Here is a 110,870-nt window from a genome sequence, read left to right as displayed (position 1 = left end):
ACCTTAAAGGTCAATTGCTTAAGCTCAATCTACTACAAAATAGGGTACATATAATTGAGGCACCTGTTAAATAACTATCTCAAAGATGTCTAATTGCTTATAAAATAGAGATAGAAAAGTCAAGGATTTAGATGACCTGCATACAGTCAATAAAGAAAACTTATGTATTGTAACCCTCTCAGCAAGTGGTTAGTACTTTACATGTCTAGACTCAGAGTGATTCATAGCTTTTTGTGCCCCGCTTGTTGCCATGTCTGTCCATCAGTTTAACATCAATTGGATTATATGCCATTATGTGTATTTGACCATATTGTACTGCCATTCTGATTCGACCATTTTTACAAAATTATGGGGACTATTCTTTTGAGTATTGTTACAGTCACACATTATGAATGCAGCTCCTCCTAGACCACTCGACAGACAGCTCTCATACTTCGTAAGATTGTTTGCCATCATGTGTAGTTGAACATATTGTACTGATATTTTGATTTGACATTTTGTAAGGGAGTAAGGGACTTTGGACTATTTTTTGGAGTATTTTGACAATAACACCTTGTGAAAGCTATTTCCTCCGAGATCAGTTGACAGAAAGCTCTCATACTTGGAACTATTGTTTGCCCTCATGTGTAGTTGAACATATTTAACCGTCATTTTGAAATGCCAATTTTCGGGAGTTGTTGGACATTTGAATATTTTTTTGAGTAATGTGACAATACTACCTTGTGAATGCAACTTTTCTGACACTGTTTTACAATAAACTGTTGACACAGAGATATAACTCGTCTGTCGGCATAAAATTCAGAAAAAGACCATCTGATTTAATTAATTCAAAGTCACTGGACCAACTAGTGGGTAGGGCCTCGAAATGGTTGACAAACTGAGATGTAGACAGCATTGTAACTTTATAGAAAATATTGTTGTCTATTGTAAGTAGTTTCTATCAAACTAACTTAATCAGAAAGCTTGTAAATTTATTGAAAGTCACTGGACCATGATCTAGGGGACAGGGCCTTGAAATAGTCGTCAAACTGATATGTACTGATAGTAATACAACTTTGTACAAAATATCATTAATCTATCACAAGTAGTTCCTATCAATCTAACCTAAGCAGAAAACTTAACATTGAAAATTGCTAATTAATTCAAAGTCACTGGACCATGGCCTAGGGGACAGGGCCTCAAAATAGTCGTCAAACTGATATGTACTGATAGTTATGCAACTTCATACAAAACATCAATGATCTATCACAAGTAGTTCCTATCAAACTAACTTACCCGGTAAGCAGAAAACTTAACAAATGTTGACGGCGTCACCATCACCGTCGCCAGAAAAGCAATCCCCATGTCTCGCAGGCGAGACAAAAACCTCTCATACTTGGTAGTATTGTTTTCCATCGTGTTTAGTTGACCACATTATACTGACATTTTTATTGAAGTAACTGGTCTTTTACCATATATTGACTATGGTTTCCAAATGATGCATTGTGCCCGATAATTCAATTCCTCATTTAAACAGTGAGGGAAACAATTTGCTGCAGCAGAGCAATTTGTTCATATGGTACATGTGCTTGTCTTCATCATACCATCTAATGTCTATTTCAAGTAATAGTAGGTTGCTGTCTCAAAGAGATTTGCCCACCATCTCTTTTTTTTTATTCATATTATTATGATTGAAAATAACGAGAAAGTTACACCACAATTATTTTACCTTTATGAATTAATACCTGCATTCAAGAATAGTTTGAAGAAATCATTCATTTATGCCTGCTATTCAGAATAATTTCATTTCATGACCATCATTATTTTTCTTAAACTCCTTGATTCAATCTGTTAAAGGAATGGCATCTAAAAATTCTGCTAAAAAATTTTGTTTTTCACTGTTTATTGAAAAATTATCACATATACACAATAATTCAATATTGCATGATTTTTAAATTATAAATTATACATAACTGTAAAATCAAAATAAACACCAATAAGCAACATGTAAATTGTAGTGCACAACCACACAAAAAACATATCGGTCTGATATTTACTGGTAACTATAGTGATAAGTTTAGGTCATGATGATTTGTTCAAGTTTTCTGAAATAAGTAAGACAAAAACAAAGAAATGAGTATCAAGTAAATAAATAGAAGTTTGGAATAATGTATCGACAAATAGCAAGTGTTATTTAGTTTCCGATATTTTCTATCCCAGCATGCACAAAATGATTCAATGCTGGTGTCAATGAAGATTCAACATTACATCAATGTTTTGTGCTTGCTGGGATATATATGTATGTAAATCCGTAAATCTAAAATATCTCAGTGCAAAACACAGTTGTAATCACTGCTATCACATGTTAGATGAGAGATAAAAACTCACACTGGACATGATAAAACAATAGATTGAGCAACATCTTTTTATATAAATACTAATAAAACCAATTTTCGATGTTATCACAGATTGTACACATCTTGTTTTATTTACAATTATTTGATTTTTCGTGTCATCATTTATGTATTTCATTCAATAGGACCAGAAAAAATCAATTCTTAAATGTAATATCCAACCTTATACTTTTTTCAGCAGGGAGGGAAGCAATTTTTTTTTATCTTTTAACATTTTCTTATTGAAATTTAACAATTTTGATAAAAATAAATAGATAAACAGTGTTTCTTTTAAATGGCAAAAGCAACAATGAAAAAATTTAGGCAGGGCTTACTATTTCTATAAAACAATTGCCTAAAAGGGTGAAAATCTCAATTTTCTGTAATTTGACATCATAATTCCTGAAATATATGTCTATTTAGTGATAAAATAAAAGGTTGGCTGGTAATGAAAATCTATAAATTCAATTTGTATGGTCTAAGAGTATATGTACTTTTGCATTATTTTCATTGAAATATGCTTGAAATACAAACTCATAATTTGGAATTATTTTTATCTCTTTTTTTGCTTAAAGATTTTCTTAATTCTTCAACTTTTCCTGAGTATTTGAATAAATAAAGACTGTTTCATTGAATAAGGTCAATATCATATACTTTTGTTCGTTTGAACATTGTTCAGAAATTTAACATGAATTCTTCATCCAGATATAAATAATCTAAATTAACCTGAGTTTTAAAGAAATTTACCAACTTTAAAAATAATAAAACTTAATATCATGTGAATTTCCATGGACCTATTTAAATTATTAGAATATTAAAAACTCATAATAATATAACATTCAATAAAAAATGTTGTTTCTCAAACAAATTAAGCAAAGCAGAAAACAAATTTGACACATTTCAGAAAATTTCTTCAAAAATGTTGTTTCAAAGAAAATACATTTAAAACATGATTACATCTTTTTTAAAAAAGCATATTTAAATTCTAGACTCCTTTAATTCAAATTTCTTGATTATATGAATCTGTATACTACAATATTTAATAACACTACAACAAAATAACAATTACATAATTAATTATCTCCCTTTGAAAGGAAAATCATATGCAACTATCTTGTAAAATGAGTTCATATTGTAATACAATATTAATCATATTAAACGCTCCATTTAAACTCATTCAAAATAATCTTTTTCAATTCAATTTTAATAGATTACAATTTTAATTACTTTTATGCAAAGCAGTTTGGACAAATGTACACATATTATGTAATTCATATAAATAGTGAATGCATAATTGTTATTACATGTATATGATATATTAATAACACTTAGGAAATTATCAATATAACACAAAAAGTTTGACAATAAACTGCAACAATGAAAGAAAAACAAAATATAACTTCACACAAATTTTTGAAAGCACAATTTGTAGAAATAACTAATTTTCAATAAATGCAGTATTTGCACATTAAAATAACCACCATAATGACTGAAGAACACACAATTTTATATAAAATGATTTCATTTACATGTTTACAATATAAAACAAAAATTAGTTTTTCCAAAATAACAGAAACCTGCCATTGGCAATTGTACTATGTATAACTATACATAAATCTAAAGAGAATAATTCATCATCCTAAACAGCTATAATAAATATCCTACTTTTTGTTGAATAATATTCTCTCTTAGGCCACACTTAAAAATATTTTGGTTTGCCCAAACCCTACCCAAAGGTAGAGACAGTGGGTAGGAAGGTAGGCATTTTCTTTTCTTTTTTTCAGCAAAAAGAAATTGAAGTGTCAGATGTTTTTTAGTCTTCATGCCTGTCTGATTAAAAAAAAAACTTTTTCACATCAGGACAATAAAAGATTTTTGAGTAGGCACATATTTTCTAGAAAGGTAGGGATAGGGCATACAAACATATTCTTTTTTATGGCCTTAACAGTTAATATTGATAAATAGATCTGTGAATTGCTTTGAAGTATAAAAACATTGTGCTTATATCTATTTGGAAAGAAAATGGCTAGGTTGGAAAAAAGAAACTCCAAATTAGTGTAAAAAAAGATAAATCAATAACCATACACAATTGAAAACGGAATACAAATCTAATATCCAGGATATTTGAAACAGTTTCAAGTTAATGAGATTCCCTGTACTTTTATCCTGTTAACATCACAATACTGGCAGTGCCAGAGAGTAATTATGATTGCAGATACATGGTAAATGCCCCTTTAGTAGATGCTGAAGAAAAGTCTGCCTCATTGTGAGTACTAAAAATGGCTAAATTTGCTTATTCTTTCCAACTCTTCGTACATTTCAAAAGTAGTCAAAAGATCCCAAATTGTGACACACCCTCCCCATATTTTGACTAGTTTTATATATTTTAAACTAGGTAACAGGCTAAATATCTATGAAAACTTTGCCAGTGACCTTCTGTAAACAACAATCTTTCAATCAGACATAAACAAGCATTCTGTGAGTATTGCATGGCAATACATAGTCCCCTACCAGTTACAAATTCATTGTAATGGAACAAAATTCTAACTTGATCTATAACTTGTCATGATGTAAACTACATAAAAATATCAAATCCAAATCTTCAAGCATGATGAAAAAAACTGTTGAAAACTGATTATTTAAGTGAATTTTCTATGTCCAAAGACCATAACTCTGCACAAAATTCCAACTTGATCTGTAACTTGTCATGATAAAACTATATACTAATTATCAAATCAATATCTTCAAGAATGACAAACAAACCTACCACTAAATTCTTCAAACAATTTACCGAAGAAAAGGAAAAAAATCCAAAATGCCATTTTGTCTTTTAAAAGTCTTTTAAAAAATGAGTTATTTCCCTTTGAACAGAAATCTACTAATTAATAAGTATTTCATCAAAAATTTAATTCTAGGGAAAGGGCTTTAACTGAACAAAGAGAAAAGCTAAAATAGTGAAAATTAAACTTGACCTGTAACTTGTCATGATAAATCAATGAACCAAATATCAAATCAATATCTTCAAGCACGAAGAAAAAAAGTCTGGAAAACTGATTTGCCGGATTGACAGATGGACAGATGGACAGACAGACAGACAGACAGACAGACAGACAGACAGACAGACAGACAGACAGACAGACAGACAGACAGACAGACAGATGGACAGACAGACAGACGGACAGAGTGCAAACCTAAAGTCCCCTTTGACTTCGTCGGTAGGGGACTAAAAATCCAAACCAATACCAACCCTTGTTCAAAGGTGTTTTTTGTGCATGATGTGAAAAATGAAAACCCCACATTCGTACCATAAAAAATGATTCAAAATCCATGTACATGTATGTATATCTTATATGAAATTGATGAAATGAGGGTGCTGATGTCTGTATAATCTAAGAAACATTTTAAATATAGAAAACTGACGGCTTACATGCAAATTTGTTCAAAATATTTGTATAATTGACTGACTAGAATTTAAAACACTTCTATGAGACAGAAAATCAACACATTTGTTCATTAACACATATACCTTATACACATGTGTATGTACAAATGACTTTAGATAGGATGTCAGTTAATGTCATGTCTTTGTTCAGATATTTCAAAAATCAAGTTCGGTTTCAGTGATATGTTAGAAAGTTGCAAAAACACTGAATACTTCGTTCTTTTTATAAAATTGTCTTTGCTTCTCCGATTAGGAAGATATTCTTCATAAAATTGTCATTGCCCCTCAGATTAGGAAGACCAGGAATAAGCTATTTAGTCATGCATACATACACATTACACATAAACATCAAGTGTACATAATAACTATGCTTTGATACATGTGTAAATCCTTTACAATGATACCATAAATAATTCACTAAAACTTTTGTCATGTCAAGTTTAATATTTAAAATGCATAATAAATATATCATATTCCATAAAAAATGAAAAAAAGAATGGAAAGACACAGGCAATTTACTACCAGTAAAATATTGCAGTACATAAACTTTCTATAAATTACAGAAAACTTAGAAAAGAAATATATCTGTTCATGATTGAGAAATGACTAAAAATTTAGAGGATATACTCATTTCTGATCTTTGAAAAGCAGAATTTCCTGTCTTCCGTTTTGTGACATGCTAGTAATATCGGATGGATTTATTATTTCTCAATCATTTTAGTGTAAATAATGGAAATTTACACTTTCTAGTGTTTAGATACAAAAAATAGGGGGAGGCAATCAGGGTCATATGTACTTACTAGGTCATATTGTTAAGGTTTAAATTTAGTGTTAAACATTTTGTTCTGTTATATTTATATTTTTTCATAAATTTATGTTTGAATCATGACTGATTTGCACCTTTAGGAAGGAAAAGTTAATCCTAGCCTTATCAAATAAATCTTATTTTTTCATAAATTAAAATCTTGAAAACCAAATGATTTGATCTCCAACCATTTTACTGTATAAAATATTAACTTACATTATTTTAACAAAAAAAACAAAAACAAAAACAAAAAAATTATAAAAACATGACAAATCCAGTTACAAAAATCGATTCAAACAAAAACTGCATTGTTTAACAATGGACAAATTCAAAACTAATTCAATATGAACAGAAAATAATTTGGACTACATTTAACTTGTCATCATAAATCATTAGTATCATCATTATCATTATTATCATCAATATCACTGACATCAGCATCGTTATCATTATCAATGTCTAAATCTGGCACATAAGGGTTAATTATAATACCATCAAATTCTTCGTTGTCATATTCATCAGCAGTAGCACCAGTTAACCAACTATGAATTCGGTTGTTAGCCTCACTTTCACTATCAAGTTCTTGTAATAATGATTCAGAATGAATTCTGTCCCTGGACAACGGTTCTAATGGCTGCCAGTGTTTTGGCAGATCTGGAGCAGACGCTGAGCCTGGCAGTGATTTCAATGGTTTATGGTCATTATGGTCACTACTGTTTTGAGATATTGAACCATTAAGTATTGGAATGGAAGGGATGATCACATGATATGAAGGCGGAGCAGAAGTGTGGTTAGATATGAGGTAGTTACAAGATTTATCTCCACTTTGAATAGATGGCGATGAAATTGGCATTTCCTCTGTATTTTCAGAGAATTGACTCCAAGGTGGAGGAATTGTAACTTCTGGTTTCTTTTCGTCTTTTTCATAATTTAAATTTGGAAATATTTCAAAAACAGGAATTTTTCTTTCAACCGGAGGTGCTTTAATTATTGTGACTTCAGGAGACGCATAAGGTGAGCCTGAGTCTTTCAAATGACTGTATGATAGATTATCAACCCATGAAGGAGCCTCCGAAGTCACTGGTTCATCTTCAGTCGAAACTAATGAAAATAAAGATGGTCTAGGCACCTGAGAAGCTTCCTGTTTCCATGGCAATTCTGTTTCTGTTGCTGTTTCATCAGTTGATACTGTTTCTTCTACAAAAGAAAGCATTTTCAAAAATATAACAAGTCTGTTTGTGTCTTCTTCATACAGTGAACAACAACAAAGTTATAAAAACACAATTTACAAAATGAAAACCTTATTCAATACTTACTGTTACAGATATACTTTTACTTAAAATTTAAAATAAATACTTACAATATCTTTTTTTGGATATCATATAAGAATAAGTAATTTGAAAAATATTCAAACTTGAGAAACTTTCTTCAAAATATTTGTTTTTCTGTTTTAAATTGTGTACCAATTACAGATTAAAATGAATTTGAAAGAGTAAATCTGTTCCTTCTGAATATTTTATGTTTTTTTAATGAAGTAAACATGTTCAAAAAGAATCTTCAACTTGACTATGCTAAGCAAACATTAATAATTCCATGTATATCATACTAATCTACATAATCAGACAAGCATTAAACTGTTTCACTCCAAACAATCAATGGAATACATGATTTATTTTGCCTGTGTAAAATATTTGTAACTATTCTGAATATATTATTCTAATCTACATAAAATAATAAGTCAAAGAATATCTGAATTGATCCATACTTTGAATTTCAAACATTGTTAAAAATTATACACGCCTTGCCTTTAAACTGTTCACTCTGACCAGAGCCAAGTCTTAAAATTATTCTCTGATCAGAGCCACCAGTTTTAAAGTAATTCTCTCTGATCACAGCCACTAGTCTTAAAACTATTCTCTCTGATCAATTGAATAAACACATTCACCCAATTTGTATTTACTTTGGTATAATGTAATAATGGTCCTTTAACAAAATAAAGTCTAAACTGATCTTCTATTTAAACCTTCAGGCAGTTTAATTATTTCTGTACTTTAATTAATCAGTGATAAGGAGATATATTCCATAAAATAAAATAACATTTTTCAGTAAAATATAACTGACAACCAAGGAAGACTAGAAACAAGATTAAATCTATTAATTCTGGCTGCATTTAAGATTTTACTGAGAACAAAAATCTAGCCAATCAACAGCTGCATCATGAGCACATGATATGCCTGTCCCCTCCCTTCTTTAAATCAAAAAGTCCCATAACTCCAGAAAAAAGAGGTAAGGCAGATAACTTAAATTGGTTGTAATACTATAAATTTCCTTTGATTAGGTGAAAGATATCTGGACTGTTGCTTAATGCAAATGAAAAATTTCATATATACTAATAGGTTTAGCCCTATAACTGTGAAATAATAACTTTTGAAAAAGTATCAGCTTTGTTAAATTATTCAAATTTCTGTCAAGATTAGTGAATTAAATTTCAGTCTTGCATATATATGGATCTATAGGCATATAGACAACAATAAACCATCATTAAGAGTGGTATAAATAGATTACTTTCTACCTTTCCTTTTTTACAGAGTTATATTTCAATAAAACATACCTATTTCAGAAATTTAGTTTCTGCAAACACTTAAATTTTAATAGGTTTTCAAATATAAATATCAGCTGTATAGCTAGCAAGTGTGGGTCAAATTTTGTTAGTGTTTAAGAAATCATTTTCAAAAAAAGTTAAGATTCCAACACTTAACATTGAATCTTATTTGACAAAGTTTGACCCACAGTCTACTATTTGAAGGTGAAGGAGAAGTGTGGGGTAAATATATGTATTTCTGTTAAAGCTTGTGAATGTTAATACCCATGTTAACTTATAGTTGATATCTCTCTGTAAGATAAGGTATCATTAGAGAATTCTTCAAGATAAAGAAATCTAGTGAAATAGCAAATATTTCAGCATTTGTATTTTGTAAACTTGCACATTAAAATCCATTAGCACATATACAAATAGTCTCAATAATTACTTAATACACATAGAAAGTTGTTTAATGACATCAATAATTAAAGATCCTTTGTTAATTTCATAAATCAAAACTTCCTGTGTATTCACATATATATTGTTTTATCAAGAAACATGGAAACAAGCACTGTATATACTGTATGAATTCTGTTATAAAATAAATAAATACTAATTGGTTTTCAATGGGTATTTGAAATTGTATGATTTCCTGTGTAGATGTGAACAATCAATTTTAATAGTATTGAACCAATACAAGTTTTGGTAATTCTATAGAAGCTGAATAACAGAACCATATAATTAATAACTCTTACAAAACATTTCCGCCATAAAATAATAATAAATCCAACAGTGGTGCTAATTCCAATCAAAGTAATTCAGAACCCATTCTTGGGTTCTAAACAATCATTAAGAACAAGTATACTATAATATGTCAGTGTTAATCTTAACCATTTATTTGAAAAAAAATCAGTCAAGTGTATCACAGTGACCTATATTTATTGATAATTTATCAAATCCTGTATACTTAAACCGTAATCTTAAAAGTCACCAAAGCATTGTAAAATCCTTGGACATACCTGTTATAATTCAAAGTCCATTAATATCTTAGATCTTCTTATTAATATTACCAAATTAGGGAATAGTTCTCACAAAATTTGGATGTACACTTGGAATTGAAAAAAACATGTTTACAAATTTGAAATTATACTTATACCAAATATCTACTTTTGCTAAAAAACTGACTAATACACAAGTATTTGAATACTACTTATAGCTTACTATATAACTGTGTTTTACAAATCTAAGAAAAACAAACTCCATTTATGGTGTAAGTATTCATGAAGCATTCTGTTATAAATCATTGCTAGTTAATAGCTTTTTTTAAAATACTTTTAGCTTACTGAAAACTAAATCAGAAACCTATTATACTGAGGTTAGTACAAAGCATGAAACTGTTTCAGATTTATCTTGTAACCCACCTTGTTCATTGTTTTCTACTGTTTCTTGTTTGCTTTTTACTTCCTGTTGCTTTGCTGCTATAGTTTGTTGTTGTTCAGTAACCATGGCAGTGTGACTTTCAGATTCCTTATTTTCATTGGTGTCATTCACTTCAGCTGCAGTACGAAATTTTTCGTGTTCTCTTTTTCTGAATTCTTCTGGATCTATCTGGTGTTGTTTGATTGGTTTAGGAAGTGTGGCAGTGTCCGAATCAGAGATGTCATTAATATTATGTATGAACTTAAAAGACAAAATATCAGAAATATCATTAATATGATGTGTAAAATACAGAAAAAATAAAATATCAATATCAAAAAGACAAAATATTCTTTTGAAAAAATGTATTGACTCACCATCTGTCACAGTTCAACTTTCATATATTACTCTTGTTTAAATAACGGAAGAGAAAAGAAAGATCTATATTAACTTAAAATGCTTTTATATTTATTCATTTTATTAACCTTTCTTTGTATTCTCTTTGCAAAAACAAGAAAAAAATACGTAAACTTTTTATAATGTTACCTTTTTTACCTAAGAACCGACATTTAAAAAAATAAATTAATACACAGTAGAACTTAAAATTTCTAAAAACTTTTACCTAAAAGAGGAATAATTTTTGGAAAACAATTTAATTCCAAGCAGTATAAGTTCTATATCATGTAACCTACAACAGATTTTGATGGTCCTTTGGGTGTAAAAGAGCAAGCAAACAGATGTCCACAAATCATAAAAAAAAAAAGAAGTCCCCCTCCCCCAAAAAGGAAATGGTTCCTTATTTCTGATAATCAAATGTATCCATGATTTAATAAGAATTAAATACTTACTGTTCTACGAGGTCTGATCATTCCTTTATCTAAGATGTTATAGAGACTATTGTTCTCTACCACTCTGACATTAGATATGTCATCGGTTCCTACAGCAGCAGTATTAGGATTGTAACCATTAATTCTAGATCTGTAAACAAACAAATATTATTTTTAAGATCAAATGTTCGTTCAAAACATGAAAAGTTTTCAAAATTTCAAGTTTTATGGATTATCAAAGTATTCCTATAATTAAGTATCTTGTATCAAGTGTTTTCTGACAAAGGAGGTTGACTTGCATGAATTTTTAAAAGTTTTTTGCATAAATGTTATGCTTAATGTCCAACTGTTTATCCAAGATATTTTGCTAGCAATGAAAAATAAATTGAGGTGAATTTTTCATAACTTAAAATGCCATAGTAATTTTTTTCTACAAATTTAATGCATTTATTTTAGTAGGTAATCTAGTTTTGCAGCTGAAAAAGTTTTTGAATGGAAACTTGTATATGTACATTAAAAGAAAAAAAATTCCCTTAGTAATAATTTTTCCAATAAAAATTTGGATTCAGTGACCATCTACTGTGTTGTCAAAAACAGAAATTAACACTTACGCTGCAGTCAATAACGGTATTTTCTGTCCACCGTTTATTTCTGGTAAAGTTTCAGCTCTGCTCAGACCACCAAGTTCTGGATAAGTCTCTGCTCTTTTCAGAGCATGTTCTTCAGTAATATTACGGTAAACATGTAAAACTTTCTCAGCTTTGGTGGCAGTAGTGACATCTTTTACGAATATTGGCTTGATATACTTATGATTTAAATGACGAAATCTGAAAATAAAAGCATAAAATGTAATTAACAAAGTCACCTTGAACTATAGTCATAAATAAGACAGTAATATACATGACAAACAATAAAATGTAAGTATAATTTTAACAGACATATATTTTTTTTCTTTAGTTGACAATTTTACAAGGCCCTGTGGTGATAAAACCTAATAAGTATGTATGTGTGATAAAATTATCTCCAAAGTATTGTTTGTTTTGATTATTTGACAACTGATTTAAATGACCATAAGTGTATACTGACACCACTTCAAATGAAGGCCAAGTAATTTTCAGTTTTTTCTTCATATTTACTCACTAGATCTTTTTCACATAACCAAATTTCATTCAAATTACACATATTCTGCTGTTTTCCCTGTTTCTTTTCGATATCTTTCTTTTTTATCTCATTTGAACTCAATGAGCTATACTAAACCATGGATTCAGTTCAGATGTCAACGTATATTTGTTCCGCCTAACAGAAGTTCCACTGGAAACTTTGTTATAAACAATGTCATAATATCTGTTACTGTTGGAACAAATATTCTATACCATTTATTCCGTTAGGAACATTTACTGTAATATTTATTCCAGTGGAAATAATATTCCAGAATATTGTTTCCATTTGGAACTTATATTATGAAGGAACTTCTATTCCGTGACACTGAGTGATGTCTGTACAAATCTTTCTGTATTCTGAATGTTTAAAAAAAAAACCTTAATTCTTCCAGAGACTTATATTCGGAAATTTTTCTTCAATGTTCTTTCCATTTTATTGGCAAAAATCAAACTTCATATTCATCATACATTTGATTTCATTCACTTATTGAGAGAATTAAGACAGTGGAATCTGAAATATAACCGGCTGCCTGTTTTCTTTTAATTCCATACAACCTTTTCTAAACTGTTACGATTTAAAATATTTATAGTAAATTAAGTAATATCGCCACTTACTTGATTCTCATGTAATTATGACCAGAACTCTGTGTGATACCTTCCAATCCAGCCATTAAATGATCTATTAACTTTAAAAATAAAATAAAAATATCAATATAACTATACTAAACATACCTTTTGTGATTTTTTCCTTGAATAAGCCTAAAGAGTCCTATCACAAGATAATCTATATATATATCTTTTTATTTTGTTTTTCTAAGTCTCTGGTAAATTCTTCTGATAGCATAACATTAAGATATAAATATTCATTATAATGTTTGTAAACAACCGTCTTCTTTTTTAAATTCTTTATCTTTCTCTCTGCGATATCACTTTATTAGGAAATTTATCATTCATAAAACAAAATTCCTTAAGTTATTAATGAAAATTAAAATCCAAATCAAATAACTACTGATAACAGTGGTCAGATATGTGAAAATGAAACTAGGTTATCGATTTCTGAACCAAAATGACCGCAACACAAACAAATACTGTTATCATAAGCAAACAATATGTACACCTAAATATATCAAAAGCTGAAATTATGAATTTCATTACAACAGTAAGATAAAGTAGGTGTCACTTTGTTGTCCTATAAATCTTGAAGGTATTACATCTTTTTTGACAATGATTTAAATGTTTACTGACCTTCATTAACATAAGCTGTTTGTTTTCTCTAGATGTTAAAATTAAATAATCAAAAATGTCTAAGGTCAGTGCTTTGTTGTAGATAAAATAAAATGACATATGTCTGCATAACTCTGACCGTGGGTCAAGTAAATATCTACATAGCTCTGACCGTGAGTGGTGTATATATCGAGTATTTATATCTTACCGATTCATGTATTTTCTCGTTAAGTGTTGGATCGTCCTCGAGCTGTTTCTTTATTTTTAATGCATTGACTACTGGTTTGATAAATATACCCTGAAAAAAATTTACAGAAACTATTTTACATGATAAATTTAAAATAGAAAACAAGATAACAAATTAAGCTAATTCACCAAATAATTCATCACTGATACAGATCTTAATACCTACATTATACATCTGTGTAGCTATCTTACAGCAGAAAACCCTCAACCTAACATATCAGGAAATCTGTAATATTAAATAATACCTGCACAATTTTACTCCATATTTCGTACTTAGATTTCTAACTAATAATCTGAAGACTCTTAAGATTCTCAATAACAAATGACTAAATAATTGCAAAAAAAAAAGGGGAATTAGCATTTTATGACTTAAAATGATCATAAGTTTCACAGTTGTTCCTGATTTATGAGTGACTTTTACTTGTACGTTTTTTTTGTGAGAATTGTCATAAGATTAGTATAAAATTGCAACAATGACTTAAGGAAACTTCATAATTTCTCAAGAAAACTTCATAGTTGGTAGTATGTCTATGTCTGCATTAGATATGTAATACCAAAGTCATTTAAAACTTTATACATACTCTTTAATGTCATGTACATGTATGTACAATCATCTTCCAGACAATTGGAAAGCTTGCACTTTGCCATTGAAAAATATATTATAAATTTCAGTTAAAGTTAAAAGTATGCAATTCTAAATAAGTTGACTAAAATCAACTGTAAAGCTTCTGTCCATTGTTCCACTAAACTGGACACATGAACTATAAGAAATGTTCGGCACTGCACATAGTTCTCAAAGTTTAAACCAGTGGGGGACCTTTATATGTCACTGACTGTATACAGATATCATTTGTATTCAGCTGTTAATTTGTCAGATCATAATGTCAATGCAGGTGTAGCTTATTTTTTTATTTTGACATGTCATACGACTTACATTTTGACATGCCATATAACTTACATTTTGACTCTGTATGTCCTATGACTAAAATTATAATGAACTTGAAGTTGGTTCAATTTCAAAAATAATTTGTATTCAAATTTCAATATTCGTCTGGATTTGAGTTTAAGTATTTATTGACTTAGTAAACTTTGAAAGGGTCAGTGTTAATTAAAACTTTGAAAGGGTCAGTGTGAATTAAAACAATGACATAATATTATACTGAGGATATTGATATGGATTTAAACTCAAAAGCATGATGTCACAAACAAGTTTTTTGTTTAATAAATTACAATCAATCAAGTCATTATCATACTGCATACTTAAATTTAATTGTAACGTTAACCTTAACTAGATCCCATTCAATACAAAATAATCAGCACACTGTGAATAATGTTTTATTTATCGTTTTGTAATCATAATTTTTATACAAATATTATATTGATAATCTGTTTCTGTTTTAATAACTGTAATATTATTATAATTCTGAATTTGAAGTAGGAGATAACATGTGGTTTTAATGTATTATTAATTTTTTTAAATGTGGTTTTATTGTTTATTATGCAATAACAGAAATTCTAATCTCAGAAATCTATCAGACATATATATTTGTCTTACATCTTATTAACTCTTTATACGTTTTTTCTTCTATAAAAAGCAAAACATAATATATTAGATTTATTATCCCCGAAATAAATATGTTTAACAGCTGTATCTACATAATATGATACATGGACATCTGTTCCATGATGTTGTAAAATCTCTATTGTTTCTACTATAACAATTCTTCTTTTTTCAAGAGATGGTACCCAATATTAAATTTGTATTGCTTGGTTACACCTGACCTGCTAAAGGTTATATATGAATTTCTTCATTTCAGTTAAAGTTTGGTAACTCTAATTCTCTTTTACATCATTTTTAGATGAAAAAACTAACTCTTGTATTCAGTTTCTTTTTCTTTTTTCCCCCAAACTGAACATTACTAAAAAACTGACTTGGTTGGCTTGTTTAAATATTCTTATTCTGTCCTTTTCTATAGGATTTCTTTTGTAGTGTTTGTCGAAAAAAAACAAAATATTAAATTAAACTACTCATTTTGCAGTAAACAATTGAATTACCTGAACAAAAACTGTAAAGAATACAATTACAATTGTAGTGGTAATGAACAACTTCCTCTCCGGAATCAGATCTTCCTTAAGGGACAAAGCAAGACAGAAAGCGATACCTCCTCGAAGTCCTCCAAATGCCATAATAAATTGATCAATCGGCTTCAGTTTGACCAACCGTCTATAATTAAGTATACATGATAGCACCATCACACCTGTAATGCAAACAATAGATTCAATCGGTCATCCCTGATGTCAAATCTACAGTGATAATTAATATCTGTTAATGTGTAGGAATGGCCGAAAGAGCACAAACATTTAAAACTGTTATGAAATAATTGCATAAATTATTTTTCATGAAACTGGCACCTTTAATAAAACAAACTGTAAAAATAATGTATAAAACATAGGTCAGTACAAAATATATTTACATCTAATAATTTAGGTAAAAGAAAATAAGAGTTCTGGTATTTTGTTATCTTGTGTGGCTATTCAAAAGTTCAGTAAAATTACAAATTAACTGTTTTACCAAAAGAAATCTTTCATGTTTCACTGTTATAAGGAAAAATTCTAAATCTACTATAAAAGTTTTTCCTGACCAAAATAGAAAAAAAAAGAATATTTAAAAAATTAACGTACTTGGCAAGGTTATGATATCTTTTGTGCCATTAGAAGGTTTAGGGTTGCAAAAGAAACCATAAAAGGTAAACATAAGCATATTGACATAAAATGTTACAAATAATTTCAAATATCATGACGTTGACGTAAGAATTTCTTACAAGGATATTGGCTTTTCAATATATTGATGCAACAACTCCAACGGTCAACCACATTATATATACACACTTTGTCCTTTATTCTATTTCTGATACTTCTCTTTATATTTAATATTCAATGATGTAGTTAATAAAGATCTCGCTACGTCACTTAAATTATTTTACTATTTAATTCTTATATAAAAAAAAAAAAAGAAATTTGGTTGATTCAAAAGGTTTTTTAAATTCAACAAGTGGTTTCCAAAGAGAATTTGTTTCAAAGAAGACAATTCTATGAAACTGGCCCAATCAAAGTAATTTGTTCTTATAAACATAAACAATAACTTGGGAAGTATGGAGGAAAGTAGAGGAGAATTGACAAGCACCCTATACCATTAACCCATTAATGCCCACAGGAGAATTGACAAACACCCTATACCATTTAGCCATCAATGCCCACAGGAGAATTGACAAACACCCTATACCATTTAGCCATCAATGCCCACAGGAGAAATGACAAGCACCCTATACCATTTAGCCATCAATGCCCACAGGAAATTGCACATACATGTTTAACATGAATTTCAACCACAGAAATGTACATGCTAATACAAAAAGAAATTAATCATGATATATAACAGCAATATCCAGGAAGTAACTATCTCCTTCAGGACTTCCCTGTATGTACTATTATGTAAGATATTTGATGTATACAAGATTTCTCCATATCAGATGAATACAAATTTCATGGAACATGAGTTTCTTTCAAAATGCCACAGATTTAAAGCACTATTACTTATTTTTCAACTGGATCCAATATCACATTAAAAAGTTTATAAGATTTATCAAGGGTTTTATTTGAGGTGTACTGGACTGGTTTTTTAATCATTATAATTCTTTTCCTCTCCCTCAAATTTAAAAAATAAAATAAAAATAATATTGGCCAAGAATGAGTCCAGCGATGGCAAACAGAATGTTTTCTCAAGTCTCAACTAAATAATAGAGATAATGAGAGAAATCGTCTGTCATTTTGTCCAAATCTAAAGTAAGAGATTTCCACTATTAACAAAATACAATAATTTTATAACATATAAAAAAGACATACTCTAATGGGTAATGTTTGTACTTACCTAATACCCTGAATATGAGACAAAACAACAAGGAAAAGCAGATGAAGGACCAATTCCAATCCAAATCTTCTCCCAATGTAGAAAGACCGAGAAACATAAAAATAATTGTTTCACTTATGTTGGATAACATCTTCATGAAGTATTTAATACTGGTTTTAGTTTTTCTTGAAACGTTAGCCTCCAAATAGTGACGCAATACAATACCTCCGAATGAAAGCCTACAAATACAAAACATACGTCATCAATAATACATTCAGATTCAATCAATAATCTTTATTCAAAACCATCTTAATTCCAAGTTATTTGTTAGGGAGGAGTGTGTCAAATTGAGATCGTCTTACATTTCCATGTATTGAAATAGAATAATCTATATTTATTTGTAACTTGTGGAATTGGAAAATCATTTCTGAATGATTCATTTTAATTTGTAAAGAAACTAAAACAACAAAATAATCTTTAATTCTTATGAAATTTACATTAAGGATGTCATACAGAGTATCTTTTTAAAAGGACAGTTCAATATTGTTACATATTTAAATATTATTCATGCTTATGTTGATTTTTATCTAGTCAAAATCTTTTGTTTGGGTTTAAACTCATTTAAAATGTTAACAAGTTTATAGAATGGAGATTTAATTAATTGCCTTATATTTTATTTGGAGGTACACATAAATATCCATAATTATTCATATTACTCATTGCTTATTCAAGAAAGTACATAATAAAAACAAAACAAATACCCCCTGTGTGACTAGGGCAGAGTGGCCTTGGGTATTGTATACCTATGATGTAGGTGTTTGTATGAGACATGGGCTTTGGGTAATGTATATATATTATGTCGGTGGGATTATCCTAAAACTAAGTCTAGTCAACAGATTTTGAACTTAAGTTGTAAATAAATTGTTTTGAATATAGGCAAACAATATTCACCTATAACCTTAAAGCTCAGTGTAAACAACTTCATCAGGATAAAAAATACATGTTTATGTTACTCATTTTAGAACTATTTCAATAATCTACTGATAATTTATCTACATTTACATGTATTATAATCAATAAGATAAAATTAAAGTAATCAAGATTAAGTCCAGAATTCAAAATAAATACCACACCTTTCTGATCCAAAAAGCTTTGAATAAATTTACATTTGTTTATCTTCTTATCCTTGTGATTTTAAAGTTAATTTTGTGATATCTCTGTTTGACCCATATTGAGAGACATTAAAGTTTGAACCATGACAAACCATCTCTAAATTTCAAAAGTCAAAACTTTAAATGTTAGACACTATATTCAATTAAATAATATCTGCAAAAGAAGCTCCCAAGAACCTATACGGCTAAATTACCATTTTACCTTTGCTAAATGTTCCTTTTATTATAGGCCAAACTTTGGTTCAAATTACCTATTTGGTTTCAGAAAATATGATTAGTCAATGCTCATTCCCCCCAAAAAATCACTTTTCAACTTGTTTTCTACATTACAGTAGGTATTGATGTGATGACTACAGGGACATTTTCAGAAATATTTTTTCTAAAACTACTAAATATTCAAAAAATATTTGTTACTTAATTTTCAAACTCTATTTTTTTTTTATAGCAATGGCAACTGTGTTGGTTGACGTAGACAGGACATCAAATACAATTCTAAATCGGACCCCCAAAAGGATATTTGGTTTAACAGACTTCGTAATTTGTTAGAAATATAGGGATATTTTAACATGATTGTTATAACAGTTATAACAGTGGCAATGTTGATAGGAATGTCCTAGGACATTGGTTGAAAGGCTCAACATTTGGCAAATGTCCTAGCACATTAGTTGATGTTTTAACATACTGTGAATGTCAAGTTACATTGGTTGATGAACAGACACACCATGTGTTGTATATGTTCAATGGATAATTTAGACCAATTCTGGTTCAATTAAATTTGGAAGTTTAAGAGACGAAAATTTAATGATGATTTTTGGAAAAGATTACCAGTGGCAATGGTAATAAGGATAGATGCCAATAAAAGACTGTAAGATACAATGATGTGCTGTTACTTCTTAACAGATGGTTTTTTTTAGGGTAAAAACTTTAGGCTATAAATCAGCATGTTTAGATCAGTCATTTTTAATGAATTCAATCCACTTTAAACTAAAATGAAGTAAAAAAATGGAATAAGATGAAAGTAAACACAGATTTACATACGAATACACCTCATTGTGTGTATGGTTATCACATGTGTTTACTCTTTATAATTTAATGAATAAAATTACAATACATAAACTGTGAAGATATATACTTACGCCAAAATACCTGACCAATGACACATTTCTGATGTCAAATACATGAGATATCCAATGATGAAGACGAACAATGGTTCTATAACTTTAACATGCTCTGTATACTTGGTTATAAATCCACCAAAGAAACCAAAGAAAATTCCAATGAGTGATCCACCGATGGCAATTATAAAGAATGACCCAACGCCTGTTGCTACGTCAACAGGAATTATATTTTGTTCTCCAATTTCTATAAAACCTTCCATCATATGATACAGCACCTGTAAAAAAGTTATTTCAGTAATTTATAGCCCAAAGTACATGTATATATTGATTATAGAAGTCATTGTAATATTGTAGGATGGTTTTAAGATATTCTAATATTGCAACTAAATCTAAAAATATTATTGTGGAAGAGCTTGAAAAAAGCTGAAAAAAAACCACTTGGTTTTCCCTTTGTTAATTGTATAAAAGAGATCTTAGGTTGAAAATCAGTTCAGTACATTATCATAAAGAAATTAGTTCTTCAAACATTTTTTTTTCATTATGAGCTTCACTATTCTTAAATATAATTCCAACTTCTTTATATCAGTGTACAGTACATGTATTTTATTGTCTTACTGTGTTTAAACAAGATAGGTACATTCTACTTTAGTTAGGAGAGTCAAAATAATAATCCAATCAAATTATGTTCCCTTACAAAGATAGGCTATTGTGTTCTTTTTCATTATATCTCTATGTTTGTGTGTGTGCTCTATATCTAGTTGGTGGTTGGTTTAGTTGGTGATGAAAATTTCCTTCTTTTAATATATAGCTTAATATTTATCATTTTCTGTATCTTTTCCTTTCAGTCTGATATTTTCAACTTTGAATTGTCACTCAAAGATTGTACTTAAGTTACCCAAGTTACGTTTTATCAGTACATGTATATGTACATTGTGTATTTAACAGATTAATTTCTATTTCTATCAGCCAGTGACAACTAGAACAATAAGTCTCTGTGGTCCTTTGCCAATATCATATTTACCAATTGGTAAACAGACCTCTCGTTCTATATATACCTTCCATCAAGTATAATAGTATATTTATTACCAAATGTAAATACAATGTTGGCAATGCCAGAAAACATTTGGATTAAATTCAGAACAAAATTTGTAATAGATTCAAGACGAATATCTTCTGTTTATCATGATGATCTTTATTTATACTTTCTGGGTCTTTTGTATGTTTATTTTCTTTACAGATGCTTCACTATGATCAAGAAATGATGAGTGATTATAGAAGTAAGAACTTCCAACAGGTGGAATCCAAAACTAATAAACTGCTTTAAAGAACGTATAGTCATAAATCAGGCCCTTGCTTTGAATTGTTTCACATTCTGTCATGTTGGGGCCTTTCATAGCTGACTATAAGGTATGTGTTTTGCACATTGTTGAAGGTCATACTGTTATCTATAAGTACTTACATCATTGTCTTCGTACTATGGCTGATATTTGTCTTATTAGCAATCATACCACATTTTCTTATTCTTATAACGAAGCATCTAACAGACTGAATACCTGACCCTATTCATATGTATGGCTAATTGATATTACATAGTATTTTTTTCTTCAAAATCAAAATTGTTTTTAATCTTCATGAAATTTAGCTGATTTGTAGTTGCTGATCAAATGACTTTCCTTAACTATAGACAGGTTTTTCCGATTATCTGCCTTAGTTTATGACGCGACTCCTAGGCGTCGTCGTAGTACGATCGCCATTACAACCGTGAAAAAAATATAAACAAGATATACATCTATTGCCCAGACCGCATATAATTAAATGTAAACACAAGAATGTGAAGTCGTACTTGACCTCGGCAAAAGTATAAGTGTTATAAATAATAAAGTAATTAGATAAGGATTCTAAGTGTATTGCAGGACAGGTGTCGTGTCCTTAAAATATAACTCCGTGTATTTGATACGTTACACGCGGGACATAATTAATTATATACGAATACTAATCCCAGGTTAAATATCGATTATAATCATTTGGTAATCATGATATTAATAATTATAACGCATACATAGATCAAAATAAATAGTCTTGCCTAGTCGAATGTATATATATATATATCAAATCATAGAAATTTCCGTGGTCAGACCTATAAAGAGACAGTCCTAAAATTTAACAATCCTCTAATCAGACGGGCCCACAGAGACGAGAGTTTTGTGCTTTTGGTTCGACTCACGTATAATGCTCAAAATTGAGTAACGTATCGTATTACTTTGGTGTCTGCATGAATTGCGCTATATGCTATCGATGCATGGGGCCATATGTAGATATAACTTTGCGATTAGAATATGGGCTTAAGAAGTTTTGAACTTTCATTGCCCGATGTATACAATACAGAGAAATATAGTATTACAGTATAATATTAGGGATGTATATCGGACCGTCTGACTACTGAACTGTCGGAATTTCGGTTTGTTGGATTATAGCTAAGCTTTCGTAGGCCGGTTCTAGTAAACTGTTTGACTACCAAGACCTTTGAAAAATCCTTTCTAATGTATACAATTTTATAATTCATGCACAGAAAAATCTACTGAGGAAAGTTCAAATCAACAGAAGTAACTGTATACGTCAGTCTTATAAAGAAAATAAAGTGAATGTATACTATAAGCACACAGACCTACATAGGCCTACATATATGGACCATTAAGACGAGGCTTTTAGGGAAGGGCCCTTAATAGTTAGTTTTGCTGGGATTTGTCTATGGATGCAGCTGTTTGTAGAACCTTTAAGTTTTTCAGCAAGAACTGCACCCAGGAATAAAATATTTCACAAGCCGCTTACTTTTCGAAATATGAAAGCGCCGTCCCATCCCAAATGAACAAATATCCTCACCCCATCCCCCTTTTTCAAAATCCTTAATCCGCATCTGATGTGTGTATCTTCTATACAAAAAGAGGCAGATGCACTGTAGTCATCGGATTAATTTTCACAGATTAATTTAAGTTTTTAACAGTCGTTTTACAACGTGTAAACATTCGTCTGCCAGTGGTATTTTACTTCATAACAAGTTTTATTTAAAAAAAAACGGATTGTGTGCAGTGGCCAGTCATCCCGAAAAAAATGTCCGGACCATACAAAAACCTGTTTATGCAAAGGTTTTTTCTGTTTATACGGCTTTGATCTACTAAAATTTGTTTGCTCGTCTAATGGCATCAAATTAGACATATATATGGAATCAAACGAGGGCAGTCATTGTGCAACTCGTTGTGTAACTCTCATATTAATTTTTTCCACATCTGAAGTTTTTTACGATTATTTGTACAACTTTTGACTGCACAAGAAATGCCTCCACGTTTTTTATAACTTTTTCAGCAGTGTCCATAGTAAAATAAATCAGAATATGAAAGAAATACAAATGTAAACAGAAAATCGATAATGTTTTGATCAATACACGTGCGTTATTTTTCACGGTTGTAATGGCGGATCGGTCACGTGAGAGGTTAATGGATGCGCCCATGTTTTCTAGGTCAATTACAGATAAACCCGTCTATTAACAAGAGCTAAGTAATAAGTGTCTGTTCCAAATTACTGTGTCAGATCATCTTACTTCGTATACACTCATTATAACTTGTAGGTGCCAATCAAATGTCCTTGGTAATAATGGGGAACCAGGTAAAAATACTTCCCTCACATTATGTCTACATAAATGTATGTGTGATTTTCAAGGTCAATCAGACTTGTGAATATCATGGGGTGCACTTGACTAACATCATAGTACACCTTTTTATAGTAAATGATAAGAAACAATTCTTTTATTAGGTAGGAAAAATAAGGCCTATGAGCAGGTTTTCTAACAATAAAATAAATGTAAGGTATTGATTTTTATACTTTGTTATTTTCCTTATAACAAACTTACCACTGTAACTCCATCATTGAGCAGGGACTCGCCAAATACTATGATGTAAAGCATCTGATTGACATGGATTTCTTCAAACACAGACAGGACTGCAACTGGATCAACAGCAGATATCAAGCTACTGAATATAAAACAGTTAAGGATTCCCATCGGACGACCAACCCATCCTGCTAAGGCAACACCATAAAGAGATATACCGATCAGACCTGCACTAATACAGGTATTAACTACTGCTAGTAACAATATTGTTCCAATGTTGTCGAAGAAGGCTCTGACTGGCATAAAATATCCAGCATCAAATATGATTGGCGGAAGAAGGTAAATAAAAAAGATGTCTGCATCGATGACATAACTGCTGGCACTTGTGATTTTACCATAGTGTAGAATAGCACCGATGATGAGACCTAAGACTATGAGGAGACAACTCTCAGGAATGATTGTTGGTAACTTGTGATTCAAATGGAATGCTGAAAATATAAATAGAAATCACCATAAACTTGTGATTCAAATGAAATGCTAAAAAAATTTTAAAATACAAATAAAAATCACCATAAACTTGTGATTCAAATGAAATGCTCAAAACTACAAATAAAATCACCATAAACATTATTCTATTATGAAATTTCGTTCATATGTAGACATGTAAGAAGAGAAGAAAAGGGGAATACAAGGTAGGTTGTCTCAATAGGACAACAGTCCAACTATAAGCTTAGAAGACATCATCAAAAAGACAGATATTTTAGCCTATGTATTAAGGAACAATATCTAATCCTTCTTTATAAATGATTTTTTTAACAGATTAATTAATTCAGCATATGGAAACATAAGATGTATGCATCATACCACATAAATGTTGCTGAAATCAATATCGACATTTTCTTCAGGGAGGGTAACTCTATCTTTAGAAACCAAAATAAATTGCATGTCCTGCAAGAGATTTACTGCACTTGTCATTACTCACGTGTTCCATTACAAATCAGGATGATATTACTCAGACCCTTTATACTCTAGTGAAATAGATCAAACTTTCCTGAGATTGATCCAAACAAGATTGATCTTTTGTCTTTTGAAAGTGATATATTTAGATATAAAAATAAATCTGTGCATGTTCAGGTAAAAAGTACATGTATTTAATGACAAAGGATGGAAAAAGGAGAATAGTACAGTCATGAAGATATTGTCCTCTTATTTGAACTCTTGGGAAATCAACGTGTCCATGATCAACGAGAAAATACACCAAAGAGAAACCTGAAAGTGTTAAAACCAATATGCATGGATATAAAAGACAGGATCAACCATTTAAAAAGAAATGCATAGAATTGTCTTGTCATGATCTAAATGCACACATTATCATATTCTATTTTTAGGATTGTTTGTTTTCAAAATTTAAATTAATTAGGTCAGATAAGTTCTTTTTATATTGCAGTGTAGATGCACTAGATCTAAATCGATCCAGAATGATCTTGACTGTGCAAACGTAAAAGTAAAGTGATCTTTATAAGATCTATTCAATTAATGATCATTTCAATTTTGTACAAGTGTAAACGGGGACTTAGTAGGTCAACAATCCCCTAACAAAGTTTTGATAAAGAAAATATATATCACTTGAAAAGGTTTAACTTATAACTATTGAAGAAGTTGTTTACATATCAAAGAGATGACAATAAATTTGTTTATCAACGCTGTTTGTGTAAACACATTTAAAATATTCATGGGAAAAGTCCTCTTTAATATAAGTCTATACATACATGATTTTTCAGATGATTTTACAAATATATGAGCTATATCCATCAATCTGGTATAACACAGAAAAAAACAGTCTTGAACTGTTAATAAATTCAAATTCAAATGTTGATAAATAGTCAAAATAACCGCCTTTTCCACCTCACTGCTTATAAGCTGAATATTTGTAGAAAATATAATATGACAATATTAACAAACCAGTGTAACGAGTTTCGTTGTTTATTGTATACATTTGTTTACTAATTGACGTGGAAACCATTAATTGATGATGTAACTTGTTTCAGTTCCCAATCAATTGTTATCGATAATTATATTCACGTTTTAGGTACATAGAAACTGAACAATAAACATAAAAAACAGCAACAAAATTGATTTACAGTACTACGCATTAGGTGACCTTACTATGTTTAGTCTGGAAAAGTGACTTAACTTTTCTTAAATACATTTGTATAACTTAAATATGAAGGAAAGAAGATGTGGGGTATATATTAATGAGACATCAGCCAATATAACCAAAAGATAACTAGAGGGGAACAACTAGACAGGTGTGACTCAATCTTAGAGGGGAACAACTAGACAGGTGTGACTCAATCTTAGAGGGGAACAACTAGACAGGTGTGACTCAATCTTAGAGGGGAACAACTAGACAGGTGTGACTCAATCTTAGAGGGGAACAACAGACAGGTGTGACTCAATCTTAGAGGGGAACAACTAGACAGGTGTGACTCAATCTTAAAGGGGAACAACTAGACAGGTGTGACTCAATCTTAAAGGGGAACAACAGACAGGTGTGACTCAATCTTAGAGGGGAACAACTAGACAGGTGTGACTCAATCTTAGAGGGGAACAACTAGACAGGTGTGACTCAATCTTAGAGGGGAACAACTAGACAGGTGTGACTCAATCTTAGAGGGGAACAACTAGACAGGTGTGACTCAATCTTAAAGGGGAACAACAGACAGGTGTGACTCAATCTTAGAGGGGAACAACTAGACAGGTGTGACTCAATCTTAGAGGGGAACAACTAGACAGGTGTGACTCAATCTTAAAGGGGAACAACAGACAGGTGTGACTCAATCTTAGAGGGGAACAACTAGACAGGTGTGACTCAATCTTAGAGGGGAACAACTAGACAGGTGTGACTCAATCTTAAAGGGGAACAACTAGACAGGTGTGACTCAATCTTAAAGGGGAACAACAGACAGGTGTGACTCAATCTTAGAGGGGAACAACTAGACAGGTGTGACTCAATCTTAGAGGGGAACAACTAGACAGGTGTGACTCAATCTTAAAGGGGAACAACTAGACAGGTGTGACTCAATCTTAGAGGGGAACAACTAGACAGGTGTGACTCAATCTTAAAGGGGAACAACAGACAGGTGTGACTCAATCTTAGAGGGGAACAACTAGACAGGTGTGACTCAATCTTAGAGGGGAACAACAGACAGGTGTGACTCAATCTTAGAGGGGAACAACAGACAGGTGTGACTCAATCTTAGAGGGGAACAACAGACAGGTGTGACTCAATCTTAGAGGGGAACAACTAGACAGGTGTGACTCAATCTTAGAGGGAACAACAGACAGGTGTGACTCAATCTTAGAGGGGAACAACAGACAGGTGTGACTCAATCTTAGAGGGGAACAACAGACAGGTGTGACTCAATCTTAGAGGGGAACAACTAGACAGGTGTGACTCAATCTTAGAGGGGAACAACAGACAGGTGTGACTCAATCTTAGAGGGGAACAACTAGACAGGTGTGACTCAATCTTCATACAATATGTAAAGTTCTAAATTGTTTGGAGTTTATAAAAGTTTTTAATAAATTAAACAGAAACAATCAAAGATTTGCCTTGACTGTTTAAACTTTAAAGTACATTTTTTCACCCTTTTTTCTATAATCAATCAAGATAGTGCTTGAATTTTATCTATAAGATTGTGAACAAAAAACTATAATTTATATCTTCTATTCATTTGAAAGTATCAGTGAGGGGTCTGACAGAGGTCGAGTATTGATTTAGATCTACTGAAAATAGCTTTGCATTACATTTTTGACCTGAAATATACAGCATGTACAGTAGGCATGCACCTGATGAATGTTAATTCACCTAGTGACTTTCTTCATGGTTAAACAAGGGGATTAGTGGATTATCAAGTTTGACTGGATTATTACTCTATCACTATGTCCCATAATCAATCTGTTATGTAATACTAGAACTATGATGAGTTTAAGGTCCCGTGTTTTACAGGCATTATTTCATAATTTCTTTTTTTAATTGTTTTCCAACTTCCCTCAGTCAAGTGTTACTGGTGTCAATTAAAGCTACAAAAAAAAAAAAAGCCAACTGAAGTTAATTTTTGTTTCCAATAATTTTTACATGAATTTCCACAGTGGCCATCTTAGTTGAAGATAAAAGGGTAAAACAAAGATAAATGTGAAGAGAAAATCATACCATAAACATGACAGCTAACAGGCTAAGAAAATCATACCATAAACATGACAGCTAACAGGCTAAGAAAATCATACCATAAACATGACAGCTAACAGGCTAAGAAAATCATACCATAAACATGACAGCTAACAGGCTAAGAAAATCATACCATAAACATGACAGCTAACAGGCTAAGAAAATCAAACCATAAACATGACAGCTAACAGGCTAAGAAAATCATACCATAAACATAACAGCTAACAGGCTAAGAAAATCAAACCATAAACATGACAGCTAACAGGCTAAGAAAATCATACCATAAACATGACAGCTAACAGGCTAAGAATCAAGTGCAATCATGAAGAGCATTGAGGATGTAAAAATTCCCTAAGGTTTTGCCAAATACAGCTAAGACATATATATGCATCCTATGTATACAGACCAAATATTTGACAATTCATTGCAATTTGGAAACCCACCTAATCATTACAAATTAAAAATTCATCAGTGAACCATGAAAATGAGGTTAGTCAAGGTCATGTAACCCTGTCAGAGCTATTTTATATATACATGTTATCTCAAAGATTTGTCTATTAGTGATCAAAACTAGAAGTTTACATGCACTCGCAGCATGTTTTTCAACAGATTAATTAACGTGCCAAAATATAGAGTAAATATAGAAAGTTCAACAAAAAGTGTGAATTCTCCCCCAAACCAAGACATAATATTGATCATTTATATTACATTTGATTATCTTCACTTTGGCACATTTTGTCATATGATGTAATATAAAATGCAGCAAACTAATTGCTTCACTACAAAATGTAAAAGCCAAAACAAACTTTCTGTCAAAGCATTTTAATGCATTTGTACATGACTATGATTCTACTAATTGAAATGGCTGTTCTAATGACTGTCACTAATTCATTTGGGGCAAGATACATCTGATAGTTGTACAAGCATACATATATCCTGGATACCAAATTGTTATATTTTCCAGTGGCAGATTTATGGGGGTGGCATAGAGGGTGTACGCCTCCCTTGATTGGAAAATATATCATCTTTTAACATAAAATCATATATAATTTTTTTTAGCATAAAATCGTCCAAAAAATAATGAATTAGGCCCCCTATTCAAATATCCTGGATCTGCCCCTATCTTTTGCTTATACTTGTATAGTTCAAGAAGGTCACCAAATTTATTACTAAGAAGATGGGTAAACAAGTTCTATTGACCACTATGACCTCAGTGTTTATATTGATTTATATATGATGTAAAAGAATTCTGGCCTGTAAACCTATATTGTACTAACACAAATCTATAATACCCATTGACCATTTTAATCATAAACTACATATGTTAACTTTAAATCTAATAATTGTGGGGGAAATAAACTGAACAGTTTTTCTCTTTATTTTCATAGGAAAAATGCAGTTTAACAATCCTTTGTGAAAGGCTACACTTTTATCTTTTATGTGAGTCAATCCTATGATGAGATGTAATACAAAGAGGTATATGGTTCATATATTTTATAAAAACTTTTATTTACTCAACTTTAGTACATGTATGTTATTATTTAAATCCAAGGGCATTCTACAATGGATGAATTAAAGAAAATTAATTGGGCATATTTCCTATCACTGGTGCAATATGTGTTAAAAGTTTCCTTCTAGGCTACATGTAAATAGATAGATATGAAGTAAATATGCAAAAGACCAAAAAGTAACAACTTCATTGACTGTATGTTAATGCACAGAAAGATTGGCCAAAAGAAATTTACATAAATAAAAGGAGATGTGAAGTATTAGTATATATGTCAATGAGACAGCAACCCCAAGACAGAAATAACATAAATAATTTTAGAAGACAACATACAGTTTTCAACAATAAACAGGTGTCTATACAATACGTCAAATTAGGAAATTAGGAATCCTAAGTCTAAAAGTTGTGAATAAATTTAACAGAAACAATCAAAGGTCTGCCATCAACACCAAGTTCTCCAAATAACATAGAGATAAGACATAAGACAATGTCTGATGAGGTTCCTCAGGTACATGAATATAAGGCAGGGACCCTATACTTATTCTTATCATGATCAGTGGACAAACAAAACATAAAAAACATACAGTAAAAATCACAAGATGAAAATCATGTTTCAAACAATCACCAGTATATATAATAGTTTATTATGGCATGGCAAAAAAGCCTAAGACATGCTATTCTTTTGATTGACTGAAATTAATTTATAAAGTTATACTTTTTTTGTTCTGTGATTTGACATTAAGTCAGCATGAAAAGGGAGAGACCAAGAATAAGCGTCTTATTATACCAAGCAAAAAGGTCAAATACTTTACAGAACTCCAAAAAGGAATGACATTTGGTTAAATAATATGAGAAAATCCTTAACATTACAGACTTGGCCACTACATCACAAAGAAAACCTTATATTTCAACTCTTGATAGTTGAATTAAGTTTAAGATCAAGCCTTTAAGATTTTTTTTCATTTGAAAGAGTGGAAATAAAAAACCCAAATAACACGAGTATGTTGCTTCAAGAAGCGACCTTATACAGCTGATACACGTTCATGGAAACAAGATCTTACAACTGACACAAAAAGTCACATGTACATGGTAAAGAAACCCTCTAAAGGACACATGTACTTAAAACTTATACATGTACATGGTAACTGGTATTATAAAAAGTATTTTTAAAGAATCTTGTACTGTATGCAAACTTGACTTTCAGTATGTCATTTCAATGATTTATATGTCTATTCATCATTGAGCATGCTTAACAGTGTATGTAGCAATAATAACTGTTCAAAACAATTACCCCAAGTTATTTTAGATGTATTTTTAACTTTTTAAGCATTAACCTCACTCTCCTTTCATATTTTCCCCATTCTCTTGTAAATATATTGTCAATAACTAAAATAAAATCAATCAATAGACTATTATCTTAACTCTCAATGGAACCATGCCGGAAAATAGGTTTGGCAATGAAGGCATCTGTTAAGGGGTTTTGTCAGAATTTCCAATAATTTCAGTGAAACATATACAGTGACAGAAATATAGGACAAGGTGACATGATGATACAATGATGTGGGAGTACTGATGACAGACAGGTTCAATATGTTGGTGTTCGACAGACTGTATACACATTAGGTTGAGGGTATGAATATATACTACTTGCATATCACGATTGTTAACGATTTTAGAAGTGTGCTCCAAGCTGTATTTAAAACAGGTATCATGCACGTCTACCGTGTCAATGAACTTGCACAGAAGTTTCAATTTGTATTCATGTTTGTAAACATTATTAAAGACGTTTTATAAACATTTATCTGTTTATGTCAGATTGAATTACAAAATAATTTTCTCCATTAAAAGGTTCTATTGATCAGATATACATCTATTATAAAGATCATACTTGGAAACTATAAACCATTTGAAGTCATTACCCTGTATAACACCTTGAAGTTCTGTTTCAAAGTTTCAAAACTATACAGAAAAATTAACCAGTGTTATATTTATATCTATTACCAAGTTTATAAAGGAAATTAATACTTGACAATAAAAAAGTCAAACAAACTGCTCAGGTTTATATGGCAGACTCTCCTACAGAAGATCTAACAGCTTTACCTTTACACTAATTCAAAAAATCTTCTCCATTGGTGCAAACAAAAGTAGGGAAAATCACAAGTTTTCCAATTATTCTTTTATGTCACAATGTAAAAATTTGGACTGACACAGTTCGAAATTTGTTATTTTCTCAAGATTGGGTAGTTAGGTAAAAATAATAGAGTCAGTTATTAAGTGATAAGTCCTGATAGGGAACCATTGGCATATCAAGGAAACCCCCCCCCACCCCCCCTTTTTTTAATTTTTTTCTTTTCTGATTTTAATAATGTAAACGTTTCATGCTGTTCCAGGGGTGGAACATCGCCTATCAAAATGGTTGGATCCATGCATGTGAACTGTAGAATGTAAAAGAGACTGTAAGCTGACTTTCACATTCATAACTATCAGTATTGATAGAACCTATGAATTTCAGCATCATTAAACAGCCATGTCAGTAGTGTGATCCTTATCTCTGATTATCAAAACTTTATAATTAAAAATATTGAAACAAATAAAAATACAAGGGTATTATATACATTGTATGAGAAATTAAGTTTTTGGTTAACCAATTTTACACATCTTAGAAATCCTTCCAGTATTATAGATTTAAATTTACTGAACGGTGAACCATTCAACAATGTATTAACAGGAAGTCTGCTCATGTTTAACTTTGTATTGATAAATTTTAAAAAGCCACAATTTAATGGAAAATACATTTATTTACATAGTATGTACAATGTATTGGGATTTGTGAAAACTGAAGGTACATTTCAGAGTTTCCTCTTAATTTTGTTATAAAAACTATTTTTTTTCAACTCACAAATTAAGAGACCTAAAATACATAGTACTACATGTACAAAATGTAGTTTCTAAGTAGGGACAGACTTTTCCCAAAAACTTCATTTGAGCATGGACACTGCAGTATGAACATGGGGTAAAGGTCATATATACAGAAATGGATCACCAGAAGTTATTTTAGACTGATGCTCCTACACCCTTGAATTTTTAACACCCCCTGTAGATTTCCATTGATATGCCAGATTGATATTTACTCATTACAACAAACATCTATACCAAATATTATTGACCTATTACTGAAACTGAGGAACAAATCTAATCCTGAAATAATAACAGACAGAGTGCACATGAGGTCAAGGCCACAAGACAGACATATTCATTGTACTTATTACAACAAGTCTGCACAACAGCAAACCTTAATGTCCTCTTATAAATTTACATAGCTACTGAGGAACAACATCTTGAATACTTATCCTGACTACTGATGTGTGTAAAGGAGGTCACCATCAAGGTCATATGAAAGATTGATACATTTAAGTTGTACAGATTCTGCTTAGTATGAATCAACATACCAAATATTGGAGAATAATTATACCTTTATCAATCATTCCTCCAGTACAGATGATCCTAAAAATATCAACACCGATCTGACCAAAATTGGTTCAGAATATAATGAAATTATAACTCTGGTCTACATATTTATTCCACCAAAGACAATTAGAGTACATGTATGGTGAATTGGAAAAAGCTTTGCTTTATGTAATGTCTATTTGTTTTATTTTAAATAGTACAAGAAAACTTTTCTAAGTCAACAGGTTATTATATACATAAATTTAAGAAAGCTTATATGTTCCAATAGTAACAAATAATATATGAATTAATTAAGACATCCTGCAGGACATGTAAAACCCTGTATTATGTTATAATTATTATAAAGGTAGGAAGGATATCTACTACGAGTAGCTCAATGGTAATGATTAAGACATCCTACAGTACATGTAAACCCCTGTATGATGTTATTACTAAAGGTAGGAAGGATATCTACTACGAGTAGCTCAATGGTAATGAACAAGACATCCTACAGTACATGTAAACCCCTGTATGATGTTATTACTAAAGGCAGGAATGATATCTACTACGAGTAGCTCAATGGTAATGATTAAGACATCAGACAGTACATGTAAACCCCTGTATGATGTTATTACTAAAGGTAGGAAGGATATCTACTACGAGTAGCTCAATGGTAATGATTAAGACATCCTACAGTACATGTAAACCCCTGTATGATGTTATTACTAAAGGTAGGAAGGATATCTACTACGAGTAGCTCAATGGTAATGAACAAGACATCCTACAGTACATGTAAACCCCTGTATGATGTTATTACTAAAGGTAGGAAGGATATCTCTATTACAAGTAGCTAAAGGGGAATGACATCATTGAACATCGTACATCCCTGTCCCAAGGATACACTTCCTTAATCTGGCTAATTACATGCTTGGTCATATTTCCAAAACACTCCTTTACCTGACAAATGTTCATACAATAAAAAATCACAAATGAACTCTCAGAAAACAACCGAACTATTATACTGTTAATGTAAAGATATAACATGTATAATGCATACAAGTGCATCACAAAATAATTGAGATCCTGTTTGGAATTTTATTGCTATCCATTCAATTGAATTGTTTTATCTTACAAACAAATCTAAATATGATACCAATAAATAATACTCAGGTATTATACCCAGGTATTACAGTGCATTTCCTAAAACAATTACATGTTATGACAACTTATAAAAATTCAATGAACTTGAAGTATCTACTGTCTACAGGTTCAGTGTGACAGGAAACAGTTAGTCCAAAATATCTTTTGTGTTAGCACCTCAGTCTATAGATAAAATCCACTATAAACTCAGCCATTGGCTGGTAGGGTATAAAATTTAAAAAAAAAACAATAAAAGAAATAAATCCCAATAATACATGTACATGTATACATTGTATATAATAAATACATTGTAACGTTAAGAATGGATTACAATCCCTTAAGATCACATCTGTCACCCTAAGAAAGAGTAAATGGCTCTTTGTCATTTTGTAATTCAACAGTCTTGCCATCACTTACAAGTATCAATCATAAATTTAACTTTAGATATCAATTGCTTCAATGGGGAAAAAGTCAAACAATCTGCTCATGTTTACATGTATATGGCAAACCCTACTACATTAGATCTAACAGCTTTACCTTTACACTCATTCAAAAAATCTTCTCTATTGGAGCACGGAAAAGTGGGGAAAATCACAAGTTTTCCAAAATTTTATTCTTTTATGTCACAATGTAAAAATTTGGACTGACACAGTTTGAAATTAGTTATTTTTTCAACATTGGGTAGTTAGGTTAAATTTGGTTCTACAAGCAATGATTTGTATACTTTCTCTTAGGTGATTCAAAATGTAAGGTAAATACAGTTTTCATATTCTCAGAGTTTTATAAAAAACAACATCAGAGACACATGTATCTCAGGAGAGGAAAAGAAAAAGATGAAGAGATATAATATATCTTGGAGCAGGTTTTTTTTTAATCCCATAGTATAAATTCAATAAAATGGAGACCATTTCTCTTTGCATTGTTAACAGTGGAATCTATGTGATACATTTTTAAGTTTTTAATTTAACATTGATGCTAATATTTGTCAATAACGAAACCTTGTGTCTAAAAAAAAGAAACATCTAAAACTGATTTAAAAATTTATTTTTTATATGTACAAAATAAAAAGGAAGAAGATGCAGAAATGATAAAGCAAACAATCAATGCTTGTTGTGCAGGGGTGATATTTCCCTGTCATTTTACATTTACATGTATATTTGTCTTCTTTATTAGAGTGCAGACTGCAGTGTGGGGATGATAGCTTATTGCTAGTTTGGGGTTCCAAGTCAACAGTCCACCTATGGTCATATTAAAAAAAAGGAGAGAAAATGAATACACAATTCTATCAGGGATAAGTTTACAACCTGATATCCCAAAGACTATGGGATCAATAACGGGGGAGTGGTTAGTAACGTGGCTTACCTATTTTGGCTAAAGCAACAATTAATATCCACAAACATATCACATATGGTAGCTCTACTCTTTCAAAATCAAATGATAAAATCTTATATCGTTCTGTTTCGTTGTGAGATTCCTCGTGTTCTTTGGCTGATCCTACTTGAGCCCATGACAGCAGGACGAGGAACAAAGCGTGGATAATGTGTTTTTGGAAACAATATTTTGTCGCCATTTCTCAATGTATTTGTGTGAAAAGCTAAAAGATTTAAAGTTCTATCTTCAGTCTTCAAATTGTACATGATGAATCCATTAGGTCCAGTATAGTTTGTTGATTATTTCGTGAATGAAATGTGTTCATTCTTTGTGTCTGTGAAGCCGATAACGATGACCCAACAAAGGTCATTGGTTGACGTCAAACACATTCGGAAACACTAATGTGGGACTTCTCTTCCTTGTTCTTAGTACCTACGGCACTTTCACTTTCGTTTTGATTTATACATTTAGAACGTAAAAACGAAAATGTTTATTTACATTATTCGAAAACATACGTATTAACCTTTTTATTTACAAGTTTAATCAACAACACGGAAAACTTTACAACCTTGACATTAGCCAATTGGATTTAAAAATGTATATTTTTAAAATGTTATCTACATAAAATCAATCTTACTCTATAATAAATCCTTGCTAAAATTTGGAGAAATGGTATGATTACCAATTAGACAACGATTCATCAGATGATGAGAATGTAAACAACTATAGGTCAACAGATGGCCTTTGACAATGTGAAAAACCCATACTCCATAGTAAGCTATGAAAGGCTCCGGCATAACAAAATGTAAAGCAACATTCAAAAGAAAAAACCAAAGACCTGGAGCTATGTTTAAAACACAATAAATGCAATACAAATAAGGCAGAAAGCAACCAATAACAACCACTGGTTAAAAGGCTCCTTACTTGGTACAGACACATATAAACATGTTTATAAGGGGCAACCCTCTCCTAACCTGGGAAATAGAGCACAACATAAGAACAAACTTGAAAAATCATCAAATCTGCATAAAGCACAATAAGACAAAAAAAATCATGCAGTAGTGATCTTCGCGTACTCATAGTTGCTGAAAGCTAGTCTAAATAAAATTTCAACTACTTTATAAACCATGTTTTCCCAGACTAAAAGATTGCACCTAAATTACTCAACATTGTTACATTTTAGAAGTTTAACAGGTTGTTCTAATCTGGCCCTCAATTTCTGTACAACATATTTAATTCCAAAAAATTAAAGAAGGATAGAATTAATTTGCCATACAATAAAGCTTAATTTCCTGGGAATCATAATTTTTACTCACTGCATTAAACATTTTGAATTTTGAAAATTGAAATAAACATACAATAACGAGTTCATTTCCCATGATAAATGTTTCTGGAAGTGAAATACAAAGAATATTTGGAGCATCAAAGAAAAAAATAAAGACCTAAACAAATCAGCAGTCAAAACCAAGAAACTGCATTGAGGCCATTTTAAGCTTATGTATGCTGAAAAGATTTCTTTGCTAGAGGGTTGCTTTTTACAAAAAAACTACAACCAACTGTTCTTTTGAAAAAGTTGGAAGTCATTTCATTGAAAGATGATCCTGGATATATTCAGTTTGTTGACAATCCTTTCCTTGTTCATGACTATACTGAATACCACTAATCATTAGTCTTTTACATGTAATAAGCGACTACTCTGTACAATTCAGGAGCACTTTGTTTGTACCTGTTCTTTTAGGGAGTTTCAATTTTCTGAATCTTTGGTTTTAATGTATATTCATGTGGACTGTTGCTTTTTCATGCTATTTTGCCTATAGTGTTGGATGTCCTTTCATATATGATTTTTTATTGCCCTTTGACTTTTTCTTTCAATAAATTGATTAGCTGAAGTATTGACCTTCAGACATGGCTTTAGTTCAAGGTCACAACTCATTCTAAAGTTTTAGATCCAGGCAACAACTGTCTAAAGTCTTAGATCTAGGCAACAACTGTCTAAAGTCTTAGATCCAGGCCATACTAAATAAAAAGGTTAAAGTAAGGTACCACTTTCATACATGTATCAGTTGGTTCAAGGTCATGACATTGCCCTCAAACATTAGTAATAATTATATGAAACTGGGATCTAAGCATAAGGGGTGGATGGAACAGACAAGGTGATTCCAGGATACATTTTGCATGAATTCTCACAGGAGTGTTGGGATATCATTTAGATACATGGATATTTCTAACATCCCTGCAAACAAGATTTTGAAAAATACATATGTAAATTTGTGTAACCTTGACCTTCAATATATGAGCCTTGACCTTCAATATATGAGCCTTGACCTCCCAACACCCCAGACAGAATTATATGCTTATACATCTCAGATTCTCTATTTAATATATTGATAGATGGTTCAAAATTTACAATGTAAATTTTTTGTTATAAAAAAAGAACACATTCTAGACTAGACATTACTTTATTCTATTTTGTTCTTTGATTTGCACTACTGTAAAAGCACCTGAGCTAATCATGCAGTTAGTCTTTGGTCAATAATATTACATTCACTACATTTAGTATGACAATCTGATTGCTTTTTTAAGTGTTAGTTCTCAATTCAATGTTTAAAATTTGTCTCATTGTTCTCCAAAGAAACCATATTCAGAAAAAAAATAGAAAAAATTAAAATGTAATCTGAGATCATAAATGTGTATCTCTCTCTTCTTTTGTATCAGTAAAATAAACATCCAACCCATATCCCTAAACATCCAACCCATATCCCTAAACATCCAACCCATATCCCTAAACATCCAACCCATATCCCTTTTTCCAAATAATCAAAAGTTTTCTGATAATATTGAACTAAGATGCTCATTTATACCCATGAGTTGATTTATTTTTTCAGTTATCTCCCCTTTTTTTACTTTAACAAAGTTATTAAATCTGGATATGGTTTCACTTTGTGTAATATTTGTGACTGTTAAAATATTGAATCAATCCACCAGCATTTACTATGTGCAACATGTAATATTCAATACAAACTGCTTACATATATATAAATGTGAAAGTATAAAATATAAAAAAAAACATTCAGTATTTCATATAGTGGAGTATAATCAAATTAATCTAATTAATATTGTAAATTATATAGTAAAGGCCTAATCAAAATAATTTTTAGTCTGTTGAATCATAAAATAATTATAAATTTGCATTTCAAATATCAAAATTTCTTCATTTTGGATACATTTTCCACATTTACATGGAATAAAGTTATAAAGTTATTGTTAAAAGTCAATTCTTATATAAAATAAAATATGTAATTAAGTATTGCTTAATTATAAATTTCCTAAAAAGAAAGTTTTATAAAAAGCATAATTGAAATTAAAATTTTAATCATTTAACTCTATTTTAGTTTTCATAAAATCCAAAACAGCAAAATTAACTGGATTGGCCTTTAAGCTTTTAAATTCCCCTTTAAGCTCTCTCTTCCTATACAAAGCAAATTATCACAGAAGCTTCTATGCAGAGAAGTATGTTATATTTTGAGACAAGTTAGTCATATATAAATCACAGAGGAATATAATAATCACAGACTATGGTAAAACATATAATCATAAATATAAAATTTAAATAACTAGACACATTAACAAATTAAATTAAACAATATAATTTATAACAATCTTTATTTATAAAATGTATATACTAAAAATTGAGGCAAGTTCTAAACATCTGATATCTCAGTTTTTACCAGAAATAACCTAAAATATTTAAATAACATGAATTAATAATTACGATAACTCTTATCAAAAGTAATACAGACAATTTTCTGTCCAGCCAAAAAATAAAATGTTTTAATAAATTGTCTCTTACTAAAATAAGAAACTATGTTGTCAAAGCCGAGAGGGAAACATTTTTTCTGCCATAAGTTTTCAAGGCTTACAAAAAATGACACAAGTAAGCTAGAATTTTACAACTGTTAAAATAAATCCTGTCCTATTACTTCATTTTCTCTGTTTCCCTTGATTTGTTTGTTCCTGCTACTGTAAATTCAGAAATTATTACGAGGTTTTAATTATTGCGAAAAATGCCACAGAGTTGTAAACGCAATAATTAAAACTTGCATTTTGAAATATTTTATATGAATTAAACAGGATTTTTCTCAAAATCGTAAAAATTAAAATCGCATTTAAGTCTAAAATGACAAAATCGCAATAATAAATGCACGCAATAATTTCTGAATTTACCGTATTCAAAATGATTAGTGATTTCATAATTGTCAACAGAACTAGTCAGAACTAAAAATTTTTAAAAACCTTAAAATCTTTTCAAAAGAGAAAAAAAACAAAAAAATCAAATGTTATCAAAACAAACACCAATTTACATTCCCAGGGGAACTTTATCCATTTATAGTAATTATAAAAAGTTCTGACAACTATTGAGATGATAACAAAAATAAAAACCAATCACATTTCTTATATATCCTCTTCCTTATTATGATAGCATGGCAGTTAGCCCTGGACAGACCCTGAAGGATATAATTTACATAATTAATGACAATTAATATGTCCTTAGTGGTAAATACATTCATATGTTGTTTATCAAAATAATTGTAATAAATACCATGAATATTTACAACTTTATATATTCATATTTAATATAAACTATGCAGTGATTGGTTACATAAACCAAATTGATTACCTTTTAAAGTACTTGTGACATTATTTTTTGACATTATTATATGCACTATTATACTTTTTACGATCAGACATTAATAACAAAACAACAGTCAAAATTAACATTTATATGATTAATTATTCAAGCTAGCCATGGGTGATGTTAAGAGAGCAATTATCAGCTATACCTGGTACCTATATCTACTGGTTCCACATTATACTAATAATTTGTTTATTTCAACCTCATTAAGCTTTTGGCAATCGTGTGTGTATACAAATCTTACTGGTCTTTTAAGAGATTATGGAATGATTTATGATTTCGTTTCTCCTTTGCAATACATTTTCTAGATACATCTGATTTTACCTTATGAATAATAATTTTATGAAACTTGCATTATGATTTACACTTTTGTATTATTTTTTTGATTTTTAAGACATTTACATATATGTTAGGTTTTTCATAGAAAAAAAATTTGCATCTATTGATCCAGTGTTTGAATATTTCAACCTTCATTTTAGGCAAATGATCCATAATTTTAAAATTTAGAGATTACAACATTGCTTTCCAATGTTGTATTAAATAAAGGGGATGCACTTTAATTGGATTTATTACAGGGTTCACAAAACTTTGTTTTTTATATGACAAATGGTGTTACAAGTTTCTATATATTATTAAGAAGATATCTCTCAATTTTAGGATTATTTCTCTGATCTTCATAATTTAATTATATTCTTTGATTTCCAAAGTGTTATTGAGGTAAAATTTAAATATACCTTAATGCTAAAGTATAAGGTGCAAAATATTCCATATAGTTTAAAATGAGCTTTAAGCTCTGTCTGTTTTTTTTCTGACATGTCATCTTTGGTTGTAACTGAAATATCTGTGGTCCATAGTCAAAACAGCAGAAAATATTAATGTCAAAATATTTCCATTTTGTCATATCAAGAAAACATCCCTAACAAACACAGTTAATAATATTTTCATCTGTTCATATTAAAAAAAAAATTGAATCAAATGTTAATTCAATAAACGATTATTTCTTATCTTATATATTGTCCTAATTCCATATATTTATAGACCTTTTAAAATCTGTATAAAAACAAACTATGTCATGATTTTTGAAATGTCAAGCACTATAATAGGAGAGTTGAAAATAGATCGTGTTAACTGAGACTAAAATAAATACAAAGTAATAACCAAAATGGTGAGGCCAAGCACCTTTCCAGTCATGGTAATGTTTGAAACAATGAACTTATAACCTTCCATAAACATAAAGTTCATGAGCCACAATCTTTAAACAATACATAACTACCTGAACAAAAAAAATAATTATGAAATTTTGTAAATAATAAAAATTCATGACTTATATATGATTTATAACAATATAAAAGATTTATTATGTTATTTTACTGATCTAAAACTTATTACTGTCTTGAGTTTCATATGTAAATGAATTGAGTAGTACTGTGCTTCTTATTTCAGTCTGATGTTTTCACAAACACACACAAATTTGAAATTGTATATAAAATGACTAATTGATATGTTTTAATGAGATTCATACTTCCATAGATATTTTTCCACTTGATAAGAGATTTCTATTCATTTCAAAGTGGAAAAATATACAAAATGTATCAAAATATTTCCTCCTTTGGGAGAAAGTTTTATTTCACATATTCATTCTGTAAATAAACAAATGTCATAGAAATACTTCTGAGCAAAAATCTTATAACAGAACTAAAACCTGTATGTTACCAAAAATAAAAATAAATTTTCAATCTGGAATGTTTTAAAATTTTTGGTACATAAAAGACACAAGTGTATTATTTCTTAGCTGTAGCATTTTTTTTGTAGAAATAAAAGCATACAGATAAACTGTCATGGAAATCCTACACTAGTTTATTTCATCCATTAGGGAGCTACCATTTGATTTTTATGGGGGGCTAGGATGAAAAATTTTGTCCTGCCTTTTTTTTTAGTTGTAATCTCGGTCGTGCCTTTTTATTTTTCACTTTATTCGGTCCTGCCTTTTTTTTTATTACTTTATCCTGATTTTTTATACATAATTTGTCATCCTGCCTTTTTTTTTTGCCAAGTTGCTCATCCTGCCTATTTTTTTACTCAAAACTTCTGTCCTGCCTTTTTTTTTCAAATTTCATCCTAGCCCCCCCATAAAAATCAAATGGTAGCTCCCTTAGCAGAGAATACACTGCTATGAAAACTCACTTACAATATCAGTGACCACTACTGACCACTACTGACCACTTCTGAAACAAACATTTACTATTTTTACTTTACATACAAACATCCTCAGGTTTGGGGTTGGTTTTTTTTTCCAGAATTTTATACTAGACCCAATACCGGTAATTGGAATGGAGAAATCTTTTATTAACCATATTACATACCTTTATTTTGAAAAAGAAGTAGTGACATAAATGCTTTTTTATTATTTCAGAATACGATTTCACACAGTGAAAATATATGATCCCTTTTCCAGCTATAGATGAAAAAAAATTCCCACAACTACGAAAAATGTAATTCAGTTCTCTCCTAGAAAAACTTAGACTGCTATGAGATATTCTGGTCCCACATTTAGGAGTACAAATGATATCTTTTCCTTCAAAATAAAACTAAAACTGCAGTATATGACACCTGTGCTTTACAGTGAAGCCTTACATTTTTCTTCCTTCAAAGGCTAAACCATGGTTTTACCAAAGCAGCCTATTGAGCAAGAACTTGGATTTTTACATTTCTAAGTACATGGCTTATCTTTAAGTATTAACATTCTTTGTTATAAAACTTCTACAAAGAAGTTACATATAACATGATCAAATACAATTTTCTTTGTTCGGAATCAACTTAACATTGTGTGATTTATTCAAGACTTAGCTTCTAGTTTAGGAATCCTTTATTCAGTGGAAAAAACTTATCGAGTGGGTGGAATATCATTCTATCTCCAATTTGAACTTTGGTTAATGCATGAAATATTCACAAAATCAATAGTTATTTCTATGGAGTGATTTAACATGCATTTTTATTAACTATGATTGGTGTCCAAACTGGTTCTGTCCTTGTTTCATCTATACTGCTACTACATAAGTTAAAATGTTTATAATCATCTCATTCCTGTCCTTCTAGGTACGCTGTACTCATCATCATCATCATCATCTTCATCATCTTCATCATCATCATACATCATTGACTAAAACAAAATTCTTAATTAATTACATAATGTAAGTTATATTATCACATATTTGTTACGAAAACATAGGGTTTTGCATATGTAATAACCACACTCATATTGTCCTACTCATATTGCTGCCCGGGGCAAAAAAGTGGTTATTGGTTATTGTGCCCCAATTCCAAATGACGTGACGTCAATGCGTCCTTAACGACAATGGCGAACAATGACAGTGTTTGTATTGAAAATTATGAGAATTATGCTACAATGGCCACTAGTAACAATGTCCAACCAACTATTATCGATTTAGACTATTACCAATGCAGTAAATATTAAAAACTAATGGAAAATGTGATAAATCTTTTCAGATTTTACCAGTTGTGTTTATTAAATAGTTATAATTGAACGTTTTTCTCTTTTCTGTAGAACTTAAATATGTGATAAATAGATTATAACATGTCTTTTCCATATTTGCCCTGGTATCATTCCTCAACCCATAACGGCTTGGCTAAAGCCTCGGGCTGATATGGGAGTCTCGGGATGATACCAGGGCCAATATGGAAAAGGGCATGTTATTATCTATAAATATTGATTTGGAGGTAGGGCTTGTGATTCCAAAACTCAAAGCTATTTAGAGCTTGATATGGTATATGGTAAAGAGATGCTAGTCTATTGTTTAAGACCATATGTTGACCGTTAGTCTTTTGATGTTATGTCTTAATGTTGTATACCAACACATCTCCTAAGACTTTTACTTATATTGAAGCTAGAGACTCTGATGAACTGTTTTGATCCAATGATGAATATGTTGAAACAACTTTCAGGATCATGTTTTCTGGTAAAAAAAAGCAACAAAAATACGAATTTTTTTACTATGTACATCTACCCAGTCTTCCCTTTCTTCAGTTCTCTTCAGGTTATTACTAAATATCAGTGTATTTACTAATTCTAGTTGCAGGAGGAAAAACTAAACTTTAATGATGTGTCCTCAAGGGAAATAAATGAAACACTATTTGACATATACATTTTAAACATCACAAAGGAGTAAGTTCGGTAAGGGTCATATTTGGCCCCGATTATTAAGTTTAATGTTTCAAGATAATAAATATTTTAAAGAGATAAAAAGACATGTGAGAAAGTTGAATGAACTTTTTTTGTCAAAGTTTAAGTTTTAAAGCGTTGATTTTTACATCCCAAATAGGTCAAAAATAGAGATTTTTCCAAATTTGACCAAATCGTCAAGATTTCAACCAAATTAAGGCCTAGGAAACATAGAGCGCAGGCGTCAACAAACTAAATATTCAAGTCAGATATGTAAAATGTGATAACAAACATTTAGTTAAAAAAGCTTTTTTGTCAACGCATTCGCTCTATGTTTCCTGTCCAAAAAATCATTGGAAATTTACCCGTTTTCATTAAATTTTCGTTGAAAATCAAAATGAGTGCTATTTGTGACATCATGAATAGAACACAAGTACGTAAATTTTCAACAAAAAGACATATTTTCTATCTAGTCATTTTATTAGCTATGATTCATTGTGATATTGGTCAATAAATCCCAATTTGAAATTGTAGCTAGAAATAGGGGGCCGTTTTAGGGTGTTATCGAACCTACTCCTTTTGTCGGATATTTGGTGGCTTCAATTCCATGTTTGTAAACGTTTTGTAAATGTACTATTTAATAGTGTTTTCTTTCACTTGCTTTAGAATTGTGAAAACAGTGTTGTTTTTTTAATTGTTGACTGATGTGTCATTCCTTAAGTCAATTTGAGACCATAAGATGTATGGGATGTATAAATACGCAGCCTGTCGATCCGGTCAGAATGGGGACATTTAATCTGATGCCACGTGTAGAGAGAGTGCCACACTTTAAACCCTTGCAACAACTCTTTGAGGAGTCCATATGTTAATATGGTTAAGTTAATAAAACGCATTTGACTAGCAGGTCGAACAACGGATGTTCTTAAACCCTGCTGACTGCCATGGCAATTGCCAAATAAATGGATCACCAGATGTAACAAAATGGATCTTAATTATTAATTTAATACCAAACAGAAAACAATAAACTTGCGGAAACGATGGTATACCACAAACATGAGGTGCAAAAATTTGTACACCATATCAGGATTTCGACAATTAATGTCTCTTCAGTGATGTTAAGAATCAAAACATTATTTGGAAGGTTTACCTCAATATATACATATCAATATGTATTAAGTTATGTTTTAATTTTTCAAAATCAAAATCAATGTTAGCACCTATAAAAACAATATTTAAAAATTTTACTACTGTGTTAATTTGATAACCTTTAAGAATAAGTTTTACATGAATTTGGTTAAATATACTTACCATGAATTTACATTTATATTATATACAATATTTTTGCCTTCATTACATGTTCTCATTGCAAACATATTCTACGTAATATAAATGTAAATTGAGGTTAGTATATTTAACCCATAAATTCATATAGAATCTCTTCTTGAGATTTCAAAAATAACCATTTGTTCAAAGGATCTATGAGTTTACATGGATCATATCTAAATTTACAGGCTCTATAAACAACATTATTGTAAAATTTAGGATGTGATATCTAGTTTTGATTAGAATTCATAGGTACAGCCAAGTTTCCTCACCAAATATTTGTATCTATCAAAGAATTTGATAAAGGTTTTAATTAATTTGTGGTAACTTGTGTGGTAGTGTAGTGTACAGATGAAAAATCATAACTGTCAACAGAATTGAACGGACCATCAAAAGCACGCAAATTTATCCAAAATAGTTAATTCCATTAATTTCATACGCGTTATTATAAAAATTAATTACAATATAAAAAAGAAGATGTGGTATGATTGCCAATGAGACAACTCTCCACAAGAGACCAAATGACACAGAAATTAACAACTATAGGTCACCGTATGGCCTTCAACAATGAGCAAAGCCCATACCACACAGTCAGCTATAAAAGGCCCCGAAATGACAATGTAAAACAATTCAAACGAGAAAACTAACGGCCTAATTTATGTACAAAAAATGAACGAAAAACAAATATGTAACACATAAACAAACAACAACCACTGAATTACAGGCTCCTGACTTGGGACAGGTACATACATACAGAATGTGGCGGGGTTAAACATGTTAGCGGGATCCCAACCCTCCCCCTAACCTCTTTAATAGAAGTGAGGGAACTTGTTAAAGGGAAACTTCGCAAAAAAATGAAAAATTGATATTATGTTCATTATGTATAAAAAAGCACAAATTCATAAATATTAAAGTTTTATTCTGCTAGATAAGAGATCACCATCGATTTTAAATTTAGAGTATCAATTCTCCGCATGCGGCCATTTTGACATCCTCCCTGAATAGAGACCACGATATATCTATAAACCACAAAGGACCAAAGCAAGCAGTAACCTAACGTAGCCGTAATTGAGTGTATATATCTTGTCAAGCGTACGGTTGTTTTATCCGACAAGGAAAGCATTAACAGTTTCCCGGGTCACAAAAAAGATTATAATAGGCATGGTTGTGCATGGTTGTGCAACATTTCCTAACTAACTTGATACGGAAAATGTAATTATATATTTTTTTTAAAAATAACTATTGTTTTCAAAATGTTTTTTTTAACTAAGTTTTTGAAACAAGAAATGTTAATGGAAATTAGTTAATAGTCAAAGTTCAAAGTCATAAATAAGTGTTCTGTGTAATATTGTTTTCGAAAATCTAGTTTGTTCATAATTCTTTTATGTAATAAACTTATTTAAATAAATTCGGACCTTCCCTTATCTGATCACTAGCATGGCTAAAGAAATCCCAGAGGTATTGTGAGGTGACACGTCCAGGTATTCAAGCGATTTCCTGTCGGGCTTTAAAACTCTTATTACACAATTTCATAAAGCAAGTTCGTGCATCACTTCACTTCTGAGGGTATTGATCAGTGTACACGGCCGACTAACTTGCCGGTAACTTTCCATTTTGAAACTATCAGGTGTAATATACATCTTTGTCTTGCATGTCCGATAGTGATATACTAGTCATTACTAAACTCATACGCTTGTTTATAAATAACATTTCTGGTGTAAAGAATGATATTTATGAAAATCTAAATAATTCCAAAAAAAAAAGATTTGATAAAATAAAAAATCTATTTACATATTTTCCAAGGGTAAATTGGGGAAAATGTAAGTATATACTCGTTGTCAATAAGTATGGACATTTTGAAACATACAAATATTGATTTAACAAAATGTACGCACTTGTCAATCATTGGTTTATACGCCTAGATAGAAGGTTACGGAACTATAGATAGTCGCAATTTAGAATATATACATGTACATTGAATATACGAGAGAAACATCCAGAACCAATCTGATTTAAATACAGTTCGATATCTAACTTGCTTTGGTTCATCGAAGTTATGGACATAGTAAAATCACAGATTTACTTTTCAATAAGATTATTTTGAACAGTTTAAGAAATTCGTCATCATCACAATTGTTGGGTATAATGTATAATAATGTGAACATGGTTCTAAAAGTACCTGATGTCAATTTTCCTGTTCCGACATGCATGTAATATATATGCCACTGGACGTACACTAATGATCCCCAAAAAGCCTATTTGAAGAAATATAGAAACTTCACTGCGGATAGACTGATAGTAGTTGTATTAACGTCTGGTCAGCTAGAGGGTTGATTAATTTATTTAGTTAGCTTGTGGTGGTAATAAACCATTCCAATATTGCACTTATGCATAAAATATCAAATGAGAGTAATATAAGAGAAAATATAAATACGAAAAGTCGCATATCTGGTACAAAAAGTCTCACCATGAACTATAGGATTTTACGTACGATTGTCATTCTTAATCGAAATAACGGACAGTCATTTAAATACATGCATGTACGCTGTGATAAAAAGGGGTGTCGCAGTTGCATAGTATTCATCATAAATCTATTTCAAATTTATACGTTATTTTTATAAGTTAACGCAGAGACATGTATACATCTCTAGCTAACGACAATCAACTATATAAATATCTGAATCTGATGTGATTTACCGTTCATCTCTTTTTTTTTCTCCTTTTTTTTTATTTTGGCAGGAATATATACATTGTAAGATATACTGTTCCCAGGTTGGGGGGGCTGGAGTTCATGTCTATCGAAAGTTACAAAATAAGAACGGTGTATTTATGAATTTACAAGAAGAATTCTGTTCTTGGGCGTAGTTTTCTTCTTTTTATTAGTTCAGTGATTTATATTGAGAAAAAAAAATCTAGTCAGAATTTAAATTAAATCGTTCTGGCAATCCCCCACCTAAGATGCCTCTAAAATCATGAATGGTCATGCTTCACAATCATCAGAATTTTCTTTGCATTGGTACATTCTGTATCAGTAGTGATTAACCTTGACATTTCCGGGTATAACAGAGCTACTTGTATATTACCTGTATGTGGTTAGGTGATCTTAGTTGACGTCCCATGAGGTCTTACGTATACAGGTTCACATTTATAATGGTTTCTGATATAACAATTAGGTTTTATGACATTCACACTTCTGCATGTTCTGTATACCAAATTCTTATCTTTTTTTCAGACCGAATGAGGATGTGAATATTTTCCAGGAAAAATATTGAGTATCAAATTAATTTCGGGATTTTTTTCTTTCTTGGTATTTAATCACAGAAATTTAAAGAATATACTGCTTGTCCGTTTTAGGAGTATTCTTGTCAGTTTAAACAGACGTATATATGTCTCTGGTTTAGAGTGGGTTTATGAATGAATGATAAGTCTTGCAAAGGTACAAGATATAAAGCACATTGAAAATTGATTCCGACGGTCTTTCTCCATTCAAAAAAGGAAAGTTGACGTTAGATTGATTCTGTTAATTTTTTAAAACATCGTTGGTCAAATAGCTAAAGAATTTATACGTTGTGAGATTTAGAATATTTTAATCAGGCCATTCCCCATTAGGTAAATGTAGATCGCTTTGGACGGACCAAACTATATTAATGTAACTGATAATTTTCTCTGCACATTTAAATAAATATTCAAGGTTACCGATGATAACTTGAAACAGTACAGTTTTGATTTATACGCTCGTTTTCGTGAGCCATTTTTATCTATAAAATTATTTAATTGAAAGTAAATCAGAATTTCGATGTTACAACAAATTGATCACCTATTTATTAAAAAATTTAGCTAACGCAAAATATTAAAAAATATATAACGGCGATTCAGTTATTTTGCCACCATATTCCTCCCCAAATAATTAAAAAAAATATCCTGTCTCAAACCCGCACTTCTGTTTTATCCTTTTTTTCCAATGTTTTTCATACCTACAACGGTGAACCCTTGAGGCCAAACAAAACTCTTGTGAAGATCAAAAGATTAAAATTACATAATGCTAATCTTTTAATAACCGTGAATTTAACCACGCCTTTACCAGGTGGTGTCAGTAGAATACACATGCATTGTATTTACATAGTACTAGACTGAAGCAAGGATTTGTATAGTAAGACAAATCATCAACTGAAGTAATAGGTGAGAATACAAACATGCATTTTTACTACACTATCAGTTATATATGTTTGTTCAACATATCCGTCGGAAAAAAATCATAAAAACATTCTATTTACTTTTATTACTATAATCATATCAGAAATCCTTAAAATATAAAAGGTGCATTTTAATTTTAAAAGTTCCACGGCTGATCACTTTTCTTTCTGAATTATTAGTTGGTTAATAGCTACGCCAAAAGTCGTCGATGCGCTTTAAATCGCGTTATAAGATGATTAACGAACAAGACTTAAAATGAGATTAATCCACTCCCGGCATGCAAAAAGACTTAAACTACGTCACAGAAGTCAGGAAGTTCGAATAAATAAAATTAATAATTCCCAATTTTCTTCTTTATTAGTGTTCATATCCAGATAAAACTTGGTGAATATGTTTTTTATGGTATTATGAACATAATAAGATGATAAGTAAAAAATCGCGAATTTTCCCTTTAACAGTACAGAAAGATTGGTTGTAGATCACTTACTAGAAGTCAAGATGAAATGAAATTCGAAAAGGTTTTTGTGTAGTTTAGGAAACCAGTACATAGAAGAAACCTTTAAATTTTCACTCTATTTTTGAAGGTGGACCATATTTTGGTCCTTTTTTGAGTTTATAACCTCTCAGTCTTGAATGATGTTAAGGTCCCCTGTAATAATATGGTCATAGGGATCATATCTTAACTTTGACATTTCATAGTGTCATATTTAAGGAGAATTTTTTTCTATACTGCATACTTCAAATGTCTTATTGCTACCATCAGAAATAGATATTCAGTTCAAATTTTTCTTATCCATCATTTTTTACAGTATAAACTTTGCCATTAACTTACAGTATTACTTATTCTAACTCTCCTTGCATCTGATGCTGATGCAGTAGCTGTTGATGTGTCTCCATATGTGTATGTGTATGAGGATCCTGTCCCTAATGTGTCACTTCCCATTGTACTAGAACCTCCTGATAATCCACCTAAAGTCTGGCCAAAATCTGCATGCATTCCTTTAGATGCTTGTAATTTTCGCTTGAATTCCTACAAAATATTTCATAAACTCTTAACACAGAGATATGTCTTTATGTAATTTTGATGTTAACATGCAAATGCTTATATTAAAATGGCAATACTTCAACAAGTAAACTATGTAAAAAATCCTAAGTCAATAAACCATGACTGAAGATTCAAGTCCAGATAATCTAAGGGGTCCGGGATTAATGGATATGAGATGTGCTAATGTTGATACTACACACGAAATATCATTGACTTACCATAAGTGGTCCCCCTCAAACTTACCTAATCAGAAACTTTAACATTAACTAAGGGAATTTTTTATAGTCAATAGACCATGACTGATAAGGCTGGGCCCAATTATCTCCATGGAAATGAGATATCCAAATGCCCCTTCAACTGCATACTAAATATTGTTGACTTACCATTAGATCCCCTTAAACTGACCTAATCAGAAACTTTTGCAAATTGTTGCTGCCACAGATGCAGCCAGAAACATCACTTCTAAGTCTGCCATCATAATTTCATTGAGGCAAGACAAACGTAAAATAGTGTTCCAGTGTACCCTGAATCAATCAGTTTTCAAGATTTTCAATGCTGTTTAAGGCACAACAGCTTTGAAATTTTCACTGAAATATTGTCAACTATAAGATTCTGTACATTTCATTGAAAAATATGAACATGTTTTTTTATTTTTTCAAGGGCATAACTTTGCAAAAAAATAATACAGAATATATTTAACAATATTGTTATGAAAAAGCTTGTGCATAACTCTATTACTAATTCATAGAGAACTACTTTGCCTATTACTAATTCATAGAGAACTACTTTGCCTATGTTGAAATTTTTCTGAGGTGGTGAAGGATAATTACTATGTGAATATTTTCCAGTTTTAATTCATATGTTTTGAGATAAAATTTCACTATTCATGTACACAGACATCCCCCATTTATTAACCTATGTTAGAGTAATTCTATCAAAGATTACTTATAAATAACCAGAAAAATGAAATGGGAAACAAATCAATAAAGATGTCTTTGGGTTTTTTGGTGTTGTTAGATTTTTGTCTAATTGGCATATACCTGCTATCACATTTTATTCAGGAATAAATCTATTTCATGATCTGATTCCCCATAAATACTATCTGAGCAACGCAGAGACTTTAAACCAGATGCTACAAGTTGGAATTTCGTTTTCTTTAGAATTACCTGTAAATCTCTTTCTTCATCTATCATCACAATATTTTCAAAACATCTGGCATAGTATTCCAAAGCTCTGGCATGAAATATCATTTCTATGTTGATAAAATCTGCTAGAGAATTCTGTAATATAAATTGAAGAATTCAAAAGCTTTTACACATAAGTCCTCAATGGACAAAATTAGAAATTGGTTTTGGTTAATGATGCTGAACAGTCTATCTTTGAAAATATTGTTTACACAAACCAGAACTTTCAAAGCAGTCATCTTTCATAATGCAACACCATTTTTTGAATTGGTCCAATTAATAAACTAAAGATTAATAGGTCATCACTCATCTGGCAATTGAATGCAACATTCAAACCATGAGCAACAGTGGCAGTAATCTTTCACACATTAAGTAAAATTGCAACCAGGTTTTATCCAGATCCACTTGGAGAACATTTTTATAAAGTCATTAAAGGACAATAACTTCTATAAGGAGTCATTTTACAATTTCCAACACTTGATGTTCTGGTATAAAACTTGTCTAGCTGATCTTTTTTTGCTGATTACAATTTCTCTCTACTAACTATTATAGAGTTCAAGATAATTTCCAAAAATGCCAAAAAAAGAGGCTCCAAGGTGTCTGTATCCCTCACCTGGCATTTTTGACAAAGATATATTGATACTATGCAACAAGACTGTAGTTGTTGAATAGACACTAATAAAAAAAAAATCTGTCTAGATGATCATTTATGTTGGACAAAGTTTCTGTATATCTATTTACGTTTAAATTAAGATTATAGCAGAATTTCTTTTTTAATTATAACAAAATGTGCAAAATTTTGTCTATCCAGGAAAGGAAAATGGTCAAAACTGTCAACTATTTCTGTCATGTTGACTTACCTATATATCCTATTTTGTTGATTAATTTTGCAGGTTTACTGTAACACTATATATGAGTTTTCAAGACAAATACCAAAATAATATTTTGTCTTCCAGTCAGATTTTCCCTACCCAATATGGTTTTGACGATATTAATTACACAGTTATTTGTATTTCACATTTTAGTTCTATTTTGGCCATGCAGCCATGTTTGGTAGAAATTAATTCAGTGTTTTCTGAGGAGACAATTTTACCGTTTAATGATGGCAATGACCTTAACAGGATGTGTTTTTGAGTCTATATACTAATTCACACAAAAATCATTTTATTTTATATTTAAGGTAAATTTTCAGAGTCAAATAAGGCCAAAAATATACTTTCTTCTTTCCTTATCAAAGAAAAACTTGTCTTTACATATTCTAAAATATTCAATTTATGTAGATCTCTGGCATGTATATATTATTTACCTTTACATCCCCCAATCTTTGTTTCTCAAACACTACCATTTGTTCCTCTAAAGCTTTTCCTCCCATCTCAGAATCAACATTGGCTTTCTTCAGTTCTGTTTCTGCCTGTAAACACAACATTATTCTTTTAAATTTAGAGAAAAGACCTCTTCAAATAGTTTATTGCCTTAACAATCTATTCTTTTATATTTATACTCCTGCATAAATTTTTGAAGAAAAACAAATGTTTTTGTAAGAAAAACAGTTCCCTTTTTCCAACACACTTACTGGCTGAATTTCTTCCCATATTTTCTACCTCAGAAAAAAATAAAATCACTTACTTTCCATTCTTTTTATTAATATGCTTCATTTATATATTATTCTTATCTGCTTAAACAAAAAGTAAAATATCTTTGATCTTTCTTCAAATCTTAACATTCATTCCATTTACTGTTAGAATTAAACACAAATCACTGTACAACATTGGCACTTTTATTTTATTAAGTAAGTTCTATAACTCTGATATGACAAATGAAAAAAATCAACAATTAAAAAAAAAGATCATCTTTAATAAGAGGTAAAGCTATGTAAAATTTACTACAAACTGTGACAAGAAACGAATCATTCAAAACTATGATAAAATGGCTGATTTCCCAATTAATTATTAAGTGCAATGAAGCTAGAGCAAGAAAACAGATATCAATACAACCAAAGCACGCATGTTTTTATAAAAAAAAATTATATGAAAACAGAATGCCCAATATTGCTTCCATTGCTCCTGTAAGTGCCCAGCAATTGAACTGACTAACAGGACAGAAGGGATATAACTCTTGTCTAAACTATATTGAATACATGTAAGATTGCACAACACCATTGTGGATACATGTCAAAGAGATAAATAAATCAATGACATTTCCATGGCACCTGTTCTGTTATTCTCCAGATTCTCTCTGCAGTTACTTACCCTTTGCTGTAATAAAGTTAAGGATCAATATTTATTTATATTCTCAAATGTAGCTGCAGATTTTACTTCTTTACAGTCAAATAGAATTTCAATATTACCTTTTTCTGTTTCTGTGTATTTAAAGATTATTATATATTTATATGTGTATTTTCTCAAGTATTTTGATTAAAATAGATCATAAATAATGTAGAATTGAAAGAATGTATGTTTTGTTAGAAAAAAAATTTGAGAAACAGTTGCAGTTTTTCAATTGGTTGTGGGTATTAAAATTTTAACATGTTATTTTTGCATATGTAAACAAAGGTATCTCAATATTTATCAATACAGTATATTACGGGTATCATTTGGCATGTTATACTTACTGTGATTGTCATACTTATGAATATTTAGTACATTCGTTTTTTTTCTAATGAGAAAACACAAAACACTAAACAATAAATGCACAACTTTTTTTTTCTTTTCGTTTTATGTTTTCTGATATAAGAAATTAAAAACGAAAATGCTTTCCATTTTTTGCTTTTTTTTGTTGTAAGATATCTAAAAAGGAAAACTTACAACAAAAAAAAGCAAAAAAATGGAAAGCATTTATATTTTTAATTTCTTATATCAGAAAACATAAAACAAAATGAAAAAAAAATGTTTTTGATACACTACAGGTGACATTTTTAACTTTTTCTCAATGTTATTTTTTCTCATTAATTCAGGATTGAATTGGGAAAGAAATTGTAAAAATGTTTTCTTTTTTTGTTGCATAGTTATCAAAAATAAAAAGCGTAATTTTTTTTTGTTTTTCCTAGCAAAAATTATTCTTGTTTTAGGTACCTGATGTATATGTGATAGACTGTCTGATGTGCCTATACAAAACATGTGACATATCTTTTCAAAAGCAATAATAGTGTTGTTTACATCTTTTGAAACCTTGTTATACAGATTTTATCATCATTGTTTTGATGTTTTATCTCCTTTCATTCATACAATAAAGAAGCATTTCCTTATAAACATTTTCAAAATGATTATTTTCCGTCCATTTATGCCTAATCTACCTCTGTTTTAACAGATTGCTATTTTAACAACTATGTTTCTTTCTAATATATAGAAAAGGATACAATTTGATGTTGATCTCCAGGACTTTTAGTTCTCACTTTTTCTAATTGTTGTAAGGTTTTCTGTTCTTTCTTTATATTTCCTAATTCTGTGCTTATATCTTTCTGCAATATAAAATTTTCATCTAATTATCTAATGCAATGGGACAAACTAATTTTGTTTTAATAGCAAACACGTTGTCAAAACTGTGGTGAAATTTTCCACACTAGGAAGATTCTTTTTCACCTGTTCAAATGAAATTATGTAGTAAGGTTTGGGTATGGCTGTTGCTCATTTCTAGATATTTAATAAGATCTAATACAAGGCTATTTGGAAGCTAAATGCAAGAACTTTGCAGGCCTGAAGCAAATATGAAGGCCTCACTGTGACTTTGAGATGAAGAACAGCAATGGAAGCACAGGTTCTCTGCTTTTTTATGTTTTTTTGCTGAGCATGTGCCAATTTTGTGTGATGGATGGATACACTATAGCCTTTCTTTTCTATAATGTACAGGTAATATGAAATTTGAAAATAATATAAACACTGGTATCTGATAGACTACTATATAGATATAAGAAGATGTGGTATGAGTGCCAATGAGACAACTCTCCATCCAAGTCAAAATTTATAAAAGTAAACCATTATACTATGCCTTGTGAATCTCTAATGGAGGTTGTTTATATTAGTCTAACAGAAATACAATACCGGTACTTCTTAACTTTCAAATTCAAAGAGCCAAAAATGTAGCCTGATCATAACTTCCCCTTTGATTTTGTATTTTCAAATACTTTGGCTTCGCTGAAGAGACATTGTTGATTTGCAAATCCAGTGCAGTAAAAAATAGAAATGTTTAATGAAAGTGAATACTAACTTTCTTTTTTTTACATATATCACCGTAACCACTCAAGGGATGAACCACTTTTGCTTCTAGTCTTTTAATCTACAAAGAAAAAATCCTAACAACATTTATTCATTACAACAAATATCTTTTTATATCAAAACTTGAAGTCAGCATTCACTCATTCTATTGTGACTGGTTCATTTTGAAATTAACATAAAGTTATTTAATATTTATTGTGTATTGAAAACAATCATGCTTTTGTGAAACAGTTTAGTACACTGATGTATTTATAAGTAAAGTCATGTAACTGTCCAAGAGGTCAATTCTAATTGAATCTATGAAAAGTTGTTTAAAATAAACAGTTGCCCCGTGAGTGAAGAGTACAAGATACACCTGTTGTTTGCATATTGAAATTGTTTCAAGGAAAAATCGGTGTATTGAAGAAGGCAATAAATTAGAAGTCAGTATAAACTGTTATCACAGAGATATGTCTCGCCTTTTTGTAATTTTGATAATGCAAATGTTGAAATTATAAAATAGAACACTTTAACATGTAAGTTATGTAAATATTCAAAGTAGATGAACCATGACTGAAGGTACATGGCTAAACAATCTCCATGGAATGAGATGTGCCAATGCTAATACAACTGCATACCAAATACCATTGACTTATTATAAGTCGTTCCCTTTAAATAAACCTAAACACAAACATTAACTTGTAAACTATGTAAAACTTCCAAAGTCAATGAACCATGAGCAGGGGTGGCCAAATAATCTCCATGGTAATGAGATATGCCAATGCTTATACAACTGAACACCAATTAACATTGACCTACCACTAATGGTTCCCCATAAATTGACCTAATCACAAACTAATACATGTAAACTATGAAAAGTTTCAAAGTCAATAGACCTTGACTGAGGGGGTGGTGCCAAATAATCTCCATGGTAATGAGATATGCCAATGCTTATACAACTGCATACCAAATATCACTGACCTACCACTAGTGGTTCCCCATAAATTGACCTAATCACAAACTAATACATGTAAACTATGAAAAGTTTCAAAGTCAATAGACTTTGACTGAAGGGGCGGGGCCAAATAATCTCCATGGTAATGAGATATGCCAATGCTTATACAACTGCATACCAAACATCATTGACCTACCACTAGTGGTTCCCCATAAATTGACCTAATCACAAACTAATACATGTAAACTTTGAAAAGTTTCAAAGTCAATAGACCTTGACTGAGGGGGCGGGGCCAAATAATCTCCATGGTAATGAGATGTGCCAATGCTAATACAACTGCATACCAAATATCATTGACCTACCACTAGTGGTTCACCATGAACTAGACCTAATCACAAACTAATACATTGTTGACGCCGCCGCCGCCGGAAACAGCATACCTATGTCACGCTTTTTGAATCCGTCAAGGCGAGACAAAAATGGTTCTGCAGAAAAAACTTGCAAGGAGTATATCATTAGGTCTATAAAAATGTCATTTAATATGAATGTTTAAGTCACATAACTCTTGAAAAAAAAAACGAATAGGAAAATTTCCAAAATCAAAATGGAGTACCCCGGTACATCAATCCTAACAACAGCATAAAGTTTGAGGTAAATTGATCCAAGCACTCACAAGCTACTACACAGCATGTGAATATTTGCCTTATAATTAGAGGGTAAAGTCCCATAACTATGAAATCACAAATCATAAAATTTTCGAATTCAAAAGGTATTTTACTTTAACCAAACCCAATCATTATAAGTATAAAATTGTCAGTAAATTGATCCAAGCATACCTAAGTAAGTGTGCAACATGTGAAAAATTGACTTAAATGAAATTTATAAAAAATTATCTCAAAAGGGAGCTTATTTTTACCAATCCAAACAACAATGTTAAGTTTCAAGTAAATCAATCCTACTCCAGTAAGTGCTCAATATGTGAAAAATTACCTTAAATCTGGCTATTAAAGTTCATAATATTTGAAGGGAAAACAACTTTTTTATACGCCCGTCAAAATTTTGACGGGACGTATTATGGTATACAAATGTTGTCTGTCCGTCTGTCTGTCCGGCGTAAACATGTCGCATCGTAGCTTGAGAACGACTTATCCAAATTTCATGAAACTTAAAATAGCTGTTTCTTATGATGGTCAAACGATCTGTATACTTTTTGGTGAAAATAAGATTAAAACTTTTTGAGTTACAGGACTTAGTAACTAAAACAGGTGTGTGTTTTTTTTCACATGTCGCGCCGTATCTCAAAAAAAATTTATGATTATTGCTTAAAACGTTACACACTTCTTAATTATATTAATCTTAAGATCTGTATACTTTTTGGTGATGATTCAAAATTTTATTTTTGAGTTATTGAGTATTTTGTAAAAAAAAGGGGAGGGGTTTTTCACATGTCGCGCTGTATCTCAAAAAAGATTTATGATTATTGCTTAAAATTTTACACACTTCTTAGTTATATTAATCTAAAGATCTGTATACTTTTTGGTTTTGATTCAAAATTTTATTTTAGAGATATTGATTTTTTTTTTTTAAAAAGGGGGGTTTTCACATGTCGCGTCGTATCTCAAAAACGATTTATGATTATTGCTTAAAATCTTACACACTTCTTAGTTATATTAATCTAAAGATCTGTATACTTTTGGGTTTTGATTCAAAATTTTATTTTAGAGATATTGAGTTTTTTGTATGTCGCGCCGTATGTCAGAAACTATTTATGATTATTGCATAGAAATTCACACACAAGACGACGGGCGTATTATGCGCTCATGGCCCAGCTGTTTATTTTACTTCCATTGATTCATAATATTCCATAGATATCATGAAATTTGATCTCTTGCTTTTGTATGACTAGTGGACGATTGAATGAACTGACAGATGGACAGATGTATAACATAATACATTCAATCTATGACTGGCGTATAAATATATTTGGTGTTGATACTCAATTTATTAAGTGAAACTCATGTCAATTTGAATCCTATATTTCATAGATTCCAGTTCTACTATATTAAATGAATATCTCTGAAATTCAGTCAGTTTAATACATTGATATGATTACAAACTGCCTATACTAGAATAACAGATACCTCTGCCTCACGATAGTCCTGTATAGCTGACATATTTTGGGCACACAGGGTGAGTCCTGCTTTGGTACAATGACTGATATTTTCAGAATTAGCATATTCCTGTAACTGTTTGGCAAGAAGATCACCTGAAAAAAAATTACTCATATATAATAATAATAAAATTTGTAGATCTAACATTTTTGAGCTCAGATGAAGTATATGTAATCAGTGCTAGTAACATTATGAAGAACAGCAATAAATGTTCCTCAATTCATTAAGAACAAATAAAAAAAACATGGCTGCCAGAGGCAATCTTTCATTTTGATTGGATGGACAATTTTTATTTTAGTGATCTACGGTTTCTCTTTCAATTCATAGTATAACAATGTTAATAACGAACAGCATTCCAATATCCTCCACCGATGCACATATTTTATCTGTCCAAGAGTGCTTACAATGCAATGTTCCATATTTTACATTTCAAAGGGAAATAATATTAAATTCATGTAAAATAACTGATCGGCACTGATTTTCAAACTCGTCCGAGACATCACTGTTAAAAACCTTTGATATAAATTTCATAAAATTCTGACAACAAATGTAAGCTTGATAGCCCTTTCAATGCAATTTAAATTTAAATTTCCAAGGGACATAGCTGATTTTCGAAATCATCATGTATATTGCTGATATAAACCTTTGATATACAATCCCACAAGAAATGAGAGTGCTTACAGTGCACAATTTTTCCATATATTTTAAATTTTCAAGGGCATTAAACTCCTTTATAGGTTTTCTGTTGTTTTTTTTTAATTGTACGAGTCATTGCGGATAGAAACCTATGATATAAATGTCATAAAAATCTGGCAAGAATAGTACACATGAGAGCGTTTAACAGACTGTACTGACAAACACCTGGTATTTCTATATCCCCAGCCCTGCACCACCTTGTGCGAGGAACAATGGGGATAATTACACAGTATCAGTAGTTTTTCTTTTTTTGAAACATTTAAATCAAGAAACTTAAAAGGATTAAGAGTACTATAAATTGGTAACCTTTGTCTCTCTGTCTAGCAGCTTTACGTGTTATTGAACCCAGTGTTTCACACAAATTTCCATAATTTTTCTCCACAAGGGCTACACGGCTTTGACAGAATTTGGCTTGGCTCTCACTGAAAAAATAATTCAATTTAAATTAACAAAACAGATAACAGGAGACAAATATAAACTTTCTATATATATTTAACAAATGAAGCAATACCATCTTATTTGAGTAATTTTATCATTTCACATTTACTCCTTTGGAATAATTGGGGATTAATTTGGTTCTTATTGGCTTTAGTGGAGAAGGTTTTTGTAAAGATTACAAATTTAGACTTACATATGAATTAAATTAGAGAACGGAAACTAAACATTTTGCAATTTTTCCATGTATAAAGGGGCATAACTCTAGAACGGTTAAAGTGACGCCACCAAAATTCAAAATTGATCTGTGTTTTGTGGGAATAAGCATTGTGTATAAGTTTCGTAACATTTGATTGAGGCAAACTCAAGTTAGAGAACGGAAACCAATTTTGGGACGTACGTTCGTACGTACGTACAGACGGACAAGGGTAAAACTTAATGCCCTGACCGCTACGACAGAGGCATAAAAAGTGATCTCATTATCTTATAACTGGACTTTTAGGCAAGATGAATTAAAAATAAATCTTTTCAACGTGAAACCCTCCTATTCATTACTTTTTATATATGTAGTGATCCATATAAGTTTATAGGTGCAGTTTAAAGGTTTTTCAACAGTAGTACATTTTTTAGAGACTGTATTCTTGTGTTATAGTGAAGACTAAGCCTTTGAATATATATATATATATATATATATATATATATATATATATATATACAGACTAAATAATTAAATAATTCACAAAGGGTATAATGTATTCTATTTTTCAAAGAAACAAAAAATTCTATTTATATGGTAGAAATTACATTTTGTGGCCAAACAGCCACTACAATGTTTTTTTCTCTCAAAATTTCTGTTTTCTAAAATTAAATGTTGGATCAATGTGCTTCAATAAAATAATAATGATGTACAAAACATTTTCCTTTTCAGTGTAAAATGGAAAAATTACTCAAATAATGACTATTTGACCTACATTGGCTGAAAAAATTATGCAGCACTACCCTGGCCTAAAAATTATATTCATACAGGAAGTGTACAGTAATTATTATACTTGTTGGCAAAATACTATTTGAGCAATTCTTGTATTGTATGTTGAATTTGCAAAAATATTCCTTAAATTGGCTCATTTTTGTTCAAATCAAATGGCATAAATGCAATTTGGCAATGCTTGTATTGTATGTTGAATTTGCCAAAATATTCCCTAAATTAGCAATTTTTTGCTCAAATCAAATGACATATATCCCCTTATGATAAGTCACACTTAAATTTAAGTAAATATATAAATAACATTTATAATGGTACAATAGAATATAAATAATGTACAACATATAACTGGCATATATATAAAAAATATATAAGGTATTCCGTGCAATCTATTTTATCTATACATGTATCGGGAGACCAGGGCCAATAGAAATTTGTACTCAGTGCATATGTAAACCTGAGGCCAATTAAAATATACATACTGATAAAAATACTAAAAATATGATGAAATAGCTTTAAAATACACATGTATGTATAAACAAAAAATGTTCACATTCATTGTACAAGATCTCAATGAAAATCAAGTGTCTTCACTCTTCAGATTGCAGGACGGAATGTGTGAACACGTCCATAAATCAGAATATTTTGATTGGTTAATTTTTGGTGTGTTCAATTTTTTAAATCTTGAAAAAAAAATCATTTATTAATCAATAATACAAAGATGGTTTAAATGTAAGCAGAATTTGTTGACCTAACTAAAGGAGAAGGCCCAGTAAGACTCCTTTTTGGCCCCAAAATATAGCAGTTTTACAAAATTGTTAAAATGTAAATTTTCAGCTATTTATTTGAAAGAAGAATACTTCTGTTACATACATATGGGCTGTTTTTGACAATACAATGCACATGTATTGGGTACTAGCATCATTAAGTCATGCTAAATTACTGAAATCTTCGAAATTTTAGCATTTTGGTTAATTTTTAGACGGTTTCCGTCTGAAATGGAAGTGGCCGCATTTGTGTTCATTCTTAATATTTAAATGTAAGTTGTATTTGATGATAATACATAACATATATAAAGGTTGAGAATGAACACGAATGCGGCCTCATTCATTTTTGACAAAAACCAACTGAAAAGTGACATATTATGGCATATTTGATAGATTTCTCATATTTAAGCTTGAATTTGAGCGTCTTTCATGACTAAATCAGTTCAAATCTTTCACATAAAACTAATCGAATCGACTGAAGTAGACACTTCAGTGTTTAAAAAGTGTCCAAAATCTTTCATCAGATGAACCTGAATTTTGAGGCCAAAATCGGCCCTTACCGGACCTACTCCTTTGTGCCTGTGCCTGACCTACTGCTTATAGTATCTGAGAAAAGACCTGACTAAGAAAACTTAATGTTGACCCATGAACCATGAAAATGAGGTCATAGGAACGGTGATGAACCTTCCATACAGACATGTACACCTTACAATCATTCTATACATCAAATTTAGTTGAATTATTGCTTGCTGAGAAATGGACCTTAAGAAAGATTGACATTGAACCATGAGGTCAAGGTCTGGTAGAAGCCTGTCCAAAGAAGAAGTGGACCTTGCAACACCTATATTCCAAATATAGTTATTCTTTTACTTAAAGGGGTCTCTGTTGCCGAGTGGTCTTGGTAGTCGAACAACTGTATCACAAGCCTGTCAACACTGAGGTTGGTAGGTGCATTCAACTCCCAATTGTAATTGACTAGAATTGTCAGTTTTCCAACTGAAGGTTCTCTCCGAACACTCTGGCTATCTCCACCAAAAAAAAAAAATGATCACCACAAAATACCACAACAGTGCTGAAAGCGGCTTTAAACAAAAATCAATCAATCAGACTTTTACTCAAATATGTAAAAATTACAAAATTAAAATACTAATTTTTTCAAACAGTCAATAAACCACAAAAATGAGGTCAAGAACAGATGGACACTTCAGAACATAAGACATATGTATAGAAGATATGAAGTGTCTAGGTCTTCTACCTTCTGAAATACAAAGCTTTATACAAATAGTTTACATAACTGCCGCAGGATAAGCATCCCTAGCGTGTCTCACATTCTGTAACAATCATTGCATGCGAGACTTAAAACATAAAGAGAACTCTTTTGAGGTATTACAGAGGTATGGACAATCCTTTTGTCATGTATTATTTCAACAATGAAATATGTATAAACTAGATGTATGTTAACATTAGTGTGTACTTAAAATTAAAAATAAAAATTAGATATAACAAGTTGATTACCAAAACTTTCACATTAACTTTTTGTTGAAGCATGAGGAGCAATGCCTCAAGGCATCCTTTGTTTGCAATAGGTTCAGAAAGAATGAAGCTACAGAGAAAAAATTTATTGAATGCAGTATGGTGCTTTAAATGAATTCATGCTTGAAACTTTCATATTCAGATGCATTCAATATAGAACCAAAGTTTCTGAATCTACTTGTGATTCAATTTTTTTTTATGACATTCTTAAAGATCAATATATATGATTTGAAATATTTGTGTGGATGAATTTAGCATCATGGTATACTTACATACATTAAATTTTAACTTTATTCCAATGTTATATCTAACGCAAAACAATCAAATTTGTCTTTAAATCATTATTTGTCAACAATGTTACAAAATTAACACATTTAAAACATAAAAAATATAGACATTTCTGTGCTACATCCAAAATGATCATTTCAATCTGTGAATTTTAAAACAATTGTCATATATTGAATATTCTTCTAGTGACTTTAACTTTGATTTACGAGAGTTCTACCTGATCAATTTCTGTTTCAACACCAGAAATATTTTAAATCAGCATTTGATTAAATGAAAAAAAAATATTGAAGACTTGCAAGAAAGTTGGTTAACATGCATATCTTTGGTTGTTTACAACAATCTGTTCAAATCATATCAGAGATCATTTCAAAAGTTGTGTTTTTTTATTTAAACATATATTGGAGATGTTTCAAGAGTGAATACATTTACGACCACTGAGTGAAGAGGAGAAAGCAATTAACTCCAATTATACCTAAAATTTACAAAATCGAAAATCATAAATTTAAACAATATGTGTCCATAAAGACAACATGCTCAGCTCCAAGTATCTCATGTTCATGTTCAGTGAACCATGAAATCAGGGTCAATACCCTAAATTTGGCATATAAATGTATTTTTTTAAGTACACATCATAATGATCATGTTTATAAAGTTCTAAGTTGATCAGATATGACCACAACTTCAAGATAATCGACCTTAAACCAAAAACTTACAGGTGCCTACTATGAAAACATAATGCCCCTACTTCATCGTAGACTTGAATCAGTGTTTTGAGTATGAGAATCAGTTCTCTCTCTGTGTAAGTACTGTAATCATTATTTTTGTTCCCAGATATATCCAAGGTATTAATAAAACACAATATATTTAAATGACTTCTAACTTCTTTCTGTTTAACACAAAATAAAGATTAGCTCTAATTGATACAGGAAATAAAGTAGGTAAGGTAATAAATGTACAAACAAACATGGGGTATTAGGTGAGTAGACAATATATACATGCGAGTCAATGACTAACTTAAAGATCATTACTTAATAAGCTATATTGAATAATCATGTCTATTCTAATGATAAACTTAACCATAAATATCAGTGTGATTTAGATTGACTCCTACATGTCAAAATATTAGAAAATTTTCTCAAATAGTATCAATTTAAGAGTTATCTGCCCATAAATAAATTCATTTGATTGCAATTCATTTTCATAAAACACTTTGGACTTAATATCTTGCTGTTGTTAGAACAAAATGTTTCTGAGAAAAATAAAATAAGTAAAACTGGTTGTTGTAGCTATTTATATTCATTCTATTCTGATATCCTCCCAGTCAGGAAAATTTCAAGATATTCTGTCATTACATTATGACAAGAAATTTTATGCTAGACAAAAAGGATTAAGTTCTGAAAGGTTTGATTTTTTTCTTCATATTTAGACATTGACAATAAAAATTTTTGCTTCTGGATAAAACCAGACCAAAATCACACTTTTTCTTTTGACCTATTACACAATTAAAAAGAACTTGTTGGCTTCTGGAATTTCTTTGTGTGTGAAATTTTCAAGAAATTTATAATTTACTTTGCAATGTACAATTAAGGGAGATACCATTTGATTTTTATGGGGGGCTAGGATGAAAAATTTTGTCCTGCATTTTTTTTGTTTGTTGTAATTACGGTCCTGCCTTTTTATTTTTCACTCTATTCGGTCCAGCCTTTTTTTTATTAGTTTATCCTGACTTTTTTCACATAAATTGTCATCCTGTCTTTTTTTTTTGCCAAGTTGCTCATCCTGACTTTTTTTTTACTCAGAACTCCTGTCCTGCCTTTTTTTCAAATTTCATCCTAGCTCCCCATAAATATCAAATGGTAGCTCCCTAATGAAGTAATGATCTTTCAGTGAGCCATGTTATTAAGCACCAACAACACCATAGTGTGTGAAACTTACGATTCTTTAATTAATGTCGATGACAATGTACTGCTGTCAATGTAAATGAAATATGGTAATGGAATGATACAATGTTGGACATGGACTTAAAATATCTTTATACCTGCTGGAATATTTTCTACTTCTTGTAGTCCATAATAATAATTAAAGACATCCCTAGTTTGATAAAAAAAAATATTGGAAAAGGTGTGCATTTAATTTTTTTTCTTCTAATTTACTGTTTCTGGTAGAAAATTAACTGGCCAACACCTTCTATTGGTTGAATAAACAATAGTATTCTTATTTTGAGCCTGATCATACATCACAAGTTTATTTCAGACTTGTCATACATATACATATATGTGATACCCTCTGTATTTGATGTATTTACTATTGTAAAATAAAAAGCACCCAACCCATACAAATGTGCAACAAATCTACTATCCCTAAATATAGATATATATATACATGTATCTATTTTTCTCTTTCAGAAGTAATTTCATGTCTTATACTGATTGCTTAGCCATTTAAAATATTTGTAAACTATATAAAAAAATATATTTGTCATAAAACCAATGAAGACATGTTGTCAGTGGAACTTTTCCTCAAAATTTCTAAAAAGCATAAAAGATTTTCAGTATATATGTTCAAAAAATAAATATTATTCTTGTTATCATGGTTCAATGTACATTAAATCTTCATTTCTGTTATCTGAACTTCAACTTATTACATGTACAATGTATTAACTTCTGAAAGTGAAGTGATATTTTGATTATCTAAGAAACATTAAACCAATTTCAACCAAAGCTCACATATTTCTTGAAGAATTGAGCGATTCCTTTTCTCTGGAAAAGATATAAAAATCCAAATATTCAAAACAATAAAGATAAAAAAGATTTTTTTCTACATTAGGTCAACTAAAACTGTTTGTCTTTAATGTTATTTTTCATCCAATAATCCTTTAATTTTTTTTGATACAGAGTCCTGTGAAAATGGAATGTGGAATCAACCTGTCAAATAGTAATATTTTTACTGGTACAAGGGCATAAAAGCTGCTTGCCTAGTCTGTTTTTAGGGGAATTTTTTGCCCTTTGTCTTGGCATTTTTGTACAGAGAAAAATGATAGAAAACCAGAAAAAATACAAGAAAGAGTGTTTAGATTTGTTAACTCTTCTTGAGAACTCAGGTTCCAAATCTTCAAGTGAGACGCATCAGGACAATAACACTTGAGACTTACAAAGTTTGGAATAATTTGCCTCTATTATGTTAACAAAATTTGCTTCATATTAAACATACTAAGTATTCTTTTAGATACAGTAACACCCTTAGTGGAAATATCACAGTTGTGAATTATCACATGTACAACAAATGTAGTAAAGTAATAAGAAATCTTTTCGATTTGCTGCTTCTCTACAGAATAGATTACAAGACCACATTCGGACTGAAAACAGCTTCACACATTTTAGAAGTCTTGTTCAGTCCAGGAGTGGTTCTGACTGCTTTTGCTCTGCTTGCAAGTAATTTGATTAATGATCATGCATTTTATGTTTCATAAATTTTTTTGTAAATAGCTTGCATTGCAATTTAATTTATTAACATATTCATTATTCTTGTTCAAAGGATAGTCAAATATATAAATAAAGATTAATTGTGTAGTCATGATCAGTGGTATTTTTTATTATAAGTGTTCCTGTGTGTAGTGGTGAATATTGTACTCAAGGGAGATAACTAATGGCCATTCAAACACAAATAGTCATGCAGACTAAATAAGTCTATTGCTTTATCATTATGTTATTGTGTTTTTTTCATTTATAATTAAACTTTATCATCAATTCATAATAACTGTGTTCTACAATACATGCATTGAAATTAAAACACAATGTTAACTTTAGTTGTTGAAACACTGCAAGTCTGTGCAAAACACGTCTATAAATCATTTTAAGCTCAGACGCAAATTCAGCAGCTATAAACTATATAAATTCTCCGAATATCAAATAAATTTTTTTCATACTTTCCCCTTGGTATACTGCCTCCTCGACTCATCTTTTGACCTTTTGTACCAGCATTCAAAAATAAAATTGAGGAATGTTGCTACTGCAAACAAATGGCGAAGACAGAATTCTCCTTCTTGACAGGAGAGTAAAGAGTTGCCTCCCCTCTTATATGCATCAGTTAAATTATTTTTAGTCGGTATATATATACAAGACATTATTGCAATTTGCCAAACATAAGCTCTGACTGGAGAACAAAATGCAAATACCGGCCAAACGTATTATTTTTATGCCCCACCTAGGGGCATTATGTGTTTCGGTCTGTACGTCCGTTCGTTCGTTCGTCTGTCCCGCTTCAGGTTAAAGTTTTTGGTCAAGGTAGTTTTTGATGAAGTTGAAGTCTAATCAACTTGAAACATAGGACGCATGTTCCCTATGATATGATCTTTCTAATTTCAATGCCAAATTAGAGTTTTGACCCCAATTTCACGGTGGGGCATTCGTGTACTATGGACACGTTCTTGTTAAGGGAGCTACCATTTGATTTTTAGGGGGGAGGGGGGGGGGGCTAGGATGAAATTTGAAAAAAAATAGGCAGAACAGGAGTTTTTAGTAAAAAAAAAAGGCAGGATGAGATTATTTGCCCCAAAAAAAGGCAGGATGACAATTTATGTAAAAAAAAAGTTAGGATAAACAAAAAAAAAAGGCAGGACCAAATAGAGTGAAAAATAAAAAGGCAGGATCGAATAGAGGGAAAAATAAATAGGCAGGACAAAATTTTTCGTCCTAGCCCACCCATAAAAATCAAATGGTAGCTCCCTAATTCATATTTTATTAGATTTTATTTTTTGTTTGCATGTACATTTTTTATAGTCAAGTTTTTAATTCAGTTGTTACGAATTTGTATCAGAAAACACAATGATGAATTATGAATGTAGACAGAGACACTATTGTATTATATGTCTCTGATGTAGGTATGGCCGGTTAAGAATCAAGAAGCATTAAATTAAGCATGTTAGATAAGATAATTAAAAGAGTATAATCAACCCTCATAAAGCCACCGGCCCAGATAACATCAGTGGCCGCTTACTCACAGAAATCCAGGCACAAATAGCACCAATTCTTTGCAAAATATTTCAAAAATCTTACAACACCGGAATCACACCTGACGACTGGAAACATGCTAGAGTTGCACCTGCGTATAAAAAGGGGGACAAACATGAAACCTGTCAACTATAGATCAATCTCATTAACTTGCATTTGCTGCAAGTTAATGGAGCACATATAGTCACGTCACACATTATGAAACATCTTGAATCAAATAACATCTTGTACGACCTCCAACAAGGCTTTCGGCACTCTCGTTCTTGCGAAACACAACTTCTCTCCTTCATCCAAGAACTTCAATCCACAAACAATTCAAATACACAAACAGATCTTATAATGGACTTTGCAAAAGCCTTTGATAAAGTTCCTCATCGTCACTTACTATAAAAATTAAATCATTTTGGTATCAATGGAAACACATTAAACTGGATCTCTGCATTTCTCTCCAACCGTACTCAGACAGTTGTCATGGAGGGAAGATCATCAAGCACAGTCCCAGTCACCTCTGGGGTTCCACAAGGTACTGTCTTAGGTCCAGTCCTATTCTTGGCCTATATAAACGACCTTCCAGACTACCTTACTCATAGCAAACTAAGATTATTTGCTGACGACAGTATCATTTACATGCCAGTGAAATCCCAGGGTGACTGCTTCAAACTGCAAGCTGATCTTGATGGGAAGTGGACTGGCTGATGGCCATCCACCCAGACAAGTGCACTGTTCTCTCTGTCACAACTAAACGCCAACCTTTACAACATAACTACACTCACTCTTCACAATCATATTTTAGAAACTGTTACATCTGCTAAATACCTAGGCATCACACTACAGTCAAACCTCAAATGGGACAAACATAGATGACAATATCTCCAAAGCAAATAAAACACTTGACTTTCTTAGGAGAAACCTGAAAACATCTAACCAAAACATTAAGAGCCAGGCATACCAAACACTTGTCCGTCCCAAACTCGAGTACTCCTGCTCGGTTTCGGACCCCCACACCTCAGAATCTATCTCTAAGATAGAGATGGTCCAAAGGAGAGCTGCTCGGTATGCCTGCAACAGGTATCATAACACAAGCAGTGTATCAAACATGCTAAACACACTCAACTGGCCACAATTAACACAACGCAGATTACGTGCACGCCTGGTTATGATGTACAAGATCACACATCATCTTGTTGCTATACCATCTAGCACAGTTCTCATTCCATCAACTCAAGAACCAGAAAACATCATTCACACAACTTCAGACACATCTATACATCCAAGGACTCGTATATATTTTCATTTTTCCCATACACAATAACGCAATGGAATCTTCTACCAACTACAGTTGCTCATTCACTGACAGTCGACTCGGTCAGAGAGCAGTTCACATATGCTGGTCTCTCCACTCTCATTTAAATAGCTTCATCTCCTGTGCATAGTTTAAATCACTACGACTGTTCTTTGCACCGTTTTTTTTTTATATAACTTTATATTAACTTGTTGTAAATAAATAGGCCACGCATGCACCAGTTATGGATCATCTTTATTCTGATGGATGACTGGAAAACTTAAAGAAGAAGAAAACAATAGGATTGCTACTCAATACATGAAATAACACATATAAACAATAAACAACACAAATATATAACATTTACAAAATATACAAAAACAAAAAAATTGAGTTAGTTTTTTTTTCTTTTTCTTTTCTTAAATGCCTCCCAACAAATTCGTATTCAAATTATTATATTTGGAATAGTTGTATAAAATAAGAAGAAATCCTGCTTACTTCTATTATATTCATTCCTATTTTAGGTTTTATCTGAGATTACTATAACACATGTGTTGTTAAAAAGAAAACTTTTGAAAAGTTCTGTAATTACACATCTCACTAATGCCACAAAAAAAAATTTCAAAATGTCATATTTTACTCATTGAAATAAAACTAGGAACAATATCAGAAATTTCATTAAACATTTTCATTCTAAAGTTATTGAGTTGTGCACATATTATTGAGAAATGGAATTCATCTTCCACCAAGGGCCATATTACATAGGGGGCACAATCGATTTTCTAAAACTGGTTTAATATATCTACCACGTTCAATAGCTAGCGTGCTGTTTATTCTTATTTTGACATTTTTTTTATTTTTGACATTTTTATATTTTTTTTTTTATAAAACATATTTTTCAAGTTCATACTTTACTTTATATTTTCTTTAAGTTCTTAACTTATTTCCATTAATCGAATTCTCATCATTAAAAAGACTATTTTCAAAATGTATTGTAATTTTCCTTGAGCTTCCTTGCTCAAGCCGAAAGTAATCATTTTGGGTATTAATATCTAAGAATTTATTGGGTGAGTTTTCCCTTGTAACAATCAATAGAGGCGCCGCAGGCTATTGGTTCATGGCAAGTTATTTGTTCCAATCTTTTTTCGTTTGGCAAAGTAAACGCATGTAAATTGAGATTATCCTGTTTTTCTTTTCTTTTTTTCTTTTCTATTTTTTCCTTTAATATTTTATTATCAATTCTGTGAACTTATGTTGTAGATCCACAAACTGAAATCGATAGATAAAATTTACATCGATTAAATTTCTCCCTTTAAATACAAATTACATATTTACAATAGAACACTCAATCACTATAATATACATATACTTATTAAAAGACAATTGATTATACACATTTTCAGACTGCTTCCTCTGGGAAAATTTATAAGCAAAACAAGAACGATATCCTTAGTATTTTTCTCACGCTCTTTTATAGGGACTATCACAAGGTAGATTTAAGTAACTCGGTAAAAATATCTTAACACTATCATCATCAAAACATCTTAAATTCACAGATTTAATGATTATGACTCCAAGCATACACAGAGAGGGCTAAATGCCATTGAGTTTATTTCACACTATATGGTCATTTTCAAAAAGTAATTCAATCTTTAATAAAATTTACTGTACCATTGTCTCATATTTGTACTTCGAGGATGTAACGATGTTATTGCCGTATTTCTTCATCTTTAATAAAATTCTAATTGATCGATTGCATAGAACGGGAATTTTGAAAAATGTTGGCAATATCTTTAAAATGATTTTTTTAACCAAAACCATAATACTATTTGAAGTACTGCCTTCCAGATACAAGTTAGTTCATTCTGGTTATTGGCTTCCTACAAAAACCTTGTAAAATTTGCAATATTTTATCAAAACTGTCTTCAACACAAATGCATAAAGAAGAGGGAGTAAAGCGAACTGGATAGTCAAATATACACATAGTCAAATACAACAGATAGTACTAAGATCAAACAGAAAGAATGACGTAAAGACTAAACAACATTCTATAAAACACAACACAGAAAACTTAAGATTGTCAACACGAACCCCACTAAAACCGGTGACGAACTCGTCAGGTACTCCGGAAGGGTAAGCATTTCCTGGTCCACTAGTGGCATCCATCGGGTGACTCATGGAAAGTAAAAACTCGATGATATGTAGCATTCAGGCTATACCTCTTTCAAGTAAATAGTATTTTCAAAATAGAGAATGACTAACTGATCATAGGACTCGCTGAATTTAAAAGTATATAATCTAGGCTCTTTAACATTAAACTTTCAACCAGGTTTAAATATCCGATTTTGAGAATATTAGATAGGCTCTTTGATATTCAAAGTTCCACTATGTTTCATCAACTTTGCCATTTTGATCTTGTGAGTGAAATTGGCCATACCTCTTTCAAATCGTATTTTCAAATTAAAAAAATGATTTTCTGAACCATCATTTGGTAAAAAAAAGTTCCGGGATCCGTTAGTTTTGAAAATGGTTTAAATTTTTTATAATATTTTTTAACATATTATATATTAAGATATAGTATCGTGTACTTAGTAAATAGGCGGAGGATTATCCTTTTATCTTTTCGTACAAGATATCCTTATCTAGGATTAAGAAGAATTGTCACCGGTACATGGTAAGTTAAGCTCTTTAGATTATAGACAAAGAATGTAAAAACACATTTTTAGATTTATTTGGTTTGATACGTTATGCTGCCTAAATTTATTTATTATTGATTCAAAATTTGTCAGAGGTATCAATTATTGTTTTGTACCGTTAAAAGCCGGGGACAAAGATTTAAAGATTCACTTATTTTGTTATTCAGGTAAGTTCTCACACTATATACACGAATCAAGTATTTGATGATATCTAGTTTAAAAAAAGGAAGCCATTCTTATTCGAAGTTGTTCTTATGTTGTACTGTTACACCACTATCCCAGGTTAGGGGAGGGTTGGCGCATGTTTAACCCCGCCACATTCTAAATGTGCCTGTCCCAATTCAGGAGCCTGTAGTTCAGTGGTTGTCGTTGGTGTATGTCTGTCATACATGTTATTCGTAAATTGTTTTGTTATAATTTAGGCCGTTAGTATTCTCAATTGAATTGTATCATATTTACCCTGTCGGTTTCTTCTATAGCCGACTATACGGTATGGGTTTTTTCTCATTGTTGCCTATAATTGTTTACATCCACTTCATTTGAACTGTGGTGGAAAGTTGTCTCATTGGCAATCATACCACATCTCCTTATTTTTATATCAGTAACACCATCTAAACCGTATAACAATAAAACGTAATAACTTCTTATTTCAATCAGTTTTAAGTGAAATTATTGAACTTTTTAGTTGCCATATCATTTGAAAATCGTTCAATACTAAATGGGAAATACGCAAAACTAAATCCGTTGGATGTGTACAGATTGATAATATAGTCTGAGATAACATGGTTTATTCATTTGCTGAAATTGGCTTTCAACTAGCTTTCACTAACTGCGAGAACTCGTAGATCGGTAGTTTGTGTTTTTTGGTGTTTTGTTGTGTTACGTACCGATGTACCGATCTAACGAGTAAAGCCCTTTCCAACTGATTTTTTTTCAGTTTATGCTTAGATTGATCTTTTACACCAAAGTCCCAAGATGCAAATGGAAGAGATTTGACACCCTCTTAACACCGGGCATAGGTTATTCAATGTTCAATTCCGACCAGATCGCCAGCCATCTATACATGAAATTTGTAAACTGTTGTAGACAATTTCAGTTGAATATATATAAAAATAAGGAGATGTGGTATAATTGCCAATTAGACAACTATCAACCGCAGTTCAACTGAATTGAAATATGTTGTCACTTGTAAACAGATAATTTGCAGAAGGGATTGAATAATATTGACAAACTCTGTTACAAGTAATACAAATTGAAAACCATGTGGTATTAGTATATGTAAAAAATTCTTGTAAATGATCTAAACACATGAACACTTATAAAGTTATAAATATGCAGTTGAAATTGGCTTTGAGCTAGCTTTCAGTAACTGCGAGTACTCCTATTTCGGTGCTTTGTTTCTACTTGTTTGAGCTAGCTTTCAGTAACTGCGAGTACTCCTATTTCGATGCTTTGTTTCTACTTGTTTGAGCTAGCTTTCAGTAACTGCGAGTACTCCTATTTCGGTGCTTTGTTTCTACTTGTTTGAGCTAGTTTTTAGTAACTGCGAGTACTCCTATTTTGATGCTTTGTTTCTACTTGTTTGAGCTAGCTTTCAGTAACTGCGAGTACTCCTATTTTGATGCTTTGTTTCTACATGTTTGAGCTAGCTTCCAGTAACTGCGAGTACTCCTATTTTGATGCTTTGTTTCAACTTGTTTGAGCTAGCTTTCAGTAACTGCGAGTACTCCTATTTTGATGCTTTGTTTCAACTTGTTTGAGCTAGCTTTCAGTAACTGCAAGTACTCCTATTTCGGTGCTTTGTTTCTACTTGTTTGAGCTAGCTTTCAATAACTGCGAGTACTCCTATTTTGATGCTTTGTTTCAACTCGTTTGAGCTAGCTTTCAGTAACTGCGATTACTCCTATTTTGATGCTTTGTTTCTACTTGTTTGAGCTAGCTTACAGTAACTGCGAGTACTCCCATTTTGATGCTTTTTTTCTACTTGTTTGAGCTAGCTTTCAGTAACTGCGAGTACTCCTATTTCGGTGCTTTGTTTCTACTTGTTTGAGCTAGCTTTTAGTAACTGCGAGTACTCCTATTTCGATGCTTTGTTTCAACTTGTTTGAGCTAGCTTTCAGTTACTGCGAGTACTCCTATTTCGATGCTTTGTTTCTACTTGTTTGAGCTAGCTTCCAGTAACTGCGAGTACTCCTATTTTGATGCTTTGTTTCTACTTGTTTGAGCTAGCTTTCAGTAACTGCGAGTACTCCTATTTTGATGCTTTGTTTCTACTTGTTTGAGCTAGCTTTCAGTTACTGCGAGTACTCCTATTTCGGTGCTTTGTTTCTACTTGTTTGAGCTAGCTTTCAGTAACTGCGAGTACTCCTATTTCGGTGCTTTGTTTCTTCTTGTTTGAGCTAGCTTTCAGTAACTGCGAGTACTCTTATTTCGGTACTTTGTTTCTACTTGTTTGAGCTAGCTTTCAGTAACTGCGAGTACTCCTATTTCGATGCTTTGTTTCTACTTGTTTGAGCTAGCTTCCAGTAACTGCGAGTACTCCTATTTTGATGCTTTGTTTCAACTTGTTTGAGCTAGCTTTCAGTAACTGCGAGTACTCCTATTTTGATGCTTTGTTTCAACTTGTTTGAGCTAGCTTTCAGTAACTGCGAGTACTCCTATTTTGATGCTTTGTTTCAACTTGTTTGAGCTAGCTTTCAGTAACTGCGAGTACTCCTATTTTGATGCTTTGTTTCAACTTGTTTGAGCTAGCTTTCAGTAACTGCGAGTACTCCTATTTCGATGCTTTGTTTCTACTTGTTTGAGCTAGTTTTTAGTAACTGCGAGTACTCCTATTTTGATGTTTTGTTTCTACTTGTTTGAGCTAGCTTTCAGTAACTGCGAGTACTCCTATTTTGATGCTTTGTTTCTACTTGTTTGAGCTAGCTTTCAGTAACTGCGAGTACTCCTATTTTGATGCTTTGTTTCTACTTGTTTGAGCTAGCTTCCAGTAACTGCGAGTACTCCTATTTTGATGCTTTGTTTCTACTTGTTTGAGCTAGCTTTCAGTAACTGCGAGTACTCCTATTTTGATGCTTTGTTTCTACTTGTTTGAGCTAGCTTTCAGTAACTGCGAGTACTCCTATTTCGGTGCTTTGTTTCTACTTGTTTGAGCTAGCTTTCAGTAACTGCGAGTACTCCTATTTCGGTGCTTTGTTTCTACTTGTTTGAGCTAGCTTTCAGTAACTGCGAGTACTCCTATTTCGGTGCTTTGTTTCTACTTGTTTGAGCTAGCTTTCAGTAACTGCGAGTACTCATATTTTGATGCTTTGTTTCAACTTGTTTGAGCTAGCTTTCAGTAACTGCGAGTACTCCTATTTCGATGCTTTGTTTCTACTTGTTTGAGCTAGCTTCCAGTAACTGCGAGTACTCCTATTTTGATGCTTTGTTTCAACTTGTTTGAGCTAGCTTTCAGTAACTGCGAGTACTCCTATTTTGATGCTTTGTTTCATATTGTTTGAGCTAGCTTTCAGTAACTGCGAGTACTACTATTTCGGTGCTTTGTTTCTACTTGTTTGAGCTAGTTTTTAGTAACTGCGAGTTCTCCTATTTCGATGCTTTGTTTCAACTTGTTTCAGCTAGCTTTCAGTAACTGCGAGTACTCCTATTTCGATGCTTTGTTTCTACTTGTTTGAGCTAGCTTCCAGTAACTGCGAGTACTCCTATTTCGATGCTTTGTTTCTACTTGTTTGAGTTAGCTTTCAGTAACTGCGAGTACTCCTATTTCGATGCTTTGTTTCAACTTGTTTGAGCTAGCTTTCAGTAACTGCGAGTACTCCTATTCCGATGCTTTGTTTCAACTTGTTTGAGCTAGCTTTCAGTAACTGCGAGTACTCCTATTTCGATGCTTTGTTTCAACTTGTTTGAGCTAGCTTTCAGTAACTGAGAGTACTCCTATTTCGATGCTTTGTTTCAACTTGTTTGAGCTAGCTTTTAGTAACTGCGAGTACTCCTATTTTAATGCTTTGTTTCTACTTGTTTGAGCTAGCTTCCAGTAACTGCGAGTACTCCTATTTTGATGCTTTGTTTCAACTTGTTTGAGCTAGCTTTCAGTAACTGCGAGTACTCCTATTTTGATGCTTTGTTTCTACTTGTTTGAGCTAGCTTCCAGTAACTGCGAGTACTCCTATTTTGATGCTTTGTTTCTACTTGTTTGAGCTAGCTTTCAGTAACTGCGAGTACTCCTATTTTGATGCTTTGTTTCTACTTGTTTGAGCTAGCTTTCAGTAACTGCGAGTACTCCTATTTCGGTGCTTTGGTTCTACTTGTTTGAGCTAGCTTCCAGTAACTGCGAGTACTCCTATTTTGATGCTTTGTTTCAACTTGTTTGAGCTAGCTTTCAGTTACTGCGAGTACTCCTATTTTGATGCTTTGTTTCAACTTGTTTGAGCTAGCTTTCAGTAACTGCGAGTACTCCTATTTTGATGCTTTGTTTCTACTTGTTTGAGCTAGTTTTTAGTAACTGCGAGTACTCCTATTTCGATGCTTTGTTTCAACTTGTTTGAGCTAGCTTTCAGTAACTGCGAGTACTCCTATTTCGATGCTTTGTTTCTACTTGTTTGAGCTAGCTTCCAGTAACTGCGAGTACTCCTATTTTGATGCTTTGTTTCAACTTGTTTGACCTAGCTTTCAGTAACTGCGAGTACTCCTATTTTGATGCTTTGTTTCAACTTGTTTGAGCTAGCTTTCAGTAACTGCGAGTACTCCTATTTTGATGCTTTGTTTCTACTTGTTAGTTAGTCTCATGTTAGTTATGGTGTTTGTGCCTCGTACCGATCTTTTGAGTTAAGCCAGTTGCTACTGAATTTTACAGTTTGTTCTCATGTTGTGCTGTTACACCACTGTCCCAGGTTAAGGGAGGGTTGAGTGCTCACAAACATGTTTAACCCCGCCACATTCTTTATGTGCCTGTACCAAGTCAGGAGCCTGTAGTTTAGTGATTGTCGTTGGTTATTGTCCGTCAAAGTTGTTTTTCGTAAAATGTTTTGTTATAAAAAATGAAAACATCACGGTATAAATGGCATGCGTCCGAAGCGCTTTTCTGGATTTGCCTTAATCAGGAAAGTTCATAGCCGAATATTTGAAAGCCAAGGCTGTATAAGTACCGAAACAGTTAAAGAGCTATATGACCAAAAGGGACCTAAAAATAGCCAAATCAATCAAAGGTCATTTCTTTATAATTTCAAAATTTATAAAACGGAAATTTTAAGAATTTTTTTTTATCAATCATTTCAGGTAATCACTTCAGGCGCGGAATCGGAATAAGAATATGTAATTAATAGGTAAAATTACAACCATTTTTTTTTGGTCAAAATATGTGGTCCTCACTCCTAATTCTCAGGAGCTAGACCTACTTATTATCAAATACTGGATCCTGAATTTACATAAGAAATATATTAATGTTTGAGTTCTCATCATCACCATTGCCAAAGCTGGGACTAACTCTCATTGGAATAACCTTGATACGTAAACCCGTGAAGCAGATACAATAGGAAAACTTAAAACGAAACTAAAAAACTTAAAATTCCAATAGTAATATATACATGCCTAAACAATATGAGTTTGGAAGTCGCAAGTTCAACATCATTCTTACCCAACTCCGATGTTCTGCTTTATACTAAAATGTTTAAACTAAAATATAAAGCTGGTACTAAGTGTTGTTGAGGCAAAGTGTCAGCATATATCACGCTTCATTATACACAAAAATAGACTGATCATCTAAAGACTTGTTTTCTAATCTTATTTATAAAAAAATATAATTCTGAAATAAAAAAGAAAAAAAAGGTAAATTCACTTAGTTTTTTATTTGTTCTATCTAACACCATTTTGTACTATAAAATCTTTAATTAAACAGTCTCAGTACCTTATTTTTTGTCTTCTAAGGTAGCAAATTGCCAATATATATGTGAATTAACAATGCACAGTTACTTGTAACAATATATAGATACTTTATAGGATCATCCCTATCAATTTCCAGTGCAATTCTTACATGGATATACTGATTAAAGGTGAAAGGTCAGATAGAAATAAAGTTATTAAAATTTAAAGACTTGTCTGTGTAAGCTATAATGAAATAATATTAAAGAATTGTCCATTAAGTGGAACAGTAAAATATTAACAGGTTTACCTGTTAAAAAATGCACCAAAACATGTGTAATCATTTTGAAATTTGAATAGTCGTACAGTATTATAATAAACAGTTTTTAAAGATCTTTTTATGCACTTTACAACACTAACCCATTTAGTCAATACAAAACAAAAAATAGGTGTGTATTCTACGCTAAATATTATTGGTTGTTAACTATAACACGACCTTGACCATTCTTAGCTGTGTTAACTGTTTATATATTACTATGTATGGAAAGTAAAATTCTGGAGGTAAGTTTTAGTGGTTACACAAATTAACTTTTAAAAAAATTTTGGGGGACAAAAATAACTGAATGACAGATTCACTTCAAATTGATGACAGTATGAATACCTTATTTGTCGAAGACCGAACAACTGGATTGTAATATTTTCACTGTACACAGATCTTGATTAGTCGTAATATATATATATATATATGTATTATAGGCCCATTTCAGCTATGATTTTCAATTATATATCATTATATATTGGTAAAATAAATAATGTCTATATCATTCAAAAATTGTGAGACTTGTACCGAAATGCTGGTTCACAATATGTCACATGGCGTAGATCACAAAATGTTACATGGCGTAGATCACAATATGTCACATGGCGTAGATCACAATATGTGTCACATGGCGTAGATCCAGACATTTTAATTTGGGGTTATAGCTGTTTTCCTTGGGAAAAGGGGACGGTCGGACTGAACGAGTTAAAAAAATCAGTACGGTAGTCAGCCCCCGTGACCAACAATTAAAACACCAATGTGCCAATGTATCACTTACGTCCAATTTAGGTCAACAGTATACTTAAGGATCTGCGAGACAACAACTGGGGTTCTACCCTGGGTAATTGATAAAACATTCCCTGTTTGTGTGTTAAAATGATATGCTGAGACCAGTTATCAGTCTGTTTAAAAGTGTATCGGTTCCTGACAGCATCTAACCCCAAAACGGCATCATGTTTTCTCACAAGGAATCCAAGATAGCACTTCAGACAGGTCTAACAAGTTACAAGGCAAAACGAAATGATGTTATCTACAGTATTTACTGTAATGATGGATTTTTAAGATTTAATAAAAGGATAGAGTGGGGTTGCGGACCCCAAAATGTATATATATTTTCCCCATCGTTACTGCTTGAAAGCAATACGAGGTAATTGGCGTCTCAAAAGGAGGGGCACACGTTTTTAATCCACTTCTGTTAAGTGTAGACAAATTTGTTAAAGTAACGATTACATCCTCAAATTAGATTCTCGGGACAATCTGAAACATTCTTTTTATAGAAATCACTTTGAAAATCATAGCTATTAGAAATGGACATCTCATTATCATTTATTGGACGAGGAGTTGGCCGTTGTTAATTTACAAAAGTAATTTAAAAAATGACGTTTTGCAGGTAAGTATTTTGCGATATTGCATAAAAATATGTACCCTCAGTATTGAGAATCAGAGTAAAGTCTGGAAAATCGTTTACATAAGATGATTCTCATGTCCAGTATCTGTATCTTGTAAATTTCGTGGATAGCATTTAAATTGATTTTTTAAAATATATCTTTGAACTTTAAAACAATAATGTTTAATGATAGGTGATCATATTACTGTGTCTGTATAATTATGAAAGAAAGGCAAAAGATATACCGAAAGAAAATGAGATCTTGAACATACTGACAAATTGTGCCCCCCCCCCCCCCCCCCCCCCCCCCCCCTTTCCGCAAAACTTCCAAATGCAAGAAAACTATATATATATATATATATATATATATAACAAATTGAACAACATTATTATTGTACGTCAAAGTAATATTTTTAGACTTTTCTAATGCTTTCATCATTCAATTTTATTTAACCGGTCTTCCATGCACATGGCCCCTTTTTCAACCACTTTAAGAGATTTCAAAACCATAAATCATATATCTTTTTGTTAATTTAATTCAAATCGTAATCGTAAGGACCAAGATTTACCAGTATACTGGTATAAACGTCCTTATACACCATTGATTATTTTTTGTTTGTTCATTGAAATATTTTTCTTATATCTACTTCAAGTGGTCTGAATAGTGAATTAAATGTATAATAATATGTAGGTCAGTAGTGAATTAAATGTATAATAATATGTTGGTCAGTATTTACAATGACCACATAGTTTTACCTGAGGTCGACTGTTACTATCAATGCATTAAAATGAAAAATGGATGACCTTTCGAGAATTCAGTTTTGTTAATGAAATTTGATCGAAATTGTGTTTACTGTTGCATTTTCGACATTGTTTCGGAATTTCGACATTTCTTTTGAAATTTTGATATTGTTATAAAAAATATTTAAAGTTATTTTACATATTTAACATAGCCTCGGTTAAAATTTTTCAATACACGTACTAATTTCCCCGTTTGTCATGTTTTCTGATTTTCTATTCAACCAAGGATTTATATATCTTAATATATAAATTCTTGATTCAACACAGTTTGATTTGAGTCTTCATCTTGTTACATAGTTGGAACAGTCAGTCCACTTCCGTTTTTTTGTTGTTGTTGGGTTGCTGTCTAATTGACGTATAACACACTTCTCCTTTTAGTCGTTTCTTTATATTAGCATTGAATCAATCTCGGTCAATGGAAAGTATGAATCGAGAAATCCGTTTCTTGTGTGGAGTAGCGATATTTTCTTTTGTAAATGAGATGCATTGTGGAGAAATCTCAGACGAATGTTGACATTTGTAGGAATAAAACAAAATTCATCGTAAAATATTTGTTTATTCTCTTTAAAAACATAGACGTATTTAACAGGATAATCGTATTTTATAACATGCCATGTATTTTGAATCTTTTATCCCAAGTACGAGTAAATATGCATTGGAATTAAATAAAACCTATTTGCACGATCTATAATTTTGAGGTTTCCAAATACTTCGACAATGATGTACGAAAGATGGTGGAATGGCTATTGAACGTATACCATTGCATTCTACGCCATAATCACTTGTAATAGGTTACAAATGCTATTGTTTCTTATATGAGTGCGACGTTTTTTCTAATAGAATAGCGATATGCTTTTATTACGAAAAACTTTTCCAATGCGATATATTTCTGATAGAAATGCGATACTTTTTTCATATGAAAAAGATACAATAATATGGCACACTACATCCAAACAAAGTACATCGACAACTATTCATGACATATTCGATGGTACAGGCAAAATAACAGTGAAATTTCGTATAGATGATGTACGTACATAAGGAACCAATTATACGCTTATAAAGAAGTAGACACGACGTTCAATATCCTCTGCTCGTCTATCAATTTTGGGTTTTCAAATCAATATTGCACAGTTTTTACCACCTTCCAATTTCCGATGAAAACACAATCTGGCTAGTGTCAGTCTAGAATAATAAAGTGTTGACACAGATATATGTATCATCTGTCATGTCTATATGTAATTTTAATAGTTAAATGCAATTGTTGTCTCTATATTTGATGTAATGTTATTGCAATTTTATCGAATTATGCATGATGATAAAAATAAAGCCCAATAACTGCATTCGATATGTTAAAATGTGAAAAGTAAGGACATTATTTTGTTCACTAGGAATCGTTTTTCTTTTCGATTACTTGAAGTAAAGTTTATTTTCCACCGATCATCTATTTGACATGCCTGAAAATTGATATTATCTAAACAAATTTCTAAATAAACACATTAAATGTATACATAAAATTGAGAATGGAAATTGGGAATGTGTCAAAGAGACAACAACCCGGCCAAAGAGCAGAAAACAGCCCAAGGCCACCAATGGGTCTTCATCTCAGCGAGAAAATCCCGCACCCGGAGGCGGGCTTCAGCTGGCTCCTAAACAAAAATGTGTACTATTTCAGTGAAAATGGACGTGACACTAAACTCCGAAACATATAAATGAACTAAAATTAAAAAAACATACAAGACTAACAAAGGCCAGAGGTCTTGAATATACACACTTTTATAAATGTGTGTTAGAATTAAAAGTTTTTAGGACTTAAACACTAATTTCTAAGCTAAACATGATCCTAAACACTTTCTTCAATTTAAACATGTTACGAAATTAAACATGTAAAAAAAAGTGTGCAAACAATGTACAAGTATTTAGAATTGTGTTTAGGATTTAAACACCATTTATACAGTTTACATGTAGTATAAGGATATCGGAAATGCATTTTTTGGACGAGTTCATATAGAAATTTTGATAGATGTTATGTCGATGCCAACAATTTGAACGAAAATTTGGGGCGATTTATTCAATATAACTTGAACTTTTTTTTCTAATATAAAAATGTATAACAAAAACACCGAACTCCAAGGCAAATTCATTAAGGGGAAGTCCATAAAAACTGACAAAATCAAACGCTCATGATCAATAAACGGAACAAGTGAAAAACATCTGCCATATAACTTTTATCTAATACAAATATGTTTTAAGAACAATTAAGAATTTCGAAAGATGTCTCGAAAATTCATTTTGACAGTAAGTGCTACCTCATATAACATGAAACGTATAGTTACAATAAAAACATACCGCAACTATATTAAAAATATATCGCATCTACAATGAAATAAATAGCATTTAATTATTTTTGTACAAAAGAAAAACGTAGCAGTACAATTTGTACAAGGACATAAACTTTTGCTATTACTTTGATATTGGGCATATTTCAAGGCTTAATTTTTGTTCACATTTAAATGATAGGTTAACATTTTATATGTCCATAAAGAAATCTTACCGTGTTGCTCGTTTAACTGGTACATTTGACATTTTTCCTTTAAAACGATCTTAATCTGTTTCACACTCTTTTGATTAATGGTAATACATAAAACTCTTCTGTTTGTCGCGTGAATTAATTTCGGACTGAACGGTTTTATATATTTTAATATTAAAACATTTTTTCACTGCAAAAAGTATCTTTTTCATCATGGAGTGTCTGCATATTCATTATTAACAATTTCGTATTAGAAAATATCGCGACTCCACATAAGAAACGGTTTTCTCGATTCGCACTTTCCATAGACTGAGTCTTATAGATTTATGCTAGTACTTTGTTCTATATAAATATTATGCAAATTATCTACCGTACATTCATATTTGTGGTTAACCATAGTTAATTATCCAGGTGAATTTTTTAATATTTCCACTAGTTCTATAGTATGCATTTTTAGTGCATTATCGTAAAAAGTGTTATAATCCTGATAACTATAAAATGGCGCTATTTGACAGAAGCTCGTTTTTTATGAAAATAAGGCCGATTGAAGTTTATTTTAAAGTACCATATATTTTTGCAATGATTAGAAGAAAAAGGACTTTGGTCAATTAATTCTAAATATGTTAGCAAAATTCGTGGTAACAGTAACAGGTTTTATTTTCTTATTTTTACTGATAATCTAACATGGCAGGGAAGCGAAAAAATATCTGAGACATTTCTTGTTTAAATAAGCATGTAATTTCTACAGAGAAGTTTTTGCCGATCAACGTTATTTATTTATGTGAAGTCTTTATTCAATCTCCCATATTTTGACCTATGATCTATCGGTCCCATGTTTGAATTAAAATTTATGGGATAAAAATACGATGACAAGAACAACTATCTGACCAGTAAACAATAAAGTAAGAAATGATAAACGAAAAAAAAGACAAATGTTAGTTATATTTCTTTATTGGTTTCAAATCATATTTTACAGAATAATTCTTCTTCAATGTTTATTTCCGGACTCTGATCTCCGTTTGACCGGGAGTTGCAAAACGAAAAAGCACTATAGCAGTTTTATTTCTTTTGATTTTGATTTTTATGTTTGTGTTTTTATATTTTTCATTGTAATGTTTGAATGCAAATGTAAATAAATACATCCATTTCTAAATGTCAGCACCAGGACACCAAATAAAAGCTTAAATACAGACCTTGATTTAACAGTAAAAGCAGAAGCAATCTGCGTAAAGTTTGAACCGCTTCATTGCATCCCAGAAATATCAATATAACATTCAAGATACCAAATTTCTACACCAGATGCCATTTCGACAATAAATGTCTCTTCAGTAATGCTCGAGGACAAAATATTTGAAAATTCAAAACTTATCAAAAAACGAAGAGCTTATAAACCAAAAATGAATAAGTATAACCAAAGCTGGGCACGGAATCAGAGCTTAGCAATATCTTGTGCCATTTAGGCACTTATATGACCCATATTGGTTGTTATTTCATTCAATAACTGCTACCAAGTTACCAACTTCCTACGAACCTCAGCTCCCTTCTGTTACAGAACTCTTATCTTCATTCGCTTTAGCTTCTCAGTATAAACAGTATGAAAGGGAACGAAAGAGTCTTTAATCGATGTAAAGGATAAGCTTCATTTACGTTCATACAGTTTGAGTGTCTGTAATCCATACTAAAACCCAAAATTAACTTTTCAAAATTTTCGAACGAATTACTAACGTTATATATATATCTCTTGACGTTGTTGTATTTTTGTTTAAAATAGATCGATTAAATTTAAAGGGGAAATTAGTAGATATTACAGTACCTGTTTCAATATCTAATTTATCCTGTACCAAGTCAGGAATATGGGAGTTGTTATCTAATAGTTCGTTTCTATGTATGTTGGCGTTTGATTTTGTTGCACTTCAGTGTTCTTGTTGTTCCTTTGTTTTCCTCTTATAGTTGATGTGTTCCCTCGGTTTTAGTTTGTAACCCGGATTTGTTTTCTCTCAATCGATTTATGACTTTTGAACACTGGTATACTACTGTTGCCTTTATTTATCTTCAGTGGAAAACCATGCTCATGTTTGATGTAAGTCATTTTCTTTATTGGAACCCACAGGAACAGTAGACTCTTATCTCAGACGAAATATTTAATAATTTCTTCCTACGCTTGACCTTCAAATCTAGAATCATTGGCATCTTTAGCTCTTTTCTATTTCCTTGTTGTTGCATTTTTACCTGCGTCGTTATTGTGGAGAGGAGGTCTAATAACAGCTCGACTCTGTCCATTCGAAACACATATAGGTCTTCTAGCTTGTGTTATCTGTAACTCTAACAATTTTCCTTCAACATTACTCAAACTTTGCACAGTGATCTCACACAGAGTAAAGATGTGCACCTCATATCTTGGACATATTCAAATTATTTTTCTCAGATTTCTCATGTGTTGAAATGTTGTTGTCATTGAATGATGTAGAGGGTACATCGTTTGTGTTTTCTGTAACATCATCAGTACTACATAGGCAATCTAAAACTTTACAACTTTAGAATACTAATGGATTCAGTCAATGGTTATGCCAGAAAATGGGCATAACTTGAAAAAAAGAAGACATAGATACTTTTTCTGAAGTTATTAAGAGTATGAGGTCGTTAATACAACTTAATGGGTCTATAAACAGGCAAGCTTTATATTACATTCAAAAACCCAAAAGTTGCTAAACACCTGTCCTACCTTCACGAGAACTATATAATTGTCCTTGCAGACAAAGCCTCGAAAATATAGTTTTTTATATTTAACTCACTTTACATAAACTGCTTGATAAAGGCATTAGGTATTGACAATTCATTGTAAACCAAACATAAACTCTCAAGACACTTACTAAAGAGGAAATCTTGAACAATCATAGGTCTGTTTTTGTGCTCATCTTGAAATTCAAATAAAGACGAAGAACAGGATCTTCCTTCACGCTACTGGATATTTAAATCATTGGCACAAAAGTGTTCTTACAAATAGCGTTATACTACTGGATCTGCTAAATGTTAATCGCATTTATCCCATCGAACTTGAACAAGTATAATACAGATGCAGTGAATTTTGCATCAAATCTTTATTCACCTCTTAAAATTGGCAACAAGTGTCTGTTGAGAACTAAATCTTTACTACAAAAGAGATGATTTCAGCTTTCCAATTGTGAACTATTAATTTTTATGTAGAACATTACAACAACGTCTACATATGGAGTATATATATCTCCCAGTTGATACGATATTTCAGAGCTTGCGTTTCCTATCACTATTACCTAGCTTGAAAGAGGATCGTTGTCTACAAGGAAGCGATTGAACCAGAGTTTCCTAATAGTAAAGATTAAATCGTCCCTTTGAAAGTTTTACGGCCGCTAAAATGATTTAGTTGAGCGTTATGGAATATATGTGCGATGACCACGGATATATACCTATGTCGTAGCCAAAATCCGATCTCTTTTCTCGATTGTGACATTACCGATTTCGTCTTATATCGACATTTATAAGACGACAGATGTCACTTGTTTAGCAGGATCTGACTACCCTTCTAGAAGACCTGATACAACGCCCGGTTTTAGGTTGGGTCCATGTTAATTTGTCTTTTGTTTTCTGTGTAGTCTCTTAAGACTGTCGTTTGTCTGTTAGCCGATTTCTTTTTTTTTTTTTGCAATTGTATTGTTTGTTTTTCTTTGTCTTATGGTTTTTGATATTTATTTAAGATTACGGTCCTTTATGTAATACAAAAATGATGTTCTCGTCTATTATCGTTCAAACATAAATTCTATTCCATGTTCCTGGATTTATACTTTACAGCTAAATTAGGTAACTTACCAAAAAAGAAGAGACAAACCTCCCACAGATCGTAATTGCTCTAATTAGTTATATCTTGCTTCAGTGTTGTAAATAAATAATAATGCTTTATTTAAAAACACTCTGTCCCATACACATGTGAAACAAACAAGAGATAATGATAATTATAATACTTTAACTAACTTTGAAACGAATAAAGATATTTTGTTTAGTACCTTTATATTACACCAATGATAGCAATCCTTTCATTTTTGCTGTGCTGGGATATTTTACATATTACTCTGGAATGTATTGATTTCTGATATTTTTTACTAAGATGGAATTGCATTCGAATAAGTGATGATATGCATTACCAATAGCATTCGAACACATATGACATACCCTCTCTTCTTTCTGAATATTGTACCACCTACCCAGCTCTACTGGAATTTTCACATTACAGCATCCTAGTCTAAAATATATTAGCGTAAAGATAGAACCATTCTTAAGTCTGAAAATTTGTACACTACCATTGGGACTACCATATTCATGCATTTTGATTGTTTGCACCTTTGACATTATGTTGACAAACTTCATAGACTGAAGAATGATCTGATCGTTAAAGCACTGAAGCCAGACATGACTAATCAGAGCAATTAAGATTTGTATGTTGTGTGAGGTTTGACTTTAATTTCCAATACTGAAGGCATTTAAGACAGTTCTTCAAAACAGCACCGTTCAACGTAGGTCCATACAAGGCATTAGGAACATGTTTTAATGGGGTTCCTGCAAATTCTCAATTTTAAGCTATGCACATACATGAGTCGTATACCAACATTTAAAGAAATTTCTACAATTGATAGATATGTTTCATGCTATTTTAAGAATTCTATAAAAATATTTTTTTTATTGGTATTGATTAATTTGAAGATAAAAAAAAGCTTTGTTTATAAAACACAAAAAAAAATCTAGAATGAATGTCAATAATATTTTAGATGTCAACAATTTTACAAAGAGTACATGATGTGGATACTAGTCTAATTAAGCCAACAGATAATGTAGTTCATGTACAGACAAACAAATACACACACACAGATGTCGCTGAACATTCAGATATGACGTCTTGTTGGATAATAATTGATAGCAAAGTATATGATGTCACCAAGTTCTTGTATGAGGTACGTAGTTTATAGTTATATTTGTTCCTGTGTGCTTCCGATATTCCACTAAAGTTGACAACCATTATGACGGCGTGAAGAAGAAAAAGGGTATTGTAGATGATCAGAGCTTGTGAGTACTGGGGGATAAATATTGCATTCAATTTGCATTGTGAACTTTGGTTTTTAAAAGCAAAGAAACATATTTGGGCAAATGTGAATTGAGTAGTCCCGCTTTGTCCGTACAATTTAAGGCAAACAACGGTTTATGCCGGGCAATTCTGTCTGCAACTTCTGTAACATAAAAAAAAATCTGTACAAGTATTGTACCACACACGCTCATCATTTTTTTTTCAATTGGATGTATGAATTCATTATTAATACATAAATTGACATGATTGTAGGATCCAAAGAATGTACATCTTACTGCTACTTCGTTTTGTTTTTTCACAAAAAAAAACATTTAAAAATAGCTAACCAGCAATCGGGGGTTGTTTTTACTTTCTGCAATCTTTACCACCAAAACTAGACTGACAAATAAGGATATCCAATAGTATTTGAACGACAATTCAAACTGTAACATACAAATGTACCAATGATTAGGTAGATAATACCAGAACAGGTGTGGTAAATAAAAAACAAAATTCTAAATCTAGAAGATACTATGATTTTGTAATACGCAAACCAGACAAAATCAAATACATAAAGACAGATATTTGAACAAACAAGAAAGTACATAGTTGAGCAGTGAATAAGAAAGACTTTGGAAACCTCCCTTTAAATCACGTGTAATACCAGGTCCACCAGAAAGTTCAACTTTCACCAAACAAGAACGATAGTGGCTCAAAATTTGTAACATATCCTGCCTCGTATTTGATACCCAGAATAAATGAAATAGCTTAAATTTTTCGCTCTCATCACTTGTCGTCAATCGTCGTTATCCATCGGCGTCTGTTAACTTTTACAAAAATCTTCTCTGAAACTACTTGGCCACAATCACCATTGGAGTATCTTGTTTAAAAAATGTGCTGGCCAACCAACATGGCCGACTTGACTATAAAATAAAACATAGGGGTAAAACGCAAGTTTTTTCTTTAGAATGTTGAGATCAACATATCGTTCATTTAATCAAAAGTGCCAGACGACTTCTTATAGGAGTTATTGCCCTTAAATAATGAATTTTACAATTTTCTTACATTTTTTGCCTAATATCTTGAACACTATAAAAGATAGAGAGAAATGTGAAATAGCAAATATTATCAGCAAGACAAGTCCGGTCTGTGTTTTTGTTACTTGTTTTTCTGCTTTGTACCGATCTGATGAGTTAAGCCCTTTTCAACTGCTTTTTATAGTTTGTTCATATGTTGTACTGTTTCACCACTGTCCCAGGTTAGGGGGAGGGTTGGGTGCTCGCTATAATGTTTAACCCCGCCACATTCTGTATGTGTCTGTCCCAAGTCAGGAGCTGTAATTCAGTGGTTGTTGTTTATTGTTGCATATTATATTTGTATTTTGTTCATTGTTTTTTACATAAATCAGGCCGTTAGTATTGAATTGTTTTACATTTGTCATTTCGGGGCCTTTTATATCTGACTATGCGGTATGGGTTTTGCTCGTTGTTGAAGGCCGTACGTTGACTTATAGTTGTTAACCTCTATGTCATTTGGTCTCTGGTGGAGAGTTGTTTCATTGGAAATTATACCATATCTTCTTATTGTTATAAGATCTACAAATAAGTCAAACATTACGGAAATCGTCCGATGACTTTCTATTGGAGTTATTGCTCTTTAATGACGAATTTTACCAGTTGTTTGCGTTTTTGCGTAATAGCTTAAAAACTATAATAGATAGTTAAAAGCTTCAATAATCAGAAATGATCAGCAAGACAAGATCTACAAATAAGGCAAATTTTGCCGAAATCATTAGAAGACTCAGTTTAGGAGTGAATGCCCTTAAATGACGACTGTTTACCCTTTTTGTGTTTTGGGAAAAAACTAAAGAAGATAGAGAGAAACTGTGAACAGAAACAAATTATCAGCAATACAAGATCAACAAAAAAGAGGTTTTTGTCATGATTTTTTTAATTCTAGTCCACAATGTTAGAGAGTGTCAATTGTTAAAGATTCACATAGACCTAGATAAGCGAATTAGGCTCTTTAGAGCCTCTAGTTTATTTCTACTTACAAACATTGATATTTGTTTCGCTGTAAATTTCGATAGTAGAAATCAAAAAAATAATTGAACAACACAACAAATGACACTTACAACCAATCCACAGGGACAATCAATAAAAATAATGAAATGATCTATATAAATAAAAATCAAATCAAATCAAATATTTTATTATTCCAATCAGGGTCCCACAGCGGGCATTTACAACTAACAATCAACAATTATGATTAGATATGACAATATAAGCAACAAACATGAGACATTGTACAGCATATTATGTGACAGATATTATATATAAGTTTTTTATAACATGAAATCATCATATTAAAATGTTTCAGCATCCTGGTGGATATGATATACTTCTGGAACACGCTGGAAGGGACGCGACATGTGCCTTCGAAGAGGTGGGACATTCCAGAGATGCACTACAAATTCTTCAAGATTTTTGTATTGGCGATGTCGTGTATGTAAATTAAAGCAAATCTAGACCCTTTTATAAACATCACCCTGATTTATATTGATGTGTTGTTCTTTTAAAAATAAATACAATCGCCTGTTCTGCCAACGTAAACACGCAGAACATTAGAATGTTTTTATGATGTTTGTTTTTAAATGAGGTAAGCGAAGGTTATATGAGGTACATGTGAGATGTGAAATTAGTAGCATGCTATTGGTAGTCACAGCATTTTTTTTAATCACCAAAACATCGCCGCGAATTAGGCTGGAACCCACTTGAACTTCCAACAAACCTTTTAATTAAAATAAGTCCTGTAATTTTGTTCTCCCGGTAAGTCCGTTCATTTTGTTAATGTAACGTTAAATGAACGGACTTACCTGCCGATCAAAATTACCGCCCAGCATCGTACTTTGTTTAAATATTCTATATCATATACAATCATAATCATGTGGAAAGCAATTAAGTCATGACCACAGGAAAACCTAGAATGTTATCGTGTACCTCGGAAGGGTAGTAGTTCCTTTTCTACTTATGACAGCCGTCGTATTACTCCTGTAACAATAGTACGTATGCCAATCACATAAGGGACAAAGCTTCATACATTAGTGGATTAGCAAATTTCTTGTTTATCTCCCAGATATTATCAAATTAATGAACCTACACTACGTAAATGGTGTCCTCTACGAGTTCTCGTTGTACTGTGACTTCCACTTTGCAACACAACATTGCAGCAATACATTCAGTTTGGCATGTATATTTTTGAGACCAACTTTAATCAATTTAGGTTCTTGTTCTAACTCAGTATATGCTAACCCTCATGACAATGCAAGGGGCCTCGGTGGCTGAGTGGTCTAAGTAGTTACTACTGTAATCACTAGCCAGTCAACACTGAGGTTGTGAGTTCGAAACCCGCTCGTGCGGGTGCACTCGACTCCTATTTTAATTGACTAGGATTGTCAGTTTTCCTATCGAAGGTCGGTGGTTTTCTCCGGGCACTCCGGCTTCCTCCACCAATAAAAACTGGCCGCCACGAAATAGCCCAAAAGCGGTGCTAAAAAGTGGCGTTAAAACACCAAAAATCAAATCAAATCAAATCATGACAATGCATAATAATAGTTATATTATGAATCAGTAATATAATTTAGTGTTTTGATTATTTCAGAAGCACCAAATAAAGGATAACCAATAAGAAAGACGATACCAATTATTCTGTCTCAGATTGTACAGTGACCGATTATAGTATTTTATATCAGCTGGCAGCATCCTTGTACAGTAATTGATAATAGTATTTTATATCAGCTGGCAGCATCCTTTTATAATAATTTATTTCGTGCATATTTGATTAGTTGAATGATTTGTACTTTTTATATAATATTGATGTCGACACAGTAATAATAATTATAAAGTGTACCAAATTGTAAAATCTCTGGCTCCTTTTTGGAAAGTCAATTTGCAATTTAAAAACCAATGACTATTGTTACTTTTATCAGTACATTCTTATCTTTATCTCTACTTCTATGCAGTCAGAGAGTTTACAACTCCATTGTTAAAATGTTTAGTGCTCTCTGTCAGATACTGGGGAATGGGAGATCAAAATGTATAAATAATGGAACAAGGACACAGGGAAATTTCACTCACATGAATTTCATGTGAATCTCACGTGAATTTTTATACGTGAAACTACCGTGAAATCAGTTCATGTGATTTTCACGTGAATTTTGAAAATAAAGTTATTCAAATAACATCTAAATTTTCAAATTTAATTAAAATCATGAAAAACACCAATTTTTTTTTTTTGGAAGTTCACATGAAATTCACGTGAAAAATTTCACGTGAGATTCATATGAATCTCAATTCACGTAAAACTCACATGAAAATTTTCATGTGAGTTTCATGTATAAGCTCGTTTAGGTGAATTTCTCATGAAATTTTTCATGTGAATTTCACGTGAGATTCATGTGAAATTCATGTGAGCAAAATTTGCCTGTGTATGGTTATTATATTTAACATTAATAAGACCTACCTCTGTATTGCGTTATATTACTTGTTTGTTACTGACCTCATACTCCTGGTAACTTTGTCACATTTAATCATCAGTGGTTTATTGACATGTTTGTTTTATACTTTGATTGTTATTGTTTGTTGTTAAACTGTTGGACAGATTTTCTTAAATATTTGACAAGAGTTTACGCTCAAAGGAATGCTGTGAAATTCAGTTTTTACTCTATATTTTTGCTTCATCAAAGCATATCAAACTGTATATACACATGTAAATTTCGTCTGCTCTTCTCCCCGAGAAAATCAAATAGATTTCCACGTATTATGGTATACCATTGTCCGTCCGTCCGTCGTCAACATGTCGGACAATAACTCAAAAACGCTTTAACCAATTTGCACGAAACTTTTGTGAATTGTTTATATCAATTGACTTGAGCTTCCTTTCGATTTTTATAAATTTTAGATTTTACGTTTCCGAGTTATGGGGTTTTATTCGTTAAAAAGGAGGATTTCCCAGTTTTCGGACAATAACTCAAAAATGCTTTGAGCAGTTTTCATGAAACTTTGGTGAATTGTTTATATCAATTGATATGAGCTCCCTTTCGATTTTTATAAATTTTAGATTTTATGTTTCCGAGTTATGGGGTTTTATTCATTAAAACAGGGGGATTTTCCAGTTTTCGGACAATAACTCAAAAGTGCTTGACCAGTTTTTCATGAAACTTTGGTGACTGGTTTATATCTATTAAAATAACCTCCCTTAAGTTTTTTTTATAAATTTCTGAAATGACATTTAGGAGTTATGGAACCTATTCTTTGAAAAAGCAACGGGCGTATCATGCGCTCATGGCGCAGCTCTATTTTTTTAATGCGTAAATCGTTTTGAGCTTTGTTGTGTATTGACATTTATATTGGCATATGTGATAAAGCATAGATGTTTTACCAAGTCTTTCATATGTGTAAGTATCTAGTGTTACAGATGTGTGTTTATTTCATATACTGACAGTTTTTTTTATCTGTCCGCACATCATAGAATTTAAATGTTTAAAGGGTAAAGCTATGCAGACTTCAGCCCTACCTACTGTAAATTTTTTCTTTGTTGATTTACTCATTATAACATTGCCTAAAACAAAATTTATCAAACTTTAAACTTATTTGAAGAAAAGGTAAAAATCAGAGGAATCTGCATGGCTTCAACCCATTACGTCACACAAGTAAAGGTTGCTTGTTCATTCGTTATGGTAAATTGTTGGTTGTGGTGTACTGTTACAAAATAATTGTGAACTTATGTTGATCCTAATTTACTTATGTAAATAAATGTAATATTTTGTTAATTGTAAATATTACTTCGCTTATCTTTACAATGCACTATGTAAAACAATAGTTGCAAATGTAACTTTTTTTTGTCTCGCCGCTATAAATGAGACATAATTGCTTACATCCACTTCATTTGAACTTTGTGGGATGGTTGTCTCATTGCCAATCATAACACATCTCCTTATTTTTATATATAGGTATCACTTTTCCGACAGCGGCGTTGCCAATATGCAGATAACCTCAATATCCCTCTGTAATAGTTATACACCGAGGGATAGGTGTGTCTGGATAAGAAACCCCGACGGCCGGAGGCCGGAGGGGTTTCTTATCCAGACACGCCGTATCCCGAGGTGTATAACTAACTTACACCCCATTCTAAACCCTATATTTGTTAACATTGATTATTAAATGAAAAAAAAACAAAAAAAAACGATAGCATATTTATTGACAATTTCAAACCATGATTTATAAGAATATTTTTTTCTCACATGAAACCCCACTAGTAACCTCTCTTTGGTTATCTTCGTTCAAACTTTGACAAGTGAGTATATTTTACAAATGTCAAAGTTGTTTTGCATATTCCCGTTAAATCCATGTGCTAATATGGATCAGCAGGTCAAGGTTGACTGTTACGTGTATTCTTATTACAAACAAAAAATACATCATGCTCCTGGTATACAGTTGTCAATATGGACGGGTATAAGACGGACGACATTTTGTGGCAAGCGTTGGATTTGGTAGAAGAGACTAAAGATAAAGGCAATATTATAACCCAAAGTACTTACCAGTTTAATAAAGGTAATCATAACTGTATTTTATATCTTACGATTTTATCAAAAACAAAAGCCCCCCCCCTCTTCTCGAGAATAAACAAAAAATCATATTCGAACATACTAAGGAATAGGTGTGTCTGCATTAGAAACACGACTACCAGACACGCTAAACATACAAAATTTAATGTAGAGGAACTCCCTTTTTGAGGCAATCAGGGGCTGATCCAGCCATAGGTTCCCAACTCAAGAGAAAAAGGAGGGGGGGGGGGGGGTTCCAACCATTCAAATGCATTGATCTTTTAAATAAAAGTCGTGTCCAATCCGCGGAACCCCAGATCGGCCACTGGGTAACCGTGGGTGGGTGGGTGGGGTCGGGGGGGGGGGGGGGGGGGGGGTCGAGAGATAAGAGACATATGACTCGGATAAAAAAAATTACCTTCAAGCAAAGGAGTATTTAAAGGATTATTTTTTTATTCCATATAGATGCTTATTGGAATTTCCTAAAATGTGTTTTTTTAATATCATGAAACAATTTGTAGTGAACACTATTAGAAATTTCTTATGTTCATGCTATTTAAAAAAATAATCAATTTCTATTGTTACGAATAACAATGGACTTTGTTTGCGGGATGTAGAAGCAGGGGTTTCCAGAAACCCCGCTCGTCACACCCTGTGGTCAATGTCCATTGTTATTCGTAACAATAGATCTATTCAATTTACACTTGTTTCAGAAATAGAAACTATGAAGTATAACAATAGAACTGGGGTGTAAGTAATTATCACCACTTGCACTTAGGATGACACAACATTGCATTGAGGTAGTTTATGTTATATAGATACAATGGATAAGCGTGGATTCTTGAAAAAGAAACCATGAGCCCGGAGGGCGAATGGTTTGTTTTTCATGAATCTACGCTTATCCATTGTATCTATAACTTAAACTATTGTGTTAATTTCTTTTCAAAATTAAAGCCTTTTCTTAATTAGAAGGTATTGTAAGTGAGTTTAAATAACCATGTTATCGTGTCCAACGATGCATTGATAAATCTCAGATCACAATTAATTGGTTAACAAAATATAAATATATTAATAACACTTCTACATTTAAAGATCTTTATATTATCAGGCATCTGAATATTATCTGCTTTCACAAAATAAGACATATTCGAACTTATTTCTAATAAAATTGAGAATGGAAATGGGGAATGTGTCAAAGAGACAACAACCCGACCAAAGAGCATATATAAAGTATATATAATAAGCATGTTACCGAAGTTTCTAGCACTCTAGCCACATCACGATTTTCTCCCATAGGAATTTGCGAACAAACATTTGTAAAATTATGTAGTAAAACAGATGAAATCATACTATATTTATACAACAAAAATTGACAAATAGAATGTAATCATTTTTGTTTCAAACATGTGAAATAGCCAATAATAATCCAAAAAATAAACGGTAAAACTCGCTATTATTACAAAAATATCCACTATAACATGCAAAATTAGAAAATACGACTACCCATTGTGTATATATATAAAGGTACAACCCCTGTGTGTCCGATGTTCATTTATATATATAAAATAGACATCTAAGTTGTAACCCATTGGTAGCCGAGAGGTTTCGTCGATGTGTTGATGTCAGTCATTCATAACAGATTTCAAGGAAGGGTTCGATTCCCAGTGAAGGCATATACAAATTACAAAAATTAAAGGTAAGTTTTTAAATTAATTTCATTAGTGAACAGAAATCAGTAAATTAGCCAATTCAAACTTAATGAAATAAGACACACAAAGGAAACAATTGAATATAATTTGGTGAGTCCATTTCAGCGGCAGATTTAGGAAGCGTTGATTCTAGAAAAAGAATCCACGGTAAATGAATAGGCTGACGTCACCACAATGGTTTAAGGTGAATTCTTGTCAGCCGGTTATTGTCACGTCAGCCGGTTATTGTCACCTGACCTTGACCTCTGTATCATGCTCCATTGGTCAAGATTTCTGTTCCTCAGTTATTACATATTATTATAGTTTTTGTCGAGCCTGCGACTTTTGTCGTAGAAAGCTCGACATAGGGATAGTGATCCGGCGGCGGCGGCGGCGGCGGCGTTAGCTAACTTCTTAAAAGCTTTATATTTTAGAAGCTGGAAGACCTGGATGCTTCATACTTTGTATATAGATGCCTTATGTTACGAAGTATCCGTCTGTCATATGTCCATTGTACTTGACCTCATTTTCATGGTTCAGTGACTACTTGAATAAAAAGTCAACATTTTTTGTAATGTTAATTTCTTTCTTATTATGAGTAATAGGATAACTATATTTAGTATGTGCGTACCTTGCAAGGCCCTCATGCCCGTCAGACAATTTTCATTTGACCTCGACCTCATTTCATGGATCAGTGAACAAGGTTAAGTTTTCGTGGTCAAGTCCATATATCAGATACTATAAGCAGTAGGTCTACTATATTTGGTATATGGAATGATTGTAAGGTGTTCATGTCCAACTGGTAGGTGTCATCTGACCTTGATCTCATTTTCATGGTTCAGTGGTCAAAGTTAAGTTTTTGAGTTTTAGTCTTTTCTTCTAATACTATATGCAATAGGTCAACTATAAATGGTGTACGGAAATATTTTATGATGTACATGTCTGTCTCACAGGTTTTATTTGACCTTGACCTCATTTTCACGGTTCATTTCTCAGTGTTAAGTTTTTGTGTTTTGGTCTGTTTTTCTTCAACTATAAGCAATAGATCAACTATATTTGATGTATGGAAGGATTGTAAGGTGTATATGTCTGTCTGGCAGGTATCATCTGACCTTGACCTCATTTTCATGGTTCATTGGTCAATGTTAAGTTTTCATGGTCAAGTTTGTTTCTTAGAAACTATAAGCAATAGGTCAACTATATTTAATGCCTAAATTGATTGTAAGGTGTACATGTCTGTTTGGCATGGTTCATCTGACCTTGACTTCATTTTCATGGTTCATTGGTCAACTTTAAGTTTTCTTGTTTAAGACTGTTTCTTAGAAACAATAAGCAATAGGTCAACTATGTTTGGTTTATTGAATGATTGTAAGGTGTACATGTATTTCTCGTTTGGTTTATCTGACCTTGACCTCATTTTCTTGGATCATGTTAAGTTTATGTGTTACTTGTAGTAAAGCTTTGTATTTAGGACTATCAACATAAAATCAATGGTTAGTAAAGAAGGCGAGACATTTCAGCGTATGCACTCTTGTTCAATATTTGGTATGTAGTTTAGTTACGAGTATTATTTTTCTGTCTGACATATGCCATATGAAATACACCCCATTTTCACACTCTTGTGGTAATGTTAATTTTTCAGCACGTTAAGCAACCAACAATTCATCAATCAATCAATCAGCACGATGTCTGTACCTAATTAGCTATACATGATAGTTCAACAATATTTGGTATGTGGATTTGTTATAAGGGATTTATATACGTCTGACATATGTCATGTGACCATGGCCTAATTTCAGGTTGTCATTGAAGTTATAGCTCAGAAAGTATACATGATAGACCTGGGACTATTAGTATAATAGTCCCAGGATAGACTAATGTTAACCTTACAGTTTTCATTTAATGAGTGAGTTGTCCCGAGTTTATTGCCTTTTAGAAATAATTCGAATACTGAAGGCGAAACAGTTCTTGTGTCAACTCGTATTGACATAGTTATTCCGATAAAAGTACGTCATTTAAGAATGCAGCTGTATATCATTGAGATACTATTGTGTTACGTTTTAAATGTTGCATGATCATTATGTTTATTAAGAAATAGAAAAACAAGTTGCTTTCTTTAAAAAAAAGAAAAGCAACACGTGAACCCGAGCCCGCTGACTGGTCATAAAAAAATGTTGGTTTTTTTTTTTGCTTTTGATTTGAAATCATTGGCTGTGACTAGAATAATGTAATGATGATGTTAAAACACCTTTATTGAAAATATGTAAATGTGTGTAGATTCTTGCACATGTCAATTGAAGGCAATGTTTGATTTTAGTTGTGAATAGACAAAGTGTATATACAGCTACTATTTGAATTTACCTTTTAAGGCTTGACTATTCTATTTATTACATGGGAGTGTACATAATTTTTTCTTAATCCTATTAAAAATCCCAGTTTCTGCAAACCGGATGTCTAATACAAATTGCAGAAACCAACCGCAATAGGAATTTAAACACTCAGTTTGCTTCATAAGCTGGATGCATTTATTTTATTTATCATATCTTCATATTTTGTTTCATGGATGCCTTCAATTATTCTTATACTCAATATTGAAGCTGTCTGTACCCATGGCAGATGTTGTATAGATAAATGTAAAGTCCAATTTCCATGTGAAGTGAAACCCTGTGGCATGCAACTTATAAGAAGGTTTCGTATATTTTTCTTGAGAGTAACTCACCAGCTTCATTGGGACCTCTTATATACTGACAATTATTTTGGTCTCATAAAACATCTCAAATTTTAAGGATTTCCTGAAGTTTCTTAAATCAATCCAAATATTCTACAGGAAAATTTGGTTTTGAAGAATATCTTATTTTCAGAAGTTTTATGAATACTTGAACATACTCTCAAAAATAATCCATTGATATAAAAAAAAAATATGTATATATATTAAGATACCAGGATCAAAATGGTGTACGCCAGACGCGGGTTAAGTCTACAAAAGACTCATCAGTCGAAAAAAGTTAAAAAGGCCAAATAAAGTACGAAGTAGAAAGGCATTGAGGACCCAAAATTTTGAATAAATGGGTTTTCTCGAATACATCAAAGTTAATCTATTCCTGCGGTAGAAAATCCTAAGCATTTCGAAAGTAATGATGACCATGCTTGAAAGTCAGATGTCAAGCTCGTACTACCGTGTCCCGAATTTAGATAAGAAATGCAAAAACTCACATTCGCGAGTGAAATTAATATTTATGCATGCACTTGGTTTTTTTTGCGCAAGAAATAGTAAATAGAAAGCATACGCACTGATACTCTGGATAAGAATACGCATTTGCGTCATCACATATACTAATCTAGGCTCAAATCTAATGTTTAGTAGTTGAATTCGGATGTCAAACTACCTAACTCAAGAGTTTTGACTCCGGACTCATTGTCCTTTAATCCGGATTTTGGGTGAACACAAACCGCTAGTGTCGTGTGAACACGGCGTAAATAAATGTAAATGAACAAGATGTGTGTAGGATAGCTGGTCAACACAATGAATACAATTTTCAAAATCTAACCATATTGCAAAGATTTAGATGCTATAAGGTTGAACTATTAAAAAAAATTAATTGAAATTATTATACATTCCTGTTAATGAATCTTTTTTCGAAATTAGGAATATAATGTCAATAAACACAAAGTACTTACTGCTGGAAATTTTATTTATCAAATCAATCTCTTCTTAAAGTCTTACTGTCCACTATATGAATATATTGCTATACATAATATAAGCAGAGACTTATAAAAACCACACTAAAACAGTATAAAATAATTAACGTATAGTTATTAAATTTTTTTATGATTATTGTCAAATATTAATTACGTTTAAACGGTTTTTTGTGAGATGCAAGGATTTAAAACCCTTGTGAATTGAAACCATGCAAGTATTTTTCATTCACTACCGTTTAAAATTTAGATACTAACTTATGTGTTCGCATCCCTGCTCATTAAAATGGTATGGGCCATTCGGAAATCTTCGGAAACAAGATTCTCGGAACCTCTCGAAAATTTTCGATCATTTATACAAGTAGTTATCTATGTCTTTGATACGGCCCCTCTATGGATAGGCTACCACGTGACATTGTATATTTTGACAATCAAAGTGCATTTGTAGATCGGAAAGTAAAAAAATAAAGACTAGGTTGCAGTCAAAAATCATTTATATATTGGAACCTATTTGCCTTTTGACAAAACATATGTGTTTTTAATAATGCGAATGTTTATTAAATATCAAGTATAATAATAACGCAATTATATAATTCATGTTTTGAGACGGTCCCTGTACGCGTTGTGTGTGTAGTATTTAATACATCGTGCTATTGTGCATTGTGACAATAAACCTGGGAATAGTTTATTATATATAATGTCCCAGAATAAACTAATCATTTCTGAACGTTTACCACGTGATATTTTATATTTCAATCATAGCCTGGGAAAATGTCGGAAAGTATGAAGAAAATTAACAAAACGATATTTCTGTTATAAATATCTACCTTAGGTCGGAAACACAGTGATCGGAAAGCAGAAAGATGATTAAACAAAAGGATTTTGCTGTCAAGAAAAATTAATCTCATTTTAATAGATACTACCAGACCAAGAGAATATTCATTAAAAAACTGAGACTAGATTTATCCTTAACACGATATAATAACAAGAGTGCACACGCCGAAATGTCTCGCCTTCTTTACTAACCATTGATATTATGTTGATAGTCCTAAATGAAAGCTTTACTACAACTATCACATAAACTTAACATGATCCAAGAAAAAGAAGTCAAACGAGAAATACATGTACACCTTACAATCATTCAATACACTAAATATAGTTGACCTATTGCTTAAAGTTTCTTAGAAACAGACTTAACCAAGAAAACTAAACATTGACCAATGAATCGTGAAAATGAGGTCAAGGTCAGATGAACCATGCCAGGCAGACATGAACAGCTTACAATCCTTCCATACAACAAATATAGCTGACCTATAGCTTATAGTTTAAGAAAAACAGACTGAAACACATAAACTTAACACTTAGCAATGAACCGTGAAAATGAGGTCAAGGTCAAATAAAACCTGTGAGACTGACATGTACATCATAGAATATTTCCATGCACCAAATATAGTTGACTTATTGCATATAGTAAAAGACCAAAATTCAAAAACTTAACTATAACCACTGAACCATGAAAATGAGGTCAAGGTCAGATGACACCTGCCAGCTAGACATGTACAACTTACAATCATTCCATACACCAAATATAGTAGACCTATTGCATACAGTATGAGAAAAACAGACCAAAACACAAAAACTTAACTATAACCACTGAACCATGAAAATGAGGTCAAGGTCAGATGACACCTGCCAGTTTGGACATGTACACCTTATATAATAAGAGAGAATTTAACATTACAAAAAATCTTAACTTTTTTTTCAAGTAGTCACTGAACCATGAAAATAGGTCAAGGACATTGGACATGTGACTGACGGAAACTTCGTAACCTGAGGCATCCATATACAAAGTATGAAGCATCCAGTTCTTCCACCTTCTAAAATATAAAGCTTTTAAGAAGTTAGCTAACGCCGCCGCCGCCGCCGCCGCCGCCGCCGCCGCCGTATCACTATCCCTATGTCGAGCTTTCTGCGACAAAAGTCGCTGGCTCGACAAAAATGGTATACGTGTATGATGTCCCACAGGTTTCAACAGTGAATACATGTATGGAAATTATATGCAAATATGAGCACCAAAACTCACCAATATATAGGCGTGAACCCAATAATGAGTTTTATTACGGAACAGAAGGATGTCATAACTAGCGCTTACTATACTACGAGTATGTAATTATATTAAAATCGACTGACGCATAAAATTCCAGACCGTAAATTCTTACAAAACAATGCAGTATGATTTTGCAGGAATATTGAATTGGCGGATGCAAACTATTTTAAATGGTTGAGTAACAAATTGGAAAAACTATCATTTTTTATGACATAAGAAGGGTTCAAAACATGGGAATTTATTCCATCACTGATACATGAGACATGAAAATAAAGGTCAAGTTAAATACAGAGTTTTTTTTTCAGAAAAAAAGACGTGTGCGCGCACATAAATCTTGTCGTAAGTTTTTACTATGTATTGGTCGGAAGCTCTGCAGGTGAACGATAAGTTCCATCTGTCCAGCAACCAATGTTGCGGAAATTATATCTTAACCTTTTAACAGAAAATTGATGACGCAAACTGTTCTTCAGTAACGTCGACGGCCGAAGTGAATATCCGTTTTAGCTCACCTGGCCCAAAGAGCCAAGTGAGCTTTTCTCATCACCTGGCGTCCGTCGTCGTCCGTCGTTGTCGTCTGTTCATTTTTACAAAAATCTTCTCCTCTGAAACTCCTGGACCAAATTTAACCAAACTTGGCCACAATCATCATTGGGGTATCTAGTTTAAAACATGTGTCCGATGACCCCGGTTGCCAACTAAGATGGCCGACATGGCTAAAAATAGAACTTAGGGATAAAATGCAAGTTTTGTCAATATTTTGAAAACCGTTATAAATAAAGAAAATCTGACGGGGCAAAAATTTTCAGAATGTTGAGCTCTACCAATTGTCTAGATATATCAAAACTGTCAAACAACTTCTTATAGGAGTTATTGCCCTTAAATTACAAATTTTATCATTTTTTTCATTTTTGTCTTTTATCTTGAAAACTATGATAGATAGAGAGAAACTTCAAACTGCAAAAATGATCAGCAAGACAAGTTCTACAAATAAGTTCACATGGTCGAAATCATCAGTCGACTCCTTATTATAGTTATTGTCCTTTGATGACGATTTTTACCATTTTTTTGCGTTTTTGCCTTATATTTCAAAAATAATGATAGACAGATAGAAACTTAAATTAGCAAAAATGATCAGCAAGACAAGATCTACAATTAAGACTATTTGGAGGAAATCGTCGGACGACTCCTTATTGGAGTTGTTGCCCTTTAATGACATGTTTTACCATTTTTTTTGGCGTTTTGCCTTATATGATAAAAATAATAATAGATAGACACTTTAAATCACAAAAATGATCAGTAAAACAAGATCTACTAACAAGTCAAATTTTGCAGATATAGTTAGTAGACTGTCACTCTTTATAGGAGTGATTGCCCCTAAATGAGGATTTTTTTACCCTCTTTTGTGTTTTGAGCAAAAACTAAATAAGATAGAGAGAAACTAAACAGACTAAATGATCAGTAGTACAAGATCAACAAAACAGAGATTTTTGTCATGAATTCTATTCTCGTCTACAATGTTGGAGAGTATCCTTTGTTAAATATGCACACTAGACCAAGATGAGCGACACAGGCTCTTTAGAGCCTCTAGTTTCAAACGTCAATTAAACCTGGGAACAGTATATCAATATATATGTCCCTGATTAAACCTCATATTTACCGAAACAAAAGATAATAATTGTTCTATTACATATTCCAAGAAAAAAACAATGTATTTGTTGACAAAACCAATGGTACTTCAAACATAATACCATAATTATATTTGTAAAAGCACGCGACTTTTAGCGTGAATATCACTTTTCTTCAGGCGAATATGCTGTTTTATTCAAAATCCAATTCGTAAAGAAAACCTTACTAAAGTATATGTATTTATTACAAATTTAAGCAGGTTCATGCATATGGTGATGAACTGAGGAAACGGAGGCGGATGTTATCATTTTTTAAACGATTAGATTTAATAAACTGTTGACACAGAGATATGTCTCGCCCGTCGGCATAAAACTCAGAAAAATTCGTAAGGGTTCCACGGAACCCAGTGTCTCGCCTACTTTTTCTTTTAATCGCAGGCTCAACAAAAATGAGGAAGTAAATCAATAAAAATATTCCTCTTGATACTATCTTTTGATTGTAAGAAGCTTCTGTCCAAGTTTTGTAAAATTCCAGGATAGTTTATGAATCTAATAAATGTTTAAAAACTTTAACTGCAGACTGAATGTAATGTTAACTGGAAGAAAACAAAATTTCCTTCTAGATACTAGCATTTGATCATAAACAAACTTCTGTCCAAGTTTGGTACAAATCAAAAATAGTATAAGAAAGTTATTAAAATTTTAAAAACTTTTACCACAGAGTGAATGTGTTGTTTCCTGGCAGAAAATCTAAGTCTATTTAAAAGTAAAATAAGGAAAAAATGGATTTATTTTTTTACAAAATTTACTTCTAGATACTATCTTATGATCATAAACAAGCTTCTGTCCAAGTTTGGTACAAACCCAGGATAGTTTAAGAAAGTTATTAAAATTTTAAAAACTTTAACCACAGAGTGAATGTAATATTTCCCGGCAGAAAAACTAAGTCCATTTATAAGTAAAATACGGAAAAAATGGAATTTTATTTTTACAAAATTTACTTCTGGATACTATCTTATGATCATAAACAAGCTTCTGTCCAAGTTTGGTAGAAATCCAGGATAGTTTAAGAAAGTTATTAAAATTTCCAAAACTTTAACCACAGAGTGAATATTTGTGGACGCCGCCGACGACAACGACGACGCCGACGCCGACGGAATGTAGGATCGCTATGTCTCGCTTTTTCGACTAAAGTCGAAACTCGACAAAAAGACAATCTGATGGACAGCGACATTGCTAATTAATTCAAAGTCGCTGGACCATGAACTAGTGGACAGGGCCTCAAATGGTCAACAAACTGAGATGTACATGCAGTAATGTAACTTTATAGAAACTATTGTTGTGTATTGTAAGTAGTTCCTATCAAATGAACTTAAGCAGAAAAATTAACATTGAAAATTGGTAATTAATTGAAAGTCACTGGACCATGACCTACAGGGCCTCGAAATAGTCGTCAAACAGATATGTTCTGATAGCAATGCAACTTTATAGAAAATATCATTGATTTATCACAAGTATTCCTTATCAAACTAACTTAAGCAGAAAGCTTTACATTGAAAATTGCTTATTAATTGAAGGTCGCTAGACCATGACCTAGGGCACAGGGCCTCAAAATAGTCGTCAAACTGATATGAACTGGTAGAAATGCAACTTTATAGAAAATATCATTGATCTATCGCAAGAAGTTCCTATCAAACTTACTTAAAGTCAAAGTCACTGGACCATGACCTAGGGGGCAGGGCCTCAAAATAGTCATCAAAGTGATATGAACTGATAGTAATGCAACTTTATAGAAAATATCATTGATCTATCACAAGTAATTCCTATCAAGCTAACTTTTAATTAAGCAGAAAACTAAACATTGTAAATTGCTAATTAATTCAAAGTCACTGGCATGACATAGGAAAATAGTTGTGAAACTGATAGGTACTGACAGTAATGCAACGTCATACAAAATATCATTGAGCTATCACAAGTAGTTCTTATCAGACGAACTTAAGCAGAAAACTTAACAATTGTTGACACCTATACGACGACGTCGTCGTAGTCGCCGGAAAAGGCTTTAAGGGCATCTTCTTCATCGTTCTCTCAGAACTACCAGGGACACCCATTATTGTCATAAGTCTGGAAAGCTGACGAACACCTATGCCAACATCTATCATTGCTAAAATTTAAATATCCATGTATAGAGGTATATACATAAATTAGATTATAGTCGACTTAATTCAAATCAAAACATCAATAAAGCTGACACTGGCATACTTATTTACAGATACATTTTCATCACGAGTTCGGAATACTAGACTAAGTATCCTTGGTTTTGAAAACGGAGGAGGACGGACTGACGAATAAAACGAAAATAATACAGTTGATCTTTCTTCTTTGGGGAGCATAACATCGTCCTATAAATTTCAAAAAAGAAGAAATTGGTATAAAAATGAAAGATCTGTTGGTATATACAGGAACCTTTTTTGTTGGAAATTGTATATGGGTTTGTTATAGGAAATCTATTTCGATGTTCAGTCGCCGATATTACAATATAAGGGCAGTATGATTTTATACGATACGATTCGGTTTGGTGTTTTGCTTTCTGTTACCGATTTTACATATAATAAAACTATCTTAACCTCGTCACGGGTTCATGCATGAAGAAATAAGTAAGAAATATCGCAGGTACTTGTGGATTTTTTTAATTTCTTAGATTAAATGCAATTTAGAGCTAGACATACTGGTACTGTAATAGTAAAAGTTACACACGCAATTCAGATTGGTGAAGACATTAGGAGGATTTCCCGGTGATTTTTTTAGTTATTTAGTTTTTTTCTGTAAATTGTTTTAGTTGGTAGGAAATTAATAAGATTGGTTTCAATCTGAAGCTGTGATAAATGACAATAAGGAAAAAAATAAATCCCTACAAGAATGACTATATAATTATCCAAGCCTTGCTTAACATTGCGGACAAGATGCTCAAAGTGGCATATTTTTTAACCTAAAAATATGGAAATAGGGTAGTTCTGAAAATGTCATTTTTCACATTTTTCTACATTAACTGCATTTTGTCATGCTTTCTCCAAATCTCAAATAAAAAATATATGTCACCGTGCTGGATTCGAAGATAAACGCAATTTATCCTAAAAATTGCGTCTCCCCTTGATAACCTCAACGTTAGCGCGAAAATGCACGACGTCGCTGGCAGACAATTTCGACGTCTCCTGCAAATTATCTTTGCAAGTTATCGGCGACATTTTTCAGATGCATAAATATTGCTTATAAAGAGCTACCTATAAATTGGTAATATTGTTTTCGGAAATAAAATCATGTGAATCATAAATACCTCTCTCTGTTTGTGGTCCAAGTTAGAAACATCTCAAGTTATTACGGACTTGATATATATTTTTTACGGCTTTTAAAATTTAAAGACTCGCGGCAATTTAGAACTTGACATGCAGGTACATGTACTGTACACACTCGTGTATTGTTTTATACCATATGTTGACCTCTAGATGTTTTTGTTTTGTTTTGTTTGGTGGGCTGCTGTTTCATTATCATACCCCTTGAAATCCTTTATTCACGTTTTAAACACTTTTAAGAATTTAAATGTATTAATAAAATCGAACTTTTATTCGGGTCAATGATTACAGTTGAATAAAATTTGGAGGCTCCTACTGTTTTTAACCAGTTATAAAGTTCACTTGTACATACTTATTTTCACTAGATCACAGCACAAAGGTTACTTACCATTGCTTACATGAGGTCTTTTCCTGCAAACGGAACTTGTCAGAAAAAAAAATCTTATAAAGCAGAATCTTCAATTTGCTAAAGGAGGCATCTACCAGACAGAGAAATTGTATCATAATCATGAAATTTTTCAGAATTTTTCAGAATTTTTGATTTGGCAAAAACGGTTGAATTAATATTTGGAAGACTGAACATGTTACCTATACATCCTCCATAACTTTGGGTTTGTTTTTGTTTCTTTTTATTCTTCTCCCAACTCCCAAATTACGATTTTAAAGCAAGTCACTTCTTAAAGCATTCATAATATTGTACTATTATATACTTTCTCCTCAGTATTTAATGCTTTTTTTTGGGGGGGGGGGGGGGGGGGCTTGGGGGTGGGGGGGTTATTCAATTTTTCAAGTGTACAATTCTTGCCAGATTTTTATAAAACTTATATCGTATGGACACGTTCGAAAATCAGTGCCTATCAACTATTTTTTAAAAGAGTTATGCCATTTGGAAATATTAATTATATTGGAAATTGCATTGTATTTGCTGTCAATCCGCCATTTTTCTAACATATTTGTAAAAAGTTTTGAAGAAAAAAAAAAATTGGTTATTGCATTTTGTTGGATAAAATACGTGCAACGCGGAGGAAATTGGAACTTTGTTCTTTTATAAAAGTTGTATCATTGTAAATATTAGCGGCATACCATTATTTATTTAACATAATAAATGGAATAAATTGTTCCGTTACTTCTTCATGTACCTAAACTTTCGGTATTAGTTTTTAAAAAAATCATTGGTTTTCTGCGCTGTAATTAAATGTCAGAAAATCGGATTCAAATCAAAATTTGATCATGTATGATGAATGATAATGAAAATGATAATTGACATGCATTATATTAGTAACACCGAAAGGGTCAGTCGTCTTGAGATTGCTATATCCCTAGAAAGAGCAGTCTTTTGTGTTAATGGCGTATGTTTTATTTATGACGTAATCGTTAACTGGACGCGTCTGACCAGAACGAATAGTTCACTTTGTTTTGTGGCCAAGCCGAAAATTGTAAAAAAAAAAATGAATAGGAGAGAAGTTAAGAGTGATATTAAAAAATAATTCAAATAGATTATTCCGAAATTAATATATCATTTTATTCCGTATATGACAAGGAAAAAAATAAGAAAAAGTTTTGCTACAATATTTCAAAGTATCGTGGCAGAATTTATGGTAATTAGAAATTTTTATTTCTGTCACATAACCCAAATCTCTCATTTCATAAAGAGCTCTTCAAAATTCGAACGAATGCTGCAGACTCAAATCACAATTTACATATCCACCCTTTCAGTGTCAAAATTATACAATACCTATAAAACTTTCTATGTCTTCTAAAATTAGATATTGTTTAAATTATGTCCTAAATTGTTAATTTTATCAAATCCGTTGAAATGTCACACTTGCCGTTTTTTGACGTTTCGGCGTATTTGTTAAGTGTCTAATGAAAAACAATAGGCATTTGCGGTCTTTTCTACGATCTGAAAATTTATTTAAACGTGAAAAGATGTTTTTCAAGTGAAAGAAAAAAAAAATAAGTCGAAGTTTCAAGGGAAAATATTAAAAAAGAAAATAAACGCGAGCTTTTTATTTGTGTCTAGTCAAAATGTCACAAAACGCCGTTTTTTACAATTGTGTTACAAATATGATAAGTCATATAATACAGTTTTGGCGGGGGGATTTTTGAAATTACAATAGCACAAAAAATACTATATATTAACATTAAAATATATATTTCAGAAATTTATTTGAACCCATTTTCGACTACATGTCGAAAGTATTAACGTCACAGTCAGCGACTACTTTTGTCAAGTCATAATGTCACATCATGCTTTTTTACTCGTTTTGACGTTACGTTCTGTATAACTTGACATGTAGTGCCCTACGTCGCAAATATCTCATGCAAAACCATAACTTTTTTTTA

General features: G+C 31.6%; 3 protein-coding genes across 3 annotated transcripts; 1 reads left to right on the top strand and 2 right to left on the bottom strand.

Annotated features, from left to right (window-relative positions):
• Window positions 1–1,865: 1,865 nt before the first annotated feature.
• Window positions 1,866–36,253, bottom strand: LOC127700870 (probable Na(+)/H(+) antiporter nhx-9). The gene is made up of 11 exons (XM_052204568.1): window positions 35,841–36,253; window positions 24,175–24,641; window positions 20,289–20,545; window positions 18,002–18,219; window positions 16,129–16,331; window positions 14,036–14,125; window positions 13,219–13,289; window positions 12,055–12,270; window positions 11,465–11,594; window positions 10,622–10,880; window positions 1,866–7,816 (listed from the first exon to the last, which is right to left on the bottom strand). Exons 1-11 carry the CDS (start codon window positions 36,046–36,048, stop codon window positions 7,002–7,004), a joined length of 2,934 nt encoding a protein of 977 aa, XP_052060528.1. The 5' UTR covers window positions 36,049–36,253; the 3' UTR covers window positions 1,866–7,001.
• A 3,232-nt stretch (window positions 36,254–39,485) lies between these two features.
• On the bottom strand, window positions 39,486–68,517 carry LOC127700877 (CBY1-interacting BAR domain-containing protein 1-like). The gene is made up of 11 exons (XM_052204577.1): window positions 68,411–68,517; window positions 67,212–67,244; window positions 60,787–60,902; window positions 59,755–59,879; window positions 56,672–56,740; window positions 55,824–55,925; window positions 54,582–54,587; window positions 53,775–53,879; window positions 52,451–52,564; window positions 51,072–51,269; window positions 39,486–43,702 (listed from the first exon to the last, which is right to left on the bottom strand). Exons 1-11 carry the CDS (start codon window positions 68,440–68,442, stop codon window positions 43,616–43,618), a joined length of 987 nt encoding a protein of 328 aa, XP_052060537.1. The 5' UTR covers window positions 68,443–68,517; the 3' UTR covers window positions 39,486–43,615.
• An 11,296-nt stretch (window positions 68,518–79,813) lies between these two features.
• On the top strand, window positions 79,814–95,291 carry LOC127700876 (cytochrome b5-like). Its single transcript, XM_052204576.1, has 4 exons — window positions 79,814–79,889; window positions 89,162–89,344; window positions 91,834–91,958; window positions 93,115–95,291. The coding sequence occupies exons 1-4, from the start codon at window positions 79,869–79,871 to the stop codon at window positions 93,125–93,127; spliced, it is 342 nt and encodes a 113-aa protein (XP_052060536.1). The 5' UTR covers window positions 79,814–79,868; the 3' UTR covers window positions 93,128–95,291.
• The last annotated feature ends 15,579 nt before the right edge of the window (window positions 95,292–110,870 follow it).

This window comes from Mytilus californianus, unplaced genomic scaffold (genome assembly GCF_021869535.1).
Source record: "Mytilus californianus isolate M0D057914Y unplaced genomic scaffold, xbMytCali1.0.p SCAF_5, whole genome shotgun sequence".
In the NCBI taxonomy this organism is placed as follows: domain Eukaryota; kingdom Metazoa; phylum Mollusca; class Bivalvia; order Mytilida; family Mytilidae; genus Mytilus; species Mytilus californianus.
The sequence above is the reverse complement of the archived record's forward strand: the minus strand, read 5'-3'. Positions and strand labels throughout refer to the sequence as shown.

Bases quoted from the DNA above. Each gene is read 5' to 3' on its own strand.
- LOC127700870 (XM_052204568.1), bottom strand. From the start codon at position 36,048: ATGGCGACAAAATATTGTTTCCAAAAACACATTATCCACGCTTTGTTC. The intron at 20,546-24,174 runs GTAAGTTTGTTA...ACTTTTTTACAG, and splicing joins TCAATGATGGAGTTACAGTG to GTGCTGTATCATATGATGGA. The intron at 18,220-20,288 runs GTAAGTATATAT...TTGTATTTGTAG, and splicing joins CATTGGTCAGGTATTTTGGC to GCTTTCATTCGGAGGTATTG.
- LOC127700877 (XM_052204577.1), bottom strand. From the start codon at position 68,442: ATGAGTCGAGGAGGCAGTATACCAAGGGGAAA. The intron at 67,245-68,410 runs GTATGAAAAAAA...TATCTTTTCCAG, and splicing joins GGCAGTATACCAAGGGGAAA to AGAAAAGGAATCGCTCAATT. The intron at 52,565-53,774 runs GTAAATAATATA...TTTATATTACAG, and splicing joins AAAGATTGGGGGATGTAAAG to AATTCTCTAGCAGATTTTAT.
- LOC127700876 (XM_052204576.1), top strand. From the start codon at position 79,869: ATGGAAAGTAAAATTCTGGAG. The intron at 79,890-89,161 runs GTAAGTTTTAGT...ATAATATTTTAG, and splicing joins TGGAAAGTAAAATTCTGGAG to ATGTCAACAATTTTACAAAG. The intron at 89,345-91,833 runs GTACGTAGTTTA...AAAATGTTTCAG, and splicing joins TCACCAAGTTCTTGTATGAG to CATCCTGGTGGATATGATAT.